The 116496-nt window shown below is 45.6% G+C and overlaps 1 protein-coding gene across 2 annotated transcripts; it reads left to right on the forward strand.

Moving 5' to 3' along the window:
* The first annotated feature begins 12691 nt into the window (after window positions 1-12691).
* On the forward strand, window positions 12692-114594 carry LOC117413046 (slit homolog 3 protein-like). 2 transcript variants are annotated; one of them, XM_058997193.1, is made up of 37 exons: window positions 12692-13569; window positions 21905-21976; window positions 23891-23962; window positions 25646-25717; window positions 71986-72057; window positions 77355-77426; window positions 85364-85435; window positions 86160-86323; window positions 87438-87582; window positions 88962-89033; window positions 89466-89537; window positions 90955-91026; window positions 91410-91553; window positions 92191-92354; window positions 94070-94220; window positions 94835-94909; window positions 95080-95223; window positions 95720-95863; window positions 97353-97516; window positions 98295-98427; window positions 98935-99003; window positions 99340-99411; window positions 99622-99693; window positions 101592-101663; window positions 101868-102031; window positions 102207-102331; window positions 103091-103188; window positions 103686-103825; window positions 105761-105787; window positions 106079-106172; window positions 106589-106726; window positions 107192-107432; window positions 108564-108694; window positions 111327-111481; window positions 111893-112163; window positions 112876-112961; window positions 113658-114594. In XM_058997193.1, the coding sequence occupies exons 1-37, from the start codon at window positions 13379-13381 to the stop codon at window positions 113897-113899; spliced, it is 4464 nt and encodes a 1487-aa protein (XP_058853176.1). In that variant the 5' UTR covers window positions 12692-13378; the 3' UTR covers window positions 113900-114594. The 2 variants fall into 2 exon arrangements, with proteins under 2 accessions (XP_058853176.1, XP_058853177.1); XM_058997194.1 differs by lacking the exon at window positions 105761-105787.
* Window positions 114595-116496: the final 1902 nt, after the last annotated feature.

The following is a 116496-nucleotide window of genomic DNA, read 5'->3' on the forward strand; positions in this document are numbered from 1 at the left end:
CCCTTATGAAAGTCTACCATGGTATGTTTGTCTGCTAATTTAGCAGTTTTTGCATGCTTTCCCCATGGTTATACAATGCATTTACCACACTTTACCATGGTTGCCTTCTTTCTTTTAATATGCTTTATAGTTTTTAAATATGGGCTTCATAGTGCTTACCTTTGCTTTAGCATGCTTTCACTGTTCTTTATCATACTTTGCTATGCTTTTACTATGGGACACTTTTATAATGTTGGACCCACCTGTACTGCATATAACAGCTGCAGAGTTACCTGTTATACAGCATGAAATGAAAACAGCAGGGCACAGTTCAAATAGTCTTTTTTATTGCACCTCCCTTTTTTTGTGATCCTTATTACAGGACTCTGAATGTAGCTTCAGTATATTATGGAAACATAACGTTATTCTTCAAAGCTGGCACTGTTCTTGTATTTCCCAGCTAACTATTTCCTTGCAGGTCCTGTAACTGGTGATTCAGGTACCATGCAATGCTAGTCACATTTATATTGTGTCTGTCATGTGCAAATATCCCAGTGTGTGCTTCACAGACCAAATGCAGCTCAACGGGATAAAAACCTTCAAAGGTAAACGGTGGTTTCCAAGTCACCCCAGTCCATGAGAAGTGGGTGTTGGGGTTTGGCTATTAGTGTTACCCAATAAACCTGTCAGCCTGTCAGACTCATTAGACCTTGTCTCCAGGGAATGCTGTAATGGATGTGACTCCCTACTCAAAAGAGCTTCCTGCTCCTCTGATCCCCAGGGTTTTATGAAGCTCTGTTTTAAAAGTTTATCTCTGCCCTGTCTAATGCAATTTATGGGACAGATTTCCTGCAACGCTTGGCTGTCTGGATGAAAGACAGCAGACGAGATAACAGTGGAATGGGAACGCAAAGGCTGAGGGGAAAATATTCAGCGCAGCAGAGAGTTTGGAAGGAGCTGGGCTGTTTAACTGTGCCAGGGACGCTTTCACTTTACTTCCAGCCCAGTGTAAGTGGCACAAAAACAGCAAAGTGAGCATCTTAAAGTGGTGCTGAACCCGTTCCACATAAAGTGTTCTCAAGGGCTTGCACTAACCAAAGTGAGGGGTGATGACTTAGATATTGTGAAGAACAGGCTTCAGAGCAAGCATTACAGTTAGCTATGAAGTAGTATGGAGCGTTTGCCCTTCATTCGGTATGTTTCATACTTCGGGGTCATGCACACCTTGCCTCAGTTTCTTCATTCAATTAACTTGCATGTATTTTTTGTCTGGATTTGATTCATCCATGTTTTTGTGCTATTCTTTATTCAGCGAAGCCGGGGCAACGGAAGCTGATTTTTAGAATGAGAATGGGACAAGATCAGATGGTTGTGTTCATAGAATAGACAAGTAAGCCCAGAATGCATTTTGATCCTGAGGTGCAATAAAAAGGCAGAAAAAAAGCTACAAAGGACAAACCCAGGTGACTCTTTTCAAACTGTATCCTTCAGCGGGCAGCCCTCTGACTACATCAGCAGCTTCATTCTGCTTAAAGATGAATAGATTTAGCCCTCTGACTGCATCAGCAGCTTCATTCTGCTTAAAAATGAATAGATTTAGCCCTCTGACTACATCAGCAGCTTCATTCTGCTTAAAGATGAATAGATTTTCACTGGCTAATCTTGCTTTGCCTTGCATGATCCTAGAATATCAATCATTTGAATTTCTATAGCACTATTAAATGACAACTGAGCTAAAGCTGAAGTTATTGGGCCCAAGTGTTTCTTGAAGAATCTGCAAACAAGAGCATTGTGGTTGCACATTATTACAAAAATGCATCTTGAAAACAGAAAACAGCCCCCTGATTCAGTCAAGGGCAAGCCAGAGAAATGCCATTAAACAATTGTAAACTCATTGTGAAAATGAGTAAGTATTTCCCGTCAAACATTTTTTTTAAAAACCTGTCAGTGTGGTATTGCAAACTGAAACATCTTGTTTTGTTTTCCCTGCCTAACTTATGAAAGTGCTCTTAGACACCATACCTCCAGAACAAGTGTGTTCCTATTCAACTGACAAGGCTGTGGCAGGCAAGTGGTTTCAGCATGTGTGTGTGGAGGGGGGGAGACTTCTCCAGCAAAAACCTGCAGGGAGTGCGGCAAGCAGGCAGACAGAATGAGAATCTCCATAACCCTTTACATGAAGTGTCTCCAATTACAAACCCTAACCCTGACCCTAACCCTAAGCCTAACCCTAACCCTAACCCTCACCCTAAACCTAACCCTTTACATGAAGTGTCTCTAATTACTAACCCTAACCCTAACCCTAACACTAACCCTAATCCTAACCCTGATCCTGAGCCTAACCCTAACCCTAACCCTAACCCTAACCCTATCTCTAGCCCTAACATGAAGTGCCTCCAATTACGAACCCTAACCCTAACCCTAACCCTAACCCTTTACATGAAGTGTCTCCAATTACGAACCCTAACCCTAACACTAGGGTGGTAGAGAGTGATAGAGATTGCGCTCCACTGTTAGGGGTGCCTTTCTTAGAAGAGACGTCAAACCCAGGTCATTGACTTTCACTACACATGAAAGAAAGACTCTTTCATACATCACCTCAAACACTCATGTCTAGAACCTCCAGTAAGAAGCACTGGTAACGTAGACATGATTTTATACTGCATTGGAATTTTAACAAGAGTTTGATCTCGATGTTTTCCTTCAATTATTAAGCTGTTAAAACAGGAACTTTATTTCAAAACTGGCTTACCTCTGACAGATGCCAGTAGGACTAATCCATAGGGTTTATACCTGGTAAATCTGGGGTCCATTTGTTTCTCAACACAATTTAATCTAAAACAGACATTAATATATGGTGACAGTCTGGACTGTACCATCTGAAAGGGGCGCAGAGGGGGATTCCTGTCTGCAGCGTACTGCGATTATTCCTTCATACTTTAGCCCCCCCCCCCCAACCAAGTGTGCAACCCCAGTCGGTGTGTTGGTGCTAGCCCCCACACATCTGAAAGTAATTGCCGGGCTGCGTGGGGAGCTGTCAGATTCCAGCGCTAACCTCCCCCTGCAGGGGAACAGAAGGGAAACAAGCTCTGGGAAACCGGGGAGGACAATTTAAAAATCGCTGCCGTTTGATGGAACCCTCGGTGGAATTGGTCAAAGTGGAATTAATCGCCAACCTTTTCCTCTCCTCAGGATCCAACAGCTATTTGGTTTTTACTAGTGTGTGTCATTTCCTTCGGAAAGCACTGCAGGACTGGAATGTGCAGCAGAAATAGGAAAGGGGCTTTGCTCTTCTTTTCTGTGTGCATGCTCAGACTCTTTCTCAGTGGCTTCAGCTTAGACACAATGGGACTCCACAAGGCTGTTAACAGAGAAAGCTCCTTATTTTCCACTGCGCTCTAACAATAAGGCATGGCATATTTCAATAAGTGAGGCCAACGTGTGCTGTAATGACACTTTCTGCCATTAGACCTGTTTCCTATTTTCTCTGAACGCATGGTAAATGATGGAAATACATTTTGATTCAAATGCATATTGTATATCTGCAGGATTACCATGCAACTTTACCACAGTAACCCTATGGTGTTCATCCAATGCATCAACATTCTGCAACAATTACTGCACCGGCTTGATACTGCAACTACTGCATTACTCTAGCCAAAGCAGGTGTGAACTGAGGACAAGCAAAGCCATCCATCAGTGGTGACAGGTTCCCCAGAGTGTGAACCTGACAGAACATTCCTGGAAACACCTTACACCGCTGACTGCCAACGTCTTTACGTTGCTGTCAGAATAACCTGTGTGCCTAACGGAACCGAGCAACATTTCTATTTATTGATTTAGATTTATTGAGTTATTGAATTCTATGTATTGATGTTTTTTTAAAAACATCAGTGGTGATGTTAGTTGAAGCTAATGACATTTCCTAATACTGCACATGCTTAATTAAGATGATTAGGCACAATGTTTCCTAATGGCATAGGCTAGCTTTCACACAGACTGGAGCGGTGGCTTGGTTTGTGAAGTCTGCTTTGATCCTGCCTGTGTCAGATGCATTAACCCCCCTGTAGACAGAAAGCAAAGGTACAAATCCCTATAACTTGAAACAGGTGTAAGCCGGCAGTGGGGGGGTGGGTCTGACTCCTCACTGTCACAGACCCAGACATTTGGATTGGATAGAAGAGGATTATTAAAGAAGCCTCAGCCTGGATCTATAGACGTTCTCTACACAGCAGGGAGACTGGTAGAAGATAATTATATTAATAGCAATAATAAGAAGAATACTAACAGGATAAAGAGGAACAACAACTCTATCAATATCAAACATAATATAGTAATAATACTGCTACTAATACTATTACAACTACTAATACTGCTACTACTACTACTAATAATAATAATAATTTTTTAAAGATACTGAAACAAACCCGCTGGAGTTCCTGACTGGGCCCCAATGCGTGCATTCCTTCCTATCTGTTAGACACTCTTATCTGCCAGTGATAGAGGTGCTGACTGCGAGATGTGCGTTGGGCTTTTCAGTAACATCAACACATTCCAGCTGGCATTCCTCCCAGCCAGAGAAAAACACAGCCGTCCTGATAAGAGAAAGGGCAATCAAAACCCTGCCTAACCAAACAAATACTTTCCCTTCCTGCTCTGGACGGATGTAATTCCCTCTGCGTGGTCGTGGGTATATTTTCATGACCCCCCGTCCCCCTCGTGCCTCTAAAGCCTGTTTAGAAAGCTCGGTCTTTAATGACTCCACCTCTTTATTCAGTGGCTGCAGTGAGACACGGAGCTGGCAGGGAAGCCGGGGAGTTGCTCCTCGCTGCTCTGCAAAGGAACCCCAATCCTGCCCTTCATCTCCAGACATTCAGTCCTTGGCCTCTCTCCATCTCAAGAGCAGGCTGCCAATTCTGACAAACTGTTAAGCGGTTCTGTGATGAATGGTCCACTGGAGGCTAAGATCAGACCACCAAGCTCATTTCATCCATCACCTGAGCTGGATCCAAATCCACGCCCCCAGGGGTGAAAGGCACAAGTGGCTGGAGAATTAGACAGCTGTGCCACCTAACCCCTCCATCTCCATCTCTTTGAGCATTAGAGAATGCTCAATATCCTGGGCTTCACGATCAGCCTATCTCAAAGTTCTATCTGAATGGAGCCTGAGTGGAGTTCAGTTCTGAGCCGTCTACCTCAGTCCCTTAGGAAAGGCTCACCGTGGGCAGCTGGCTAATTTCCTCCCTTAATCGATGGGGTTACGGTGTTTTGAATAATCAGAAAGCCTAATCAGGAAAGAATTCCCCGTTCCGGTAGGTTTGAGAGAGTGCAGGGTTTGAGAGAGGGCTTATCGCTGATCTGTAATCTCCATTTCTAAATCTCCCCCTTCAAAAGCAGAGAATGCTGCGGTAATGTGAAGCACCTGTCTGAGAGAAGTATTTAGTGAAAAGCCTTTTGATAATAGACACAGTCTCTCATACACACACATACAAGTCTCTACTGCTTCATTCTCATGGGCTGAGGTCTTGAACTGGTGCTTTGCAGCTTCAGCTAGACTTCAAACACTGAGTTATTACCACCCCCATTTCGAAGCCATCTAAGGGTATGTGTCAACAACTGGCTGCCCTTTTAAAAGTCCCCCATAGTAATAGCACAGCAAAGTGTAACAAAGCACAGTGAAAGCATGGTGAAGCACAGGCAAGCGTAGAAAAGCCCAGAGAGGCATGGTAAAGCATATCTAAAAAAAACATGGCACGCCATGGTAAACTATGGTAAATGAATAGTGAAACCAGGGGAGGAATTGCAGAATTACTGTGCAGATTTACTGTGAACTCCTATAAGGGTGGTGATTGCCATTGTACACGCGCTATTGGTTTCTCCCAAGTGGTCTAGATAATAATTTGACGCCTCCCAAAATACCATGCTCCCAGCCGCTGGTCCAGATTGGAACTGCCACAGTGAGAGAGGTCAGTGACAGCTGGGTAGTGGCTGGCAGGTTATGATGATGACGGTGATAAGGGTATTAGCACAGTATATAGACAGAAGGTTATGTTAGTGGGCTAACATAATGGGATGCTTACTGGCCATGTCTACAAAGCAGGTAGCAGGGCACTAGAAAGCTGGAACTTGGGAATGGGAAAAATGGGCAAAGAATGGGTTGAGCAAAAATACAGTGTTGCTATGAAACTACCCGTTTTATAACACTGAGGTTCTGTTTTTATTTTTGCCTTTTTTTTTTGCAAAAATGGAAGCACATGTCTTTACCAAATAGATATCTATCTCTTGGGATTTTGACATTTATCTGGCTGCCTCTCACTAATTGGGAAGGTGAATCTGAATCACGCAAGGAACCATTGCAGATTTGCAACAGCAGAAACCCGATGCCGCTCAGAGAGGGTCTATCAGCGTTCCCATGCCTCTTTCGGGGGACTGTTTTCACTTGACAGCCTCTTGGCACCGCACACTGAACTAGCTGATACTGTGCCCCCAGACACCAGATTGTCTCTATTATCCATGCAACGCAGACCTCTCAGTCAATATAAATGAGGGTCTTGATTTTTTTTCTTTGGGAATCACTTTCAGTGCAGAAAATGGGTTATTGGGCCGTGTGACCTGCCCGCCCTCTTTCTCATGCTCTCTGCTCCAATCCTGGCTCAGATATAGAAGTGCTAAGCGCTCCACCCTTACACTTAGGCTCTGTGGTCTAACTCCATCGTGGATATTAGCCTGCCACGCATTCCAATAAGCTCTGACAATGAGATAATGCTACAGTATCCCCTTCCTTCATTCCCAGGCTCCCTGCTTGCAATATTGCCTCTTCTTCCACACCACTCTGTTGATCGCTGGGAATTACAGCCCCCAAAAATGATTTTAAACAACTTGGATTTTATCGACGGTTCAGACCTCATTATCTCAGCATCGGCTGGCTGCTGGGAAGATGGTGGCTTGCCATTTTATCGCCCTGTAAAGTTGCTGGGTGTCGGATGAAGAGCTCTGAACCCAAACAACTGTAATGTTTCCTGATGTGCAATTACCGCTGTGGATAATTGCTTCCTCCACCTGGGCTTCTCCTCCCACACGCCTCCTCCTGTTACCAGCATCGCTCCCCCTTGCAGACCTGCCGCTGGGGCGGAGGGACTCAGAGCCAGCAATTCTGTCTCCAAAATGAAAAGTGCTTTTGAAAACACATTGCAACTGCTGTGTTTAGCCAGGTGACCAAAAAAATGACTCAAACCAGACCTGAAAGTTGTGCTTCCAGCTTGACCTCTGTGCATGTGATTTCGCTCACACTTTGATGGTTAATATTTTATAACATCTGTAACTTTAAACACTCAAACACAGATTCAGAGTCAAATAACAAAAAAACCTCCAAGGTCAGTATACTGATCATGTCTGTTACAAAGTCTTCATCCCTGACATCAGCAAGCTTCTAACGAGTCAACGAGAGTTACTGACTTTTAATAAAACTACAAACTATCAATTACTACAAGTCAGGTTTGATTTCAATACCTCTCGGCACACATTTACAGAATCAAACTTTAAACAGTAAAACAGGGAAAGAAGAAAAAAGCCAAGTTACCAAACCTTAGAAACCAGTTTAAATGTTTTGGAGCCTTGTGTAATTGTACTGTATGTATACATTTCTGTGTCCATGCTGTATACATGTTGGATTTGCTCAGTGTTCTTCCTGGGTAATTGGTTCATATTTCTCTTCTTCTGTATTACAGAGATGTAATATATTTTACCCTCAGGCCCATGTTCACCACACACCCCTCACTAATAGGAGGGCTGGTTTCCTGCTGCATTACAGCTCTCTACATTCTGTTTACTTTGGGCCTGTGCCATCCTGGGCATTGTCAAGCCTTTGAAAGTAAACAACATCACAGCTGCTAAATTCCCCATCTCTTTGGGAGAGATTTTGACGTAACTTTCACAGGCTTTTCTAATTCTTAGTATTTCAAACCTCTGATCTTCTTAATTGGACTGAAAAAAGGGGGTGATAAACAAGGGCATTTTTCAACCCCAGAGGCGGTTTCCGAACACAAAGCTCGCTCCACTGAATTTGCTGGCTCACAGATACACAGAGCGGGACCAAGTCCTCTGCAATGATTTGTCAGGCTCCCCCGTTTTCAATTTACAGAAACTGTCTTCTGTTTTCATAAATGAGAGTTAAGTTACCCTGGGAGGAGACCGATGTGTTCATTCAAACTGCTGGCTCTCAGATTGCTGAGTTTTTGGAAGTGGAATTGCTGAAATCCCTGGAGCTGTATTTCCTCAATCGAATGCACTTTTCTTTCTACATGCATTAGCAGGATCCCACCACTGGGTTTCTTTTGCTGCATGTTTCGGCTGTCAGATGCCAGGAGGCTATCTCCCCAGTGTCGGTAAGATAAGATGAAAGCTCACATCAGTGAACACAATGGAAAAGGGGCCATTTACAAACTGACAGCTTACTGATACTGAGCTGGACTGCTGTGCTGTCAGGCTGCCAGCCTGTAGGCAGTCCATTAGCCCTACGATAATCTGCAACTTGCTTCATCTACACAATGCATGCTGGGATCAATGCATGGCGCAAAGGTGCCAGTCAGCCAGTGACACATGATAACTGAAGGCTGGACTTGCTTTTCAAACATTTGTATTTCTCTACCCACTAAATAAAGCACAGGGCCTCTTTCAAGACACACATGCTGCGCGCATATCTTCAAGCTGTAGCACCCGAAGTCTGTACTCCACACATTGACTTCTGTTGAAAGGGCATTCCTGATAGTTTGCATATGCTGCCCTCAATTAGAGGTCTCTTCGCAGAGGTTAGTGTTAACTACGGTTTACTGTTGAACCCGAAATATGAAGGCATTGACTCAGAGACTGGCGAGGGCCTTGGAATAATTAGTCCCGGATCTGTTCAGTGTTTTATATTTTGTGGCACAGAATTGGGAGGCTTGCAAGGAAGTTTTTGGTTCAAATCTGCAGAGCTTTTTGCTTTTGTTAGTGGGTCTAAGGCACGGATGCACAGATCTGGTCTTTGAGGTCTGGAGTCCTCCAGGTTTTATAGGCATCATTAAATAATGAACTGATTAAGACTTGGAAGGAGGTTAAATTGGTTCAATTAAGTAATTCAGGGTCCAGATGGAACAAAGGCCAGGAGGGCTCCAGACCCTGTTCTAGGGAGGAAAACACACACACGCAGCAAAACCACCGGGACGATTGCAAAACACACACACACAGCAAAACCACCGGGACGACTGCAAAACACACACACGCAGCAAAACCACCGGGACGACTGCAAAACACACACACGCAGCAAAACCACCGGGACGACTGCAAAACACACACACGCAGCAAAACCACCGGGACGACTGCAAAACACAAACACGCAGCAAAACCACCGGGACGACTGCAAAACGAAAAAACAAATGTAAAAACTGTCATTTTCTTTGATGCAGATGTCTATTAGCTATGTGCTGCAATATATTCCAGCATCTGTTGCAATATATTGCAGCACATAGCTAATAAACTTTTAAAAAATAGCAATGAGATATGTTACAATATGCTGTATTCAAAACTTATTTTGGGTACCTATGAAATTGTTGGGAAATATCATATTTGTTTCCATGGGGTTTGGAATAGTGCCTGTAATATCTCTCTTTGCAATACAAGGAACTCATGCCATTTGAATGCAGTCGAGAAATCAATGATTTCATGTCCCGCCAGCAGGGGGCACAGGGATGTCAGGCTACTGCAGTATCTTCCTTTCACCTCTGGAAGCATGAGTTCTGCTTAGGTCACAAGGAACAACACATCAGTGTGGTGGACATCACAACACAAACAACACACATGCACGCACACACAGACACACACGCATGCACTGACACACACACACTGACACACACGCACGCACACATGCACGCATGCACTCACGCACGCACACACTGACACACGCACGCACACACACATACACACACGCACGCATGCACTGACACACACGCACACACATACACACACACTGACACACGCACACACATACACACACACACACACGCACGCACAGACACACACACACGTGCACTCACACACACACGCACACACACACACATTGACACACACGCACACACACACACACACACACACACATACACATCCAGCACAACTGGCAGCAATGGGAAAACTTTGCAGGCAGTTTGAGAATGAGATGCCAAGGATGTGATGCTGGACCTGGGTACTGAACTGCTCCCCTTACCCCTAAGAGGGTGGTCCCTCCAGGGCGTGCTGGAGAGATGCTTGCTGGGTCACTTTGCTGCTCACGTGGATAAAGAGAGAAGGTTTCAGTCTCCAGCACAGCCAGTCATAAGCACTGGAATTCATCAACAAAAATGAAATTCACATTTAGGCAAATTATCCAAAACGCAACCCAGCGAAGCAGCCATTCCATGCCCCGGGCCCAGCGTGCATCATATCTCAAAGTAAATGGCTCTATAAATCATTCCCATGTTAGGAGCGAGGCTCAGGGTTAGCAGGCTCACATATGGAAGTGTTTAGTGTAATCCTGATAGGGCTGGAGGGCACCGCATATTCTTTATTCCTTATTGCCAGCCAGGAGAGGCTCAGCTCCAGCACAATGCTCAGCTGCTGGAGAAAGGAACCCACAGCTCACTCCACACACCACATAGGAGCACCTTCAGAGTCAGGGAGAGAATCCAGGACACTTTCTATTATATTAAGAGATCAGGCTTTAAAACGACAGTACTCATTTACATGTATCCTCTGTTCAGCTGAGGGAACACAAATTCACTTTTTCAGCCACAGTGGCTTGAAACCTGGTTCCAGGAGACCGGGAGACCTAGTTTGAAAGCTGTATCAAACCCCAAGTCTCCCCTGGTTTGCTGCCTGAAACCAAGTCTCCTGAAACCAAGTCTCCTGAAACCAAGTCTCCTGAAACCAAGTTGTACACCACAGATTGGCTTGGTGCTCCTTCGGCTTAACATACACACAATGTCTGACTTGTTAACTTCTGATTGCTAACTTTATTGGGATACACTCGTTCTCAGTAGCAGAGAATGTACCTGTTGCCGTTACCCCCATTATAATACCTGTGGATTAAAAGGATCTGCATTACCACAGCCTCACACTAGGCGGCAGCATATCAGCAAAAAAAGAACAGAAAATATATGTGCTGCAGAGGCTGCTTGTTGTTCTGCAAGGAGGAACACACTGCAGTTTTCAAAGGGGTTTCTGGCAAGACGATTCTGCAGCCCCTACTCGGGACTGCGTCAGGTCATGTTGGTAACGTTATCCTAGTTATACGCTTTAAACTGCCATTGCTGATATCATCGACCAATGAACCGTTCATCTGTGACAGTAAATGAATGGCTGACCAGCACGCATATACTGATGTATCATCCCATTGGAATAGCAACAATTGATTTACTGATAAAAGCAGCATTTATAATAATAATAATAAGAAGAAGAAGAAGAAGAAGAAGAAGAAGAAGAAGAAAAAGAAGAAGAAGAAGAAGAAACCGTTAGTGTTATATTTTGGGTTTGCTAATAATATTATTATTATTTTAATAAAAAAATAAAAAAAACAGTTTTATCTTGTTTTTCACCAAATAGAAACCATTAAAGACTATTTTTCCCTGGTTTTGAAATCCAACACATTATAAAATAAAACCCGCACGAATCGAAGGTGAGCTCATATTTGACATTAGTTTGGCTGGTCAATGATTGATCTCAGTTTATATTAGCAGCGTGCTTATTTGGTGCTATTGATGTGGTGCTTATCGGGATGAGTGCCTGGGCGCGTTATCTTTCCAGAAGCCGTCTATGGAGCTGCACCGGCCGGGTTATATCGCACATGTCAAACAGCCGGTGTTTGTTTGTCCCCCTAAACTCGCTAGCGTGTGAAACAACTCAAAGGATGCGGATTCCGATAATACCGGGAACACGTGACGCAGACAATGACTACATCGCGCGTGTTAGAAGCAGGTTCTAATACCAGACCTCCAGGCATACAAAAGAGCGTCCAGTTGGGTTTCTAGTATGGTGTCTTATTGACTTCATTCAATGCCAAACCCCAATATTGAAGGAGTGTCCTGTCCCTTCATGCTATTGGTGTGGGTTGGCTCTTAATTCAACAGAATGAGTTATAGTTTAATTAATACAAAATCAGAAAATACATGATACTGGTTGAAAATCGCCATAAATCTCAAATCCTAAAACTTTATAGGTTAACCGCTAAATCAAGCACTCCACAAGTAGTTTCACAGTAAGATTAGTTCTAGCCTGTAGTGCCTTGCTGTGCTTGAATTAAGAAACATGAGCCCTGGCATGATAATGGATTTACCGTGTGGAAACATATACCCGACTAGCGGACATATCAAATACGAATGTGTGTCATACTTTCCCATATATTTTAAATACATATTTAACAAGATGATTATGGAAAATATTTTCAAGAGCATGTTCCCACAATCTAACTATTTTCAATTGTATTAGTGTGTATATAAATAAGTGTGTGTGTGTGTGTGTGTGTGCATAAAGTCTATTGTTTGACAAAACAGCAAAACTTGTCAACTCCCCGTACAAGCTTCTCAAACTCTCTTTCGATTTTTTTAAAAAAAAGTTTCTGCCCCTAGCGATGTAGTGACGTCACCAGAGCGGCAGCCAATAAGAGCCGCGAGTGGAGAATTTGGGGGGTTGGAATAGGTATGCGGGTTTCTTGTGATACTAGTTTACACACACACGCTGCAGGATTGGGATGGTATGTCAGCACCGATGTGTTCAAAGAGCTCTCGTTATTTATTCGGTGTGGTGCTAATCAGTGGACCAGGAGGAATAAATTAAGCGGGTTTGCAGCTGGATTTCACATCGGCTCTCTGTGAATTCGTGGCGCCTCGGAACCTGTGATTATTTTACAATTTATACTGTACTTGTGAAATTGACTTTTATCAGGGTTGTGTTACAAAAAAAAGAAAAGAAAAAGATCATTCAGCGTCCTTACAGGCGGGCACGCTGATGAAGTCCTTTCAAATCAGCTAAAGTCTGTTTATTTTGTATTTGTTTATTTTTTGTTAATCATTTGCCTGTGTTATTTCTTGCTATCTGTATTCTTCGCTGGCTGGCTCGTTTAATATCTTGGATCAATGTTACAAAAACAACAAGACAAACCGAGGGGATAGAGGTTTTTTTTTTTAATGAAGGCATCGAGCCGTCTGGTTTATGCATGCAATCAGAATTGTATGTGATCTGTCTATGTAGGTGAAAGTACAATCTGAGGATTTCACGCTGTGAGTGGATTTTACAGCCCCCTCGAAAGGAAAGGTGCGGTTCTGTTTCGCCTCGCCTGTCTGTCCGTCGGGAGAGAGATTCCCTCACTTGTTAGCTGGCGATCGGAGGGGGTACCATGTCGCTGCCCAGAGTACAGGAGCGGTGGGCACCGTGCCTCGGACAGACCCTGCTGCTGTGTGGATTACTCTTTTTGATAGTTGTGGATGGATGCCCCTCTAAATGTAGCTGCTCCGGACCCAATGTGGATTGCCACGGCCAGGGCTTCAAGTCCGTCCCCAGGGGCATTCCACGGAACGCGGAGAGACTGTAAGTACCCCGGGCTATACTGCGCTAAGTGATCTCGTTTCAGCACATGTTGGTTTCTGACTCCATTGTGAGATATAATGTCGCTGCCACAGGTTGTTTCCACATGTTATCTATTACAGATGGTTATTCTGCTACGACTTGGAGCTGACGTTTAGATAGTTTCCACCTGTCTCGGTGTGATTATGGGTTGGGTTACTGTGCGGCATGTCCGGCGTGTGACATCAGTATGATCTGTATCAGGTATGCTAGTAGCTGTATGATAATGCAACAGGTAAATAATAAGTAAATACATATATAAATAAGAGCGCATTGCCCGCATAAGAAAACGACTATTGAATATGAATACTTTTGCTTTGCAGAGATGTGTTAAAATTCCAGTGTCCCTGTCAAATCGACGCAGTGGAAAATGTATGGTTGCATGTAGGTATTTATTTGCATGCAATCAGCAGCGCAATGACGTCATCTAGTCCAGTGTTTGTGGCCGTCCAGCAGTGCCCGGAATTGGTCTGTGAAAGTAGACTGAGCTGGCCAGCTCGCCTTTCCTGCCCTATTGGAATCCCTGTGTAGTTTGAAGTTACCCACCAGAGATCGTGTAATACAGCTCCATGCCCGCGGTGTCCACTGGAAGCGACACTGTGTTTATTAGAATATGGAACCGCGTTGTTCAGCGTTCTGCACTCATGTAGTCGCGTACGGTTATGCACTGCGCAATGCATTTAATTTCAGTTTATATACAACAGCAAAGCGGATAACGGGTCACGTTGAGACACCCAGGATTTCCAGAGCTGTTAAATACACGTCGTGTTTAATATGATGAAGTTATAATCTCAAAGCAGCTTTATTTACTCGGGATTTCTGATCAGCCACATGTGCTAAATATTACAATATTATATACACATGAAAAGTAGATCTGTTTAGTTCAGCAATGTACTATAATAATAATAATAATAATAATAATAATTTAGTAGTAGGTATTATTAATATTATTGAAAGATTATGATTTCCATTACATGAGAGTAGATGTTGAAACTTCATGCTGATTTGAACTGGGCTCTCTTTCCTGGTTTTACTATGAGCTTGATTAGACGCAGTGTATAGGTAACAAGCTTATTAAACTCATAGTAATGATAATAATGGATGGATCAAACTGCTGTGCAATGGGAGTCTTATTTCCATCCCTGCACTGTGGAGGAGTTGTGGGTATCCTGTGCAATGGGATCAAATAGAATGTCAGATAGAAATGAACCAAACTTCTCATCCTGAACTGTTTCTAAAAATTACAGTGATTCAGTAACACTGCACACAGTGATTCGGTAACATTGCGCACAGTGATTCAATAACATTGCACACAGTGATTCAGTAGCACTGTGCATGGTGATTCAGTAGCACTGTGCATGGTGATTCAGTAGCACTGTGCATGGTGATTCAGTAGCACTGTGCATGGTGATTCAGTAACACTGTGCATGGTGATTCAGTAGCACTGTGCATGGTGATTCAGTAACACTGTGCATGGTGATTCAGTAACACTGTGCATGGTGATTCAGTAGCACTGTGCATGGTGATTCAGTAACACTGCACACAGTGATTCAGTAGTACTGTGCATGGTGATTCAGTAGCACTGTGCATGGTGATTCAGTAACACTGTGCATGGTGATTCAGTAGCACTGTGCATGGTGATTCAGTAACACTGCACACAGTGATTCAGTAGTACTGTGCATGGTGATTCAGTAGCACTGTGCATGGTGATTCAGTAACACTGTGCATGGTGATTCAGTAGCACTGTGCATGGTGATTCAGTAGCACTGTGCATGGTGATTCAGTAACACTGCACACAGTGATTCAGTAGTACTGTGCATGGTGATTCAGTAGCACTGTGCATGGTGATTCAGTAACACTGCACACAGTGATTCAGTAGCACTGTGCATGGTGATTCAGTAACACTGTGCATGGTGATTCAGTAGCACTGTGCATGGTGATTCAGTAGCACTGTGCATGGTGATTCAGTAACACTGTGCATGGTGATTCAGTAACATTGTGCATGGTGATTCAGTAGCACTGCATGGTGATTCAGTAGCATTGTGCATGGTGATTCAGTAGCACTGTGCATGGTGATTCAGTAGCACTGTGCATGGTGATTCAGTAGCACTGTGCATGGTGATTCAGTAACACTGTGCATGGTGATTCAGTAACATTGTGCATGGTGATTCAGTAGCACTGTGCATGGTGATTCAGTAGCATTGTGCATGGTGATTCAGTAACACTGTGCATGGTGATTCAGTAGCACTGTGCATGGTGATTCAGGAGGGGTGATCATCACAGGATTTAGGGGAGCTAAGAGGGCAATGCAATGGGATCTTGATTACATTATGGTAGCTGGCGTGACTGAATGGGGTTAACCGCGGCTGAATAGTTTGAGAAAAATAAATAAATACATAAATAAATGATTCTGGATTATTATTTCTTTCAATTCAATTAAGTGAAAGGTCATGGGTGCCAGAGCCGTGGGGGCTAGTTGACCCTGCAGACCCCCAGGACCATGTAGGGGGTCCGATAGAGAAATAAACAAACAGAGGGAGCCAGGTTCCTGGTGAACGGTGTTTATAGTTTTAAATAATATTTGACTTTCCCGACAGCGGGAACTGTTCGCAGTGGACTAACAAAAGGGAAATAATAATAAAAAAATAATAAATAAAAAGCAGTTGACAGGAGCAAAGACAGCAAAGTGAAGAACAGTTGTAGTGTCCAGTGCACTGGGAATGATGACAAGTCTGTTTCACAACGACACACATTGGCTGCTGCTGTATAAGCACACCGCACCTGCTTTCAGTGCCTGTTGGGATTGGTTTTTTTGTTTGTTACAGTGTTTTTATTTTCACAGTGTTCTAATGCATTTCTTACTGTTATGAATCGAGCCCCAATCACTATCTTCAGAGAGGCCAGTGTCTTGCTAAGCCAGTACTGCGCTGTGCAGTGTGAATATTTCACCCTGGCCATTGTGTTTACAGCACAGTACAGTGCCTCTACTGGCTGTCATTGATCAACGAGATTAAGCAATCTCCTTCAGTGTGCACAACTGAAGCATGACTGCGGGCGCAGTTGGTACTTCTTAAACTCTCAACCAAAAATATAATGTAAAGTGACCTTTCATCACTGGAAATGAAGTCTCAGTTATACCCGCTTGTACTATAAACAAGAATGGATGGATTTGACCTTCAGCCTTTTTCCAAAAAAGTTAAGAATGATTTGTCTGTTACTTATTTAACTGTAAAATCACACCCACACACACACTGACACCCCCCCACACCCACACATACACACATGCACACACACACACCTTGAAAGACTCTGCTAGACTTCCCAATCATGTTGGTCAATGTTTATATATTTTCAATTTGTCTCCAGATCTCCTGAAAAGCTCTTTAAGATTTCAATGTGTAAATGTGTGTGTGTGTGTCTGAAATAGTTAAGTGTCCACACAGTAGTGCCATGTAACACCATGCTGGGAGTGGGGAGCTGGGTAAGAATCAGCTCTGAGTGTGAAGTGAGCCTGACTGAGCCACCAACAGCACTCGCGTTCCTTGGCGCTTATCCATCAGTGCTGGTCAAGCTCAATATTGCATTGACGGCAGTGCGCAAATACATTTACCACATTCATTCACTTATTTATTTATTTTCCTATGTCCTTGGTAATGCACAAAGAGTTGTCTGAGCACGGCACAAAAAAAAAACATTTTGCTCCAAGGAAATGCATTGGTTCCAAGACGGATGGGGCCTGCAATCCAAAACGCATTCTTAAAGAGCCTTTCATGGCAGGCCTCTAAAGGAGCTTTTACTTTAGACCACAACATCAAAAGGGGAGCTCTGGCACATAGAAAGGTCCACTCTTTGGAAACGTTTAGAAAAGGGGTCCAAGTCACGGACGTCCTAGGAAAAGGCTATTCCCAAATATTTGGTTCACAACAACACAGATTCCTTCCAAGCATAGGCGGCAGGTCAAACGCTAGAGCCGCTTGCGGACTGGGAGCAGACCCAGTCGCTGCTAAACGGCACGGGCCCCCGATGCACCGTTCAGGGGTGCGCTGGAGCTGGAGCGAGGCTGGGATATCTCCACACAGAGCTGATTCTTTTCCATGCCCGGGAATGGGAATGCAACGTCAAGCTTGCTCTTTGTTTAGGTTTTGAACTGGTAATAAAAGCAGAGGGCTGCGTTTGATCTCTCTGGGATGTAAACTGTCTTCTCTGTGGGTCAGCTGTGGGGTTCGGGTTTATAGCTTCTCCGCAGAGTAAGCAAGCTCTCAGGGTTTGGCAGGTTGACATGCCTTCTGTGCAGTACACGCAGCGAGCATTTGGACAGGAGCTTTTCATTTCATTTATTTGTTTTGATTTGCTGTCCTTTTTTGCTCTCTTGATTTCTTTCAGATGGTATAAATCTTTGTCACTCGTTTAGTTGGTTGTTTTTGTTACACACACGTTTCCAGCCAGTTCCTTGTCCCTGTCAGGAAATTAGCCCCTTTTTTGGAAGTTAGCCCCCTGTTTGTGATAATGTTGCCACTAGTTCCAATAAGAGTTAGGAAAATGGATTTTTGTTTTGTGGTTATCGTTTCCTTAAGCGAATATGGGTCTGGAACAAAAAAAACAAAAACACATCCAAGAATGGTGTGAAGCCAGCGAGTTGTTTCTGTTTTTCCCCTGATAGTCCTGATGGGTTTTGCAGGGTGTGCCCCCTCCACACAACAATGAATCGGACCCTGACAGATCCCAGAGGCTGTATGTTTCACACATGGGCTTCTTCTTCACTTTACAAGCATGTGGGAGATGAAAGGCACAAAGGGAGATCTTTTATTTTGTGAAAGTTGCGGTTTGGTAATAAACTCTGTTATTTGATCTGGGGAGAGTGCAAATTAAGCAGCGTTCCAGCAGGAAATAACAGGACGAGTCAGAAATCGTGAAAATGATATTAAAACAAGAAAGAAACACTGCGGTAGGGAGAGATTGAGGGAGCGAGGGCCAGGGCAGGCTGCAGGAGATAAGAACTTCACTGCCCTTTATCCCACAGTAAAAGCACAGCTTACCATCGTAAAAGCATAGCAAAGTGTAAGTAAGCATTGTAAAGAATATTACAGAAACATGGCTAACATGGTAAACTACGTTCCCTGCATAGTATTACTGTGGGAAAAGCTGGAAAAAATGGAAAGATGACCATAGAGTATTATAACCGTAAACTTTCATAAGGGTGAACAGAGGTCGCATAGACGCAAAATAAATCCATTGGACGGAAAAATAGTTTGTCTTGTGTTCACGGGACGCACAGAATGGGAAAGGGACGCAGACCTGCATATTCACGGTAATCGATTACACTGCAGCAAAATGACTGTGAACAAACAACTGTTCTGCAATACAACAGCATTGATTAAGGTACACTCCAGTCCTGTAGGTGGCAGCAATGAGCCTCATATTTGGCTTTGCCAGCAATATTAAGGATATTTAATTTTAGGCCCTGACCACACTACATAACCGATCTCGAGAACCGTACTCAAAAACGTTTTAATTAATCCAGCTCAAGCTTTAGCGTCCACACTGAAGTACCGTTTCATGTTTAGTCGGGTGTAATGCGCACACACACTAATGCAATTAGAATAGTTCGACCACATGGCAATGATACACAATGGGCAGTGCAAGTGAGTGAGGCTATATATATAAAAAGAAAGTGCTGTACTTAAAAAATCATTGTGATTAAGTTAATACAGTTCCATCCATTTTTCTGCCAATTGCTAATTGAATTTGCTTCTTTGGATCTGCTCAGATTTTCTGATGGGAGTGTTTAAAGTCAAGGATGCATAAAAGGGAAAAAAGCTTACCCTTGACCCTGTGGCACAAACAAACATCTGTGAGCTCTTATGCTGCACTGTAATTGGTTGTATGTGTGTTTCCTGTTTTCACAACTAGCCAGGGAGATCCAGTTGAGCCAATGCGCTAATGGAGGCATTCTTATCAATTGTAGCAACCGTGACTCATTCTTCTAAGTAGCTGTGATTGGCAACAGATGCTCGGCAGTGTCTGAGGAGGTGAGAGAGCCTCGTGTATTGTGTTGTACAAAATTACCTGCACAGGTAATTACTCATTAGACATCAATGCAGGCTCACTGGTCATCTAGATCTGCAGTATTTAAACCTAGTATTTCAATCTGAATTATATTCTGTTGTATGTGGCAGCAGATTGCCAGCACTGTCAAGGCATGTGGTCCTTGTTAGCTTTATCTGTTTCTTTCTTTTAAAAGGAAGTCTGGCACAGCACCCTCTTGAACACCTGGGTGCTCCCGTGATGGTGATGTCAGCCTAATACAGATTCGGCCCCTCACAGATCTGGCTTGCCAATGCAGAAAAGTCTGAAGCAGAGGATACGGAACTGCATGTAGAATTATTACCCAAAATGTTAGCTACTTGAAAAGCTATGACACAGTATTAATACTGTATGAATTGCCTAGCTGTGCCTGTTTGATCAAGTCAAGAATTGTTTTACTGTAGGAAATATAGGAAAAATAAGGGGCATTGGAGTGAGAATGAAAAGATGGTGAATCAGACCAGTTATTGAGTTTTGTAAACCTGACTTGTATCCAGTTCAAAGAACCCAAAAGCCTTGATTTTGATTGTAAGATTCTAGCGGATCATCACGTGCGTGGATGCTCTTGTGTTTAATTGTGGAAAAGGCGTTGTGATTGGTTGATTTTTTTCGCTGCACATTGAAAGGCTGTAGTGAGATTTCCTTATCCTGGGAGAGCTGTCCCATGTCGGCTTCCAATGTGTGTTTAATTAACGAGCTTGAAGAGCCAGGCACAGCGCGGGTGGAAGCCCTTTGAAATACAATACAGCTTTAAATCAGATTTCTAAATGTTTATGTACATTATGAGAAACACACTGAGCCCGCTCGGCAAGGAGCTGGAGCTTGGCATCTCCTTTAACTTTTTAACCCTTGCTGTTTTTATTTAAACAACCCTAAGCTTACGCAGCAGCAGCGATTCAGGAACGATGCAAACGGGCTAGAAATTGAGAGCCTGTGCAAAGGGGTTTAATGTAAAACGCTGCTTTGGCTGATGTATATGTGTTCAAACTGCCGTGGCAATCATTGTGTGTCACGCTGGCTGATACCTTGGGGAATGAGGTGATTCAGGACTGGTGCCCCTCTTAGCAACAGCTAGTTAGTACAGAGTAGCTCCCATTGCCATTGCTGAACATTATTTACCAAACTGTGTAGTATGTGAGATAAGAGGCTGGTTCGAGAAGAGAGACTGAGAGGCTGGATAGCCCATTGAGAAGTGTTGTGAGTCTGGGAGGCAGTGTGGTTTAATGGGCTGAAGTTATCTGTGGCAAGCAAATAGAGCTGAGGACCTGGGAGGCTGATTGGCAACCATTTACAACCAGATTGGGCCTATTTATTATGTTATTCCCAATGTGTCTGGAAGGGAATACCATGTTCTAATCTTTAAATGAGACCTTACAAACCTCACAGTCCTCCCAGGCTACGCATTGCATTGCACATGCTCTTAACAGGTTTATTAAACAAAGTGACACTGACTTGGCAGGTGCAATTCATTAGAGTGACGATCCTCTATTACATTGATCACACTCAGCACCACTAATGTGGGTCGACCAGGGCTGAAACCAAGCTGTTTGTAATGTTGCTGTACCAAGGCACCTCAGTGCATGCTAAGTTGGGGCTGCCCACCAAGAGACATTTGAAAGCGGGTTGTTTTTCAGCCGATGCTGACTGAAATGTTTGTACCACTTGGCTTGGATTCATGTACTTCTGTCTTTGAATTGAGTATGGTTGAGTAGTTCAAGTTTTTGGTACTTGTAAGTTGATTGGTAGGCTGTTGAAAGGCATCATTACGAGTGGCTTCCTATGAAGAACACTCTAAAGATGAACGCAGATGGATTTATCTTCTGTTTCTCCTCTCGGCTGCTCTGTGGGGCTGGGTGATTGGAGGCATGCTGTATTATAAGCCCTGCTTCTTTCCTCTGTGGCAGGCTGCAGAGAGCAAGCAGAGTAGAAGCTGCATTCCAGGTATCGTTCCCTCTAGCACCACACAAGCGTGGCTCGGCTGTCTGAGTATTCACAACATCATGACTGGCAAAGCACCCATTCAAATGTGAGACAGTGTGCTCAAGACAATGACCAGGTCATTAGAACCACTGCTTACACACATGGCCGCTGGAAGACGGGTTCAGGTTAGATTATTGGTTGCATTCTTTAGTTCTACTGCAGAATTATGCAGGTACCATTGTTTTTGATTTTGAGTTTCTAACCTGACTGTCACAATTCTCCTCTCTGTTTTTAGAGACCTGGACCGAAATAACATCACCCGGATCACTAAAGTGGACTTCGCTGGAGTAAAGAACCTGCGGGTTTTGTAAGTATTTGTCTTTCCCCCTGTGAGTGTGATGCTCTACAGGTCTTGTAAAAGGTCAGGTTTTAAATACGGTGTGACCACAGGGAGGGTTCAGTTTGGGAGGGGTGCATGCCTGCTTTAACTGTGGCTCCTAAGTGTGAGGAGCCTGTAATCTTCTAAATCAGGAGTGGTCAAAACTGAGCCTTCCGCTCCTGGTCTTTGTTCAAACCCTGTTCTAAATTGTTTCATTGATTCAATTAAACCTCCATCCAGACCCTGAAGTAATGAATGATCTCCTTTTACCTGTTAAACCTGGACTGGAATGGTCCTCCGGGACTGGGATTGGACACCCCTGTTCTAAATACTGCCCATGCCACTGAACCTCCCCATTGTGGAGTCTCGTACACAGGGTCCAAGCCGTGTACAGAGAGGGGTGAAATCCAGAAACCTTCACTGAAGGCATCACCCTGGTGTGGCTCACCACATGTCCGTAATCCTTATGAGCTTCACAGTTCATTCCCGTGTGGTTATTATAAAGCAATACACAGTACGTATTTATCTTTTCATTTCGTTTGCAGACTGTATTACTAAGACAGTGTTTTTCCCCTGATGTTTGTCTGTTCCCTATCACAGCTCCGCCATGGAATGGGCAAAGACAGCCTCTCACTGGAGCCAGTCTTTTATCAGCCCACTTGGCTGTAGCTTGTACTTTGAGCCTTTGTTGGAGCCGATGACATTTATAGATGGTCTCCAAAGTCTGTTTGTTTGGGTTTCTGAGCCAATCCTGTCATACCTCCTTTACAAAATAATATGAAGGAAAATTTTAGTTATGGTTGTAAGACAGATTAGTATATAAACATTTGTTTAAAACAATATTTAAATTCAAAGAATTCAGCAGCTGTCACGGACTCCTCTCCAGTGAAGCAGAAGGATATCCTGTCTTCTGATTGCGGTTCACCTTGCTAGTGTAGCCAGTACTGTACACCAGGATCACAGCATACTGTAACTTGGACCCTCCGTCAAAAAATACATTGCCCCCCCCCATGTTCCCTATTGCATCAGAAATCTATTGGAAGAAACTCTGCTGTATCTCTGTCTCCATCTCCTTGGCTATGCTAGGAATCTCTCGCTAGCCGAGGAGAGACAGAGAGATACAGCAGAGTTCTATAATGTATATACTCCCCTAAACGAGGGTACAAGCACAACCAAGTGCTGCAAAGCGTGACGGGTCAGTATTTTTAAGCATGATAAAGCCATCGTAAAAACCTTGAGCAAGAACAGAAAATGCGTAGTATAAACAGGAGATTTTTTGTATATAAAAAGTGCAACACAGATGGAAAAAGAATACCAAATACTTGTGTGGTGTAGTAGCGTTGCGGTCAAGGCTGGTCAGCAGCATGAAATAGCAAACCCAGACTCGGAAGACTGCAATTCTGTGCTTTCGCACACTTTTATTCTTTTTCCAACCAAGCAAACAAAGAAAAAAGTATACAACTGAAAACAGCACCCAAGCTATGGCTCCCAGTCATCTCTGTCTCTCTCGCTCTCTGTCTCGTTGTCCGGCTCTCGTTGTCCGGCTCTCGTTGTCCGGCTCTCGCTGTCCGGCTCTCTGTCTCTCTCGCTCTCTGTCTCTCTCGTTGTCCCGCTCTCGTTGTCTGGCTCTCGCGCTCTCGCTCTCTCTCTCGCTCTCTGGCTCTCGCTCTCTGGCTCTCTGGCTCTCTCTCTCACTCTCTCTCTCTCGCGCGCTCTCTCTGTCTCTTTCTCTCTCTGGTGCTTCTCTCTGGGTTGTATTTCACCCAGAGCTGGCACAGTTTGAGAGAAGTAAACATCTTTGTAATGGAAGGAATCAGGAGTCTGGATGCAGATTAAAAGTGCGAGCACATCCTTGAGTCGTGTCAGATAATGGGTTTTGTTCTGTCTCTCCCTTTCTGCTAGGCACCTGGAAGACAACCAGATCAGCGTGATTGAGAGAGGCGCGTTCCAGGATCTGAAACAGCTGGAACGACTGTGAGTATGCCTGATTGAACCATTCCCTACTCTTTATTAGCATTTAGTTTAATTCTTAATTTACAAATATATTGGATCTCAGCGAGAAACCGGCCCCTGCTGGACAAAGTATGGCCCTGCAGGTCTGCAGGTGTCCGCTTCAGCTCCTGGCCAGTAGGGGCCGCTGTAGCATGGTGAGGATACTCATTCCCTGTTCCCACAGGAGCGGCAGAGCGGATGCAAAGTGGAAAACAAATGCAGAGTGCAGAGCGGAGGGGAAATGAATAATCTGCCTTTACACCCCAAGTGGCGGCAGGAGAAAGCCTGTTCAATTTACAGCATGAGAGGGCAGCTAGCTTCATGGAGGGAGGAAGGATGAAGGCTGCAAATATCTTCATGGAATGCACGCAAACCTGTGTTCAGAAGGGTTATAATGCAGTGAAGCAGTCACCCAGAAATAATATGGAATATGTACACATGCACCACGTCAGTAAAACAAAACCGAAAAAACTGATTGCAAACGGTGTTCTTTGCAGAGCATCCAGGAGCTTGACGAGGACAGCTCAAGAGCAGTGGGTAACCGGTTTCCAGCTGGAAGCAGCTCTGTGTGCAACATGCTGACCATGATTTAAAGCAGGGATTTCAATAGTGTAAGGAAAGCCCTTTGAAACTCCATCGAGTAATGGCAGCAATCAGGCGATTGTAAATCATCATCTTCAGCCAGCGTTGAAGTCTGGAGAGCCAGTCAGTTTAATATACATTAAAGAGTAGCGGGGCAGGATTTTCCGTTCACCACATTCCCCTTGCGAGATTTGTTTGTGTGCGAGTTCAGAGTCATCAGAAAGCCATCATCCTTCATGCCTGTTTTCAATTGAATGAGATTTATTACAAATTATCCATCATGTAGACAAATCACAAATCAAACCGTCTCGTTGCAGAAGCGATCCGGGGCTCATGGCAGAGGTGTTCGGAAAACAAAATGTGTTATATGGGTTTCATTTAATGTCATTCATTTTATTATACATTTTGAGGACTCAAAGCGGACCTCAGTTGTTTGAGACTAGCTTCATAACATCAACAGTTTGATTTCCATTGTTTTCTTTACTGAAGTGCTTTTAATTACAGATAATTCATAATAAATTTGTATACCTCTTGCTTAACAAGTTGGATGACGCTCAGGCTGTGTATTGCGTGACTCTCTGTTTATCATAAGTACAAAGAACAATCACTCAGAGACCAGGTCGACTGTACAGATAAACTGGTATCCTCTTGACAGGAAGTCAGTAATTCCCAGAACCCCCCCTCCCGGCACTTCCTGTCCAGCAGTGTACCTGGATGCCTCTGTGCTGACCTAACCTTCCGCACACAAGCCTGGAATTTCACAGCTCTCTGCTCCACCCCCAGATCCATTTCATTGAGCCTTTGTCAGGGAGCAGCTTGTCCAAGGCCCTCTCAGACATGCCCGTCAGCATTCCTCCACTGTTGACTGGGTGTAAATAGTTACTGAGTGACCTGCGGGGGTGGGGATACATGAGAAGCACCTGGGTATACCCTGGCACACGGCTGTCACCACATTGGGTCTCTATAGCCCGGGATGTTTCATTTATTTCTGTATTTAATAGTGCCAGTTTCCAGTGCTGTGTGTAGACACTGTCTCTCTGCCTGTCTGTGTCACTGTGTAAGCTCTGCCGTTCTCTCCCGCAGGCGCTTGAACAGGAACAAGCTGCAAGTCCTTCCCGAGCTGCTGTTCCAGACCACGCCCAAGCTGGGTCGCCTGTGAGTTCTGCCTGTCTTTCTTAACGGGGTGCTGCTGGGAGGGATAGCTGAGGGGGGGGAGCAGCTGTAGGATGTGCCATAGCGACTGCGGGATCTGATGTTTGTCCCACAACTGAAGCAGAAAATGATGTGTCATCAGCGGCACTGAAGTCTGATTTAACTGGTGAACCAGAGGCTCAGTGTAACCGCAGAGCAGAGCAGCAGAGCCTTGCTCCGCTGGGTCGCTCCATCAGGTCCAGCCCAGGATCAACATTTCCACACAGGGACATACAGCCAAGTGAAGTAGTCGGCTGCTGCACTCAACTTGAATTCACTCAGGACACGCAGTGTGTGCAGTGTCACTAATGCATTACTGCACTCAGGACACACAGTGTGTGCAGTGACACTAATCCATTACTGCACTCAGGACACACAGTGTGTGCAGTGACACTAATGCATTACTGCACTCAGGACACACAGTGTGTAGTGACACTAATGCATTACTACACTCGGGACACACAGTGTGTGTAGTGACACTAATGCATTACTGCACTCGGGACACACAGTGTGTGCAGTGACACTAATGTATTACTGCACTCAGGACACACAGTGTGTGCAGTGACACTAATGCATTACTGCACTCAGGACACACAGTGTGTGCAGTGACACTAATGCATTACTGCACTCAGGACACACAGTGTGTGCAGTGACACTAATGTATTACTGCACTCAGGACACACAGTGTGTGCAGTGACACTAATGTATTACTGCACTCAGGACACACAGTGTGTACAGTGACACTAATTCAGCTCCTCAGCTGGAGCCACCAGGCTGCTTGCTTTGGCGTTTGTGGTTGGCGCTCTCTATTTAGCTGAGTTCTTTTTTAAAGGAATGTGGTTAGAGTTACAGCCTTGAGCTGCAGCTTTCTGGATATCCAAGTCCCAGTGTGGGCCACAGAATCTGCCTTTCTTTCATTACTGTGTCAGTGAAAGGCCTAAGTTTGGGGATTTTTTTTTCTAATGCATGTTAAGGGAAAACAAATTAAGAATCCAAAACCAACTCTCCCTCAATCTGTACCCCTCTATACTGTAAAAGAGCCCCCAACTCTCCCTCAATCTGTACCCCTCTATACTGTAAAAGAGCCCCCAACTCTCCCTCAATCTGTACCCCTCTATACTGTAACAGAGCCCCCAACTCTCCCTCAATCTGTACCCCTCTATACTGTAACAGAGCCCCCAACTCTCCCTCAATCTGTACCCCTCTATACTGTAACAGAGCCCCTAACTCTCCCTCAATCTGTACCCCTCTATACTGTAACAGAGCCCCCAACTCTCCCTCAATCTGTACCCCTCTATACTGTAACAGAGCCCCCAACTCTCCCTCAATCTGTACCTCTCTATATTGTAACAGAGCCCCCAACTCTCCCTCAATCTGTATCCCTCTATACTGTAACAGAGCCCCCAACTCTCCCTCAATCTGTACCTCTCTATACTGTAACAGAGCCCCCAACTCTCCCTCAATCTGTACCCCTCTATACTGTAACAGAGCCCCCAACTCTCCCTCAATCTGTACCTCTCTATACTTGTTACAGAGCCCACAACCCCTGTGCTATTTGTTCAGCAGATCATTCTATTCTGTCTTCCATCTCTGATAAATAAATACTGTGGGCTGTAACTGATACAGTTTTGAAAATATGACTTCAGTTTGGCAGCCCCAGATTGTGGCTTTGTTCTTTCCTTCCACATATTGCTTCATCTCGCTGCAGTATCTAACTAATAATTCAATATGTCCTGAACACAAAAACCATCCACCCCTGGCACAAGGAAAAGAAGGAGTTGTCGGGTGATTGTTTTCAACAAATTCAATTATTCTTCCCCTTACCGAGCCAATTCATTTATAATAACAGGACTGCGCTCGGCACAAACAACCCAGCTAGTTTCAAAACAAGAGCGTTGTTGTTGATGTATTTTAAAGACGGATATTGCTGATGAAACGCAACGTGGTTTGGATTGGAAACTGGAGGCAATGCTGAAATACTTCAGGCTATAAACAGCCTCTTTTATCAAAGTTAGGGTCTCCACACACCAGATGTGATGCGATTTTACAGCTGGCGACAAGACACTTTCGCAGCGAGTCTCAGCGACGTGACCACACACACCAGAACTGACACAGAGGCGATGCGAGAGCTGTGAAAACTACCAGATCTATACAACTGTTCAAAATTGCTATTGACAAAACTATGATATGGAAATTATGAGTGTCTTCTCTGACAGTATTTCAACATATATGGCAATAAATGATATACACCAGGCTTATCCAGTTCCTTCGAAATAGACTCCTATATATTATCTTTCAAATCTGTATCTTTATAATTGTGATGCCGTTTGTCATAAACTCTGGGTATCTTTTCAACGATATTATCGTTTCCTCCGTCATTCTGGATGCTGCTTCACCCTGCTGGACCAGGTGCATTGAAGCTGTTCTCTGATTGCTCAATGCCCTAGTAGGATTCAATCCTATTTATTTTGCATTGCCCCGGTGCCAGTCCTGCGTCGCCTGTCACATCGCGTGTCGTGTGAAAGATACTGATCAGAAGTACAGGTTCTATTCATTTTGACGCATCGCTGCACAGTTGCGCTTGCCGCATCGTGTCTGGTGGGTAGCAGCCTTTAGACTCCATCGATGAAGGGCAAGCAATAAAATGGTTGTATTGTGTAATATTTAGCAGTGAGCCCTTTTCAGAGCAGTATACAAGTTCAGAGACTGAGGGAGCTCCAGGGTTTTTACAGTCCTCTACATGATTAAACATCAAGTCTTTGATCTTTCAGAATTCAAAAATACAAGGGGGGTGAGTATCCTAGATACCAGCAATACCCTTGAGAGAACACCACCAATAGCAAGGTAGCCATGCTGAGCTTCATGTAAAGCACATGTCAGCTGTGGACGTACAGAACCACACTCTTGTTTAAGACAGCCACTGGTCTCTTTGGCATTGTGTGACAGCATGATAATTCACTCAGTGCTGTAGACAGTACACAACTACAGCTTGTTGTTTATAGACTGAGTGAAGCTGAGCCAGTTATGAAGAGGATGTGCATGACATATGAACCCCAATGCTGATGCATCTAATAAGTGGTTACTTCTGTTTGGACAGCTTGAAACAATAGCTGTTCTTATTTGACTATTAATAAAATGATAGGTCTCGGGTTAATGCGGCTCATTTGCAAAACAATCTCCGGGAGGCTTGCATTTAAATTATAAACCCTTCATGTCAGTGACTGTAAGAAGAGGAGACGTGCGCGTTGCCCTCGTACTGCAGAATGCAAGCTGCTGCAGGATGAAATTACAAATAAGACTGTGAATTTGTAGATTTTGCAACAATTTCAGACATTTGCATTTGCCCCAGTGCTACTTTTGCAACATTGTGTGTGTGCGTGTGTGTGTGTGGGGGGGGGATAGTAACTCCTGGAAAAAAAACGACATTGTGGGGACGTCCCCACTTTGTAAAACACCTTTTTAAGAACTAAATATGCCTTCAAAAAAAAAGTGCCAAAATATGTAGTTTGTAACTAAATATAACTTTCACCCTGTGTGGAGTTTTGTCTGACTGGAGTTAGAAATAGTAAATAAAAATACAGTGAGAGTCAATGAGAAGTTCCCACAAATATAGGAATGCAAACGTGTATGTGTGTGTGTGAAGCCAACAGGGAACAATCTGCGGGTTTCTGATCAGATTGTGTGGCCCATCCCCAGCACCAGCGTATCAGCAGATCTGCTCCAGGAATCCAGTAAAGAGCCCTGCATTTACTGAGCAGGGTGTCTGGCTGAGTGTCCGCGGCAGCTTGTGGGAGATGCAGTGTGATTATTTACAGTAATCAGACGGGGAAAGTACACGACAGATAAATCTCCTGTTCTCTGGGCAGGTCGTGGGAGTAGCATGCATGCTGTGGAGCGCATTCCTCTGTGTGCGTTTTCCTCTTAAAGGAGCCCAGCGCAGCCGTGAAGCTGACGAAGTCCCTGTTTCCTACAGGAGGAGGAATGGTATGCATTACTTCTGCGGCTGTCGCTTGCGTTTGTCATTGCCACAGCTCGGAGGAGGTTTAGGAGCCAGAACATTTTTTTAAGCTGTTTATAGGTCACTCACATATTATTTTTTTTAGCAGACCGTGAATTATTTTGTTAGCAATTAAGCCAGCAGGCTTTTGTTGAGCTCTGTGAAATTCCACTGCGTAATGGTTATTTATACAAAGTTATCTACAAGCCATGAGCACTGGGGCAGCGTCGTACACAGTATTCATTGGGGTTAGAGCTGAGGGACTGGGAGTCTGTATCAACTAGAGGTTAGAGCTGAGGGACTGGGAGGTAGTGTGGTCTAGTGGGTAGATCTGAGGGACTGAGTGTTATCTAGAGGTTAGAGCTGAGGGACTGGGAGGTAGTGTGGTCTAGTGGGTAGATCTGAGGGACTGAGTGTTGTCTAGAGGTTAGAAATGAGGGACTGGGAGGGAGTCGGTATGGTATCTTGGTTAGAGCTGAGAGACTGAGAGGCGGTAGTCCAAAGAAACTTCCCTCGTGTGTGTGGACAGGACCTCTTTAGAAACAGGCATGCATGATCAAAGGGACTATACCCTGTACAGTAGAAGTATCATCAGATTAAAGAAAAAAAAGAACTTCTGATAACAAGAACTAATTGCATTGGAGCTGGTTCCCAGGTGCATTAGTGTTCTTTAAAAGAGTAAATGTATCCCTCTCCCTGTCCCACAGCCTAATCTAATGGAAATGCCTCTTTCCTTTTAATTGAAGTTTATTTTGGTGCTGACCTTTAGTACCGGGACCCCTGTTTGTCATGGCTGGCAGACAGTCTGGGCTGAAAGCGGTCCCGTGTCTATCTCGGGAATCGGAGAAGGAAGAAGCCTAATGCTCTGTGCTGATTGAGGGCGGGTGTAATTTGGGAAATGGCTCAGGCTATTATGGGCCCCAGCATTTATCGCAGGTGGTTCCCATGGAAACTGGGGGGGATGATAATTGGATTCAAATGGGCTGAACAGTTTGCACATGTTCAAAAGGCCAAAGTGGATGCGAGACATCTAATATGTGTGTATATATAATATCTATCTATGCATGTTCTCACACAGCTAATTGGGGCAGGTGGCTGTTTACTCATTTGGCTCGAATGCAGCATTGGTTTCGTTTTACCCGTGTAATTAATGATGGTTTCAGTTGTGGGGGGTGATGCAATGGATACGTCCCGATGTGACGTTGTTTTGAGTGAGATTTACCATGAATGAAAGCGGAGAACGGCTTGCAAACCCTGCCTGTCTGAACAGAAATAAAGATTAGTGTTGCAATCAGAGCTTCTAAATGGAAGCAAATGTACTGAACTGCATCTTTGCATTTGGGGTTGTTTGTATTATTAAAGCACTTCAAAATCTTTTTTTGCAATTTGTGTTTTACAACAAGCTGTGTGAATACAGGGTTATCGGTCTCGCGTTATCACCTTTAAGCAGTGCATTCTTTTGATATTATGATTATTGCTATTGCTGCTTCTTTTGGTCAATTGCATCTTTGTAGATTTCTTTTAATAGTGTGTTCCTGATCCAATACCTGAATGACCTATTTCAGATCCTCTATTGTAGGCTATAGAATAAATGATTACATTCCACGAAATAAAAAAAGGACAGTTATGAGTGGAGTTCTCTTTTCTATGCTACTAGAACGCTCTGCAGTGTTGAATGGAGTTCTCTTTCCTATACTACTAGAGCGCTCTGCAGTGTTGAATGGAGTTCTCTTTCCTATGCTACTAGAGCGCTCTGCAGTGTTGAATGGAGTTCTCTTTCCTATACTACTAGAGCGATCTGCAGTGTTGAATGGAGTTCTCTTTCCTATGCTACTAGAACGCTCTGCAGTGTTGAATGGAGTTCTCTTTCCTATGCTACTAGAACGCTCTGCAGTGTTGAATGGAGTTCTCTTTCCTATGCTACTAGAGCGCTCTGCAGTGTTGAATGGAGTTCTCTTTCCTATACTACTAGAGCACTCTGCAGTGTTGAATGGAGTTCTCTTTCCTATGCTACTAGAGCACTCTGCAGTGTTGAATGGAGTTCTCTTTCCTATGCTACTAAAGTACTCTACTGTGTTGAATGGAGTTATCTTTCCTATACTACTAGAGCACTCTGCAGTGCTGAATGGCGTTCTCTTTCTTTGAGTGCTCTGCAGTGTTGAATGGAGTTCTCTTTCCTATGCTACTAGAGCACTCTGCAGTGTTGAATGGAGTTCTCTTTCCTATGCTACTAGAGCGCTCTACAGTGTTGAGTGGAGTTCTCTTTCCTATACTACTAGACCACTCTGCAGTGCTGAATGGAGTTCTCTTTCTTTGAGTACTCTGCAGTGTTGAATGGAGTTCTCTTTCCTATGCTACTAGAGCACTCTGCAGTTATGAGTGGAGATAGAGGCTGTTGCACAGGCTATTTGCCAGCTAGCCATGCAGTTGGGGGGTTTCAGGTGGCATGCAGTTATCCAAAACCCCATCATTGTATTACTGACTTGTAAGACATTTCACAAGCCAGCTAATTAGCATCCAGGTTATGGAGTGCTTTTAAAATGAGAAGAGACAACGTGTTTAAAAATCGGTGGATTGGCAAGAGTTTAACAGGAAATCGACCTAAACAAAAACAACTGGTGAGATCAATCATATTGTCACAACTCAAGGATAATATATGCAGTAGAACACAGAGTAGGGTCAAATATCCACCCAGGCAAGAAGCGTACACACTAGAACTTCATAACTTCATCAACGATATTAATAGTGCACAATTAGTATATGTTCTTGTCAATGCTTTCCTAAGAGTCCTCGTCGCTATGTGCGGATATGTATGCACAGTTTGTACTGGGTTGCATTTTGAAAATGCATGCTTCATTTATCAGGGAAACAGCCTTCATGGAATTTGCCCTGCATACTTAAAAAGAGCCACCCGTTGTAGACATTTCTACACAATAATTGACTCCATTAACTCTGTCAGTTTGCTCTCTTCCCTTCATCTTTGCATTGGCTTCACCGAGTCTTTTCTCTTTGCACAAGGACCCCAGGCCCCCATCTCTGGTATGCAGGGGAGGGCTTGAGTTTGATTCTTTGTAATCAGATGGCAGCACAAGCCCTCTCACCAGATCCTGCTGTACGAGCCCCACGGCTGAACCTGGGAGCCCGGAAGGTAATGAGCTCTGACACTTCTGGGCTTGCAGACATGCCGTTGAGTTCTGGTGACGTGGGAACGTCATGGGTGTCTGGACTCTTTGATGATTGTGAATGATGTTGCCACTCAGGCAGTCCTTGGATTTTTCTTGAAAGAGAAGCTGGCCTTTGCTGTCGTCTCTCTCTGTCTCAGATCTGGAGACGCAAAGAAATGGTTTCGATAGTTACAGGGCTCGAGACGAAGGAGAAAGTGCTGTTCAGATAGACAGGCAGATAGACGGGCTGTTCTACACACAATGGAGGTTCATTCATTAATACAGTTTTCTTTCTAAAGTTTAAAAACGACTTGGGTTTTAGTGGTAAAGTAATCATTTTGGGATGTATTGCCCTGTCCTGTTCACCCCCCACCCCCCACCCCCCACCAACACCCCTTTGCTTACCAATTACTAGACTCCTCAAGCCCTGCAGCTGAACTATTTCAGAAATGTGACTGTAAAGCTGAAGTAGTCAAAACAGATTTTTCTGTCCTCTGTTTAAAGGCAAATATCGACAAATGCAGGAAGCTTGGGCTCTCTTATCTTTGGCTCCAGAATTATAAAATACTGCTGTTATTTATTGTACTAACCTGCATTAAACTTCATTAACAGAAAGCAATATCCATTCTCGACGCACAGGGAGAATAGAATGAGCTGTTTCACCCAGCAGCGGTAGGATGCGAACCCCCTTGTACAATACAGCAATCGTTTCAAAAGCCGCTTCCATTTCAAATGCTCAGTGTGGTTAATGTGCACATCTATGGAACACCATGCCAAGTTTTCAGAGTGTGGCTTTACCTTGCTTCGCTACACTTTGCTTAGCTTTTACTGTGCACCGCAGTAGTACACTGACATAAAATCACTGTAAAATCCAGTGCAGCAGTAAGTACGATCGCTTACTCAGAATAACGGTTCACGTTCGTTCTCGATGATTATTTGCATAGTATTACCATCTTCCCAGAACAGAAGAAAACACAAGATTTCATAAAAGGCACTCAGTGTTTTGTTGTTGTTGAGAAGAACAGTGCTTACCCTTGATGGGGCATGCCACTTTGTACTGCAATTATATGTTTTGTGATTGCTAGCTGTGTACAAACCTTCCATACATCATCTCCCACGCTGTGGTAAGTGTGCTTCTAATTACATTTCTACCAGTATATAGTATTTTCTACAGAATACTGGGTGCATTGCAGGCAAAACAGAGGATAGCTCAGTGGTTAGAGTTCTGGGCTGCTGTGGGTAAGACAGTGGGTTTTAGCTCAGTGGTTAGAGTGCTGGGCTGTAGTGGGTAAGGCAGTGGATTTGAGTAGCTCAATGGTTAGAGTGCGGGGCTGCTGTGGGTAAGGCAGTGGGTTTGAGTAGCTCAGTGGTTAGGGTTCTGGGCTGCTGTGGGTAAGACAGTGGGTTTTAGCTCAGTGGTTAGAGTTTTGGGCTGCTGTGGGTAAGGCAGTGGGTTTGAGTAGCTCAGTGGTTAGAGTTCTGGGCTGCTGTGGGTAAGGCAGTGGGTTTGAGTAGCTCAGTGGTTAGGGTTCTGGGCTGCTGTGGGTAAGACAGTGGGTTTTAGCTCAGTGGTTAGAGTGCTGGGCTATAGTGGGTAAGGCAGTGGGTTTGAGTAGCTCAGTGGTTAGAGTTCTGGGCTGCTGTGGGTAAGGCAGTGGGTTTGAGTAGCTCAGTGGTTAGAGTTTTGGGCTGCTGTGGGTAAGGCAGTGGATTTGAGTAACTCTGTGGTTAGAGTTCTGGGCTGCTGTGGGTAAGACAGTTGGTTTTAGCTCAGTGGTTAGAGTGCTGGGCTGCTGTGGGAAAGGCAGTGGGTTTGATAATACAATGTGTTGTTGATTGCACCCAGTATTTAAGGATTTTATTTTACTCGTGCCTCTGCTCAGTCAGAGCACAGTGAATGAAGCAGAGTGACAGGCTTATCGTAAGACATCTTTAATGGGCTTGTTGCTTTTTTTACGATTTTCCTCGGCAATGATTTTAGCCCTCCAGTGCTATGGGTTCAGACATAGTGGGATAGCTTTGTGAAGAGTGTGGGGGCATGTGAAACAGACACACTTAAATTAAGCACATTTCAGTAGCATGTTAGCAATAGCAGTTGGTGGTTCACATCTTGTTTTTCAGCTTGCGCGCTTCTTGATCAGTGCTGATTGATCTTGCTCACAGCTCGTTTTCTTCAGGAGATGGGTTTTTTTCTGACCTCTGACATCCTATTTCCAGGTTTCAAGCAGGAAGTCGGAGGCCAGTCTAAGATCTGTGTCACGTGTGATCTTGTTAGAGAAACGGAGCCGTTCAGAAAGAACAAGGACTAAAAACCCATAATGACTGGCTTTCCCAATAGCACTTTCAAACACAGAAAGCATGGCAAAGCATTCAGGGTGTCCTACAAGGGCTTATTGATGCTGCAGTCAACAGATGAATGAAAGAAAAGGGGAACGAAAGCAAATGATTCAGTAAGATTGTGTTTGCTTGTGTTGTAAAACATACCACTCTGCAGTCTTTATACAGGAGGTTGAGCAGGCCAGCTGGTGCCAGCCATGCAGAACAAGGATAAGTGAAGTGTCAATATGTTCCTACTGCTTGACGTTCTGGCTGTCAACATTACCCCCTGCATGGGGACAGGGCTGATTTTGGAGAAATGCGCATGCTGTAGCTCAGGGTATCTTAGATACATTCCACACGCAGCTTGGGAACAGGGTCTTTATGAAAACAAATGTGGTTCAGAGTCTAAGGGCCACTGCCTGTACAAATCTCCAAATAAATAAATACCATGGGAGGCTGAACTCCTTCGCTAACAGAGCTTTGGAATATTTGCGTTGGCCAAAATGCAGGCGGATACACTAATCCTGGATTATTCAACCCTGTCTCTTTGGCTCATTCACCCCGGGAGGGTGGTGTTGGGGTGTTGTCCTGCTTCCAGAACCAGGCTGGGGGATCCCTTGTTGTCCTGGAGTCAGTCACATACGATTTTTCTCAAAACAGCCACATTTTTTTTCCCGTAATTAAAATAGTATGGAAAAGAGGCATGGGGGGTGGTGATGTATGTAGGAATGCTGTGTGATGACATCACGACCTCTGCAGGCACAAAGGGGTCTAGGAGGGGTCCTGCTTTGTTGACTCAAGAGAGTTCGAAACCACGTTGGTGGGGATAAACAACCCAAATTAAATGGTGTGATGCCTTGGATTCTGAACATAGCTGAGTGAAATGCTTTCTGATCCCCGTTATGACCCGTATTAGCGTTGAGGACGGATTTAACCCTTAAAGTGCTGACGCCTGTGTAGATCGGACACCTGAAGCTGTTTAAAAGTTGACCTCCCCTTCTTCTTGCTAACAGTTACTAGTTTTGTTTAATCTCAGTTTTATAGCTGAAACATCCCATTCTTTAAATCTCTCTGCAGTGATCTGCAATCAATTACTGTCTTTTGCAATCGGGTAGCAACTGGTCACCACCTGGTAAACTTTCAGCTGTTTCTATAGAGATTCCTTCAGTTATTTACAATGGAACAGCAGCAGTTGCTAGGAGAAATAAAACAACATCATAGCAGGTTGTGTAACGATTCAATATTGCACAGAAACATGCTTGTCTTCTGAACACAGAGACCCACTGAATGACTGGTTTTGAAGTGTGGAAGACCTGTGCATCCCCAGTGTGTGTGTAAGCTTTCCGAAGCCTGGACTTGCAATCCTCTGTCACCACAGGACCCTTCCGCTCCCAGAAATGAGCCATTTTTTCAAGTATTTGAGTGATTCCTGCATATTTGTGTCCTGAGAATACAATGCTGTGATGAATTGCCTCTCGTGTGGTGAGTGTTTCATCTCATTGGATATTTCCCAGCTGCCGGTGATGGGGTCTGGTTAAAGGGAATTCAGCTTAGCTTAACTTTGTTTTGCATGCTCTGAAGTGTATGTTTGGCTCTGGGACACCTTGGCCATCTTTGTAAATCAGATGTTGGCTAATTTAAATTTCCTGTGTTTTTGTGTGTCAGTCACTGTTGTGAAGTCTGCATTGCTTCTCATGCATATTTGTCACTAGCGTGCATAGACACAATTTTACATGTAGACACCGTTACACACATGTGAATGCACAGACAAACTCAAGAGACACGTTGAAAACAAATTTAAAAGACATTAGCACTGAAACTAGAAACGTCAAATTTGACAGTGGCAAACAGATACTGTACTGCAGATTAATTGTCTGATAAAAAACACTCCTGTGTGTGAGAGGACTGTGATGACTGATTTGAATTGGCATCTCTGGTGCATTACAGAACTCTATATAAAGGCTGCATCTTGCAGGTAAAAGTCACTTTAGCTCAATGTGGGGAAACCAGCAGATTTGACAGATTTAGGCTGCTCAAGTTGCTGATGAGTTTTGAGACACAATCGCTAAGGCTGCACTGCAGGTTTCTTCCCCCAGCTTGCCTGCACGGTCATTGCTGGCGGTGGACCTGTGTCTTATTGACAGTGTTCTGGCAGGTGTCTCCTTGTCGTTGCTGCCTGCCTGTCCATTCTTTCTGCAGATCCGATGCTTAAGCAAACCGGAGGCTCTGTGCCGGCTCACGGCTCGCTGGCTGTGAGTGCTCTGCTCCGCTCCGCTGTGCTTCCCTTGTCAGCTAGCTGAGTGTGAGTATCAACAGCTCATTAGCGAGAGACAGGCTTTTACCCTGAGGAGACGCGCTGTCCAATTGAGACATTACTTGTCTTTAGGAATGTAGAAATTAGAAAAGAAAAGGGAAGGGAAACATGTCTGTAAAAGCAGACTGTGTGTTGTTGTTTTTTTTTTTTTTACAGTTTTGTGTATTTTGGTCTACTGGTCTTTTTGGCATTGTCTTTTTATTTAAATTCACTTTAAGTTGTATTTTTGCACAGCAGTGGGAGGGAAAATCGTGCTCACTGCAGCAAGATCCTACCTGCTTCCTGTTTCAGAACCCAGCTGGATGAATACGTGGGGCAGGAGAGGCTGCAAAGAGTTTCAGGGTTGGAAATACGACTCCCATTGCAAAGCAGTTTGATCCTTTCCTGGTTTTGCTATGATATTAATAAGACACACCTGAGCTTGTTACCTATACACAGTGGCTATTGAAGCTTGTAGTAAAACCTGGAATGGGTGAAACTGCTGTGCAGTAGGGATCTTACTTCCATCCTGTACTGGCTGGTGCAATAAACAGGTCACGAACATAAGGGGTATTGCCCCTGGTGGAGTTGCTATGCTGTTTAGCATTACCTAACAACCATCTGATTCAAGTAGGTTCCTTAGGCAATAGCTCTCGGTGGATCACCAGGTGTCCCATGCAATTAAAACACATTCTCTGACAATTAATGCTGCCTCTCTGACTTTCTCAGTGTTTCAGACTCTTGGCTGCCCCAGTCCTCCTGTCCCCAGCATGGCCTAACCCAGTACTGTTGACATTTGTTTCTAATCAAATTGCAATAACCTTTCCTTTTCCACTCCAGGAAACTGCAGTAACAGCATTGACCTGGTGTGCGCTCAGCCCCACTCGCAGGCTCTGTTCTAATGGAAGCTCTGTCTACTAATTCACCTTCACTCAGGCACTGGCTGCCTGAGTAACCTTTGCGACGCGGCACTGCTATCCTTGAAGGCTCTCTGTTCTCGCGCTGGGTTTGACATGAGGCTGATTCAATCCTCCTTGGTTATTAGGCTCCCTGTGATGTTTAAAGCGCACAGACATGATGGCTTTGGGGCTGTTTTTTATCATCTAGCCCAGCGCGCTGTGGATTGCCCTCCCGGGTGCCCTTGTGTCTTTGTTGAGTCTGTGTTCAAGTTTAAATCCATGCTATTCATTCAGCATAGTTTCTGGTTGTGTTTGCACCTGTTTTTAAGCTAGTGCAGAGCAGGGTGGGGTCAATTCCTTTTTTTCCATTTCCAATTCCCATTCTATTTTAATCAATTCCAATCCCAGTTCCTTTTACAACATCAATGAGCAAACATATACACCACTGGTCGAGCACGTGTACTGCTTGTCAAAAGCACATGCTATTACACAATTGCAATGCAAGCGCTTCAAATCAGTTCAGGTTGTATATGTGGGAATGGGATTTGGAATTGCAATTGGGAATTGATTTTAAAAAGGAATTGAAAATGGAATTGGAATTGAAAAAAACAAACAATTGAGCCCAACCCTGGTGCAGAGGTGCAGGCTGGTTTTCAGAAGAGAAATAAAACGGCTGTAACTCTTTAGAAACAAACTGTTTGCAGGATGTTGTGGTTCAGTTATTAGTATTTCTTTTTTATTCCGGTTTTATACAATCAATAATGATTGTATTACTCTCCGAAGATCTGCCTTTGCTTTTACTTCAAAATAGGGCTAAACAATCTGCATCAGTAATCCTCAGTGTAAAGTCACTTCACACTGAAATGATTCATCACGAAATGGGTGAAAACCTGGTGGCAGAAGGAGCGAGGAAATCAAACCGGACACGGGGCACTGTGCGCTGGAAAGATAAGCGCTCTGTCTCGCAGCCGCCCAGGCATGCACTGAAGTGTTACTTCTTCAAAGCACGAAGAAAAAATAACAAGTTAGTAGAACGAATACAAGATGAGAGGATCAGGGTTACTGCGGGCGTCTGGTGCCTGAGAGCTCACTGTCAGCGGTATGAGCTTGTTGTCTAATTCTGTCAACACTGCTGGTCTCTATAGGGCTCTCCGACAAATAACTCCATGCCAAGCGCCAGAGAGCGAGCGCTAGTGTAAGGAAACTCTTGTTAGTTGTAGCCGAGGGTTATTTTGCAAGGCGTGTGCTCAGAGTGTTCAGGGCGTGAATGTCAGATGCAAGATTCGGCTTTCCCACACATTTTTTTTTTCCTTGCTTATGTAACCTGCTGTATTCACACGCCTGTCTTATAAATGCAAAATCAGCATGCGCATGTTCCTCTTTACCATTCACACTTGATCAATTCAAGATAAATGGTGATATAAGTACTTTGAATTGAATTGGAATGTAAAGGGTTTCTTTCCAGTATTTCTAAATGAATGCAGCAGTTTTGGTAATTGTGTTTCTGTGTCGCAGGAGAGAGACGAGATCTGGGATGAGAGAATCGTTTTACCGGGAGGTAGGATCACTGCAGTGATGCAGCGGTCACTGTAAACATTCATTTATTTAAACCTGTGTTGTGTGGTGTTTTTTTTTTTTTATTGCTTCCCGCAGAATACACCGTGGATACCACGCTGGGCTTCGTAGCAACCAATCAGCCTGAAAAACAGGAAACGCTGCATTCCTTAAACTTCTTCCCAGTGGATCAGTCATGTCTGAATACCCTGAAATAAACAAACAAGCCCACGTGTGTTTATTACTGAGAGCCCGGCCTCCTTTGTACTGTAACAGGGCGCGTTCCTGGTCGCGGGGGCGGAGAGTGAGTCTGTGATTACAGTTCAGAGCACATTTACTGATTCAAGATTAGAGGTCTGGCAGATATGCAAAAAAACAATGCCTTTGCTAATGACTTCCTCTCCAAAACAAGTGCTTTATTGAAAGGGACTTTTTTAGAAACGGTTGAGAGTGTGTGATTGAGGAGAGACAGATTGGTTTGTTTGCTGTAATGCTGAGATCTCTCCCTGGCAGGAAGGAGTCTGCTGAGCACTGAGTTTCCACGAGGCTGGCTTCTCAACAGAGGCTCCCGGGAAGGCTTTGGTTGAAAGATCTCTGCAGACGAGGAGAAGTGGTTTGGATTAGTTCCCAAGTCTAAAGATCCAGCTCTGGTAAAGCTGTGCCAAAACCAAATTTCAATGTGTAGTAAAATATGATTCCTTGTTTCTTCTTATTCCATCCACAACTTGTCAAAATGGACGCTCCGCCCAGTTTCTTCACGTTTTCTAAAAGGAAGCGTTGGCTGTAGAGAGCACAACTCAACCACTCCAAAAAAGCTATTGAAAGCGTCAAAGGGCATAATAAATTGGAAACAACTTTGACCCTGTAGCCCATAAGACCCAGTCTGTATTTATGGAACGCAGGCAATTCTATGGGGGAGCTGAACACTGGAACAGTGGGGTCCTCAGAAGCCTGTGAGTGTAAGATGGAATTAACAAGGGCTTTTCTGATGATTTCCTTCCCCCACTAACGGCAGCTCCCTGGGGTACAAAATACTCAGCGCGCAGGCTGTGGTGTACTTAGCCATGCATTTCGAATAAGCTTGTGTGTACACACACAGCCTTGGCGTGGGTCTTGTCACGCTGTGTTATCATAACTAGAGACGTCTCTCTCGTTTGTGTTTAAGTTGGCTTGATGACTTTGCAGAGGTGTGCTGTACAATAGCCAGAAACCCGTTTGTTCCGAATCCTGCCTTGTTTGGGAAGTGTTCCAAACGCGGTGCGAAATGCTTCCTGGTTTAATGAATTGACTTTCTTCCTTTTAACCTATCTCTTATAGACTGCAGCAGCCTGACTGTCTGTAGCCAACAATAATAAAAACAAGCTGCTCTTTGTGTAGCGATGGGGAGTCATGGGATTCCTGCTGTGAGTTTTACTTGACTTTCATGAACTCTGTGCTCTTCAGGAGCCCTGTTTGTCTGACACCAGTCCCTTCCTGAAGACTTCTGTTTCTCAGTGCTCATTAAACAAGAACGAAGCGCTTGGCTTTAGGTTGCTGGCTCCCCACTACCCTGCCGAGCCCAGTCACAAAGATGTAATTAGCTGACTCTAATACCGCAGTGGTTCTCTGAATTAAGCATGTTAACTGTAATAATCGCAGCTCCCTGCTTGTTCCGCTGGCTCTGACGAGACACAATCATTCTGCGGGAATCGTTCGTTGCCTAGTACCGCGACCCTTGCTTTTGAAACACGTGGTGCTTTTTCTTCATTGATGACGGCTTCTCCCTCTCTCAATATGCCGTTTGCTTGTATGCCTGTGGAAACACGGGGGCACTAATGTTTTGGAAAGCATGCCAAATCATGTGTCAAATGTTGATAGTATGAAAATAACGTTTTAAGTGTCAGCGCAGTGAAGTATCTCGGCTTTCTAAAGTCCTTCTTTAAAGCACCAGCTCTCATTAGTCAGGGACCGGTCAGGAGTAATCAATGGGCATCTGAGGCCTGTAATTGGTGCCATTATGTGCTGGAGGCTGCCAGCGTGTGCAGATAATGGGTCCTGTTAGTGAATGGCTGCAGTAGGCATGTGTGCTGCAGTATTAATAGCCCCCGAGGCACGTGTACAGGATGGGAAGGCAGATTCAATTTGCTCTTTTTTTGAGTGAGTTGGTTGTTTAGGCTATTGATTTCTTTCACTGGGTAGATAAAAAGGAGTAACATCAGAAATATAAAGAGTGCTGAAGAAGTCTTGAATGGCGCTGGAGAGCCAGGTGTCAAGTACTCTCACACCGGTGCCCTTTACTCTTTGACCCCCAGGTGGCCCTCGGTGCAGGTGCCTCGTCGTGTCCTGTCTGGAATGAGAGATTCAGATCATTCACATTCCAGCAGCTCCGAGACAAAGAGACGGTCTGTGTTTGATACACTGCGATCTGGGATCCTTCTTATTTGCCAGTGAAATAAGAGTGAATTCCTGGGAAAGCAGTGGCTTTAAGTAGCTGAGTGGATAAAGTGCTGGGCTTCAGTGTGGAGGTAGTGTATGAATGGTCTGAAAGCATGTGTTGGAGAGGGTGGGGGTCTCCTCACAGCAGGTCTAATTGAGTGTTTGTGTGTGGGGCAGGGGCTCTCGAGTTATCCCGGTTGTAAATCATTCTCCAACTTAATGAGAGTGCCTGAAAGTGACACTTGACTGACACGTTGCAGCGTGGCCTCTGGGCTTGAATGGTAGGTGGTACTTGTTAAACCTGCTGTTTTTTGTGTCACTAGGAGACACCTGGGTGACCCCTGACTTCTCAGCTGTGGCCTGTTGCATGTTTGACTATTGCTGGGAGACCTGTAGTTATTGCTTGCCTGTGGCATTTAACAAGTCATTATCTGTCCAGGAGCAGTAAGGGGGGTCTGGCTGGCTACGGGTATGTGCAAGTGGGGTGCACAACCTTTGGCCTGCTGGTCGCTGGTGCAGTTCAGTGTTGCTGTGCCGGTTCAGCTAAGGTTCTCGTTGTGTATCTTTGGGGTAAATCACTTGACCTTCAGGGGCTTTCATCCCTGTCTAAACAGGCATTACACTGGGTAGAAGAGGGACCCCAGCCCCAACCTCCGTGCTGGAGCTGAGACCTCCTGTATGTTAATACGTTGTGTGCAGGGTACAGGTGCTTTCCTGTGCATTAACATGCTTCCGCTAGCTGTTACTAAATGTTTGACTACAGTTTGCAGCCCGTGTTACAACATCACTTTAGATGAAGCTTTGAAAACACCTGTGACTCGCGTATACAGTACCTATAGCCAGACACTGGCCAGACCACAATCATTTCCTGTAATGCATCTCAGCTCAGCACTAGAGCATTGTCCAGCACAGCAGAGAGGATTTTACATCTCAGTGTTGTAGTTTTAGTTTTTTCCTGTAAGAAACCCTTTACCTGCAGGGACCCACTCACTTCACATTTTAACAAGGAAATGCATTATTAATGGCAGGTTGATCTACATAATTACCTTTCCAGGTCAGCAAGACTCAAAGCGCAGCACTAACTCGCGTCCTGTATGTAGGGAATTAAACCAGCAATGCTGTGATTGGCTGTGGGTTCAGAAGCAGACAGCTCTCCCACCTGCGGCCCCACAGTCTCTGCTCCATCTTTCCTAATGGAGAGCTGAGTTAGCTGAGAGCTTCACAGGCAGCTCTTTAATTAGAATTGTAATAGATTTCATCAGCTCTGTGTCAGTGTCTCTTCATTATGCTCATTAATTCAGAGATAATCACCAGAACACGGACTGGGGGAGCCTAATTCTTTCTGCATCTGTGTCTTTTTATCTTAATAGGGATGAGAAATTAAAATGGGTTCATCGTGTGTCTCCTTTGTGCGCTGCTGTTATAACTACTAATATTATTGGTCTTATTTTATCTATTGATCTGTTTCTCTCTGGCTGCAGTCGTATTCCCCTGGAATCAGTTAGAAGGATGAAGTCGGGTAGGGTGGCCATATGACTCCGGGACAGTGTGGGACAGGTCAGGTTTTTTAACTTCCACTGCAGTGCTTTCTCACTTACCAGAATGCATTGCAATGTGAGTTTAGAAGCCTGAACTGTCCCACTGTCCCTGTGAATATGGAGTCTTATGGTCACCCCAAAAGTGCTGCAGAGGTAAAGTGGTGTGAAATGAGAGGTGCTGAAAGACTCTGTGTCTTTGAGATGCTTGCACTGCAGTTTAAATGATCCCAAACTACCTCTTAGACAGACCTCACTGCAACTGTTTGATTCGGTCAGCTTTTATAAAGCGTTTTGCTTCAGTACAAAATAAATAAAAATGTCTGGGAAAATAAAAACATATACAGGTATGTGACAAAACCAGCTGTAATCACCTTTTACACTTTCTCCACCTGGAAATAAGAGTCTTCAGCCCAGTTACAGATCCAAACACCTGAACCCGTGCCTTTTCAAACGGATTACCCGTTTATTCCCTTACTCAAAAAAAACTTACTTTATAAGGGCAAAGACCCAAATTATTATTGTGTTTACACCAAAGACACCTGCACTTTACAAGGGGGTCTGTTCGGGATCATCTGGCTCTAGGGAGAAAGATTATGGAAAAAGTGTAAAATGTGTTAACTGTTAGTGGCAGGTGTGAACATTTTCACTCTCCCAGTCCTCTTCCTGCCCTAAACACCTTGTCTCACAGCTTTGTGAGCCCAGCACTTAGCCACAGCTGAGACCTGTTACCCCAGTGACTGCAAGGAGGTAACCTTAGCGACCAAAGGGGCCTTTTCTTAATCCAGAGAGAGTGCCTACATCAGATTTACGGTTCAAATAGTGAGTGGCTTGATTTGTGAGGTGTTAAAAAAAACAGTGGCCGACTAAAGGCGGCTCTCAAAACCGCTCACAGACTGCTTTTATTTATTTTGCAAAATCTTCAGCATTTTCATTGAATTGATTAACTAGGGTGGCTGTACGTCTTAACATCTGAATTTTTTTCGGTCAAATGTTTGCTTACTCTATGTATGTTGGGGGGGGAAGGGGGGGTGCTTCACACTCAGACTCCTATATTCTCATCCCCAACCCGGGGTGGATCTAACCCAGCGACCCAGGTGTGAAAGGCTTCGCTCTCCATCACTGTCGTCGGCTGAGCCCCTGGTCCCCGGGTGGAGACACACTTGTCAATAGCACCACCTCTGCATTTTAAAGGAGCTCACAGCTGGCCACTGGCTGGCCTTTGATCTGCGGGCAGGGCGCTGGCGGAGATTACACAGGCTGGGTGTCGGGTCCTCGGGGCTGCGGAAAGGCCCTGTCAGGACAGCGGGGGTTCCCAGGCAGGAGGGAGGATTCTCGGGGGACAGGAAGGCTTCCTGGAGGCTGGAGGGAGGGAAACCCAAGACAGGATCAAGGCCGGGGGATGTGGTGTTGATCGGAGACCGTGGCTGGGGAAAAAGGGGGTCGCCCCGACCTTCACAAGCAGAATCTGTCAGGTTTGGTCCTTGCTTATGGATGTTTGACCTAGAAACCTCAAGTGCCAGATGTATTACACTGTGACCCAGTATTCTGACACGTCCCGAATCATCTCCTGAACCGCTCGTCCTTCTGCGTGATTGGTTCAGGTGGTTGAATGGGTTTGTTATATTTCTAAAATGCATTTTTAAAAGTAGCGTTTGTCTGTTATACAGATTGTTAAACTGTTCAAAGATTTTATGACAGCCGTTCAATACGTGGCTTAACCTAGTACTAGAAGAAGGGGACGCATATCTGACTGAAGAAGAGGGATTTGATATCACAGCATTGAATGACAAAGTACTGTTTGATTTGTATCCCATCCATCTAGTCTAGTTTAATTGTAATTCTGGGATCACTTTTGACCTGATCAATCTGCAGCCCCCTTGCCACTAACCCTTTAAAACCTGTGACTCGGAACCTGAGGTTTGAATATTTCAGAAGGTCATTTAGATGTTTGTAGGTTTCTGGGAGTCGTCAGTTCCTCTGCACAGCCATGCACAGCCCACGTTACTCTCTCCGCCCCCCACCACCAGTGTTAGAGATAGAGACGCAGAGACAGCTGGAGTGCAGATGTGAAACCCCTCTGTCAGGGTTATGAGGAGAGTGTCTAGCGGGAGGGCCCCAAGCAAGTGCGGAAATGAAGATGTCAGACGGAGACAGAGAGAGGTGTAGGACAGAGCCCTGGCAACGATTAAAACTGTAACAACTACAATGAGAAAAAGACAAATGAAGCCTTCGAGATATATATATAATTAACAACGTCATCTCCAATTTCCAGATGAAAACAGGCCCTGAGAAGTACCAGCGACTGTCAAAAGTGGCCGTAGTGTGGGTATTTAAAATGTAATCATGCAAGTGCGCGAGGAACATGTGGTATCCAGTGCAGTTTCTTTTGAGCTCATTCATTATTTGTTTATTTAGCAGACGCCTTTATCCAAGACGACTTACAGAGACTAGGGTGTGTGAACTATGCATCAGCTGCAGAGTCACTTACAATTACGTCTCACCCGAAAGACGGAGCACAAGGAGGTTAAGTGACTTGCTCAGGGTCACACAATGAGTCAGTGGCTGAGGTGGGATTTGAACTGGGGACCTCCTGGTTACAAGCCCTTTTCTTTAATCACTGGACCAAATAGCCTCCTATAGCCTCATTCAAAGTCAACATCCACCCTGTCCATGGTTAATCTTACTGGAACTTCAATGAATGCAGTATTGGGATAGGGTCAACACAGGGTCAACACAGCCTATCAGCTATAGGTACTGTACCACAAAACCCCATCATGAAAACTGCTGGTGATGAAGATTCATAGCAGTTAAGTATGGACAAAATGCAAGCACATAAGAACATAAGAAAGTTTACAAACGAGAGGAGGCCATTCAACCCATCTTGCTCGTTTGGTTGTTAGTAGCTTATTGATCCCAGAATCTCATCAAGCAGATTCTTGAAGGATCCCAGGGTGTCAGCTTCAACAACATTACTGGGGAGTTGGTTCCAGACCCTCACAATTCTCTGTGTAAAAAAGTGCCTCCTATTTTCTGTTCTGAATGCCCCTTTATCTAATCTCCATTTATGACCCCTGGTCCTTTTTTCTTTTTTCAAGTCAAAGAAGTCCCCCGGGTTGACATTGTCTATACCTTTTAGGATTTTGAATGTTTGAATCAGATCGCCGCGTAGTCTTCTTTGTTCAAGACTGAATAGATTCAATTCTTTTAGCCTGTCTGCATACGACATGCCTTTTAAACCCGGGATAATTCTGGTTGCTCTTCTTTGCACTCTCTCTAAAGCAGCAATATCCTTTTTGTAACGAGGTGACCAGAACTGAACACAATATTCTAGGTGAGGTCTTACTAATGCATTGTAGAGTTTTAACATTACTTCCCTTGATTTAAATTCAACACTTCTCACAATATATCCGAGCATCTTGTTAGCCTTTTTTATAGCTTCCCCACATAGTCTAGATGAAGACATTTCTGAGTCAACATAAACTCCTAGGTCTTTTTCACATGTAAATCAATAACGCACTCTGTTGAATTAGTTTCAGCAATTAATGCCCCCCCCCCCCCCCCCCCATCGGAAACAGTAGACGAGAGGCAGGCTGTGTAATTTACTGTCCTGGAGAAATGGGCTCTGACCTGCTGTTTTATTGCCTGCCCTGTGTGAGATGGAGGCATTGTTAGTAGCCCGTTTTTCACAAGGCTTCTAAAAGGGGAGACTTTAATTTACATTGTGCAGACGTGTGAACACTGGGTTCCTTTCATAGAAAGCGTTGCTCATGGCTTTCCAATATCTCATTACATTGGAGCCTCGCAGACCAAACAGGGAGGCAGTGTGGCCAGCTGGACAGAGCTGAGGGACTGGGAGGCAGTGTGGCATAGCGGTTTAACCTGAGGGACTGGGAGGCAGTGTGGCATAGCAGTTTAACCTGAGGGACTGGGAGGCAGTGTGGCATAGCAGTTTAACCTGAGGTTACTGGGAGGCAGTGTGGCATAGCAGTTTAAGCTGAGGGGTCTGCAGGCAGTGTGGCATAGTGGTTTAAGCTGAGGGACTGGGAGGCAGTGTGGTCAAGTGGTCAAAGGTTTTGGTTTACCAGTTCTGAGGGTCTTAAGTATTGCAAAACGACTTTGTATAGGTTTTATTTAACAGATATACATTCGGGGGACCCAGTAAAGGGTTAACTCTGGACTGATGTCATCCAGTTAGAATTTAACAAAAGACTGAGAAAAGCCTATCATCTTCTCATTCCTGTAACTGTGACAAAAAAATCAAATAACTGGGTTCCATCAGATTATGTCAGTAGCAGTGGAATGTTTATGCACTAGAACGAGTCACAATCAAAGGCGTGTTCACAGAACATGCATTTGAAGCCTTAATTCCAGGATAATAAGTAAGCTACACAGGAAGTCACTTTAGGGGTTGACTTATCTTATCAGGACAGGTTTTTCCTCAGAGGATGTCAGCTCCGTGTTTTATACTGAGGCTCCGGGGGGAGTATGAATTAACCAGCTTTCACCTTCTTGCTTAGAAATAGTTCCTTCGGCAAAGGGAGGAGGACTCGAGGCAGTTTACAGGCTGATTTTGAAAAGATAAATAAAAAAACAACAACTGTGAAGTAATGTTTAGAGAAAGGGGACGTTCGTTTGTGTTTTCAAGAGTGTTTAAAGCAATGCTGTCCGTGCCTCAGAGAGTTACCATGTCAGAGAGCCAAATTTTGACAGGAGAGTTTGTTCTCTTGAGTTGGGTCTGTTCTGTTTCTCCTCACAAAAATGTGCTTCAAGTGGACAAAAACCACTTGAGTGGCATGCCATACTGGAGGCACAAGAGCCCCTTTGTTAAAAGCCTGTTCTCCAGTATGCATTGGTGGTGTCTCTTTACTCCGCTGACAGACGGACACCTCTGTGCTCTTCAGGACCCCATGTGTTATTTCTGTCTCCTAAACGTTGCAGCTCCTGTACAGTGCCCTACAGAGCCATGTGCTTGAAGGGAGGCAGTCCTCTGCAATGGAGAGATGGATCCCCACCACCTGCAAGGGCCCTGTGTCTTTGAGGTGTGCAGGCATGCCTAAAGGGTTACCCCATACAAGCCTCTTCAAATGGACTGCCTGTGTAAATATTTTCAACATTGAGCAGGCACAGGCGCCATGGGTTCCCTTTTGAAGTCCCTGTATAGCGTAGCCAAGTGGCCACGGGGAATGTTTTACAGATGTATTGTCATTTCTGTGTGTTAAATCAGACACGCTTCTTTTTTTAAAATAATTTAATTTAATTTTACTCGGCAGTTTTCTTTTTATTCCTTTAATCAGTGTGCCACTGCATCCAAACTGGTAGAAAGTTGAAATTAGAGTGGGAATTACTGTCTTTCAACGCCCTGTTGAAAATCCCCACCCCATTACTGGTTAGCAAGTGACCAGCAGTCTCTGAGAAGTGAAACGCCGGCACTGCACTCGTCTGACGTTGGTATTAAACCCTATTCACAGCACCTCGATACTGAGATTCATGTTGTGTAAGTTGAATGGAAGTCGCATGGTTTCTTTTTCCGGTAGTGTGGCTATTAGAAGGCCAAGGAGTTCTATACCAAAACGCTACTGGAATAGGATTGTTTTACACACTGCTACAGCACTGAAAGCAGTGAATGGATTTGGGTTTGCACACTGCTGAAAATGTCTTTTGTCAATCTAAATATTATTGCACAGCATTCACTCCTTTCTTTCATCGCTCGGATTGCAGTCAAGTTCCCCAGCTTATAGCTTCTGAGTGTAATCGGGGGCTCCCAATCGCTTCTGCTTAAAGTTAAAAAGCTCAGCAAAGAAAGACTTGTTTGGTCATGACTGCCGTTTACTGTTTAAAACAATATAATTAAATAATCACCGTACGCAACCATGCATGTAATGGCCTGATCCATTCAATCTGTTTCAATCTGTCAGGCTGGTTTTTTCAATTACAGGAATGGTACAACCCATCCCTCCATCTTGACTGAACTGTTTAACAGTATGATATTCAGTGCAACTAAAAATAAGCTTACCCTGTCCTCATAATATTACAGTACAAATACTTTCACCAAATGTAGGTTTTAGGCATTTTTACCAAGGCATGTTACCTGGTAAATGACTGTAAAACAGAGCACTTAATAAAATGTGTGTCTTGATCTTCATAACAGCTTGCCTAACAGTACAAAGCTAAAACAGTCTGCAAAGACTTTCATAGCAGGCATGGTTTTCCATCACCTGGCCCGATCCTTTCTGCATGACAGTAAACCATCTTTTACAGGCAGGTGCTTCACTCCCATTAAAAAACGAAAGGGAGGGGGTTGTACTAAACCAGGAAAAAACGCGACAAACTAAGAACAATAGCAAGGCTGCTTATTTTGTTTTTTTTCTTTGACTGGGAAAGAGGTGGAAGGGAATGGAAATGAATAGCAAATTCTTCTTGTAGTCGGTTTTGTGTTCTTCCGTAATGTGTGATTTTTTGGAACAGTGAGCAGTGTCTGCTCCCCTGACTGCTAGCAAAATTCGATCATAAAAATGCAGAATGTTGTGATAAAGTATACCTTGGTTCTAACAGGATTTTTTATTGTCATGATATTGTATTTGTCCTTTTAAAGTACTTGTAGCTAACTACTGAATAAAATAATTCCATAAATCTGACTTGTTACAAAAGATAGAATTATTTTGTTAGCTTCAATCACTTAAAGAGAAAGAAAGAAAGACCTTTCCACTGATGGAGTCATGCCATTGTATTTGATCACAAACCCCTTCTCGTAATTTTCATTATCTCATGTTGGATATATACTATGTGTATAACGATGGACTGTAGGGGTTATGAAAACATCCAGATGTTGCTCAGCATCATCCCTGCTTTCTGATTCAGCGCAAACGTTTGATGTTCAGTGATGTCACGTTTATTAATCTCAATCTGACAGCGACATGCTACTTCAGAGCCTTCTGGCCCCCTTCTTAGCGCTGCACGGAGATGTTGTGAAGATCTACAGGGACGCGGCTGCCAATGATGAAAAGCAGACTGTTTTGAACAAATGTTTTATTCACGTCCTGCGAGTAAATGCAGACTGGAGAGCTGAAGAGGGAGTGTTAACTCCACGCGACTGCAGACATGCCAAGCCTGGCTCGTTTCACAAGCCTCTCACCCGTCCGAGGACAGCAATGCCAGCCTGGCCTGGACTCCGCTGCTGCTGCTGCTCCTGGACAGTCTGATAAAGGAGGTGCAGTGCCAGCTGCCCAGGTATCCCGACTCTTTAAACCCTAGCTTTGACACTGGCTGTATGCAGCCCCTGCCACTGGCATAGCCATATTCTCTTCCAGTTTCTCAGCAACAGCTTTAGAGCTGCAGGTCGTAATTAAAATCAAAAGCAAGTGCAGTGCTGCTGGTTCGATGATGAATTCCGATCAACCTCAGAAGGTTCAAATAGTGTAGGTTTTTATATTTGTTTATTTATGAAATCATATCTCGTGTAAAGTCCGTACCATCACTTTCCAGGAAAGGCTTAGCTTGGCGTAGTGGGGACTGTAAACTGCACGCCATCGTGCTCTGGAAAATGTCTTTAATTCCTTTATTTATTAAAGTCTTCACGAACCAAACAAACAGATTGAAACAATATGAAAGGACACCGCTGTAGTCGGGAGGCTGACACTGGACTGGCAGAGATTTCCAGATCTCTCCTTGCCAGCCACTGTAACTCGTAAAAGAAAAATCAAAGGAGAGAGACAGCTGTTCTCTTCTTGAGCATCCAGTTTTTAAGCCCCCGCTTTATTTATTTATTGATTTATTGATTTATTGATTTTAATTACTGTAATATAATTCTCCTGTATTGTATTTCTCTACTGTCCACTCATAATGCTAAAGAGTAACTGGCTTTCTGAACCCGGGTTCAGCTGATTGGACCTGGCATGTCCACAGGGGGAAAAAGAAATGGGAGCAGATCAATATCCACTAGGCTGCCTCAACATTTACTCGAAATGTCTGTATGGTGCATGTTTATCAAGGCATTTACATTTTTGGTGAAAAGAAAAAATTACAAAACAAGTAAAAAGTACTGTTTTTTACTGGTTTGGTAGCATTAGCAATTTTAATTAAAATTTACCAAAAACAAATCTAAGAATCTCCACAGAGTATGTGCTTCATGTTTTTTTTAAATTATTTTATTTGTTAGATATTTTAGTTAAATGTAGGCTTAGAGACATGTAATAGAGATTCTGGTTCTTACAGATTGTGAAAACTGCAACGCAGCACTTGAAAGGTGATAAGAATAGGGGGCTAGGAACTAAATCTAAGGGAGAAATCCCCTGCATTGTCCTCCGTCCACTAGAGGGACCACGGTGCTTGACTCTGCCAGTTTTACTATGTATGCTCTGCGTCTTAATATTTATTTTTATTACATTATTTGAAACCAGATAGGCACTGTGCAAAAAATCAATTAGTAATGTTATAGAAAAGGATTATAAAATATCCCACACTGCCAGGTCTCCGATAACACAATAGAGCCCAGAGGCTGGAGGGGGACGTCCTGCTTGTTATCAGGTATTGCATTCCAACTTGAAGGAGCCCTAGAGGCAGGAGTTAATTTGCAGAAATTAGGCATAATAGCTTGAAGCCTTTCAGAGTGCTTGACAGACAGGCGGTGATGTATAATTAGATGATGTCCAGGAGACCTGAGGCAGCGCTGATAATGGGGAGCTTTGTCATGCACACAACAAAAAACCAAACTCAAAAGAGTAAAAAAGCTTGAAATGTGCGTGTTTAACTAGAATAGCAATCACCTGCCATTCCAGAGCGGTATGAGTTGCAAGGTTATAGAGAATCATGAGTGAGATGCAAGGAGCATTGCCCTTACTCGGGGAATCTGAATCCTACAGGGTGACATTTCTGATGCCCTTATTTATTAGTTTATTTATTATTAGTTTATTTAGCAGACGCCTTTATCCAAGGCGACTTACAAAGACTAGGGTGTGTGAACTATGCATCAGCTGCAGAGTCACTTACAATTACATCTCACCCGAAAGACGGAGCACAAGGAGGTTAAGTGACTTGCTCAGGGTCACACAATGAGTCAGTGGCTCAGGTGGGACTTGAACCGGGGACCTCCTGGTTACAAGCCCTTTTCTTTAACCACTGGACCACACAGCCTCATTATTAAAGGGGTACTTGCACAGAAAACAGTAACATGCTTCTCCTCTTATCAGCCTTGATCTAAGCAGAAACTACAAGAGGGAATCAGACCTAACATGCAGAATAGCATATTAAACAGGCTAGAATACAAGCATTAGGAAAAGGTAGATGAGACAAGGTAATGTGGAGTATCCCATTGGTTAGACAAGGTAATGTAGAGTATCCCATTGGTTAGACGAGGTCATGTAGAGTATCCCATTGGTTAGACAAGGTCATGTAGAGTATCCCATTGGTTAGATGAGGTCATGTGGAGTATCCCATTGGTTAGACAAGGTAATGTGGAGTGTCCCATTGGTTAGACAAGGTAATGTGGAGTATCCCATTGGTTAGACATGGTAATGTGGAGTGTCCCATTGGTTAGACAAGGTAATGTGGAGTATCCCATTGGTTAGACATGGTAATGTGGAGTGTCCCATTGGTTAGACAAGGTAATGTGGAGTATCCCATTGGTTAGACATGGTAATGTGGAGTGTCCCATTGGTTAGACAAGGTAATGTGGAGTATCCCATTGACGTCACAAAAAGCAATACAAATATGCTGGAAAGAAGTCTGTGTTAAGGAGAGTTAAGAAATTGAGTTTCTCCACAGTTCAGATCATTGCAGTTGACCCCGATGAACATAAAGAATCCCTGCTGTGTGCGTCCCGCTCTGTCAGACGGGTGCTCTGGGAAATGAGCCTCTGCTGCAGCCTGTTCCAGGGTTATCGTCTCCAGAGCCTGGGGATTACTTCATCCCCAGAATAGGAGGCCTTCACAGATTTCTGTTTCTCTTGTAATCTGGCTAAAGAATGTCCCAGTCCCAGCCGTCTTTAGATCCTCAAGATCATCTGATTGATTCGACACGCTGATCACGGGGCAAAGGGCCCAGCTACAGAGCTGCCTTCTCCCAGCACACTGGGGAGAGACTAGCATTTCAAAAACATAATAACCTACTGTGACAGAGACAGAATGATTCTCGGTGATAAATCTCTCTCCCGACCTGTGAAGGCGCTGTGTAAAGGGAACAGAGTGCCCTGGACTGGATGGCCAGACAGTTCATTTTTAGGGTTCTCATTTTTATTGTTTACTGACGTTTTTGTCATCAGACTTTGGATTTACAAATAAAATATCATTGCACCTGGACTATCGTTGTCTGACTGTTCGTTGATCCCTGCTGCATTCCTGCACCTGCACACTGTTAACCACTTTGCCACACCTACCCACACCACGCTTATCTCTGCAAGTGATCCTGGCTGCCTCTCGGCACTATAGATGGGAATCACAGACCTCTTGGCATGCAACGCTTTTCCTTAAGTTAAAACAGCTTTTGCTGTCAATTAAAGCACAGGGAAAACAGAAATGCACCATGCTTTCTGGAGATAAGAGAGACAGATACAGGCTTAAGGCTAAAATGTAACATTTATACAATTCTAGCTAACATCAACAGGAGATACCATCTCACAGAATATGTTTTTAAAACATGAGTGCTTTAAGAAAATGAAAAGGGTAACTACAAGTAGACAAACACTTTGGTTCATGCCTTCATCAGTGTTGTGCCAATCAAGGGAGTGTGTATTCATGCTGTGTTTTTTAATGTTAGTGATTCAGAAACCCCATTCTCAGTTGGACAGGTGTTTATACAATTTGTCTTTAATACCACTGGCGCGCTTTAACGGATTGGCCTCAGACACACTTCAGAGCCTGCCTTTCAAGTGTTTAAAAATTGGCAATGCGGGTCCAATGCTAACATCAAACAGTTTGGAAACGGTGCGGTGACCTCGAAGGTAAATGAGGCGTAATTGCATCAAGCGAACTGTTCCCAAATCCCCTTCAGTTCACCAGCATGGCACTTGGAGCCAGACATTTGTCCCTTGTCAGAAGTGATTATTGTTCCTCCCCTCATTGTGCGGAGGTGCTTGTTCAGGGGGGAGGAGGTGGAAGCGTGCCAGGTCGTTACCCACGGTTGAGTGTCCTCTGAGAGTTCAGTACACGTCCATTAAAAAAAGTTTCCTGAGCTCTGCCACCAGAGGGCTCTTTGTGAGGCTGCTTGTGTTGGCTCCAGTTCAGGGGGTCCCCCCTCTCTTTACTCGCTCTGCATGCAAGCCTCCAGTTCAGGGGGTCTCCCTCTCTTTACTCTCTCTGCATGCAAGGCTTCAGTTCAGGGGGTCCCCCTTTCTTTACTCACTCTGCATGCAAGCCTCCAGTTCAGGGGGTCTCCCTCTCTTTACTCTCTCTGCATGCAAGGCTTCAGTTCAGGGGGTCCTGCTCTCTTTACTTGCTCTGCATGCAAGGCTCCAGTTCAGGGGTTCTCCCTCTCTTTACTCTCTCTGCATGCAAGGCTCCAGTTCAGGGGGTCCCCCTCTCTTTACTCGCTCTGCATGCAAGGCTCCAGTTCAGGGGTTCTCCCTCTTTTTACTCTCTCTGCATGCAAGGCTCCAGTTCAGGGGGTCCCCCTCTCTTTACTCGCTCTGCATGCAAGTCTCCAGTTCAGGGGGTCCCGCTCTCTTTACTCTCTCTGCATGCAAGCCTCCAGTTCAGGGGGTCTCCCTCTCTTTACTCTCTCTGCATGCAAGGCTCCAGTTCAGGGGGTCCCCCTCTCTTTACTCGCTCTGCATGCAAGGCTCCAGTTCAGGGGGTCTCCCTCTCCGGAGGGTTGTGGGTTCAATCCCCAGTGGGGGACACTGCTGTTGTACCCTTGAGCAAGGTACTTTACCTAGATTGCTCCAGTAAAAACCCAACTGTATAAATGGGTAATTGTATGTAAAAATAATGTGATATCTTGTAACAATTGTAAGTCGCCCTGGATAAGGGCGTCTGCTAAGAAATAAATAATAATAATAATAATAATAATTGTGCTTTACTCGCTCTGCATGCAAGGCCCCCCGAGCTGGGGAAGCTCACTCGGGCACTCGATTGATAAACAGCCGAAGGTGTGGCTGCCATCTCCCCTGCTCCAGTTAGGCTGCCGCATGAGGAGAGCTCTGAGATGCTTCAAATAAAACCTCTGCCTGCTTTGCATTCCTGACGGGTGAAGCAATAAAGCAAACAAATCTGTGCTGGGTTTGTGTTATCATAACTTTAACAGCAACTTCATTCCTCCACACCAGATATTCAAGTGTAGACTTTTTCATTTTCTTGGGGTGTCCTTAATCAAATGACGGTGAGTCTTTTGTATATGAATAGCCGGTAGAGCGTCAGGTTTATGATCGTTGATCTGCCTTTTAATCTGGAGTAGACACTGGGTATAAAGAACCGTTTATTTGAGTGGCTCACTCGCCTTTTAAAGGGTAGAATCTAAGAGGGGAAAGTGAACATCTACAACCCAAAACCCATCAGATACAAAGCTCAACAAAATTCAGCAAAGAACCGAACTGGACAATGCAACTTCATTTCAGCGTCTGTAACTTTTGCATCTTTTCAGGAAGGGGGGTGGAATATTAATAATGAATCACTGTGAGTGGTTAAAGATTGTATCAATTGTATAGTAACGTGTGTTTCCTGTACATGTTTGACCTAAAAAGCACTTTCCTTTTGTTTCCTGCGAACTTTCTTCTTTGTTGACGGGTCTGAAAGATTTATAGCGTGGAACGCTAGACAATCCAAGCCTGCAGAAAGAAAAGGTTTGCGCCCTTGCGTTGAGGCAGTCCATGAATCCGAAGCATGTCGTAACTGGATAATTGCACAGCATTTCAAGGCTGCCATTGTCTGCAGCTATTCCGACTTGTTCTTGTTTTTCTTTCCCAGTTGAGGGACACACAAGGAGCCGGCTCTGTATAAAATAATCAATCTACTGTCAGAGGAGCTGGAGACGCTGGCAGGCAGTCATTTGTGAAATGTGTAGCTAGCGGCAAAGGTCAGCTCACAGCCAATCAAGGGCTGGCCTCTGGACTGGGGCTGCCTGTCCCAGTCTGGCTATTCCACCTGGACAGAGTCACTCACGCTATCGCAGCGAGACCCACTGAGATACACCAGGCAGCACGATGGCAACCGCTGGTATTTCAGAGCGAGACGCTCATTCACTTGATTTGTGCTATAATAAGCCACTGGAGACACTAAACATATATTAAATGTCAACGGTCTGTCAATTAGCTAACAACCACCCTCCTAATCCTTTGAAACATTTGTGAGCCACGTCCTCGTCTCCGCAAAAATAATGCATGAAAAAAAAAGTGATTTTCCATTTCTTCATTGGCATTTAACAGCAATAAATAAATAACAGCTTTCATATTGGTAATTACCGAGGATTACAGACTTGGCAAAACGGTTTCACCTCCTATTTCCTGAGTCTGTGTCGTCTTGTCGTTAGTGTGGGGTAGCCTTTCCAAAGTCATAGCAACGCCCAGAACGAACCCTACAGCCCTGGTGCAGTCCACTATAAAGCATTGCCATTGTGAATTAGCTTTTTTTTCCCCATGTTTGTTTGTAGTTCCAATGATGTCATCCTTGTTTGCCGGTTCCTTCCTTAGTTCTGCTCTAAGGATTTTGCAGGCCTTTGTGAATAGCCATCTTGGGAAGGTACTCCCCTGGATACATGCACTGCCACTACTTTTAATCCTAGTATCCGAGCCTATTGAATAACACTAAGTGGGCTGTTGCCATATGGGCACAGTACTGGCCCTCTGTGTAGAGTTCTCAGCTTGTGAGTAAAGCTATTGTATGTAGCTTTACTAGTACTTCACCGGTAGTGTATGTTTTACATGGCTGATTCCCTGGTGCCCTAAAAGCAGGGCATGCTTTCAGAAGTTCAAAGACCTGTTTGGTTGACTGCCCCTTGCGTATTCTTCTGCTGAAACCTCAAATGCTTTCTGGTGTGACACCAGAGGCATGACTCATGCTTGTAGTTTTATTACTCTCCTCCCCGTCACTGACCACAGGACCGCAACTCCATTAAACAACCTTTGCTTCGTAGCTCAGGTCGCTGTGAAAATGCTCTACTTCTGCGTTATTATTTCTGGGATTAGAAGGCTACTGGATAAATGCCCATGGTATTGGAACAACTCTAATTGATTACATGGTCAGACTCACACCATGGTTTGATCCGGGTCTGAATGAGTAAATCACAGTCAGGACTGCGAGCGGTTTGAGGTAATGACGGACAGCATTAACAGAAACAGCTTCTGACAGAGACCGTCAAATGATTTAGTGTTTCAGCTGCATTTGGGGAGAGGCCACCAGATGGAGCAGATCCCCCCCTTCAGGACACACGGGGCTCGGCTCCCTAACTCCGTGCAGATGTAAGACCAAAGCAGAGCCGAGCAGTGCTGAAGAGCAAGCATCGGAGCTTGCAGGGCCGCTCTAGTTGATTGCTGAGAAAGGCAGTTGATCCTACAGGAGGAAGCCTCCAGGATATGGCCTCCCACTGAGCTAATGCAAGGGCTTGCAGTAAAACTAATTTGCAATCACAGACCTTACTGTGCAAATATGGGCTATTTAAAAGCACAGACACGCACTTAAATAATCAAAAGATTTGGAAGCCTTTTTAACTTTGTACTTGTTACGTAAACAAAAACCGATGGCTGGTAAGAGGTGGCCAGTCTCACCCCCAAATGATTTCCTGGTGAGGAGGAATGAACCTCAGTGGTCCAGGTGGCATTAGACTGAAAGCGTTCCACTGTGAGAAGATGGGAGGGGAGGTTATAGACAGTATTTGGCAGCACCGTTTTTGGGCATGTCATTTGCATAACTCATTATTATTATTGAGATTGTGTTAAGAATGTGTTTTTCATAAGCCTAAAGCATGTGGAAGAGCAGTTCAATTTGGGATGTGCAATACAACACCTGTGGAAATCCCTGTAGGGACTAGGTTTACCTTGTTAGATTTATATAAAAGTGTTTGACACACTCCAATTGAATCTGCTGTCTCAACCACACCTGCAGTTTAAAGGGTGAGGTATGATTACTGGTATCTCTCTCTGTCTGCTAGACCATTGTTTCGACATTCGTCAAGGTTCTTCAAGAAGATAAATCCTCTTCTATCCGAGGTACAGTATCTGCTTCGCACTTTCGTAATAAACAAGCCAAAGCAAGTATTATTCACAGCACACAATTATTTCTTAGTGTTTTTAAGTATTTGCGAAGTGTTTAGAGTGAGGCACGTACTGCATGTCCAAAAAAGATGACTAGGTGGGTATCGTATAATGATTTTAAAAAGGCAAAATGCAGGTGTAACCGGGAGGGGTGACCCCGCACACCGCAAGCGAGCATCTTACCCGCTATGCAAAAGAGCCGGGCTCGTCTGCAGCCGTGGTTCTAGAGCTCTTCCCCTCCTCTCACCTCGCTGACCGGGTATCTGTAATAGCAATGCGTCACACAGCACTGCTCCTTCCATCAGCACAGAAACCACCAGCGGCTTTCTAACCACACAGGAGATGCATGTGGAAAAGCAAGCTTTCACAATCCCACACACATTCAAAACGTGCGGTTTGCTTTTTAGGCAGTGGCACGGCAGACACAAAAAGAAAATTATAATTCATTTCAGGTTTTTATTTATTTATTTATTTTATTTTTTTTTATTTGTTATGTTTGTTTGCTTTTTTGAGCCATAAACGTCAGCTTTTAATTTCTACCTCCTGCCTGACGAATCAATCATAAAAAACAAACTTGGTTTTTGCTCGCATATGTATATATGTTGGGGGGGGAGAGAAAGAAAGAAAAAGTAAACTCACGCAGTAAAAATAAGAAAAAAGGGTAAGATTTATAAGCGTCAGCTGGTTCGAATTTCCTCTCGGCTAAATTGTACGCCCAAAGAAAGGGGGTGTTTTAAATTTAAAACAGGCGTCCTTCATGGGGAAGGGTTTAGCATACTTTCAGGGCAGTGGTGTCTGTGTCAGGTCTTCTGCAAAGCACCTCAATTTCTGAAAAGTATTCTTTACAAATGTTGTGGTGCAACTAGAGTACAAAGGAAGGACCAACCAGGCAGTAAATACATTGCTAAACTTCCTGATTTTTGTGGAGACTGCAAACTCTAGACTGTTCCAAACCCCAGCCCTGATTCACAGCACTGCTACGCTGTGAAGTAACTCTGGGCCCTTCGAGGGGTGTCGCAGGAGAACAGAATGCTGTTTTTATTTAGTTACTCGAGCTGGAAAGCTTCAGTGAGGTGTGTGGGAACCTTCTGATCATCTCCATGTGGGTCCTGAGAGGTACTGGCATTAAACAAACTCCATGCAGTTACTAGCGGACACAGCGAAACCACTGAGTGCAATTGAAAACATGTGGTATTGAAGGGCAGAGGTAATTGATAGCGTTGATTTAGAAACAGATGAACTCGTAGTCGTACTCGCTGTGTTAAGTCTACAGCTTTTTATTGTGATTCATTTTATGAAGCGGGTAGCTAAAATGCAGCAGTTTTTTCTCCCAAAGGTTTTTCAAACCGTTTCCCACTTGAAACTAAATTCCATTTCCAAGTTCTTTTTGTTACTTGATCGACTGATAGTGACAGTGTGATGAAACCCAAACAGAGGCGCACAGAGCCAGAGGCCTGTCTGTTTTGAGTGTGTGTGTGTGTGTTGTTTCTTCTGGGGAGTGGTATTTTCTAAATCTTTCTTCCTCCAATTACAAATCAGATAATAATTACCCAGCATTGCGACAGCCTGCCCAAGTTGGCACATGCCATCTCTTGTTTTGAATTCTGGAAGCTTCTGCCTTTTGATTGGGGTTGGATTGTTAACAAGACCTCAAAAACAACCAGAATGAGAACAGAAACAAACTCTCTGTTCTTTTTCAGCTTTGTATCTGTACGACAGCCAAGTGACGAAGTACAGAGTTATCTTTCAACCTGGAGATGAAAAGCAAAACACAAGTGTAATCTGGCAACATTTAAAACCCGCCCATCCTAAGATGACAAGATCAGCCTTCCAGTGCCAATCAGAAACTCATCCCTGCTCAAGACTCCCCTTCTGTAATCTCTGTTTGGTAAACTCTGTGGCATTGCTGCTTTACGAAGCTAGGAGCTGAAACTGTGTACTACAGCAGCTGTAAAAATAATAATAATAATTCTACTATTTACTGTTTGTCTCCACTCGTGCCGTCAATAACTTTGAGATGTCACTGCTTGGGGTGTGGTATATCGTACTAGGTTTCACGAGGCTTAACACTCGGTGTGTGTGTTTTTTTGTATTGTCCAGAAGGAAGCTCTTTCAGAAAGAAGCTACTAGTTGTGGACAGATATCAATATGAAATCGTTTGCGTGAAATGCACTTGGCTGGGTCTGCAGTTGGTTCTGTGGGGAAAACCCAGTGGGGAACAGAACAGCCTTTATTTACAGAACAGAAAAAAAAGCCTGTCTGTCTGTCATCTCCCTCACTGCAAAAGAAAACAGTGCCATTTTCCCCCTGTCGCGGCCATTTTGTTTCAGAGGAATAAAGAGGGAATTATGCTTCTCAGCGCACTGAAGGTTTGTGTGCGTGTGCGTGTGCGTGTGCGTGAGAGAGAGAGAGAGAGTGTGTGTGACTCTCACAGTTCTACATTGTCATTGTTTTGGACCCAAATTGGAATTAAATGAGCCATTTTAATGACTTTGTTAGCAAAATTGGTGGGACTGTCTGGAATAAAGCACAAAAGCCTCAGGACATGGTGGAAGTTCATTATTTTTACAAAGCACCCAAGTGTCCGTCTCATTTGCTGACTAACAGAACCGAACTAACAGAACACTCTATTCAATGCCCCTGGAGATCTGAGGGCCAGTCATTTACCACAGAGCACAGAGAGCTTTGGGGATCCCATAGCTCTGAGGAGCAGCAGATTGATACAACAGGACTTGTGTCTTCGTCCTCCTGAATTTTCAGAGCAGCACACTCCGTATGAGGATTCTTACCGTCTCCCCATAATCAAACACAATACAAACCATGGGCTGTGACCGTTAAAGATGTGGAATACATTTAAAAAACGTGAGCTGCCTGATACGTGAAGTTAAAATTCGAGCCATCTCGATTCCCTGAAGCAGAATGTTCGGTACAAGGATTGTTGTTCCAGTTCACTGTGTCCCTCGCCGTCGCTGCAGTGGGAATGCGCTGGGTGTGTTTGGCTGGAGTTTGTGCAGCATGTCTTCTTTGGAATTGGATCCAGTTTAGGGACACACTCCCATCTCCCAGCGCTCTTGTCTAGCATGGTGCTTGGAGTAGAGGTGCTGAGTAACCTGGACTTGCTCCATATACCAGAACCCCAGCATGATGTGTAGATGCAGCAGCTTGATATTGCAGCGTGAATCTGAACTGTGCCTGAGTGGTTTGTAGAAGACACTCTGGAATGTGTGGTGCTTTCCAGCATTGTTTTTATGTATGCAGGTGTTACAAAAGCCATAAAACTTGTGGAAAAAGACCAGGGGGAGAATTTACTCCTGCTCTGAATGTACTCCTGCGCTCTGCTCCTAGTAAAAATGTACAAATTAAAACTTCACCCCCAGCAAAGCAACAGGTCTATTTTATATTTAATAACAGCTACCCTGTAAAAAAATATATAATCACTTCCTCTCTGTGACACGCTGTTCCGTACCATAGGAAAACAAAGCCCTCCAGATATAAATACAGCAACACGCATAGTTTGTTGCTGTGAGAAAATCTGTCTAAAATCTGTCTCACACTTCTTGAGTCAAACCATATTATGGCCAGCTAGCCTTGGGGGATTTTAACATTTTTTTTCATTGCCGTCGTGCACTTGTAAAACAAGTAATATCACCTCATTATTCTATCAAAATGGTTCTGCATTGTACACGTTTGCATGCTCCTGCCTCAAGGGCTTCACACATCTTCAAGCACATGCCATAGATGACCAGCAGCCATCGATGTCGTCGTCGCCCCCCCCCCCCCCCCCCCATATAAAATCCTGTGATTTATGGGCCAGCGAATAAAACGCTGAGTAACATGAAGCCTCAGCTGAATTCAATTCCAGGCGATGCAGGGGTGTTAACAAGGCTGGACAATCCGTTCAGCTCATTTGATGACAAATTTTCCGAGGTTTTTGTTCTCAGTCCAAGCACTGCATGCCAGCCAGGTATGGTCGCAGGGTCAGCAGAGCTGTACCAGACTGACAGCCAGCTCCACAGAGAGCTTCGCTGGCCGCGGACTCGGAGCCCCTCTGGGCTTGCATACTGTAGTTCCTCCGAGACTCGCCTAGCCTCTGGGAAGGAATGTGCTGTTTATTTAAATGTGTTTTCATGCGAAAGCGTGCGGGAAGCCCATATAAATCAACTGATTTGCATGATGTCATGATTAATGAAGTCATCTCATGGCCATGGCAGCACACCGTCCAAGCTCATACTCTCCAGACCCTTCTAATGAGTTTGAAAGAGAGAATGGAATAATGCCCACATCCCCACTGAGCTGTGATTATATATATATATATATATATATATATATATATATATATATATATATATATTTCTGCAGACTAAAAAAAAAAATATATATAGCACATTTTTTATTTTTTACCACTTTTTAAGCAATATGCCCCATATTCTGTATCCACCTTTTTAAATTCCAGTCTGAATGTGAGGATCGCGCCTTGGTTAAGTGGAATATGAGCGAGGGAGCCGGAGAGACAGAGAAGGAGGGGACAGAAGGCAGGAGCCGACAGAAGAGAGGAAGTGACTGGCAGTGAAAAGGGGGGCGTTTCTGTTGGAATGTTTAGACGGGAAGCACTGAGCTGGGGAGTTGTGCTTTTTGTTTGCTCAAAGGAGAGGAAGTGTGGTATCCATCTATCACACTCCCAGGTGAGCCGACTGTGAGCAGGGAGACAGGAACACTGATATGCTATCAGTGTTTGCAAGGACAGAGTATAGATGCAGATCTGTTAGCAGCAGATAAGACCCGTATGAAATGTGCGCTTGACTGCAGTGAAAGTGCCAGGAAATCAACAAGCTACTGCAGCGTGAGTGCGGATTCTACTTCAAATAGTGATCTCAAACTGGAGATGTTACGCCAATGTACATTTGTGTCCAAAGCTGGCATTTAAACCACTTTTGTTTTGGGCGATTAGATTTGTTACCCATCCTGCACTAGACCATACCTAAATGATATTGCTGAGCAATAGAAGCTGACAGATTGGGACCTGCTGGTGTTACTGCCCAGTTAATCCAACCCCCTCTGACACCCGTGAGGGCAGTTCTAGAACTATCACTGAGTTCCACTCTTCTAGAACCCGGTCTGGTAACCACATCGACGTTTTTGTGTCTCTGCAGACATGCTGGTAATCTAGGCAGTGTAAAGCCAAGGGAACACGGAGACACCTTGTGGTTTGGAGCTTGGTTTCAGACTAGATTTCAGGCCACTGTATAGCACACAAGGGGGAGACTTGGGGTTTGTTACAGGAAAGTTGCCTGTATTCTCCTGGAACCAGTTTTCAAGCCACTGTTCTAGAAAGTGTGTCTGTTTTTTTTTTTAGTTTGTCCTTGAAGGTAGCATTAAGAGATTGCAAGGTTGTTGGTTTTAAAGCCCCAGTGCGTCACATAGCAGTCGTGCTGTCATTTAATTCCCAGCAGACACCGCGGCAGCCCCTCTCTACCCAGGAGTCTTGCTTCGCCTTGCTGTCTGAGTGATCAGTAAGCTGGTAATGAGATAAAGAGGAAGCAGCGGTGTGCCCCCCTCCCCGCAGTGATCCTATTAGCCAGCCAGCCAGCCTGCCTCTGAACTGATCTGCTCACCGCTGGGCTGTGACGGGAATCAGGACACAGAGCCCATCTCCGCTCGCCTCGACACTGCCAGGGGAAGACGATCAACCGGGTTAATTAAGCACAGCGCTGAACAGCACCACTAGATCTCTATGTACAGCGTATATTAAAATATGTGGCGTTTGGGAAAGTACACAGTGCTGCAGACACACAATCAAGGAGCCTTGTTCACCATTCAGAGTAGCCCAGCGTCACTGCCCTGGACTAGAGCCATGCAGAACCAGTTCACAAATGAAATGGGTTTTTAGTAACCCTTGCAAAAATACCCTGGAACAACACTTAGTAGTGCAGTCTGTTTCTACTATGAACTCTCAATTTCCGTGGTTAACCAGGGTTTTTTTTTTTTTAGTTTCAGTGATTTTTGCTTGTGTTTTAGTCATGCCTTCATTAAACTTTCACTGTGATTTAATACACTTTGCTATGTTTTTAACCACAGTTTACCGCAGTAAACTTCTATAAATCTACCAATGAGGATCACAAGAGAATTGTTAACTTAGCTGTTTTTATAAATAAAAATATGGTGCAAATTGTCCATTTTTTTATGGAGCAGAGGCCTGCAAAACCTAACCCATCATCTGCAATAAAGCTGTCTTGGGAGTCCCCTTTTAAGGGCGTTTTCTTAGCTGTTGAGCCCCACCTAGTGGAAGGAAGTAGAACTCAAGCTTCGTCTTTCATGTGAATCAGTCTTTACAGGTATTGCACTTCAGTTTGCGTTGCTGTTTGAATGAAGATCAGAGCTGCGATCTTAACAGAGGCTTGGTGAGCCCGCGGTGCATGGTTACTGTGTCTCAAGGCGCTCCGTTGTTTGTCTGCCGCCTGCTGTCTTGCTAGTTGGAGCAGGAGCTAACCCGCTCTCCCAGCACTAAAATAATGTGGCTCTTGGATTGTATCAGGGTGTGGAGTGGACAGGCACACCTGGGCTTTGTGTCGGGCAGACAGTATGTACATGTCATGGGATTGTTTCCCACAGCAGATGCACATGTACACTGAATGCACTGCAGCGGCACGCACACAGCCTGCACTGCAGAGATCTGAACACACACAGCAGACATGTGTCGTGCGTGAGCAGAGCTTTCAGTGTGAGAGGTGCTGAATTGCAAAGCCACTGGTTCTAAAGAGACTTCCGTGGCTGCTGTAACTGCGTCTGCACAAATACCAAACCGTTCCTTTAAATGAAGACCCCTGCTTGCGCGTCTCAGTGACTAGGTGTTTCATCATGGCAGGTTTGGCACTGAAGGCTTTTTTAATGATTGGAAAGGAAAGGGTTACGATGTGGCTGTGTTGAACAATAATAATGAATCCTCATTTCCATTTTGTTTAATCTCCCCGAGTTTGGTTTTTACACGGTACATGCTGACAGTTATGAACCTCTAGAGAGCTGATCCGCTCTTTCTTTTTTTAAAGGAAGTGAGCTGCTTCTGCTTTATGTTTTGTTAGTTCATATTAATTACCTGAGGTTCAGAGAATTGATGGCCTTTACAAAATGACATGTCAAGTAATTACCGTTAGCCCAGCGCTCTCTATTGCAGCCGGCTCTCCAAACAGCCACACTGAAGCCTGTCAGGACTGTTATTCAGCACCTCTCAAAGGCTGGGACTCACTGGGCTTCGAGAACACAAACAAATGATCTTGGAAAACATAAACTGAACGGTTTTCAGTCCAATTAAATTCTCTCGGTTTCTCAGATATCAACACACACTTTTTTTAAATCTTAATATTGATACTAAAACGGTCGTAACAAAAAATCATTTGTAACATGTAGACCTTGACGAGAAAGACTTTTAGTGGAAACGTTTGTCACAGAATGTATTGCTGAGTTTCCTTTAGCATTTCTGATAGCAGAGCTAGGCTGAGCAGTGAGTGTGGCTGAAGAGACAGTCACAGTGCTGAGAGCCGGGGGGTGCAAGAGGCGTTGTCTCGACCCCCAGGAGAGGAGGGTGCCACCCTCTCTAACCGAACCCCCCCCCCGTTTGGGGTTGTTATCCAATTACCCTGATATGCAGCCATTCACTGTGGCTAACTGGATTAGAGTCATTATAAAGAGATTAGTGCAGGAATTATACAGCAGAATAACAACGAAACAGCAGCCTGGACTCACTCACTGAGGAAATGTGATTGTGTAAAGAAAGGGTTTCGCTGTCCTGCATGTGTTCCTGTGCATACATGATTGCTAGCTGCCGTGCCATGGAAGGAGCGATTGCACATTGTGATCTTGTACCACAGGATTTGGTTTCTGGGCTCTAACCGCTTATCCACACTGCCTCTCAAATCCGACACGTTCCCCTCATTGCCAGCCCAGTCTCTCAACTCTCAGCACTGCTAGTCTCTCAACACACACTCAGAATCCCTCACATGCTACACAGCTTCCCATTTGTACATTTTTAAGAAAATGAGCCTGACTCCTTTTTGCTTTTTTTTTTTTTTTTTTTTTAAGTTTCTGATCCTGCCCCTGATTAGAGCGGGAGGTTTTGTTCAGACAGTTGTAAATGTATCCAAGATTCAAAGCACACTGCGGGAGGGCAGCAGAGATGGTTGATGTGGTTCTATGGGGGGGGGGGGGGGGGTATAAAGATACCTTTGACCCCCAAAGCTCCGAGACCCCCACATCAAGGGTCTTTCTCTCCAGGCGCCCTGCTGAGACAGCTGAGGCACAGGGAACAGTTTAGCGGCTCTGTCTGGAGAGACTGCACATTGACAGAGCTCAGCATGTAACAGTCCATCAGTTTATTGCACCAGTGTGGGGTGTGTGGGGTTCATTAAGCAGCTGCTCCTGGCCTTGTGCATGCTGGTTCAATTTACAGAAACTCTTTTTTGAGGTTGGAGTGCTGGGCTGCAGTGTGGAAGGCAGTGGGTTTGAGTAGCTCCATGGTTAGAGAAAGCACTGGGCTGCAGTGTGGAAGGCAGTGGGTTTGAGTAGCTCAGTGGTTAGAGTGCTGGGCTGCAGTGTGGAAGGCAGTGGGTTTGAGTAGCTCAGTGGTTAGAGAAAGTGCAAGGCTGCAGTGTGGAAGGCAGTGGGTTTGAGTAGCTCAGTGGTTAGAGAAAGCCCAGGGCTGCAGCGTGGAAGGCAGTGGGTTTCATTAGCTCAGTGATTGGAGCTCTTGAAATGGAGACTTGCAAGCCTGTGCTGCCTGCTTCTGCATTGTATCGGTCATGCCTGCCCTGACTTCCTCCCCAAATATCTCCCCCTCAGCAACCACCTTTTTTGCACCGGGTAATTGCTGCTCAGAGTTAATCAGGCCTCCATCAGTGAGGCTTTAGGTTTCCATAGAAACATGTCACGGTGCTGAGACGAATTCAAAGTGTGTCCTTGCTACCCTTGTAATCTTTTGAAATGGTCTTTATCGACGCAGAGGGACCCCTGATGTAAGTAGACGCAAAGGGCAGGCCAGACACAGACCGCAATGTCAGCTGCTTTGTGTCCCTGCAATGCCAGTCTGAGAGATGTGGAGAAGCAGCAGCCACTAGCATTTCAGGGTCTGCGTTCTCCATTCGTAAAGCTAGCATCATAGCTGGAGTTTACTTTACATTTCAGGGTCTGCGTTCTCCATTCGTAAAGCTAGCATCATAGCTGGAGTATACTTTACATTTCAGGGTCCGCGTTCTCCATTCGTAAAGCTAGCGTCATAGCTGGAGTTTACTTTACATTTCAGGGTCCGCGTTCTCCATTCGTAAAGCTAGCATCATAGCTGGAGTTTACTTTACATTTCAGGGTCCGCGTTCTCCATTCGTAAAGCTAGCATCGTAGCTGGAGTTTACTTTACATTTCAGGGTCTGCGTTCTCCATTCGTAAAGCTAGCATCATAGCTGGAGTTTACTTTACATTTCAGGGTCTGCATTCTCCATTCGTAAAGCTAGCATCATAGCTGGAGTTTACTGTACATTTCAGGGTCTGCGTTCTCCATTCGTAAAGCTAGCATCATAGCTGGAGTATTCTTTACATTTCCAGTTAGATACTACACTGAATGCATCGCTGTACTCGGCTTGGCTTACAGACAGACAGACAGACAGACAGACAGACAGACAGACAGACAGACCAGTTCAATCACTCCCTGTATAAAAGCTTCATTACCAAGATGAATTGGTATCTTTTAAAAAAAAACTCAATAAATAATAATAAAAAAATGATCTTTGTTCTGTGCAGAACAAAAAAAACCTATGTTGCAGAATAGGGAAAAATGAGTAATCGAATAACTAAATGGCATCTTCATTGATATATATATATATATAGCAATATATATAATTTTCTTTTTATGTAACTCATCTAAATTTGCTTGACATTTTTTGGGGCCGGAGCCAAAAAGGCTTTTATACCCATAAAGCTTATGGATCGGGATAAATCACATTAAGCTGTCCAGTTTAATTAAAGTATCGACAAAACATAATAGATACTTATAAGGGGAGTACAATATATCTCTGTATTTCCATGTATAATTTCCATGCGGTCGGGGTTTCGTTGTTCCACTGAGGGAATGCTGTGAGAGATTCAGCGGAGAGCTCGGGCCTCCCAGGGGAGCATTTGAGCCCATTTACTGATGATTTAGTCGCAGCCTCTTTCTTTAAAACACGGGCCTGTCTAATGAACCAAGCCCATCAGCTCATGGGATGATCAATAGCGCAATGTTTGTATTCATAAAGCAGGGAGTTAATTAAATCAAGGAGTCTGTGGGGTACATGGAAGACACTAAGTAAGGGTGGAAAGTTAAATGGCTTTAACAGCATGCAAAGCAATCCCACAGTGCTTAGGGTGCCAGTGTAACGCGTGAGCGTTCATGTTATCTTTCGAAACTCAGCTTGTTTTTCCTGTTTCATTTCTGTAATGCTTTTGTTTTGGTTTTTTTAACAGAGAGAGGGAAAGATTGCGCCTGACAGAGATTGAAGTTCTCTTAGTATCTATTTCTCCATGGTGTAGCTCCAGCATGGTGCAGGGCTGGGCTATCACACTGCTCCCTGATATTAAAGTTCAGGACAGTTTGAATCACTCCTGTCGAGGAAAATTGCTTCTGAATTGACATGGACGTCAGTGGCTGGGACACAAAGCATAACCCTTGCCAGGTCTGAGGGCAAGAGTGAGCCATGACCTGACTGCACTGACCGATAGTGTATGCTGTGGGGGAGCCAGCAGCTACTCCAGCTCCACCTCTCCCAGCAAGCCATGTCAATACTGGCCAGCCAGGGATTCCTTATGAAGTGTTGTATAGTGACCACAGGTTACCAGGAACAGAGCGTGTGTGTGTGTGTGTGTGTGTCTGTGTCTCTGTGTGCGTGTGTGTGTGTGTGTGTCAGTGTCTCTGTCTCTGTCTCTGTGTTTGTGCGTTCGTGCACTCGCGTGTCCAAGGCTGTTCTTTTGCTTGGGGAGCGTTCTTTTGCTTGTATCACTAATACGTTTTAGTGCTGCCTGGTTGTCTGGACACAGGAGGCATTAATAGAATCAATAGAGGGGATGGCATGGAGATTTATAGCAGCTGTCCTGTGAGTCACAGAAAGGAGAGCGAAAGGAAAATAAAATGAATACAGTTTAGAAGCAGATTGTCACTGACATGAGACTGATGCACTCCCTCGGCTTTGTGTTCATGCAGGATGGGGAGTGAGTGGGTATGAGAGAGTGTCTGTCTGTCTGTCTGTCTGTCTGCGTGTTTGTGTAAGCGCATACGTCTCTTTATCTGATAGCATTGTTCCTTGTCTGTTTGTTAGTAGTCTGCTTTACCTTTAGGGGATTAATAGACAGCCATGGTAACATGTTGGAGTCATTGGAATGACTGTACCTTTTGAACATGCCTTCTTTAATATCTGCGATTTATTCATCTATCATTGTGCACTGGGTTAAAAAGGCCAGTCTAGATGTGGTAGTCATGTCCCAATAGCACTTGTTGTTCAAGTCATCTTTTCAGCAGATTGCACAAAACACTCCTGGATGTAGGTTTTGCAGGTGTCTCTTTTCTCAAGAAATGGCTGTGGAATGGGAGGTGGTGGCGAGGTAACTTGCATTTAGAGTTTAAGTGCTGGGTTGCTGTGTGCTTGTACATTCGAATACACAACAAGCCTCCTTTTTTAATTCCACGCCTTGTTTTACTGTTAAAATCTCCTTGTTTTTACTGCTAGAATCTGTTCATGTGTCTTTCCAAAAAGCTGTCACCCGCCCTAGTTTATGGGTTTGTTTTTTTTGCCAGCCCCTTACTTTACCACGATGATAAAGAGCATGAAGCATGCCTGTCATCTCGAAGCGCTTCTATGAAGAGAAATACAAACTCCAGTGGAATAACAGAGCCTCGTAAAGCATCACCTCTCTCTGCAGTTTGTGCAAGGCATCTGGAGCACTCGGTTTGCAGCTAATAAAACCAAAGCAAAGCAAATGAAAAGCTCTGATAAAAGAAAACAAATACGTGTAATAAGAAGAGGGCACGCCATCCTCTCTTAGTTCCCCTGTTTTACACACATGCCATCTAAACCAGCATGTGGTCTTTGAAGAGTTAGCTGATGGGCTCGTGTTTGCAAGCTTCCACATGCGCTTCATTATCATGCAGATTGTGCCTTTGATTGTGTTTTGGGGGTTGGAGGTTGTCAGCCAGCAATAAACTGAAATATCATGGGGCAGTAACAAATGCTTGTAAGATGTTGAAGGCAAATTTAATTCTGCTAAATTCTTGATTTGCTCCCAAAAAAGCACTTTATTTTTTGTTAGACGCAAGAGCCTTTTAATAAACCTGTTGTGTATAACGCACTAAGACAGCCACTGGCAGAGCCTGTAAATATGTCATAGTAGCGAGTGACTGAGTTGTGTTCAGCTGTCTGGTATTTGGGTCCATGCCTGTGGGTTTGTCACTTGCATTGAGGTCATGGAGGTTAACACAATTAAAAGTAATCCCTCATTGTTTCTAACTGGTCTGGTTGAGAGAGGGAGTCTGTGGCTACAGCAAAGATATTCCATTTCCAATTATTATTTTCTCTCCCTGCTGTAATTGGATTCTGGTTTTTATAAATTACGTTTACAAGCAAGCATTTACAAACAAAACAGGTTTAATAAAATGAAGCGAAACCGTTGAGACATTCAGAAAACGACGTGTGCCACAGTGAAAAAAACCAAGAAGGGTGTACCGCTGTTACAGTTTCATCCCATTTTAAGTGTTTCAAGCCTTGCAAAAACATGAAGTGTTTCTGAGCTCCTTAACTCTAAAGAGCTAACCCCATGATCAGCGACACCCTTGTTCCTGAATTCTGTCTTCTCTGTTTTTTATTCTACAGGGACCTGAGTGAGAACCTGATCCAGGCTGTCCCACGCAAGGCTTTCCGTGGGATCACCAGCGTCAAGAACCTGTGAGTATCACACTGGGATCCTACAAGCATGCAGAGAGGGACATGGCACCAAGGGCAGGGCTAAGTGGGCTGGAGCTGAGGGACTGAAGGGTACTGAGATCTAGAGCAGAGGGAGAGGGAAGGAAGCAAAGTGACCTCATGGACGAGGGACTGGGAGGCAGTGTGACCTTGTGGACGAGGGACTGGGGGGCAGTGTGACCTCGTGGATGAGGGACTGGGGGGGCAGTGTGACCTCATGGTTATAAATAGCATGGCTAGCCTAGTAATGATAAGGATTGGGAATGAATATGGCCAAAGAGGCATGTAGCTATGAGGCTGGAGCTGTAGATCTGTATCCTAGGGGGTTGAGATGAGGACTGGCAGGGAGTCTGGCCCAGTGGTTACAGCTGAAGAATGGGAGGTGGAGTATCTTGTTGACTCAAGTGCTGGATTGCTGTTTGCCTTCTTGATTGTAGAAGTAGAATACAGTAAACACCCACCCCCTGCATTCCATCCATTACTGAGAAGCAAGCAACACATCTCGCCTGGCGTGTTCTTGGGAAGCAATTTCTTCAAAATGAAGACGCGGTTACGTGACTGTTTAATAAGTTTGGCTCCCTCGCCTGAAACAAATAAATAAACTCTGCATTCCATAAAGCTGCTTTATCCCCAAACAAGCCCCCTGAAGACTGTTTGGTAATTTCGAAATAATTAATAACATGTTCTGGAATGTATTTGTGAATGAATCATATTCTTGTCTTTGTAGTTAAAAGAATAAAACAAAATGAATTATACTGTACAGTGCGTTTCCCCTCCCGTTGTTTCTTTACAATGTTCCCTTACGGACTGGGCTGAGAATTCTTTATTGCCCTGCAGATCGTGCCAGCTGTGGTTGTGTGTTTGAATTATTCACCCGTCCTGTCCTGTAGGAATGGGGCTGTCTGTCTGTCTACTGTGAATGCTGCCTCTTCAGCCAGGGTTTACAATATTCCCAACACTCACCTGTAGAGCAGGGAGAATAGTGCAGATTCTAGTTCCTTTATTTTTTGATGGTTGATTCTGTTGTAAAGGCTTGCAAGCTCACGTTTTTAAAATCTCTAAATAAATTTCTGTGTGGCGGCTTCAGGATTCCTGCTGGCAGTTTTTGGCTCCGGAGAAACAGTGATCTTATTTGGAAATGACTCCCTGTCTGGAGTGTGTCTGTTTTAGGTTAAGATAATATTTGCATTTGTACTACAGTCATGTGCAAGGCTGCTACCAACCCCCACCGTCCTTACCACCAGCACCGTCAAGTCAGGACGAATCCGTCAGCATCAGATCGCTCTCAGACAGCACCCCTGACCCTTGGAAAATGAATCCCTCGATGCAGACACATCCGTGCTTCTCCTGATAGTGCAGAGCCTCTCAGATGAGCTGTGAGGTATCCGCTGTGTCTGTCGCAATGCAAACAGGCTGCTTAACCCCGTGTGTGCCAAGAGGACACTGCATTGCAGTAACAGCACATTGACGTGAGTTGCAACACATCCTCAGAATGAGGCACTGGAAATGTCTTGCACATTGCGCAGTCATTTTTGTGGCTTTAACTTTTACTGTGGTTAGATGTGTTGATGCCATCCCTGCTTAACCTGCTTGCCTGTAGTTTACCATGCTTGCCTTTAGTTTACCATGCTTGCCTGTAGTTTACCATGCATTCTCTGTGCTTAATTTTGATAGTGTTTTATGGTGGTATACCCCAGTAAGCCTTTTAGAGAGCGTTTCCCACCTGTTACCCACCAGGAGAGGTATTTAAAACGAGGATTAATGCTGTGCCTGTATGTTTGAACGTGGTGTGCTTGGTGCTGGCTGGTACAGTGTATGGGCCGCACACAATGGAATGAGCAGCCTCTGGATCTGAGATCAATCTCCTGGCTGCAACAGCTTTTAGTGATCCGATTACAAGACTGCTGTTTTATGGAATGTAATCAGAAAAACTAAAGGGTGACTGACGCTCTGAATTGAGAATTTTTGGATTCACTGTTGGGTGCTTTGCTTGTGCTCTGCACTCCTAACAGCTTCTCTGAAGCATTGGTAAGATTATCGTTCAGTGTCTGTTGGATCCCGTTCTGTTCCTGGGAAGTGTTGAACCATGCTGCACCTGTTCTCTGGTCAGCGAGGGGATTGCAGAGTGAAGGTGGTGCAATGGGGTTATTATACTGGCCTTTCAGGGTCCAGATTACCAATGTTTATTGGTGGGCTCCCTCCCAGGCCGTGCCTGACTACAAACACTGCTGCTGAACTTGAGATCAAGAGAGTGGATGTCTCCAGCATTGTCACTCTGACGGGTTTAGAGGCACTACATTTATCTCAAATAAATGCAGGGAACTGAAGCTGCAGACATTTCTGACCTTGCCTAATGATTTTAAAGCTTGTTACGATGACACCAAGGTGTAAATGAAGGAAAGGGAGAGTCAGATAGAGCCGCAAGGCAGCTGGTGTCTGATCCCCATTTAGAGCTTTCAGAGGGGCAGTATATCACAGGGAGGTGACGGCAGGTTTAATTACTCCTGCCCGCCATCACCAGCACACCAGGGTCGTTACTGCGGGTTTATTGATTTTGTCATTTGCTTCATTACGTTTAATGCAATCCTTTTTGCGCAGAGTTATTCTTCCGCTCCGGTGTGGGTCACTGGGCTGCTATGTGCACGAAACAACAGCCCTGAGCCGTGGAATTCAAACCCGGCCCCATGAGAAGAATAGACTCTGTAAACAGCAGCCGCTCCCTCCCCGTCCCAGCGGCTCTGTCTCTGGCTCGGCCCTGCCCGCTCACCCGGCTTCTTTTTACTGGGGAAGCAAAGAGAACCCCCGGCTTTGCAGCTTCCCCACAGGCAGGGATGATGGGGGAAAAGGAGAGCAATGCCCCCCAGAGCTTTAGGTCTTTAAATTGGTTTGCCAAGCTGCGTGTTTCAATTATGTTTTATTTAGTTATAATATTGATTTTGTATCTGTGAGCCTACTAATCTATCTATCTGTCTATCTATCTATCTATCTATCTATCTATCTATCTATCTATCTATCTATCTATCTGTTGTACAGAGGGACTTTACAGTATGCTGCAAACAAAGTCTCTTCCAAGCAGAATTTCTAAATCAAGTCTCCCAGCTTTACTTACTGGACGCCTGTGCGTAGGTGCCAGGACAGGCATCGTAATATGCTGACGAGATCCTTCATGAGTCACAGCACAAGCTTCACAGGCTAATAGCTTTCAGTCTGCACCTGGGTATTCCAGGAAGCCCTCGTGAAAAGGAACGAGTCGGGGTCTTGCTGAGTGAATCAAGCTCCTCGTTTCCCAGTGAGCTCCCTGACTGGGTGCCCGTGTGATTGCCTCTCTGGAGTGGCAGTCACAAGACTCATAAACAGCCCTGCAGCTTCACGCTACCTTGCTCAGAATGATCGGCGAGAGGCGCAGTCACTCACTGTTGGTTGTTGCAGATGGCAGTCGGGTCTCTGAAAGGCTTTAGCCTTTATCGATTCACACATCAAGCCATCGCTCCTCAAGCATCCTGCTCCTGCGGAGGTACCCTCTGCCAGCCGATCAAACATCCTCTGGCACAAGCTCTTCACTACACAACACATGGGTCCAGCTAGCATAGCTGAGAAGCCCGCTCCATCTCCAAGGCTGGACTTCAGGTCCCAGGGCAGGATTTCACCAGAGCTGGGAGTTAAACCTCATGACTTTATAAATCAAAAGGCAGGCAAATCAGATCAATATTTATTGAGATAATAAAATGTCTACCAACTTAAATCTTTTTATCGGACGAGTCTCTTTTTTTTTCTTTCCGTGGCTTTTCGTTACTTTGGTGTTTATTTGTATTCTTCCCCCCTCTCTGTCTTTTTAAACAGGCTGATAAAATAACAGATGAGCTCCTGCGAGATTGCTCCACACAAAGCAGCAATGCACAGACACGAATGCTTGGAAGGTTATGTACCTTTTCATATCCACACAATCGCTCATCCTTGTAGATAACCAGTTAATGGCATTTCTACAGCCACAGTTCTGGGTGGAGCCCGTCGTTCTGTCTGGAAGCCTTCCAGATGGAAGACTGGCAAAGCAGAGGCATCAAACTGTCACTGGCATTTGGTGCCGCGGATGATTAAGGGCCTATGCAATTAGATTTGAGGATTTTAATTTGGGATTCACGTCTCCACTCCCTGTCCACTGTCACCCTTCACTGACAAATCTCAAACTAGCCCGCAGGACCAGTCTTGTAAAAACATTTTTGGAACTGCAATGACTGTAATAACACCAGTATTTCTGACCTGTCCCAGGGATCAATGCATTGAGCTATCCCCTGTCACACCAGCAACCCAGACCTCTGCACCTCCAGCTCTCTCTCTCTCTCTCTCTCTCACAGAAATAACAACAATTATAATGTGATGACTTTACTCTGTGTTTCCTTCCTGAGTCGCGTCACCCCCAACACAAAACAAATACACAGTCAGGCGAGACAGACTGCAAATGTAATACCGATTTTTTTAAAATGTTATTTTATTTGTTTATTTATTTTTTGGTGCTGTTCGCCCAGTTGGTTTACAATGAGGCTGGGGCTGACCCAGTATAACAGCCTTCACCTCAGAAACAGCTGTCAACTGGAAATGACTTTCACGATCACTAAATAAAATAGCCGTGTTGGGAAATCAAATTGGCCAGGCAGATGTGAAAGCCTGCCCGCGGTTGCAGGGACATTAAGTCGCTCAGGCCCCCCAGGATAAACTAATTAGGAACACAATGCAAACACTCAGCTTGCATGTCTTGCCTGCATGTGGGGGGGGGGGGGGTGGGTATGTAGGCCTAAGAAGAAGGAAATAAATAGGAAGAAGAACTACTGCTGTGAGTCTGGGAGGGCACCTCTGTGACCTCCAATGATTTAGACGCCCTCTTCTTTAATGAAATTGTTTCAGTGACAGAGCTTGTAAAAGCTTGTAATGGATTGGATGCTCTAATGTAATGAAATTACTCCCTTTCTGTCTTTAAAAAAAGAAAAGAGAGAGGGAGGGAGAGAGAGAGGGAGGGAGAGAGGGAGAGAGAAAATGCAATTAATATTTCCAGAGAGCTGACAGCCGGGGTGGGCTGTGAGCTCGCCCTCGTCATGCTCACTCTCTCTCACAGCGACCGGGGGAAGGAGGGGATGGGCTGCAGTCAGGAAGACCACACTAGCCTGTTTCGGGCTGGGCTGGGCTGGGCTTGAGTCTGGCTGTGGCTGGCGGAGGTGACACCGTGACGACCATCCTCCCTTCGTTCTGTATGACCCAGCGTTCTCACTCCTGTCTCTCCTTCGCAGGCAACTGGACAGCAACCGCATCAGCTGCATTGAAGATGGTGCCTTCAGAGCCCTGCGGGACCTGGAGATTCTGTGAGTGAACACTGACTGTTGTTCGTTCCTTCGTTTGTTTGATTTTTAATAAGAATGTTTGTTTTAGTTCTTGTTTTAGTCATTTTGGAGATTTTAAAGCCTTGTTTTAGTCAGTCCCAATTTAAAAAAACAAAAAAAAAAACATTTAAATGAAATTTTTTTTAATAAAAACTAAATTGTATTTCTTAACACAAAATAGTATAGTCCAGTTTTAAAACGATGGTAGGTGCTGGTGTAACCATAAGTGCGCTGTGTAGAATACTTTCAAGGGTTTCTATAGGACTGCCAGGTCTAATGTTTTTGTCTTGGCGTGTGTAAACAGGTGACCGCCACTTTTTTCCACATATTTGCAGCGATGGAGAAGGTCAAGGTAACTGGATTTGAAATAATGCTGCAGTTGCTTTTCAGTTTGGATGTGCGATACCAGAAGTGTGTGGATGTGAGTGAGTGAGTGTATATGGGATGGTGTCTTTAGCTCAGTAGGTCACATTAACTACCCCTCAATCCCTCGCTACCACCAGCACCCCTCTATCTATAGCTGCATAGAGAGTGTACCCTGAATGCTTTCGAGAGGTCTGCTTGATTAACCTGTACTGACACAACTGGAGGGATATGTGGTCGTTTATTATGACACTGATCAAATATTTATAAAGGAATAATCTGTTTGCCTGTTTAACATGTGAACTGTCTCCTAATGCTCCAATAACATTTCCAGATGAAATCTATAACAAAACAGTTCAAAGTCATGAAAATAGAAGGTGGATGTCAACCTGGATAACTGAGTTATTTATAGAATGCCTGAAGATTAATGTGGCATGATGTGAAGCCACATTAATGATGTGGCAAACAGACGGGACAAGGGGTAAAACCTTGAGGAAGCAAAACCTACTGAAAATATACAACAAGTGTGCGCAGTCTTTATTGCAATGCCTAGTTCAGCGATGAATGTATTTCTACAACTGTAGCGAATAAGGAGTCTTTTTAGGGGTTGATTTGATGTGTGAAGGCTTCAGGTATTCACTTTCAGGATGACATACTGTAGAGCATGAGCTCGATCCTCTGGAGCACTGACTCGTCACTGGCAGAGTCTGTAATCTGGACTCACTTCATGACTCTAGGGAGTGTTCAGGGTGTCAATGAGGGCTCCCGGGTGTCAAGACTGCCACAAATGAGCAGAACCTTCCGTCTAAAAAGAGTGATGTCAGATTAGGTTAATACTCCAAGCTCACAGAAGGAGGCGATGAAAGTAATGGAAGTAACACAAGTTGGGAAGCTGTGCGTTTTACACCCATAGCAGTGCGTGGGATTGTAGCTGTGAGTGACAGACTCACTGAAGGATCGATTGTGCCCTCGGGGGGGGTGGGGGGTACACTGTGCTAACGAGGGACCAGCCTGGGGGGTACACTGCCTTTCTTCATTCCTTCCTGCCATTGTGTGATCTTTTAAAATGAGCTGAGGAAACACGGCCCGTCTCACACCCTGCTTATAAGAGCGCGTTGTTGAAGAGAGTGGCATCTCTTGTGGTCTTCCAGGGGCTGTCTTGAGATTCAGTTGAGGGCGGGGGTGCCTTGTGGCCGTCGCAGTCTTGGATTTGCAGGGGCACTGCATTACAGTCCAGCAGACACAATGAGGACGGGCTCGTGATTGTGAAGTAGCGCAGAGCACAGCTCAGCCATTGTCTCTGCTGCTGGAGAGGAGATGGGGACCCCCAGCATTATAGCATGGGCACCCTGCTGTGCCCCTCTGCCCCCTAGTGTTCAGAGAGAGGAAGGACAAGCACATCTTACTTCAATGCGGATAACAGCGCCTAATAGTCTTACAATGAAACAAAGAAGTAGCGCCCCCTGTTTCTTGAACCCGCTCGGTCCTGTCTCGGGGTATAGTATCAGTTCAGTGCTGTAGGTTGGGGGGCGGGGGGGTTACCCTTACAAAACATTACCCTGGTATATATAGAGAGTAATAGACGGGCTTCAGTGAGTTACAGGAAAGCAATTCCATTTCGGGTTTCTGTGACGTCATAAACTACGAGACAGTCAGGTCGAGTACTTTATAAACTGTCACAGAAACCCCAGGTGGAATTATTTTCCTGTAACTCACTGAAGCCCATCTGTTATTTTTTTGCAATACATGGATATTATCTGTGATAAAAAATAAAGACAATAAACGGGTGTTAAAGTTCAAATTGCAAGTGAATTTAATGAATAATAATAACAGAAGTCATTATTAAATATCGTTTTCTTTTTGATAATTCAGGAATGGTGAATTAAACTGGGTAGATACTGCAAAAAATAATGTATTTTTAAGGAAAATGTGTTTCAGTGGGGTATGGTTTTTATTTTATTTTTTTAGTCGCTGTCAGAGACGAAGATTATTTGTCTCGTTCGCTTGGTTGGTGCTGCCGTTGGTGGAGGATGATTGTAAAGCTTCACAGAGACAGATTTGTTAAAAGTGCCTAAAAACCACAAACTGTGGGTGCTGTCGAGTGATTGAAAATGAGACATTTTGTTTGAAAGTGGTCCGGGGCACCGGAGTCAAATATGGGTCAAAGGTCAAGTATAAGCCTCTAGAGGAATATGCCAATCTGACGTCACTACTGCAGTATTGTGTTTTTTTTGTTCGAATGACTCAAATATAGCCATGATTTCCATATACCTGTTTTGTAAGCTCAGGCACCACACTGAAATGTCCTGCACATTGAAGGAAATATGTTTCCTTTTTTTTCACAAAAAGGATCCTGAATATTGTTTAGGAAAGTATAGTTGATTTATAACAGCTACACCACAATAATCACGTACTTCAGCTTCAGTGTATAGCACCTTTAAGTGAAATCATGTTTAATCCAATAGTAAACCTGCTGTGTGCTTCAGACAGTCTCGTTACGTTCTCTCATGGACGCTTCAGCTGCAAGCTTCCCTTGAACCCTGTTTGCCATACAGATCACCCGCCGGGCCGCTGTACAGTACAGGTGCTGTTTCTCTCAAGAAGGAAAGAGACGTGTGTGTGTGTGTGTGTGTGTGTGTGTGTGTGTGTATGTGTGTGTGTGCATGTGTGTGTGTTTGGTAGCAGTACAGCTCTTGGGTGAGTGTGTGTGTGCGCGTGTCTGTGCGTGTGTGTGTGTGTGCATGTGTGTGTGTGTGTGTGTGCTTGGTAGCAGTACAGCTCTTCTCAGTGTGTGTGTGTGTGTGCATGTGTGTGTGTTTGGTAGCAGTACAGCTCTTGTGTGTGTGTGTGTGAGTGTGTGTGTGCGCGTGTCTGTGCGTGTGTGTGTGTGTGCATGTGTGTGTGTGTGTGTGCTTGGTAGCAGTACAGCTCTTCTCAGTGTGTGTGTGTGCGTGTGCATTTGGCAGCAGTACAGTGCTGCTCCTCTTCTCTCCTCTTGCTGCTCTGCCCTGGCCAGGCTCTGCAATGAGCTTTCATCACAGATCCCATGCATTTTTAATTTCCAACACCAGCCTGTCTCCGGTGGGACGAATCAATCTCAGTTCCGCGTTTAGCTGATACATTTACGAGAGCTACAGCACTGGCTGGAGCGTGGGGAAGAGAGAGAGAGAGAGATACAGAGAGAGAGAGAGAGAGAGAGGGAGGGAGGGGGAGAGGCATGCAGTGCTGCCATTCAGTCTTTTCTTATTTCTTATTTATAAGTTGCAATACGCTCACCGGGGTCCTGAGAGTCAGCTGTTTAATGGTCATTTTGCTGGCTCTGTGGTTCTGCTGCTGGCTTCTCTGTGTTACTGATTGCAATTCCCTTTGCTGAGTTCTCTATTCAATGTGATGGCTCTCAGGTCCTGTATAGGTCTTGCTGGCTCAGGCTAAAATCAGAAGATACTGTACACCCAGTGGTATATAACTTTCTAGATAATGTGGACAAGTCCATATTCAAAATACATCAGGAAAAAAGCGACCTGGCTAAATTTAAATGGAAGTAATAAATAAATAATAAATACATAAATAAATACAAATCTGGCTTTGTTAAATGGTCCCCTGCTCTCATTACTAATTTCTTAAAGTTGTGCAACAAGCACCTCTTCAGCTCTTCACATTCACTTCCAGTTAGCTGTGCTCTCCACAGGGGTTTTGTTAAACAGCTTTGTCAAGCAGTTTCTTTTTTTTTTATCAAAAACAATCATTTCCGAGATTATTATTATTATTTTTTTTTTTCACCGTTGCACATTGTAACACGCGTTTACCGCGCTCCCCTGTGTCTTTCCACAACAGCCGTTTTTTGTTTCATCGTTTCATTATTCTTTCACTGTTTCTGTATGCCGTACCACGCTCGGATATTTTATGATCGTTTTTCCGCACAGCTCTTGGCTTTATTGCTTAAATGCAATGCTGTCTGCCTGTGCTGAGCTCCGGTGCTGAATAGCAAGACAGAGCTGTGGGAGGGGAGCTCATGTAACTCCTGTTAAACAGCGTAGTCAGTGCTAGCAGTACCTCCCCTGTTGTATGAAATACAGGACAGCAAGAACAAAATGCATTCCATAAAATAAGTAACATTACTGGATATAAAGTCAAACGATTTTCAAAGTGATTGCGTAACCAGTATAAAGGATCACCAAAGCCTGAGTGTAGTTTGTGTTTCGAAGGCTGGGTAAGAAAGAGCACTCGACACATTGGTGTGGGAAAGCTGTCCACTGTTTCACAAGAGACAAAAGCAGAGGCTGTGGAGGGAGGGCTCCTTCACTGTGAGCTGCTCACAGAACAGGGCCAGACCCCAGACAGAAGCGCTTGGTGAAGTGCGTTTCTAATGCAATACAGGTGGAATGATAAGCAGCTGGCACGGAGTGTGTGGAACGAGCTTGAATCACAGTCACAGCACTTTCAGGTGACATCACAGCCTGAAACAGCAAGAGTTCACTAGACAGCTTTTTGCATTATTGACTTGTAGTGGAAGGTAACTGTCAGCATCTCAGTCTCAGATTGGTTAGGAAAGAGATTCTGACTTTATTAAAGAATGTATGAGAGGGGTATCACAGAACTGGAAAGAAAAATCTGCGCTCTGCTGAATACCTTTGTAAATCTGTAGTGAAAGCATAGTAAAAGCATATTTGAACCCCTGTTATACTGGATAAATCCATTAAGGCATCCTCCAGGTAGTGGGAATGGCCTGGATGTGAAAGCACACAGTAGAATCACGAATGAAAGCATGCTGCAATGCAAAGCTATCATTGTCGGCTAGGGCACTGTTTAAAGATTACTTTAATTTTGCAGCCTAAGTACGTTACGTGCAAGCAATGTACCCAATATGCAATCAGTTCAGCATTTAAACACAGAAACAGAACAACAATGCAATAAACAAGCACATGAATGAATAATTAGCCTGGAGATTGACAGGCTGTGACAGGGTCAGACACGGGGCACCCAGGACCCTGCTGTCAGATCCACTGCAGTGAGGTATTGAATGGAAAAGATTTATATATTCACTGTGCTGCTGATGTGAGGGAGGAAAGCTACACACTCACACACACACACACACACACACGCTCGCACATGCACACACACAGACACAAGCTCACACACATACAGACACAGACACACACACACAGACACGCTCACACAGACACACGTTCATACACACACATACACACACACACACGCTCGCACATGCACACACACAGACACAAGCTCACACACATACAGACACAGACACACACACACAGACACGCTCACACAGACACACGTTCATACACACACATACACACACACACACGCTCGCACATGCACACACACAGACACAAGCTCACACACATACAGACACAGACACACACACACAGACACGCTCACACAGACACACGTTCATACACACACATACACACACACACACGCTCGCACATGCACACACACACACACACTCACGCACACACACACACACACATGCACACAGACACAAGCTCACACACATACAGACACAGACACACACACACAGACACGCTCACACAGACACACGTTCATACACACACATACACACACACACACGCTCGCACATGCACACACACACACACACTCACGCACACACACACACACACATGCACACAGACACAAGCTCACACACATACAGACACAGACACACACACACAGACACGCTCACACAGACACACGTTCATACACACACACACACACACATACAGGCACACTCTTGCACATGCACACACACACACACACTCACGCACACACACACACACACATGCACACAGACACAAGCTCACACACATACAGACACAGACACACACACACAGACACACGTGCACAGACACATGTTCATACACACACACACACACACTCACGCACACACACACACACACATGCACACAGACACAAGCTCACACACATACAGACACAGACACACACACACAGACACACGTGCACAGACACATGTTCATACACACACACACATACACAGCTACACAGACACGCTCACACAGACACACGTTCATACACACACACACACACACATACAGGCACACTCTTGCACATGCATACAAATACAGACAAACACACACAAACACACAGATACGCTCACACACACACAGGTATACACAGACACACACAAGCTCAATGAGCACCATGGGGGAGTGTAGAATATGGGACTGGCACCCGGAAAGTGTTTATTGGGGCACAGTCTAAACAGGAGGGGTGTGGTGTGAAAATAGCTTTGTGGATCTAAAGGATATCTAGTAATTAGTTCAAACACACCAGCAAAATTAAGCTTACTGAGTCACCTCTATATACTGTACACTGTAAATACTGCAGACTTCAAAGCTTGCACTGAGTTTTGTTATATAGGCTATAACAACAGAACATTCTGTAGAGTTTTATTTTCTGGTGAATTGGGGGACGAGACTGAAAAATCTGAACGCAAAAAAAAGCAAACAGTATAATCCAGTGAGCTTGAAGCCACTTTGATCCACCAAAGAGAGGAAGCATTAATGTTCAAATTGAGAAATAACAAACACATTGCCTTTCCAGCGGAAGGAGGTGGAGGGCAAGATTACAAGATTAGGGTTTGCTAAGTAGCTCTAATCAGAACAGTGGCTTGTTTGGGAGGAAGGGAGATGGCTGCTGTTGCCCACAATTAGCCCTGTGCATGCTGCAGATAATATCATTGTGTTAGAGACAATTACACGCTGTTCTGGACACACACCATTCACATTACATGCACCACAACACACCCCGGGCTGATCAGCTGACAGCATAATGGAAGCAGACAGCAGGAACACCAGCAGCCATGCCAGCCTCCCGGATGACTGCGGGGGCCACCATACTGGTCTGAGTTTAACCTGCTCAATCAACGCCTGGCAAGCAGTGAAGCACACTTAGTAAAGCACCTGAATGGGTAGGCAAACACTTTATACTGCATCCAGTTTAGAGGGCAGTAACCGGGAGGGGCCGGTTGACATGCAAGATGTGTCAGTTGTGTCTGAATGTGATACGAAATCATGGCTCATTTCTTTATTTATCGTCTACTGCACAGGTTGTGCACATGAAAGCTTACTTCTACTATGCCAGTAAGGGTGTTCCAAAGCGTATTCCTGTTTTTTTTATTTCACTGGCCAGTTTGCAGCAGCGAGGGGTTAATTCAGAGAATTCAGAGCGTTCCACAGCGCCCGCAATGTTCAATCTATTAAACAAAAATAGACGACTTAATAAACCTGTCAAGCAAATGGTTAATTTCGCGTGGGATAAACACTCAAGTGCCCTTCGGGCCACTGTGTATCCTGTCTGTCTTGGTGCATTAACCACTAGCCCTTCGGGGTAAGAAGATCAGAGAAGCAGCTCTGCGGGGGGCACACATGGTAGCAGGTGAGCATGATGCTGTGGTCAGTGGTCAGCAGTCCAGCCGGTGTGCTCTTTGTTTGCTTTGCTGCAGGAACCACACGGCTACGTTCAGGCTTCAGTGACTCGTAGTGATTCTCTCTCTCCTTCCTCTCTCGTTGCAGCACTCTCAACAGTAACAACATCACCCTCATCCCGCTCTCCAGCTTCCACCACATGCCCAAACTGCGCACTCTGTAAGTACCCTTCATATTACTTGTGGTAAGAGAGACCTGTAGGATCCTATAGGTTAATGAGGAGCTGCACTGTCCACTGACACCACAGCGTGCTGTCGGGAAGGGTCTGCTGGTCTCCAGGATACCTTGTACTGAGTTTCCTGTAGTGGATTGATTTGAATTTCCACTTCTCTGTATTAAAGCTCCTCATATCCCAGGTACTGTGGGATTTGAAGTGTCCAAAGACCCCCACAGCTTAAATGCTGGACCCCACCAAAAAAAAAGTATTATCTTTCAATATTTCTGAAGAGAATATAGTAGGAAATGGGATTGTTTTGCAGGTCTTTAGTCATCAGCACTGATGTGGTTCCAACAGGACTACCTGTGAGTGAGACTCACAGACAGATACAGGGCTCCAGCTTCCCCTGCTGTCAGTCCCCCTCACTTAACAGGCAGAAAGGTTCCTACTGTAGGGGGCCCGCTCTGTCAGTCCAGCACCATCACTTATCTTTCACAAGTGCATCCCTGCCGATATAAAAAAACATTAATATACACTAGTACTGTATGTACTGCACCACACTGAACAGTGTTTTATATGGCTGGTCTGCACAGTGGTGAAGTGATACAAAATTAAGTAGGGCACACTAACTGTTTTGGTGTTCATGTTAGTTATTAATGTTATTAAAGTTCAGTGTCTAACCTGCTGTTCTCTGATTGGCTGTGCTTCTCACTTGCTCCTCCCCAGACGCCTCCACTCCAATAACCTGCACTGCGACTGCCACCTCACCTGGCTCTCTGATTGGCTGCGGCAGCGGCGGGGGATTGCGCAGTTCACGCAGTGCATGGCTCCGGCGCACATGCGGGGCCTCAACGTGGCGGATGCTCAGAAGAAGGATTTCATCTGTACAGGTAAAGAAACAATGTTGCAGGTAGCATGATAGGGCACCAGATACAGAGCGGCAGTGCAGGTAAACACTGCTGTTTGAAACAAGAGAAGTAACGGATCAGCTGAGACGTGGTCTCGCGATGTCTTCAAGGAGCACTTCAGGGACTGTTGGAAGGCGTGGTTTGTTTTTGAAATACTGTTTTAAACCAATCAAGTTTACGTTGCCTAAGAGAGTGCTTATAAATTCTTAAAAAGTTTCTATAAACAAACTTTACCATTTCAAATAACGTGCAAGATGCTGAAGATTGCTGTTGAAGCGTGTCATTGAATTTACAAAGTTTCTTTTAGTATTTCTAAAAGACAGTGCCTTAACAGTGTACAGTGTGGGGCGTTTCAGCGTGCATTGCAGTAATCACTCAAGAGATGCATCTCCACATGCTAACTCGATTCACCACTAATTATAAACACAGGCTGCTGGCTTCTAGTTGTTGTTGGGTTTTTTTTTTTGGCCGGCTCAGCCCTTCAGGCTTCTTTAAAGAGTGAAGTTGTTTTTGTTGTTGCTCTGTACAATATATTGCTGTGGTCTGTACTGTAAATCTACTGTCTGCTCTACAATTGTCAAGTCACTTATAGTCTGGGTAATATCACTTAGCTCTTGATAATGAACCCTTGTGAAATGGCACCATCGCGTTTCAGGAATTCCTGGTCCATACCCAGCCAATGCTTTTTGAACACGTGTCTTCATGTTACTGCCAGAGCAGCTCTTTACTGTGCAGGGTCGTTGGGTCCCATGGCTGGCAGATCAATCCTGTTTTGTCAGTGGTATGGATGGGAGATTCAGGAGGAGTCATTTTCTTTGTTTTGGTTCTGGGTAGTGACTGTGTGTCAGACGGCTGGTTTAATCCGTTTTAATCCAGGCATGTCTCTTGTGACGTACTGTGAGTGATTCATTGCGCTCCAGAGTGTGTCCCTCTTGATTCAGAGGTGAAGGATGGACATTTGGTAGTTCTTGGTAGAAGTGAGTCAAAGTGCAAAAACAAATGTTTAAACATGCAAACAGTTGAATCAAAGATACTGAAGTGTAGTCTAGTTTAATGAATGAACCTATTCTCTGCCTCCTGTCTTCCCCACTGCCAGGTCCCCAGCCCAAGGAGCCCCATACCTGCAGTGCCCAGGCCTCATCCTGCCCCCCCTCCTGCACCTGCAACAACAACATTGTGGACTGCCGAGGCAAGGGGCTCACCGAGATACCAGCCAACCTGCCAGAGGGCATCGTGGAAATGTGAGGAACACAGCTTAGTGTGAACACTCCACTCTCAGCTCTGCAGCGCTGTCATTACCAGCATCTCAATAATAATGAGCACTAGTCTACACATTCCACTCTCAGCTCTGCAGCGCTGTCATTACCAGCACCTTAATAATAATGAGCGCTAGTCTACACATTCCACTCTCAGCTCTGCAGCGCTGTCATTACCAGCACCTTAATAATAATGAGCGCTAGTCTACACACTCCACTCTCAGCTCTGCAGCGCTGTCATTACCAGCACCTTAATAATAATGAGCACTAGTCTACACACTCCACTCTCAGCTCTGCAGCGCTGTCATTACCAGCACCTCAATAATAATGAGCGCTAGTCTACACACTCCACTCTCAGCTCTGCAGCGCTGTCATTACCAGCACCTCAATAATAATGAGCGCTAGTCTACACACTCCACTCTCAGCTCTGCAGCGCTGTCATTACCAGCACCTCAATAATAATGAGCACTAGTTTACACACTCCACTCTCAGCTCTGCAGCGCTGTCATTACCCTGCATCTCAATAATAATGAGCACTAGTTTACACACTCTACTCTCAGTCGCCCTGCCCCATTTTTAACTGTAGTGTGAATCGATGGCTCTGCTGATCTCCTGCGTGGGCAGGATGGATTGGGACGTCACCAAGGTGCTGGAAGAGCATCAGTCAGGAAGACGGATGGGCTCGTCCTCTGTCCTGGAATGTGGCTTGGCATCTGCCGAGAAGCCTGAAGCTCTTTATCTCCCTCCCGTCTGTCCAGCTCAGCCGTCGAGACGGAAAATGAGGAGGCGATGAAAGCACCATACCCCCCCCCGCACACACACACAAACCAGAGGAGATTGATTAGAGAGCGGAGGAGATGCTGGCTTTATTGGAAAAGTCAGGGCTGACCTGCTATAAAAGCTTTGCTAGATGTTTTAGTTTCTAGGTGCTGATACTAGTATCTGATTCTGCACTAGAGATGGGGCGGGCTCATACTCTTGCTGCCCCCACACTCTGTGTATTGCATATCAAATATAATGAAACTACATTTTAACATGTCCTCTGCCATGACTGTGGCACATTATTGGACATCAGTTTTCTTTGGTGCACTAATGTTTCAGACTTCGCAGTACGTGGAACTACTAAAAGCCTTTCCCATGTCTTCAGTGCAGTACTGTCTGTGACTGTCCAGGTCTTCCTTTGTTAGGGTTATAGTTAACCTCAAGGTTTGCATCCTAACCTGTTAACTAACCTGTCCTGGGCTGCACATCAAGGCAGTGCTCTGGTTTCATGTGGAGTGGGCTTGGATGCAAGGAGCTACAAGGTTAATGGCACTAGCATTGTGAGTGAAGAGAGGGTTGATGGGTGTTTCTATTCATTACAGTCGCTTGGAGCAAAACCTGATCAAAAGCATCCCCCGTGGCGCCTTCTCCCAGTACAAGAAGCTGAAGAGGATGTGAGTACAGCTGAGACGGGGCTCTGGGGCGTGTTCAAATAAAAAAGGATGGCTGCAGCTCCATTCGTGTGGAATATTGAATTCCACAGAAGCACATCCAGGCTGTGGGATGTTATACACTCTTGGGAAAAATGATTGCAGCAGCCAGAGTTTGATGAATTAGGAATAATTTAGTTGACAGTGGTCTTGGTGTCGTATCAACCAGACATCAGCTCTGAGCACTTTTGCCTTTTGGCATACAGTATAGTAGGTCATCTTTCCTAGACTTCTATAGACATACAGCACATGCTCAATCAAATTCAAATCGGAGCAATTCTAAAACAGAGACGTCATACAGAATTTGCATAAACTGGTTTTAATGATCCAAACAGCAGTGGATCCCAATAGTCTCTGTTAAGAGTTTCGAATCTAAGTTTGTTTTTTCTTTTGCAGAGACCTCAGCAAGAACCAGATAGTGGATATAGCCCCGGATGCCTTCCTGGGTCTCCGCTCCCTCACCTCTCTGTGAGTGCCAGCCAGTTCCCCTTCCCTTCCCCTCCACTCACACAGACACCCAGTCCCACTGCCCCCTTCCATTCAACTCACACAGACACCCAGTCTCACTGCCCCCTTCCATTCAACTCACACAGACACCCAGTCCCACTGCCCCCTTCCATTCAACTCACACAGACACCCAGTCCCACTGCCCCCTTCCCTTCTCCACCCCTCACACAGACACCCTCCCTGTGCCTGTCTTCAATTAGAGCTGCTTCTGAACCAGGCACTTCTCAGTGTGCAGAATCACATGATTTAGCTGGAGCTTTTCCAAAACGTGATATTTATTTGTCTCGGTTATAAATGCTCTCCAATTTACACCCAACCGCAGCCTCGCCAATTGAACCCCTTTGACCCTGAAAGCAGCTTGTCATCAGAGGCACAGAGTGACGACCTGTAATACGACTTGAGAAGCTTTCAGATCCTCATACACGAGCCAGCCCACTGTAGGCTGCTGAACGCCACATGTGGTGTATCATTCGCATGCGATGCCAATACTTTCGACTCTATGGGTTTGAAAGCAGCTGCGCTCAAATTAGGACTGGGGTGTGTTAGGCAGCGCAGAGTCAGATCTGAATGCTGCATTATTTAGAGAATCTCATAAGAGCACAGTGATGCCTACAAGACAGAGGTGGTAAAAAATAGCACGTTGAAATGCTGTGAGAAACTTGCAACGTGTTGTTCTTTCTTTTGTACGTTAAGTTGCCACTTTCTGCATTTCTTTTTTTTTTTTTGTGTTACTTCACATAAGATGATTTGGGGGACCTTATCTTGCAAATGTGTTGCTGTACCTCGTGCCTGAGTTTTGCTGTTCTCAGCCCGAACAATGCAGGTCCTTGCTCTAACAATCCACACAGTCACTACAACACTTAGCAATTACAACTGAAGAAAACATGAATCAATTCAACTCCAGCTCTATACAACTCTAAACCTAACATGAATTCATCAGCAACACAGACCGCTTTTATAGTGAAAAACGACACCACTTGCTGCTATCAATAAGCATTGAAAAACGGATTGGTGTTCACTGCAGATTTAGTTCCGTATGGATTAATGAATTTAGTAGGGAGTCATGTGTTAGCTCCTCTGTAATAACACCTCAAGTATTAATAGAACCCACAGTAAGAAGCTGTCTGTCTTAATCAATCACCAGTCTATTTTCTCACTGAAGCATGAGAGCTCTGGAGACATGCACTTAACTTTGTACAAAATGCTTTGATAATTTCCTAGAAAAGTTAGAATTCTGATATGCATACAGACAGACAGACAGACAGACAGACAGACAGACAGACAGACATACAGTACATGCTGGGGTTGTTCCGCGGTCCGCTGAGACGGGTGTGCGTGGTTCTGACGGCGCTGCACGATGTGTTCTGTGTCTCTGCAGGGTGCTGTACGGGAACAAGATCGTGGAGATACCCAAGGGACTGTTCGAAGGGCTCGTCTCACTCCAGCTGCTGTAAGTGTCCTTTCACATGGAGAGAGAGGGGAGGCAGGCAGGAGGTACTGGACCCTGTATGTGTGCGCAGGGTATGATGGTGAATGCGCGGGTGTGTGTCTGTCTCGGTATGATGGTGAATGCACAGGTGTGTGTCTATATGCTGTATTGCTCAGGAATTGTAATTTTACATTGATTTTTTTTTTACTGTCCCTAACACTTGTAAAGTACTTGTGTAACAGGGCAGAGGCTCGTCTGCATTCGTGGTTTTAGAGCTTTTAACCTCATCTCATCTCCCCGACAGGAGACACAATCCGTATCACACCACACTGCCCACTGCACTTGCTCAGTGAAGCTACTGTGCTGTTCCTCACCGTGTTTGTGTTCCCTGTGCTGCTCTGCAGGCTGCTGAACGCTAACAAAATTAACTGCCTGCGCGTGAACACCTTCCAGGACCTGCAGAACCTCAACCTGCTGTCTCTGTACGACAACAAGCTGCAGACCATCAGCAAGGGGCTCTTCACTCCTCTGCGCTCCATCCAGACACTGTGAGTACCCTGCGACAGCAGCAGCAGCACAGTCTCACACAGTCTCACAGGGATGCACACACTTTAACCAGTTCATATTAAACACCACTGCACCACTGAAACATGTTAAAACCCATAAATAATCAATTTGCGATGCGAGGGCTCCAGATATGAATGCAAGTCTTAAGCAACCTCCTCTTCGTTAGCTGTAGAGTGGCAGCTATATAGATTACTGTCTGCTTATAGTCTGTCTGCTTCACTGACTGAGCTCACTAGTCTCAATAACCAAGGAGACCTGGGTTCGATCATCAGTCCCTACTCCCTGTATCATGTTAAAGTAAAACTGTACAAAACTGATGTCTGATGTTCTTTATGCACTGTGCTGGGTGTCCTGTAGTAGAGACTGTGTGTGTCTGATGTTCTTCATGCACTGTGCTGTGTGTCCTGTAGTAGAGGCTGTGTGTGTGTGTGATGTTCTTCATGCACTGTGCTGTGTGTCCTGTAGTAGAGACTGTGTGTGTGTGTGTGTGTGATGTTCTTCATGCACTGTGCTGTGGGTTCTGTAGTAGAGACTGTGTGTGTGTGATGTTCCTCATGCACTGTGCTGTGGGTTCTGTAGTAGAGAAGTGTCTGATCCTCCTGCTGCTGTCTCTCCCAGGCACCTGGCTCAGAACCCCTTTGTGTGCGACTGTCACCTGAAGTGGCTGGCTGACTACCTGCTGAACAACCCCATAGAGACGAGTGGAGCGCGTTGCAGTCACCCCCGCCGGCTCGCCAACAAGCGCATCAGCCAGGTGAAGGGCAAGAAGTTCCGCTGCTCAGGTAACCCCCCCCAACCCCGACAGGAGCACACATGCTTCCAGGGGCATCTACACATGAACCCAATGCAAACAGTCCGTCAAGTCTTTTACTTAATCCTAACCTTAACGTCACTGTCAAACTGCAAGACTGCTATTCAGTCCACCTGCAGGAAGCTTGAAATAATATTCTCTACTCAGATGCTGTTCAAAGCCTGGATGCTAATTGATACTGCTACATTAGCAACGCATACAGTAGCTGCTTTTTAATAAGGCCATATACTGTGTAGCAACTTAAAAAAACTAGCCTTGAGATGAGGAGTTGAACCGAGAGCCTCTGACTCTAAAGACTGCATTAGCTGGCTGGCACCACAGCCTTGTATAAATTCATCATCATGTAAATGCATGCAGCAGCTTTGACTGATGGTCTGGTGCAGGGGAGCATAGCTCTCGAGGGCTGTGCTAACGCCTCAGGAATGCGGACAGGACATTCCAAGGCCATTTGTTTCAGGTGAAGAGAGAGGAAGAGACGTGCTTTTCAACACCGGCAGCTCACGTTACTTACCATATCACATGTGAAATGCACTGCCATCGCCAGTGCAACCTCCCGGACTGTGCTGATACTAACATGGGTCTCACAGGCCGCTGGCTTTACACTGAGAAGACCTACACTACAAGAGCAACTAACCCCAGCATTAACAGCTTCAATCTGCAGCGTATGTGGGAAAAATGCTTCATAATCGTCCTCTGATGTATAATTTATCTTTTTTTAATACATCAAAGGTGTGTGGGGGGTTTGGTTTCAACTCTGGATATTTTGCGGTATTTCTTTTGGCCACAGCTGAAAAAAAAGGGTGACTGAATAAAGCTTGTACTTTTTTTTTTTTATCGTATCTTTCTTCGTAACTGCTGCAAAGTCTTTCTCTTTGGAATTACTGTTTGGGGAGGAGGGGGATGCATCTCTTTTGGAACAATGACAGCAGCGCAAGCTGAAAATTTGGGGTCCAATTTAAATCTGGGTATGTGTTCTGGGGCTTTTTTCCGGGGGGTACATCTGTTTTTTGGGGTACTTGTGTTTCCGGGGCAGCGAGCTGGAGGCGCCCGTCTGTGCATGGGGGTGCCTCGTTGTCTGGGCCCGGCTTCCTGGCTGCTCTGTCTGGCTGTTCTCTCCTCTGACTCTCCGTGCGGCTGTCCGTTGTGCTTGATCTAACCATGTGCTTCCTCCTGGACTCGCTCAACATGGTTCTGTCAAGCACCAGGGACCGCTGGGCGCTGGCACGCAGCATGGCATGCTGGGATAGCTCTGGGGCCTTCTCTCCGCGACACAATAAAGGGCAGCAACACCCCGAATCCGGCTTTGAGGGAGAATTAAGGGGCACTGTAACGATTCACGGTTCAGATTAGACAGCCCCAGAGCCTCAAACCACCTCAATAGGTGATCCTCACCACAGAACACATGAGGCTGTTGCCTCAGGGGAAATCTGCATGGAGAAACTACAAACATACCCTTGATGCATTAGTTATCTTTGTCATAGTTCATTGTTTTGGTTATTTAGTAAGGCAGGCATTTCAGCAAATTAAACAAATAAAGGGGTTGCAGTGTCTGTGTCTGCCTGCGTGTTGAGTGAGGCAGTGAGTGTCAGCGTGCGTGTGTGCGTGCGTGCGTGTGTGCGTGCGTGCGTCAGTGGGTGAGAGTCCAGCTCCCTCTCTCTTGACCACGCTGTGCTCTTCCCGTGCCAGGCTCCGAGGATTACCGCACTCGTCTCAGTGGGGATTGTTTCCAGGACTTGGTGTGTCCGGAGCGCTGCCGCTGCGAGGGGACTGTCGTCGACTGCTCCAACCAGAAACACACCCGCATCCCAGCCCACCTCCCCGACCACACCACCGACCTGTAAGAACACACGACAGGATAACTTACTGCATACAGAGCTACCCCCTAACCCTAACCCTAACCCCAACCAGAAACACACCCGCATCCCAGCCCACCTCCCCGACCACACCACCGACCTGTAAGAACACACGACAGGATAACTTACTGCATACAGAGCTACCCCCTAACCCTAACCCCAACCAGAAACACACCCGCATCCCAGCCCACCTCCCCGACCACACCACCGACCCTGTAAGAACACACGACAGGATAACTTACTGCATACAGAGTTATCCCCTCACTTGTGTTTCACACACAGCAAAATAGTCACATATTAAAAACATTGAACTAGTGAAGGGCCCTGATACAGCTAAGCACATATACAATTTACTGCCAACATGTGAAATAAACACACTTGTGAATTATCAGACTGTGAAGTAACGAGGTAAACTGTAGTTTCAGTGTCTTATACTGAAAAACAATTCAAGATTGGCATAGACTTATAAAACTGGTCAGGTCAAAATGCTGGACAAGCTAACGTTTCCGAATGCCAGGAACCTCTTAACAGTCCTTTTAACACTGGAAAATCTCTCGCAGACCGCTGTCCCTCTAACTCTCTCCTTCTTCATCAATAGTCGGCTGAATGATAATGACATCCATGTCCTGGAGGCGTCAGGGATCTTCAAGAAGCTTCCGAACCTGCGTAACATGTACGTCTTGGTGGGCTTTTATTTCATTTATTACTTAATGAGTTCAGCTCCTGAGTTGTATTTTTACTTTTTAACTTTTCTACTAAAATGATGCAAATAATTCTGCAAACTGTCTGTCTGTCTGTCTGTCTGTCTGTCTGTCTGTCTGTGTCTCTGTCAATCTCCCACAGTAACCTGAGTAACAACAAGCTGCGAGAGGTGCGCGAGGGGGTCTTCGACGGGGCGTCGGGGGTCCAGGAGCTTCTGCTGACTGGGAACCAGCTGGAGACGGTGCAGGGGCGCATGTTCAGAGGACTGACAGGACTCAAGACACTGTGAGTGAATCACCAGCTACAGGGACAGCATTGCACAGCTATATCTGTCTCCGCCTGTCTGTCTGTCTGTCTGTATTGAAACTAGTGAATAGCAAAACCCACAAGCCACGAATTACTGCTGGCAGTTCAAGTCTCCAGTCCAAGTACAGTAGCCAGGGCACACTTGCGCTCCAAAACAAACTGTAAGGATGAGAGCTAGAACAAGGCCACTCATAAAGAGTCCTGTGGGTTTCACATCCCTGCTCCCCAGCACTCTACTGACCACATAAGTTACAAAAAGCACCGTTTCACACTGCGGCCCATCAGTGTAACCCCCGAGCTACTCAAACCCGTTGTTATTCCACATTGTTGCAAGTCAGTTTCAGTCACAGTGGTCACGTTTCAAGAGTCTTTGATGCAGAGTGGATAGCAGGATTCCCGGTGTTGTTGGTGCTCAGTACCAGGCTTGTACAGGCAGTGTGTGGACGCAGCCCCTGACTCTCTGTTTGTGTTCCAGGATGCTGAGGAGTAACCTGCTCAGCTGCATCGACAACAACACCTTCACAGGGCTCGGCTCCGTCCGGCTGCTGTCCCTCTACGACAACCGCATCTCCAGCATCACCCCCGGAGCCTTCAGCAGCCTGGTGTCCCTCTCCACCATGTGAGCACCTCTGAACTCTGAGCACACCTCTCACAGGCATTCTGCAGTGGCAGCTATCTGCAGCGGCGAGCTCTATTAAGTAGAGCAGTAAGGAAACCCAGCTGATGTTGGAGCTAAGAGAGCAGAGATCCCCTCGTCTCTCACACTGACCCGGTTGGGGGTCTGGTTTGTTGCTGAACCCAAGCTGCTCAGAAATGGGTTTCCGGGCAGCTGCTGGGGATGAGTAATGCTACAGAACAGTTTTATTCTAAAATAAATCTTCAGACAGACTTAGTAATAAGTCATGGGGAACCATCCCAGTAACCCATGACGAGGGGCCTGCATTTCTGAAAAGAAAAAGGTTGCAGCTGTGTTTTAATGTGCTTTTAAAGTGTCTTATTGACTGGTCCCTGGGATCTTATTGTCAAAATGTGTGAGGTTCCGCTAGTGCCACACCCGTTCTATTGGCTGTGACACCGAGTTTAAGAGATGCTGGGAACAGACGTTGACGAAGTCCCTGTCCCAGGCACATCCTGCCCTGCACTCCACACACACACACACACACACACACACACACACACACACACACACAGCGCCCCATTGTACTCATGCTAGCGCGGTTAGGAGGGGGAGCTGCCTTCTGTAAAGAAGAAGCTGGGTTTAATACAGGGACCACATCACACAGAGATGCTCTTTCCCTGCTCTCTCTCTCTCTCTCTCTCTCTCTCTCTCTCTCTCTCTCTCCTGACTGGAAGATGCCTCTCAGTGCCTGGCAGCTCTCTAATTATCCAGCGTCTGACTCTGCCACATCCCATGCCAGCTCTGGTTCACTAAAAATACCAGGCGGGCTGTGAACACTAAGTAAACAGGGATTAGGGAACAGCTGTGTGCTAATGCTGTGTGGATCTGATCTCTCGTTCGATCTCTTCTTTTAACATGGAGTTGGCAAGTGTTTCTCCTGTCCTGAACCCCATCTGGGACGGGGTGGTCAGGCTGGGATCGTTTGTGGGTTTCATTATTTTACGTGAAGTATTTTCAGCCCTAAAAGCACTTTTTTATTTCTGTGAAAAGTGCAGGGAGTGGTAAAATCCGGTTGAATGGTGTACGAAGACACCCATATTTTTGTATAAAATGTACCAGTACATTATTTTGAGAGCTTTAGTGTTGTTTTTTTCATAAAGTAGCTTCTTGGGTCTGTGTAAGAGCTGGTGTGTCTCAGCCTGGCGTCGGGGGACAGGTGAGGTGACTGCATCTCTAAACTACAGTCATAACCTTACCTCAGGAGTCTCCAACACTGTCAGTCCAGCACTTAGCAATGTCACCCATATATAATAACACCACAATCTGGAATGGATTCAACTGTAATATCTCCACCCATTCCATCAATCTGTATATTAAACATGGCTGGCTTTGGATGATTTCCTGAACTTGTATTATCTCAGCTCTGATATCGATGTGTTGATTGTTTGCACGTCAGTGCTCTGATATCTCTGTCCGTCTGTCCCCTCAGTAATCTGCTGTCGAATCCGTTTGTGTGTGACTGCCACCTGGCCTGGCTGGGACATTGGCTGAAGAGGAGGAAGGTGGTGAGTGGGAACCCGCGCTGCCAGAAGCCAGCCTTCCTCAAGGAGATCCCCATCCAGGATGTGGCTCTGCCTGACTTCACCTGCGACGGTAAGACAGGCACACGTCCATATCCTTTAACACTCCGGGAGGGACCCTTAGGTGCAGAGGCAAAGGCAGATTATCTGAGAGGAATAAAGCGGTCATAATGGTGCAACACAAGCAGACAATTCGATGGAATGAGCGTATGCTGCTTTTGCACGAATCAGACACAGGTTAATGTTAAGAGTAATTGCTCAGATCCATGACTATCTCAAAGGGTTCCAGTTCCCTGGGTTTTCCAGGACACTGTCAGTGCAGCATATCTAATGGTTTGCTGGCGTTAGTGCTCATACAGTAGATTAGCACGGCCCAGCTCTCCAGTGAGTTCTCTCTTAGAAGAGAGCTGCTGGCTCCCGCACTGATCTGCAGGAGATCCAGACAGGCCAGCTGTTATTGTTGGATCGATCCAGAGACTTCATGAACTCGCATTTCATTTCCTAATTCGCTGATTTCCTTTTCATCTCTGGAGCAAGTCAAGCCTTTGCAGATATCATCTTGTTTGTCTCCAAGATTAAAAGCAGCTATTACCGGGTTCGGCTTGCTGTGCGGGTGGAATGTGTTCTCTCGTCTTGGGAGAGGTGAAAACACTTGACTCCTCGGCCAAGAGCAATATTGTGTGTGCTTAATCTTTAAATGCTGTTTGCTGTAATTTAGTCATTTCTTAAATTATGGCTTGGCAGCTTATTTTGTTCTTCAGAAAAAGCAAAAAGCAAAAAAAAACAAAAAAAGAGATGTTTCAGCCAGCGGTTATTTGATAACATGCCCCTCTCTCTGTCGCCACCTGCAGGTACGGAGGAGAGCAGCTGCCTGCCCCTCCCCCGCTGCCCGGAGTCCTGCACCTGCACTGACACTGTGGTGCGCTGCAGCAACCGGGGGCTCCGCTCTCTGCCCAAGGGCATTCCCAAGGACGTGACCGAACTGTGAGTACCCCGTCTGTCTGTCTGTCTGTCTGTCTGACGCAACCCTGCTGTGAGTACCCTGTCTGTCTGTCTGTCTGTCTGTCTGTCTGACGCAACCCTGCTGTGAGTACCCTGTCTGTCTGTCTGTCTGTCTGTCTGTCTGTCTGACGCAACCCTGCTGTGAGTACCCCGTCTGTCTGTCTGTTTGACGCAAACCTGCTGTGAGTACCCCGTCTCTCTGTCTGTCTGTCTGTCTGTCTGTCTGTCTGTCTGTCTTATACTTGACATCTTAGACTTACATTACAAGAGGCTTATAATTCACACTGTGGGAAAGTGCCTTGTAATGAGACATTGATATCTGTGTGTCTGAAATGAATCAAGCTGGCAGCTCTGACACTCACAGACTCACTCACACTCAGGCACAGACACACACATGCAAAAGCCATTGCATTTGAATGCTGTGTAAATGTAAAATGTGTTCCTCTGTGTATTGCATTAAATTGTATTGCATGTATTTTGTAATTGCAGGTATCTGGAGGGTAACGTCCTGACTGCTGTCCCGAAGGAGCTGGCCAGCCTCAAACACCTGTCCCTCATGTAGGTTCCACTCTCCTTCCCCCGCACTCCATCGCACACCTCACACCTGCAGCTCCTGGCAAGAGCGCCTCCCACAGGGGGAAGGGGGTGGTGCACAGGGCCCTTTTCATCTTGAAAACTGCAAAATCAATCCAGAAATATAACACACAGACTGCCAGCTGTATTGGACCAGCTGTGGGATTTGAAGCCTGTAACAAGCATTGCTGGGAGTGCCAGTCACTTTTAATCACTGCTTTGCAATTGTTTTTGGTCACTCCTCTTGCATCGACTCCGAAGCTCATTCTTTCCTAGTCTGATTCTTAGTTTTAATCTTTTGTATTTGTTTGTTTCGTTCAGTGACCTGAGCAACAACAGCATCAGCTCTCTGGCTCCACTGACATTCAGCAACATGACCCAGCTGTCCACTCTGTAAGTTGAACAGTGAGCACTTCTTCTCTCTACTCTCCGTCACTTCAGTTGCCCAGTAATTCACGTGTGATGTACGTATCTATCATATGAATTCTATGTAGCATTTGCACTCTGAGTCTCAACATGTAAACAGGGCATCGTTATTCCAGCTGCTGTCGTATTGATTTGGGTTTTTTGTGTCTTTAATTTATTTTGATTTTTTTTTTTAAGCATTCTGAGCTACAACCAGATCAAGTGCATCCCAGCACAGGCGTTCGACGGCCTCCAATCCCTGAGACTGCTGTAAGTGCATCTCCCCTCTATAGGCTGATTGACAGCCGTTCCTGTGTCTCTCTCCTATCTGCTGTAAGTGCATCTCCCCTCTATAGGCTGAATGACAGCCGTTCCTGCATCTCTCTCCTGTCTGCTGTAAGTGCATCTCCCCTCTATAGGCTGAATGACAGCCGTTCCTGCATCTCTCTCCTATCTGCTGTAAGTGCATCTCCCCTCTATAGGCTGAATGACAGCCGTTCCTGTGTCTCTCTCCTATCTGCTGTAAGTGCATCTCCCCTCTATAGGCTGAATGACAGCCGTTCCTGTGTCTCTCTCCTATCTGCTGTAAGTGCATCTCCCCTCTATAGGCTGAATGACAGCCGTTCCTGCATCTCTCTCCTGTCTGCTGTAAGTGCATCTCCCCTCTATAGGCTGAATGACAGCCGTTCCTGCATCTCTCTCCTATCTGCTGTAAGTGCATCTCCCCTCTATAGGCTGATTGACAGCCGTTCCTGCATCTCTCTCCTGTCTGCTGTAAGTGCATCTCCCCTCTATAGGCTGAATGACAGCCGTTCCTGCATCTCTCTCCTGTCTGCTGTAAGTGCATCTCCCCTCTATAGGCTGATTGACAGCCGTTCCTGCATCTCTCTCCTATCTGCTGTAAGTGCATCTCCCCTCTATAGGCTGATTGACAGCCGTTCCTGCATCTCTCTCCTGTCTGCTGTAAGTGCATCTCCCCTCTATAGGCTGAATGACAGCCGTTCCTGCATCTCTCTCCTGTCTGCTGTAAGTGCATCTCCCCTCTATAGGCTGAATGACAGCCGTTCCTGCATCTCTCTCCTGTCTGCTGTAAGTGCATCTCCCCTCTATAGGCTGATTGACAGCCGTTCCTGCATCTCTCTCCTATCTGCTGTAAGTGCATCTCCCCTCTATAGGCTGATTGACAGCCGTTCCTGCATCTCTCTCCTGTCTGCTGTAAGTGCATCTCCCCTCTATAGGCTGATTGACAGCCGTTCCTGCATCTCTCTCCTATCTGCTGTAAGTGCATCTCCCCTCTATAGGCTGAATGACAGCCGTTCCTGCATCTCTCTCCTGTCTGCTGTAAGTGCATCTCCCCTCTATAGGCTGAATGACAGCCGTTCCTGCATCTCTCTCCTGTCTGCTGTAAGTGCATCTCCCCTCTATAGGCTGAATGACAGCCGTTCCTGCATCTCTCTCCTGTCTGCTGTAAGTGCATCTCCCCTCTATAGGCTGAATGACAGCCGTTCCTGCATCTCTCTCCTATCTGCTGTAAGTGCATCTCCCCTCTATAGGCTGATTGACAGCCGTTCCTGCATCTCTCTCCTGTCTGCTGTAAGTGCATCTCCCCTCTATAGGCTGAATGACAGCCGTTCCTGCATCTCTCTCCTATCTGCTGTAAGTGCATCTCCCCTCTATAGGCTGAATGACAGCCGTTCCTGCATCTCTCTCCTATCTGCTGTAAGTGCATCTCCCCTCTACAGGCTGAACAACAGCCGTTCCTGCACCTCTCTCCTGTCTGCTGTAAGTGCATCTCCCCTCTATAGGCTGAATGACAGCCGTTCCTGTGTCTCTCTCCTATCTGCTGTAAGTGCATCTCCCCTCTATAGGCTGAATGACAGCCGTTCCTGTGTCTCTCTCCTATCTGCTGTAAGTGCATCTCCCCTCTATAGGCTGAACAACAGCCGTTCCTGCGTCTCTCCCCTGTCTGCTGTAAGTGCATCTCCCCTCTATAGGCTGCATCTCTCTCCTATCAGATGAAGGCTTCTGTGGAGAGCTTTGCGACCAACGCTGTTCTGGGCTCAGCTCTGTAATTGTGGTCCTGAAAGAACTACAGAAGAAACATCATTATTCACTGTGATGTCGCTCTCCTCCTTCCCTCTCCTAACACGTGTTTTTGTTGTTTCCAGCACTCTCCATGGCAATGATCTGTCAGCTGTCCCTGAAGGAGCCTTCAATGACTTAACCTCTCTGTCCCATCTGTGAGTAATCCTGTTAATGGAGCTTGTGCTCAGGGTTCAGCTGGGCTGTTCTGTGTGAATTGAAGTCCAATTGAAGTGTACTTGCACCACCCTTACTAACTAAGTAACTACAGCTTGATTCCCTGGTATTTGCCTGCACTGTGTATCTGTTTGCTGCGTGCACCCCGTGTCAATGCTCCCTGTCTGTGCCTGTGTGTGTCTCAGGGCTCTGGGAGCGAACCCCCTGTACTGTGACTGTAATCTGCGTTGGCTCTCGGAGTGGGTGAAGGCTGGCTTCAAGGAGCCGGGGATTGCCCGCTGTACCGGCCCCCCCGACATGGCGGACAGACTCCTCCTCACCACACCCCTCAACAAGTTCCAATGCAAAGGTAGAACTGTCCTTCTGTCTGTCTGCGTGCTATAATGAAACTCATTATTATTATTATTTATTTCTTAGCAGACGCCCTTATCCAGGGCGACTTACAATCGTAAGCAAATACATGCAGCTCTGTAATTGTGTGTGTGTATCTGCGTGACTCTCTCCTTCTTCCTCTATCTCTCCAGCCTCCCAAGACTTGCCCCAGCTGTCCAAATGCAACCCCTGCTTGTCCAGCCCCTGCTGGAACAATGGTACCTGTACCAGCGACCCCACTGGCTATTACCGCTGTACCTGCCCCTTCGGATACAAGGTGAGGTCGCCTGCCTGCCTGCCTGACAGTTAGAGGCAAACCTAGAGTCCCCCGTGTGTCTGAACCCTGTTCATCCAATCTATCTCCATTTCTCTGGAGCTGTGTGGTCAGAAGGTGTTTTTAATTTCAGCTGAGATGTTTTCCTGCAAAGTGAGATTTGATCCCTGCTGCCAGTTCGATGAGACAGGACCATTTATTTGCGCTCAGACTGCCCGTGGTTCTTTGCGCGTCTCCCATTTGTGCCTCGATTTGGAAACGCTGGGTAGAATCTCGTGTTCCTCTGAATCCAGTCGCTTGTGTTTTTGTTTTAGGGGATTCCTGTCGACACAGCAATTGAGATGAACAGATAAGAGTCTAACCTTTTGCCTGTCGAGTCCTTGGAGAGTTTGCTTTAATTAAAACTTTCACCCCCAGAGTAACAGCCCTCCCTGTGTGCTTTTCCATGAGGCTGATGCAACAGTTCCACTGATATGATGCACTACAAGGTGTGAGTGCCTTGCCAATCACTGCCTCGAACCCTAAACCACACAGCATGTTTACACTCAAATGTGTTTTATGTGCATTGCTCCCAAACTTCGTTACCAGGTACAGTAATATAGCAAACACACAGAAACCAGCAGCATCCATGGCAGACGGTAGCAAATAGTATCACTTGTAACTCCCGAAACCCCTCTGTCTGATTGTTTGATAAATGACGTGTGCTGGCATCTCGTTCGTCCTGACAAGTCCTGTTAAATCTCCCGTCTCTATTCCCCTCAGGGTCGGAACTGCGAGGTTGCTATCAACGCCTGCATCGGCAGCCCCTGTGCCAACGGAGGCACCTGCAACTTGCACATCGGCAGAGGGGAGCAGTTCAGGTAAGAGACTTTGCATGCTGCTGTGTGGCAGTGCTGGGGGAGCGAGTCTGCCCCTTGCTGTCTTACACTGCAGTCTGTTTATAGCTACTCACCTGAATTAGGAACTCGAGTGCCATCAGTGAGGCAAGAGTTTTGCACAATAGCTTTTCGGGGATGGAAATAAGACTTCTGTTGCATAACAGATTCACATCCCATCCCAGGTTTTACTAGGAGCTTGACTAGCGACAGTGTATAGATAACAAGCTCAGGGGTGTCTTATTAAACTCAGATTAAAACCAGGAATGGATCAAACTGCTAAACCATGAGTCTTATTTCCATCCTTGTTTTTGTCTTTATGAAAGCACTATCCAAAACGTTTGTCCACTTGACTTAGCTTCTTGTAGTTATATCGTAGAATGGTGATCGACTGAGCATTTTGAAGCTGCGGGTGGCTCATGGTGTTGAGTGAAAGCTCGGGGGATTTCTTTAAAGCCGTCTCTCTTTCTCTCCCCTTGCAGCTGCTTGTGTCCTGAGGGGTTTGAGGGGGAGAGGTGTCAGATAAACCCAGACGACTGTGACGACAACGACTGTGAGAACAACTCCACCTGCGTGGACGGCTTCAACAACTACACCTGCCTCTGCCAGCCCAACTACACAGGTACCACAGCACTGTCACTGAGAATCCTTAGAGCAGAGTGACCCACCAGAGTGCAGTTTACAAAGAGTCTCCTCCCTGTGCTGCAACCCTGTCACTGAGGATCCTTAGAGCAGACTGACCCACCAAGGATACGAGGGCAGATTACAAAGAGTTTCCTCCCTGTGCTGCTTTTACTGCAGTGGGAACCCAATGGAGAGTGATAAAGCAGAGTGCAATAGTAGTTCAATCATGATAAAGCACAGGCATTGTAAAAGCCATGCATAGCTGTCCTGTGTACAGACTTAGGGTTTGAAAGATAAAAAGAGAAAAGTCAGTAAGTCTCATTTATAAGGATCTTGGCAGAAACAGGAAGAGAAAACCACACAGAATTAAACATTGTGAAATAATAAAATATACACTGAATTGGGAAGCCAAACCATTTCTCAGTAGGGAAGTTTATTGAGTCTGAAGGGAGATGCAAGATTCTGGCAACGCCACTGTCTGTAACCAAATTCAATGAATGTACTCTCCATTTCAAAATGCAGACTGGACAGTTTTGGGCTTATGTTTTAAACTGTGTATATATAACCCTTTTTTGTGGCTGGCGACATGAATAATTTCACCCCGGATGACACAAACACCCTGATCCTCCCCCGGTGCCGAGAGGCTGAAACAAAGCCTGAGTCAGCCACAGAAGGGGGGCGGTGCCCTTGCTGAGAGAGCGAGAGAGAGTTCAGTCCATACCCTGTCATTAAGACTGTATGCCTAATTGCAACCCTGACATTTTTAGTTCTAGCCTCTTTAGTCTTTTAAAAGACCAGACAAAAAGAGCTGGCGCGAGAGAAAGAGAAGGCCTGTGGCCAACTGCGGCTAATGCTGGCACATGGAAGCGAGCCAGACCCCCTCGCACAGCAGGAAGCAGTGGCAGAGCACCACACAGAGACGCTCTGTGCACAGGAGCCCAGGCAGGGCAAGAGTCCAGCAACAAAACCACACTCATGGTTCTCTTAAACTAACTGGTGTTATTCTCCCTAGTCTGTGTGGTTTTTTTTGTTTCGTTTGCTTGTTAAAAAGAGAATAGGCCTCCCTTCTGCAGCGCCCCGTTTGCGGATAGAGCAATCAGGGAAAGTCCCTGGCCTCCCCACACGGCCTCCCCTCCTAATTTGCTCTGTAAACCTACAGGAGGACGGGGCTGCAGGAGGGGGTGGGGGGGGGGGGGTTTGTTCAGCTTCATGAGAATAGCTCTCCTCTGCACCCCTTCAGCCCTTCAGAAAACTTCCCGTTGAGATAGCATTATAATTTTGAAAAGTAACCGAAAACACAAATTTCATACAGTATATAAAAATCCGAAGCCCCCCAAAAAAAAAAAAAACATTTACATAAAACACGAAAATAGCTAAAAATAAGCACAGAAAAATGAAAATAATAAAAACCATAAAACAGATACCAGTGTGCTGCGCTGACATGAATAAACCACAGCACAGTGCTTCCCAACCCGGGCAAATCCAGTCCAGATATTATTTCCAACCATGTCCCAAAGTAGTTCATTGAACTGGGTAATGGTCACTTAACTTAATTAGGACTTGATTAGAATGAAGTCCTGGACTGGAACCCCTGCCCTAGCAGATCCACATCCTCATCGGCACAAAGGATTCTGAACACACATGGTGATTGATGCTGTGATGGTGCTAATGTGGAGCACTGGTACTGCAAAGGGTTGCCAGTGTGTATTGGTACCTTTGTGGTTCCACTGGCTTGTCGAAATGCAGTAGTTCCCCCTGTGGTAGCATTGCTGTGCCCCTTGAAACCGAACCATTGCTTCAGCCCTGAGTGTTAGAGGGTGAGGAGGAGAGACGAGCAGGGCTCTCAGAGGCTGGATGATCACCAGTAGTGGGGCAAGCTTGCTGACTTGTGCAACGTTTTAAAAGGTTTTTCTCTGCTTCTTTTCTTTACAAGCTGCCAGCACTAACCCGGTAAGAAAAGGTCAGTCTCTTTTTTGGTAAACTTCCTCGCCCTCGCAGGAAACGACACATTGTTGTCAAACCGTGATGCTTTTGCCTTGAGAGAGGCTAGTCATCCCCATTCTCGTTCACACAAAACACCCTAATCTCGCAACGTGCCTGATTATCTGAGCTGATTCCTGATTGCCAATGCCATGGCCAGACGCCAAGCTGTACTGGTTCGTGTGTCGAACGTGGGCACACTGTAGTCCGGGCTAGCTCTGTGCGTGAGTAGTGTAGATGGCTGACTCTGTGCTTGTTTCATGTGTGATAGGTGAGCTCTGTGAGGAGGTGATCGATCCCTGTGCTTCAGGACTGAACCCCTGTCAGCACGACTCCAAGTGCCTCGCTCTCTCCAAGGGATATCGGTGAGTGTGGGACCATTAAAAGACCTTACCATAGAGGAAACGTAGTGGCAGCTTTGTAGTCAGCCGCCTTGTTTTGGGAAGAATACTGGAAAGGGGAAAACTCCAAGGAATTCTTAAAGAACACAGGTGTGGCGATTCCTGGGGTTCCGATGAATGGTGCTGCTTCCTTAAAACCCAGTTTTTCCTTAAAAACCCCAGCACTTCATTCTTTCCCATATTTACTGTAGCTGTGTAGTTTCAAGTCTAGTTGTATGTATTCAGATGTGTCAATAGGTTTGGGCACCCCATGGGTATCTCCCAGTGACCCAGGTTTAACCTCAGCCTTACAGATCGCTCACACCCACACAGTATTTCACTTGTTTCTGCCAGGCCTTGTATTCTGTAACCTCACAGTGCTGTCTCTCTTCCTGTTACAGGTGCGAATGTCTCCCGGGGTACATCGGCGAGCTCTGTGAAAAGGATTACGACGACTGCCTCGAGAACAAGTGCCGCCACGGCGCACAGTGCGTCGACGCCATCAACGGTTACACCTGCGTCTGCCCGGACGGGTTCAGGTAACCGAGACAGCTTCCTGTCTTGCTGTTGAAATGCTAAGCAAGCTGTGAGTCAGAGCTGTTCTCCAAATCAAACATTCCCAGGGTCTATCAAGCCCAGTTATGAGCAGAGCAGAGCAGTGCAGTTCCTTTACAGCCAGACAGCAGGACCGTCCCACTTCAGTGAAGGGATTGGAAGTGAGAATTCACTTGGAGTTTAAATGTTCAACTACTCTCTTTTGAAAGCAGCACAAAATGAACCAGCTGAGGTGTGTCCGACACAGTTTGTAGTCCGTACAAGCCCCTACCTTCAGTTATTTATTTCTGGTTTGTTTATTGGGTGCCTTTTCCTTTCTTAAAACACTGTGCTGACAATGTCCACGTGGAGTAACGAGCCTTGTGAATCCAGTCCTCTGTGTAACTGCAGCACTGAGTACCGGTGAGGGGTCCTTTATTTCACCAGAGCTCTTGCTTCTTCTGTTGCAGTGGTCTGTTCTGTGAGAACCCTCCCCCCATGGTCCTGCTCCAGACCAGCCCGTGCGATCACTTCGACTGTCAGAACGGAGCGCAGTGCCTCATGGTGTCTGGAGAGCCTGTGTGCCGCTGCCTGCCTGGCTTCTACGGGAACAAGTGCCACCAGATCGTCACCGTCCACTTCCTGGGCAAGGAGTCGTACGTGGAGCTGCCAGTGGCCAGGGGCCAGCAGAGCACCAACATCTCACTGCAGGTACAGAGAGGAGGAATCAGAGAGTGAGGGGAGCCATTGACAATGAGGGACCACATCCCATGTCGTTTAGGTCTTTATTCATGAATTGGGGGCTAAGCTCAGGTTTCCAGAGCCGCCTCGCTCCTGACAGGCTGATGAGAAGCCTTGACGCCTGGAGAGAGCGGGCAGGCGGGCGGGCAGGGAGACCCCAGTGGTGTTATTGTCAGGAGCGCAGCGGCTGGGAAGTGACATCCTTGAGGGCAGGATGTGCTGACTCCACATTCCCAGTAACCGATCCCCCGCTGCGAAACAATACTGATACGGATAAGGGCTGTAGTTAAAGGATAGTAATGATACTGGTAAGGACAATTGTTCTCCGCTATAGTTCAAGGAACCGCAGTCTGTTTTAACGTAAATGAAAAGGGTTTCTAAATGCATAGAACTGAGAAACACATATATGTAATCGTAAAGCTATAGTGAAGGTGGGCTTTAGTTGAGCCTCTCTGGGTGAGCTGCAGTAACCTGCCCCCTGCACTGAAGTGGGGTTCATTGCTCTGGGTGAGCTGCAGTAACCTGCCCCCGCACTGAAGTTGTGTGGTATGAAGTGGGCTCTGCTGTGCTGATCCAGCGCATTGCTGCCTGTGTTGTGTGGTATGAAGTGGGCTCTGCTGTGCTGATCCAGCGCATTGCTGCCTGTGTTGTGTGGTATGAAGTGGGCTCTGCTGTGCTGATCCAGCGCATTGCTGCCTGTGTTGTGTGGTATGAAGTGGGCTCTGCTGTGCTGATCCAGCGCATTGCTGCCTGTGTTGTGTGGTATGAAGTGGGCTCTGCTGTGCTGATCCAGCGCATTGCTGCCTGTGTTGTGTGGTATGAAGTGGGCTCTGCTGTGCTGATCCAGCGCATTGCTGCCTGTGTTTTGTGGTATGAAGTGGGCTCTGCTGTGCTGATCCAGCGCATTGCTGCCTGTGTTGTGTGGTATGAAGTGGGCTCTGCTGTGCTGATCCAGCGCATTGCTGCCTGTGTTGTGTGGTATGAAGTGGGCTCTGCTGTGCTTCCATGTCATTCTGAGCAGTACGCTCACCAGAGTGACTCAACCCAGTAGATTTTGAGACAGTTCAGCAGTCATCCTCGTCCTGGCTTTCACCCTTACAGGTGGCGACAGACAAAGACAACGGGATCCTGCTCTACAAGGGGGACAACGACCCGCTGGCACTGGAGCTGTACCAGGGGCACATCCGCCTCATCTATGACATCGCCAACTACCCGCCCACCACCGTGTACAGGTGAGCCAGTCTGCCATTCACACAGTGACCAGCCAATCAGAGCAGAGGCACTGAGTGCAAGTGTGGTCTAGTGGATAGAGCTGAGAGACTGGGAGACAGTGTGGTCTAGTGGTTAGAGCTGAGGGACTAGGAGACAGTGTGGTCTAGTGGATAGAGCTGTGGGACTGGGAGGGAGGCAGTGTGACATTTGCTAGAGTTGTAAGTGTGAGAGAGTGAGGCCTGGGGGTAGATAGTCCATCACGACACACTGCTTCTCCTCTTCTGGAGTGCTCTGCAGCTGGCAGATCTGCTCTTGTGAACGAACTCCCTGAATCCCAGCAACTAACCCTGGGAGTGTACAGAGGGGACTCAATAACAGCACCAGCATGAAAACATCCAGTTCCAGTGCCCACATTACACAAACCACAGCCTGTGATACGGCCCATCATTCTGCCACAAGCCATGGAAAAGCGCCTTCTGCTTTCCAAGGCTAGTTGTGCAGCTTTGTGTTTCCGGGAGAGCGGTCCAGGGAAGTCTCGTCTTACTGTCCGGTCACAGAGGAGCCCGATTGCTTCAGTGTTTAACCCTTCACACAGACGCTTATCCTGGCTGCTTACCTCTCATAGGAACTATTCTTTCAAGAAAACCAGGAGATTAGCAACAAAGCGGTCTCATTTTGATTTGGACTGCATCTGTGAAAATATAGGGGAAGCTGTCAACAGTGAAGAATCTGAAGGATACCGACCGTTTCCAGTCTGGAACGATTACCAATCAGCAGTCAGCTTGGGCTCATGCAGCTTCATGTCGTCTTTGGGGAATGCAAACAAACTGGCCAGTGAATTTCTTTCCAGCGGAGTGCAGGATACACAGAAGGCTGCGCTGCTGAAGGGTTTTAATAAACACGCAGAGCAGGGGTCATGTTTGGTTATCAGATTGTAACAGGGACTGTTTAAAATCCTCATTGACAGGAGAGACCTCTGCAGGCCTTCCTCTGCAGTGACGCCTCATTAGCATAAGATGAATGCCTGTCTCCCTGCTCCCTGTTAAACGCTGCCCTTTCGGAAATGCCACACTAATCTCTTGATTAGTTGAATGGATTGGCAGCGGAGATGAAAGAGGCTCAGGAAATTGAAGGAGAATGTCAGAATGGCTTTCAGTTCAACACGTCCGCCTGCCCTCCTCCCCGTCCTCCCCAAACCAAACAAACACAACGAATGCATCACGAATGCGTGCACTGGAGAGCTGGGCCCGCAGGGTTTGAGTGTGTTCCTTTCTAACTTCCTGTTTTAAATCCTGTGAATGTAACGTTCTGTGTTCAAAGATTATAGAGAGAGAGTGTAACTGGGGGGAACGGGTGGCTGCAAATGTAGTTACATTGTACACAATGAAAACTCTTTCATGGTTACTGAGTGCTGCAGGATGCACACAGTGTACACAATGAAAACCCTTTCGCTCTCGAATGCTCCATTTGACAAAATATCGACAAAGACCAAAACTGGCAATACCAAGGAACGTGTTCAAACTTGTTTTTTCCTTATGTTGGCCCTTTGCTGCCCTCTGGTGTTCAGACACAAGCAGTGCATGCTGGGCTGGTTCCCTGGAGACTGAGCCTAGTTAATGAGAACACACTGACTGCTGAGCATTAGCACCTTGTTGCAGGTTCATTCAAACGAAATCTTAGATCATCGTAAGCGATCTGTTTTTATTGCTTTCCCCTTTTATCCCCCTTGTATTGGCAGTAACATCAGTGGACCCTGTAATGAAAGACAGCTGTCCAAACTACAGACAGGCACTGAACTGAAATACCATTAAAAAGTAATAAAGCTGGGCTTCCCGGGAGGTATATGTATTTTATAAAAGCAGAGGGTGGGGGGAGCGGGGATGGCAAAGCCTGTCTGAAAACATAAGTCCCTAATGAAAACCATGCAGGGACCAGCACTGTCGGATTTAACCCCTTCATTGACTGAGGATCGCCTGGTCATTGATATTGATAAGGATTGGTGTTCAACGTATATACAACGTATCTGAAGGCTTTGTTCCACATTCCTCTGAGTCACTGCCCTTATTAAAGTTCCACCATGTAAAAGAATAGCAAAGTGTAATAAAGCACAGTGAAAGCCTGGTGAAGCACAGATAAGCATAGTAAAGAATAGCGAGGCATGGTAAAGCATATTAATAAACATGGCAAAAAAGGATAAACTCTGGTAAATGCAGAGTGTAACATGAGGGAAACTGCAAAAACACCCTGCAAAAATACCGTAGTAAACTTTTCTAAGGGTAACTACAGTACGATGTGGGGCTCCTAGGAAGCTGTTATATAGAAATGGCTCTGCCGATGGATCAGAGATCCGTCTGCCAATCTGGTTTAGCTTGGACTAGCTTCAGAGGCAGGGGTTCTTTAAGGCTGAGGAGAGAAGGGGCGTGTCCACGCTCGCATCACGGCCCTGGGACTCCGCCCACTCGCTCGCTCGCTCTCAGCCAAGCCACTGTCTCTAGCTGTCTGGCAGGCTGATGTCACCCCAGCAGCAGCAGCAGCAGCAGAGCAGACACTCAGATTGAGAGTTTATTAACCTGCTGAACTGATGGAGGAGACTCAATGAGTTTTAATATAGAAACAAAGAATAGCCCCCCCTCCTTGTGTCCCTCTCTGCAGTGTGGAGTCTGTGAACGACGGGCTGCTGCACACAGTGGAGCTTCTGATCCAGAACCACGCGGTGAGCCTGATTGTGGACAGGGGGACCCCGAAGAGCCTGGGGAAGCTCCAGAGACCGGCCTCCCTCAGCACCAGCACCCCGCTCTACATCGGAGGTGAGACGCTGCACTGGGACTGACTGCAGTCTGGGCAGGACAGGACCAAACAATTTCCATTGCACATATTACACACATAGTTTTTTACTTAATCACGGCTCCCCTGTCCTCCTCTCTCCTCACGGCTCCCCTCTCCACTCTCCTCACGGCTCCCCTCTCCTCTCTCCTCACGGCTCCCCTCTCCTCTCTCCTCACGGCTCCCCTCTCCTCTCTCCTCACGGCTCTCCTCTCCTCTCTCCTCACGGCTCCCCTCTCCTCTCTCCTCACGGCTCCCCTCTCCACTCTCCTCACGGCTCCTCTCTCCTCTCTCACGGCTCCCCTGTCCTCCTCTCTCCTCACGGCTCCCCTCTCCACTCTCCTCACGGCTCCCCTCTCCTCTCTCACGGCTCCCCTGTCCTCCTCTCTCCTCAGGGATCCCGGGTGTGCTGGGTGGGGCAGGGCTGAGGCACGGTCAGGATCGCGGCCCCACTGGTTTCGACGGCTGCGTTCACAGCGTGCGTCTCAACGGGGCCCTGCAGGACCTGGGCGGGGCACGGCGGGGGGGCGGGGGGGTGCTGCTGGGCTGCCACCTCTGCAGCGTGTGCGCGCAGGGGTCCTGCAGTCACAGAGAGGGCGTGGGGGTGACCTGCGAATGCCCTCCAGGACGCAGCGGCCCGCTGTGTGACCCCTGCCAAAGCTACAGGTAGGCACAGTCTCTCCTTTCTACCAGCACTGACCAACAGTCCTGCTTTCAGACAGCATCCTCTTACCCTGTAACTGACTGGGAAGCTCCTATGAAAACTGTAGATCAGCAAACGCCAGCGTAGGTACAGTATACAGCCGCCGCTCTCTGAAAGGCAACCATACTCAAATACGTTGGAGTCTATTCGATTGATAGCACCACCGTTTCCATATTAAAAGCAGTCATTTGACATACTTTACAAAGAGACTTGCATACGCTGTTAGAGAGGCTGGTTTTCATAAAGTTCCCCTCTTTTAATGATTGAATCGATGGTGTAGTTTAGATCTCCCACCATTTATATCAATCTCCAGGGATGGAAGTCAGGCTCCCGTTGTTTAATCAGACACACCTGAGCTTGTTACCTAGACACTGGGGCTAATCAAGCTGGTAGTAAAACCTGGACTGGGTGACACTGCTGTGCAGTAGGAGTCTTATTTCCATCCTTGATCTCCACTATTAAAGGCAAAATCCCAAACGTTTCTATGTTTTATCTGAAAAGCTGCTTGTCTGCTTGTTACTTCTGGGGTTTATCTCAGAATGCACGATTGTGTTGGAGGTTTCGCAGGCTGAATTATGTAGGATAAATGCAATACTCCCACCTGCTGGATGGATGAGGTCATGTCTTCCCAGTGATGTTCTCGAGTGTTCTCATGGCAGTGTTTTCTGATCGCAGGTGTGTGCATGGGGAGTGCCGGCTCAGTGACCTGGGAGAGCCCGTCTGCCACTGCCAGCCCAACTACAGCGGAGCAGCCTGCACGGGTAAGCACAGGCCCTGACCCTCAGGCCACAATCCGGGTCAATACAGCAGGGTCTGCATCCCGAGAAGCCTCCGAAGAGATGGGCAAGGCCCACACATTTATACAGCTCATCGTGAGGCTGACAGGGAAACAGTAGAGAATAAAACCGGACAGGAATGCAGGTGCCTTGCATAGCTTACTGAGGTCAGCTGCGTAATGCTGTGATCACGCTTTCTGTAATTACTGAACACCTGGTTTATATTCTCCTTGTGCTGTTAAATATTGCGCGTCCTGTTAAACTGGGATTACACCATTTTCAGCACAATTTAATCATTGAATCCAGCCCTCATGATGAAGAAGACACTCATCCAAGCGTCTGTCTTCCGGATGAAGGATCTTCTTAGTTCTACCTCAAACTGCAGCCCACTGCTCCTTATTGCAGTGGTTTGTAGGCAGTGAATGAGTGAAAGAGTGTAGACTGCTAGATCCTACAGTACTAATTACTTACTCACTGCAGTACGTGCAATTGGACCTAATTAGAGGCTCCTCACCCAAGTACTGTCCCAGCCCAGCCTTGGTTAGGATGCCCTTGTTAATGAGGCCTCGGTCTCAATGGGTAGTTCAATAAATACATCAGTCGTCTGAGATCAGAGCTCTGAATCCCTGGGCTTGTCCGGTCGCAGGCAGCATCATTAAACATCCTCTCTCTCTGTTGCAGAGCTGGCGTGCCAGAGTGAAATGATCCGCGAGTTTGTCAAGAAGCAGCAGACCTACACGTCCTGCACCTCCAGTATCAAGGTGCCCCGGGTGGAGTGCAGGGGGTCCTGCAGCGGGGGGCTCTGCTGCACCCCCACCAGGACGAGGCGACGGAAGATCATGTTCCAGTGCACAGATGGGTCCTCGTTCACCGAGGAGCTGGAGAGGCCAGTGGAGTGTGGCTGTTCAAAGTGCCCGTTATAAATAATCGGCAGCCAGCCTCCGCACACACAGGAAGGGACCCGTCCGAGTGGAAATAGAGATATTGTAAAATAAAAACAAAAATGAAAATAAAAAAAACTAAACAAATAGAACTTATTTTTATTACAGGACTTTTGATTATAATTGTTTGTTTTTTATCTACATAAAGACTGTTTTTAAAATTCAGTATTGTTTTGCATTACTGGGTATTTGTGTCATATAAGGAGTTATTTTTACTGTAAGAGATTAACAATTCTAAAATTATATAAATTTATATATACGTGTAAAAATATATATAAATGTATAACCTAACCTATGGATTATTTGCTAAGGTGTATTGCATGACTTGAATAGATGAATATTTTATGTGGTTGAAGCGACCTTACTGTGGAGGTCACCTATACAGCGGGAGAGGAACAAAGGCATCAAACTATGGAAATGGACTTCTGGACTTTTAACTTCCTGGTACTGACCTCCTGGATTCACGCCTCGGGCCGGACATACCATTCAAACTGGACACTAATGTTTGATGTGAATTGTGTTTTAAACCACACTCGGTTTTGTGTCCAGCATTCAAGACTGTTCACGTTTTTAAATCCAGTATCAAAGACTGTACTTTTTATTATAAAACAAACAAAAAAAAAAACTGCCATGTAATTGTCAGTGCTTGCCAGTAAATTTCTCCTGGGTTGTAAACATCTCAATGTTGTTTATTGTGATGTGTTCGTGTACGTGGGTGCGCCCTAAAGGGTTTGAAAAAGAAAAGCTGGAAGTAACAATCAGATACTGCTACAAACAGTGAGAGAAATATGTGGAGGCGATGAAGTGAGCTGCACGTGGAATCTGGAGTACTGAATGCACCCCCGTCACCATGGTGAATGTGATGGAATTGTGTTCAGATCGATGTGTGAGCGGGTGTGTTGAATTAAACAGAGAGGAAACTCACTCTGTGTGTTCAGATCAATGTGTGAGCGAGATGTGTTGAATTAAACAGAGAGGAAACTCACTCTGTGTGTTCAGATCAATGTGTGAGCGAGATGTGTTGAATTAAACAGAGAGGAAACTCACTCTGTGTGTGATAATGTGTATTTGCTAGTTGTTTTTATATGGGGCAGTCATGCCCATAAACTAAAAGCAAACAAGAAACTTGTTCCTGCCCTTATAAAAGTGTCCCTAGTAAAAGCACAGCAAAGTGTAATAAAGCACAGTGAAAGTACAGGTAAGCATGGTAAAGCACTGAGAGCTATGATAAATCACAGTGAAAGCATTGTAAAGCACAGTGAAAGCGTGGTAAAGTATAGGTAAGCATTGTAAAGCACTGAGAGGTATTGTAAAGCACAGGTAAGCATGGTAAAGTAGATGTAAGCATTGTAAAGCTTAGTGAAAGCATGGTAAAGTACATGTAAGCATGGTAAAGTATATGTAAGCATTGTAAAGCACTGAGAGGTATGGTAAAGCATATTATAAACATGGCAACCCATGGTAAAGTATGGTAAATACACAGTGTAATCATTGGAAAACTGCGGTGACTGTGGTACACTTTTAGAAGGGTGACTGTGAGGCTGCATTCCCTCTCTTTCAGGTCCAATACAGGTGCTTCATAACAGATGTATTATACTCTGAATGTGTTGTTGAACAAACAGAAAGATGCCTTCATAGAAAAACTATTGCCTTCATAGAACACATAAGTCCCTGGTATACGGCAACACTTGATCATATCTTCTGGGCAAAAGAAAAATCTATTTAAATAAAAAAGAGATCAAAACGACGTAAAAGAAAATGCAGAATTAATTCCAACAGTAACATCACCTTTGAAATATTGGGTTGCTTGTTTGAAAAACAGTTCCTTGCAGTAGCACTAGATGGCGGAATGTTTTAGCTTCCTGAGTCGCTGTTTCACAGACGCATGTAAAAAAGAACCCAGCAGGGGAAGTTCATGAGGCACTTGTTCTTTAAAGCTTCAGCAGGTGGTGCTGTCGAGCGACCGAGCTGCTGCCTCCAGGCTCAGGCTGGCTCCTGTCTAAGAGTTGCTTGGTTTTCATGTCTCTTATCGGAGGCTGTGCAGAAGCAATGTGTCTGTCCTCCTCTCCAGCTTGCAGCTCCAGCATTCCCAGCGGGGCCCTGGATCAGAAAGCATCCCTTCGCATTCCCAGCGGGGCCCTGGATCAGAAAGCATCCCTTCGCATTCCCAGCGGGGCCCTGGATCAGAAAGCATCCCTCCGCAGGGGTGTTCCATAACTCCCAGCCCTCCCTCCACAGAGTGAATAAGCTCCTCTTGTTCTGATTTCAGAGGCACCGTGGCAGAGCTCAGCCCAATGCACTGGGGTGTACGGACTTGTGTAAGAGAACGCCTGGCATTGAGGAGGTTTCAAATCAGCATAGTGTTCCTACCGCAAAGACAAAGCCATGAATCCCAGGTAGATTTTGTAAGTGGGGTGTAGCTGTATATACTTCAGCTGGATTACTGATAATGGGGTACATGTGCTCCCAGCTACCTCACTGTGAGTTTCACTGCCGGGTCTCAGAAAGCCTCCTCCGTTAGATGCATGTTTCTGTCGGACGAGTATTCGTTTATCTCATAACCCAGGGAGACAGCTGTG

The sequence above is a fragment of the Acipenser ruthenus genome, chromosome 23, assembly GCF_902713425.1.
Source record: "Acipenser ruthenus chromosome 23, fAciRut3.2 maternal haplotype, whole genome shotgun sequence".
Taxonomy (NCBI): Eukaryota; Metazoa; Chordata; class Actinopteri; order Acipenseriformes; family Acipenseridae; genus Acipenser; species Acipenser ruthenus.

Excerpts from the sequence above, each read along its gene's own strand:
- LOC117413046 (XM_058997193.1), top strand. The coding sequence starts at position 13,379 with ATGTCGCTGCCCAGAGTACAGGAGCGGTGGGCACCGTGCCTCGGACAG. Across the intron at positions 102,032-102,206 it reads CAACAAGTTCCAATGCAAAG|CCTCCCAAGACTTGCCCCAG; the intron begins GTAGAACTGTCC and ends CTATCTCTCCAG. Across the intron at positions 112,164-112,875 it reads GACCCCTGCCAAAGCTACAG|GTGTGTGCATGGGGAGTGCC; the intron begins GTAGGCACAGTC and ends TTCTGATCGCAG.